Source organism: Microcaecilia unicolor, chromosome 7 (genome assembly GCF_901765095.1).
Source record: "Microcaecilia unicolor chromosome 7, aMicUni1.1, whole genome shotgun sequence".
Lineage (NCBI taxonomy): Eukaryota > Metazoa > Chordata > Amphibia > Gymnophiona > Siphonopidae > Microcaecilia > Microcaecilia unicolor.
In genome coordinates this window covers 113,591,841-113,713,736 of record NC_044037.1, presented here as the reverse complement: position 1 = coordinate 113,713,736, position 121,896 = coordinate 113,591,841, and the positions used below count along the sequence as shown (strand labels likewise).

Here is a 121,896-nt window from a genome sequence, read left to right as displayed (position 1 = left end):
ATGTCTCTGTGCCTGACTCTTTCTTAGCTCCCACCCTCAGTGGGCCACAGCTCAGTAAACATGTCTGGAGTTCTACCAATGGGACGACAGTGGGGCAGTGACCAGGCAGTAACTAGAGTACTTACTGATGAGTTAGCCTAAAGCTACAGATTTGAGAGGACTATCCAAGTCTAGTATTGATATTATAAACATTAATAGATAATAAGCTTATTAACTTTATGGAAAGCCAGAATTTTTTTTTGGCCAGAATTTGTTTGGCTAGAATAAAATTAAACCATTGATGAGTGAAGCTAACACTCACAAGTCAAAAAAACTTCACAGTATTATTTGACGTGGCACCTGAATCTTTCAGTAAGAAGACAAAATTTTCTTATGCTGAAATTTGAAACAGCTACTTCTTGGATTGGCAAGATGAAGGTAAATTTACATATAATAAAATAATATTTATTTTTAGCATTATTTATATGGAATCTTATTGCTCAATGGGACAGGAAAATTCAATGCAAAGATTCTAGCTTGTTTCCCCAGACCCAGCTTCTCCTTAAGCCAGTATGAGGACGGACATTGAAGTGGCAACTTTCATAGCACAGGGAGTAAGGGACACCCAGCTAGAGTGCATTTCTGTCATATTCCAGAAGGAGCTGGGTCTTAGCATCTCAGCTAAAGACCAACATTGTGATGAGTGGGTTACATGGAGAGAAGGGATTAAAATGATTTAAAATAGAAAGTAGATTTGAATGACTCCAGCAGATTGCAATTAAACTTTAAGCCTAAAGAAGCAGTGGGGATATGCCAAGAGCAAGAAGCTGAGAAAGTCTGGTCTCTGTTGGATCAATAGGCTTGTGAGACATATATAACTAATAACATGTTTGTCAGCTTTATATTTATCTGTTCCATTTACAGTGATATCTAGTATACTGTTATATCTACATATTTTTCAACATTGTTACCACTTGACCTTTATCTATTTCCTTCTTCTGTATTTTATAAATCATATTAATTAAGGGGTCTTTTTACTAAGGTGCGCTAAATGATAAGACATCCATTATATTCCTATGGGCATCTCATCATTTAGCACACGCTAATTGTCAGCGCACCTTAGTAAAAGGACCCCAAAGTGAAAAAAATAAAGAAAAAGCAAGCAGGCCATTGATATAAAAAAAATATGTTTCCAGAAATATTGCCAATTCCTACAAAACTCTGTCCAGAGCTTCTGCTCAGCAGTGCTGCTCTTTAAGCTGACATCAGCTCCGGCAGTTATGTTTTCACCTTGCTCACAGACAGGGAGATATACGAAACAAATGCAAAAGTGCTTTACTATTCACATACACACAATTATATATTAGTCTTATAGATAGATAGAGATTTAATTATGCTCTCTTTTCTTCTATATTTTTCAGGAACTACTAAAACTCTCTGTATCTCTCTTCCTCCTGTTTCTGGGCAACAACCTTGCAGATACAACAGGCAAGCAAAATCTCTTTTCTTTTAATTTTAATTTTTTTGTTTGACAAATGTAGTTTGCAAAACTTGACCCCAAATTTCAGTATGAAAAGTTCCACATTTCATACTGTCAGCAGGAAAGAAAGGACTGTACCAGCACTCAAAGTCTTCTCAGGCTTGTATCCTTTCTTCCTTCAAATCTCCTTTCTCCCCACAGAACTCCACGGCATCTTTATTATAATAAATCATAGTAACATAGTAGATGACGGCAGAAAAAGACCTGCATGGTCCATCCAGTCTGCCCATGACAAACTCATATGTGTATACCTTACCTTGAATTTGTACCTGTCCTTTTCAGGGCACAGACCATATAAGTCTGCCCAGCAGTATTTCCTGCCTCCCAACCACCAGTCCTGCCTCCCATCACCGGCTCTGTTACAGACCGTATAAGTCTGCCCTCCCCTATCCTCGCCTCCCAACCACCACCCCCTCTTCCCCACAACTGCTCCGCCACCCAATTTCAGCTAAGCTTCTGAGGATCCATTCCTTCTGCACAGGATTCCTCTATGCATATCCCACGCATGTTTGAACTCCGTTACCGTTTTCATCTCCACCACCTCCCGCGGGAGGGCATTCCAAGCATCCACCACCCTCTCCGTGAAAAAATACTTCCTGACATCTTTCCTGAGTCTGCCCCCCTTCAATCTCATTTCATGTCCTCTCGTTCTACCACCTTCCCATCTCCGGAAAAGATTTGTTTGCGGATTAATACCTTTCAAATATTTGAACGTCTGTATCATATCACCCCTGTTCCTCCTTTCCTCCAGGGTGTACATGTTCAGGTCAGCAAGCCTCTCTTCATACGTCTTGGAACGTAAATCCCATACCATCCTCGTAGCTTTTCTTTGCACCGCTTCCATTTTTTTAACATCCTTCGCAAGATACGGCCTCCAAAACTGAACACAATACTCCAGGTGGGGCCTCACCAACGTCTTATACAGGGGCATTAAAACCTCCTTTCTTCTGCTGGTCACTCCTCTCTCTATACAGCCTAGCAATCTTCTAGCTACTGCCACCGCCTTGTTGCACTGTTTCGTCGCCTTCAGGTCCTCAGATACTATCACCCCAAGATCCCTCTCCCCGTCCGTGCCTATCAGACTCTCCCCGCCTAACACATACGTCTCCCTTGGATTTCTACTCCCTAAGTGCATCACTTTGCATTTCTTCACATTGAATTTTAATTGCCAAACTTTAGACCATTCTTCTAGCTTCTTCAGATCTTTTTTCATGTTTTCCACACCCTCCGGGGTGTCCACTCTGTTGGAAATCTTGGTGTCATCCGCAAAAAGGCAAACTTTACCTTGTAACCCTTCGGCAATGTCACTCACAAATATATTGAACAGAATGGGCCCCAGCACCGATCCATGAGGCACTCCACTACTCACCTTTCCTTCCTCCGAGCGAACTCCATTCACCACCACCCTCTGGCGTCTGTCCGTCAACCAGTTCCTAATCCAGTTCACCACTTCGGGTCCTATCTTCAGGCCGTCTAGTTTATTTAAGAGCCTCCTGTGGGGAACCGTGTCGAAAGCCTTGCTGAAATCTAAGTAGATGACGTCCATAGCACGTCCTTGATTTAATTCTCCCGTCACCCAGTCAAAGAATTCAATGAGATTCGTTTGGCACGATTTCCCTTTGGTGAAACCATGTTGTCTCGGATCTTGCAACTTATTGGCTTCCAGGAAATTCACTATCCTTTCCTTCAGCATGGCTTCCATTACTTTTCCAATAACCGAAGTGAGGCTTACCGGCCTGTAGTTTCCAGCTTCTTCCCTATCCCCACTTTTGTGAAGAGGGACCACCTCCGCCGTTCTCCAATCCCTCGGAACCTCTCCCGTCTCCAAGGATTTATTAAACAAGTCTTTAAGAGGACCCGCCAGAACCTCTCTGAGCTCCCTCAGTATTCTGGGGTGGATCCTGTCCGGCCCCATGGCTTTGTCCACCTTTAGCTTTCCAAGTTGTTGATACACACTCTCTTCCGTGAACGGCGCTCTATCCACCTCATTTTCAGGTGTACTTTTGCCAGTCTCTCTCGGTCCTTCCCCAGGGTTTTCTTCAGTGAAAACAGAACAAAAGTATCTATTTAGCAAATTGGCTTTTTCTTCATCATTTTCTACATAGCGTTTTGTTGTATCTTTTAGTCTCACAATTCCCTTTATAGTCTTTCTCCTTTCACTAATATACCTGAAGAAGTTTTTGTCTCCCCTCCTTACATTTCTAGCCATTTGTTCTTCCGCTTGCACCTTCGCCAGACGTACCTCTCTCTTGGCTTCTTTCAGTTTCATCCGGTATTCCTCCCCGTGTTCCTCCTCTTGAGATTTTCTATATTTCTGGAACGCTAACTCTTTAATCTTTATTTTCTCAGCCACTTGCTTTGAGAACCATATCGGTTTCCTTTTTCTCCTGCTTTTATTTACTCTCCTTACATAAAGGTCTGTGGCCCTGTTTATTACTTCTTTTAGCCTGGACCACTGTCCTTCCACTTCTCGTATGTCCTCCCAGCCCATCAGCTCCTTCCTCAGGTATTCTCCCATTTTGTTAAAGTCAGCTCGCTTGAAATCGAGGACTTTGAGTTTAGAGTGGCCGCCGTCCACATGAGCCGTTACATCAAAACAAACCGTTTGATGGTCACTGTTTCCAAGGTGCGCAGCTACTCGGACATTTGACACACTATCCCCATTCGTGAGCACCAGATCCAACGTGGCTGCCTCCCTCGTGGGTTCGTTCACCATTTGTCTGAGCAGAGCACTTTGGAAAGCATCCACAATCTCTCTACTTCTTTCCGATTTTGCAGACGGAACCCTCCAATCTACATCCGGCAGATTAAAATCTCCCAACAACAGTACCTCTCTTTTCTTCCCCAACTTTTGAATATCAGCGATCAGATCTTTATCTAGTTCTTCCAATTGTGTTGGGGGTCTATAGACAACACCCACGTGGACCAAGGTTCTATCCTCTCTTTTTAAGGTGATCCATATCGCTTCTTCCTTTCCCCAGTTCCCTGTCATTTCAGTCGCTGGGATATCATTTCTCACATACAGAGCTACTCCTCCACCTGTACGTCCCTCTCTATCCTTCCTAAAAAGATTATAGCCTGGTATGTTTACATCCCATTCATGGGAACCATTGAGCCATGTCTCTGTGACTGCAACTATGTCCAAGTCAGACTCCAAAATCAGGGCTTGAAGGTCAGGAATTTTATTGCTTAGACTGCGAGCATTTGTGGTCATCGCTTTCCATGTACATTTCCTAGTATGTGTTTTGGTTTTAGTGATTTGTGAGGGTGTTTTTTCTTTGGGTACCTTCTCATATTTTAGTTCCCCCTTCCTTGCTTTTTCTTCTTTTTCTGCTTCAGTTTTATTTTCAGGAATATCAGAGTGCTGTAGTGGAGCAAAAGAATTTTGTAGTGGCAACACTTGTGCGGGCGGATGCTTCTGTGTCACATGATGAAGTCTGCCCGAGCCTACTGTGAACCATCTGTTCTTATGTGGTTTTATTCTTTGAGGCAGTGGTGAGAAGTTATGATTCTGCACAGTCCTATAAGTTGCTTTAATTGCTTCTAATTCTTGCATTACTTTACAGAGCTCTTGTTTTAAAGTAGATAGCTGAAGACAGATAGGACAATCCATCTGTGATTCTCGGAGAAAATGGGAAGCTTTTTAATAATGGAATAAAAATATGATTTACAGATGTTTTGTTTAAAATAAGATAATCAGGACAATTGTGCAGGGTGGCAAGCCAGACAACTTTCTATTGTGCCAAGCTGGGGTGGGGAAGGGGGGGGGGGGGGGGAAGACACAAGCAAAGTTAGTGGTTCTCTGTTGTTGACATAGTTGCTGTTTGAAACATGAGGTGCTGCACAGATAGAGTTTCACATGATTCAACAGCAGATCAATGAACTACTGAAGTAGAGGTCCTGAAGAAAGAGAAGCACTTTGCTGTGGCATGGAGAGGTGAGCGGGTAGAGTGGAGGAGCAGGTGGAGTGGAGAAGTGGCCTAGTGGTTAGAGTGGTGGAATTTGGTCCTGGGGAACTGGGTTTGATTCCCACTGCAGGCACAGGCAGCTCCTTGTGACTCTGGGCAAGTCACTTAACCCTCCATTGCCCAGGTACAAATAAGTACCTGTATATAATATGTAAGCCACATTGAGCCTGCTATGAGTGGGAAAGCACAGGGTACAAATGTAATAAAAAAAAATATGAGACACTGTTTAGTCAGCAATGCTCCTGAAAATAACCATCTGGTATTGGTTGGAATTCTTGTATATGGTCCTCATGATTTTCCTACATTTCTTTTTTGGCTTCTAAAATTAGTATGTTTAGATCCATGCACCCCACAGGACTGCGCTGATATCTATGCTCAAGGCTATGAAACAAATGGTGTCTACCTGATATACCCTACAGGGCCCTTGGCCCCCGTCCCAGTCTACTGTGACATGAGCACCGATGGAGGGAAGTGGATGGTGAGTGTACATGTAATACAGAGTTAGGAGGAGGCAATCCATTAGGAGTTAAACATGACAAAACTTAATATTTTTGTAACTTCTGACCTCAGACACTAAAAAGTATGCTCACTCATTCATTCCATCAGTAACCTTACCTCAAATAACTGCATATAAAGCCTCACATTCACCTCACAAACTTCAAACATTAAAACAATCTTATTCCATGCATCCCTAACTTCAGATATTGCGGTGGAATCTCATTGGACCTAATATATTTTACATTTAGGTTTTTCAGAAGAGATGTGATGGATCTGTGGATTTCTACAGAGACTGGTATAATTACAAGGTTGGATTTGGAAACGCTGATGGTGAATGCTGGCTAGGTAGGTTCCAGTTAAAATATCAGTGACTTCATAGAGGCAACATTCTCAGGGCTCTATAAATTAACCAGTGTTAAAACTGGCATGTAAATATTTGTTATCTGTCAGTTTTAATATCAACTTCTAATGTCTAATATACAAACATGGATTTAACTCACCCTTTTCAGTAATAGCTCAAGGTGAATATAAGATACAGTAGGTATTCCCTTGTCTGCAGAGGGTTCACACTCTAAGTTTGTACCAAAGGCAATGGAGGGCAAAACGAATTGCCCAAGGTCGCAAGGAGCATGGATGCGATTTGAACCCTGGTTTCCCTAGTTTCCAGTTTACTTCTCTAGCAACTAGGCTACTCCTACACTCTAATATCATTACCATGGCTGCATTAAGGATAAAAACAGTTTACCAAATTATGGGTCCTTTTTACAAAGGTGCGCCCAAAACTGGCCTGTGGCAGTGTGGGTGCTTGTCTTTGGTGCATGCTAGATCCTTATTGTACCATGTCTGGAAAAAAGGGATTTTTTTTTAATGAAAAATGAAAATCAGGGTGCGTCTGTTTTCGTCCTGAGACCTTACTGGCACCCACTGACTTAGCAGTAAGGGCTCACGCTCTACCTGGGCGGTAAGCATGTAGCACATGCCAACTGCCGTTTACCACCAGGTAGGCACCCCACGGTAGAAAATAGAAAATATTTTCTACCACATGTTTTTGGTGCATGCCAAATTTGGAATTACCACCCAGGGCATGTGGTAGCCAGGCGGTATTCCTGATTTGGTGCACGCTGGATGCGTGTAGGCCTTTATGCACTTCTATAAAAGAGCCCCTATAGGGGGGTATAGGAGTGGGAAGGGTAATGTTCAATGCATAATAGAGGGACATGTATATTATTAGATAGGAGAACAATCCTTTGAAGGAGCACATTAAGAGGACCCACCAGTAAATATTGTTGGGATAATACACTGAGTAAAACACGAGTTATAAATATTGGAGTTTCATATAAAAGTTTATTGTTAATAATTATGCAACTGCACAGTAATTATACATGTACACATTATAGATATAGGAGTAGACAAGAAGGAAGGGATAGGGGAGAAAAGTTTGGAAAACATTGATGATGGACATTTCAGGTTTAGTAATATGTACTAGACTTTGCTGTTATACGATTTATATTGACTGATACCATGTGACCTCATCAATAAAAAATTGTTGAAACATAAAAGAGCCCCTATAATAACCAGCTCAAAGTTTTAAAAATGGCCCATTAATGAAGAGGACATCCTCCAGACCACTCCTCAGAATGTGTTTAAAACTCTAGGTCATGAATACCTCCCCCCACCCTGGACCCTTGGGCATCAAATATCCTTGATAATGTAACTGAATAACAGGCCCAAATTGTTTTAACTTTCAGGTTCCTTTACTTCCATTACCATCATCCTCTCAAAATGTTGAGATTGTTTACCCCAATCCCCTCCTAACAGTTGAATGGGTTTTGCCAACTGTGTCTCCTTCTTACCTATCCCCAAGATGCCATGTTCTTTTAGGCACCCAGGAATCTCCATCAGCAGGAAGTAAATGGTGCCATTGACCCTAACATCAAAGTATAGGATGTTGGGGAGCCTGAAGGCCACAACTCTTCCAGAGATTGGCTCTCAAAGATCTCATTATTTTTTTGAAGGGGCCTCAAAATCCATAACACATGAAAGGATGCCAAAGAATATGACTAGAGCTTCCATTCTTAGGTAGTGCTGCTGAATATTAACTCTGACTGCCCAGGAACTGTCAGGTTAGTGGTGGTGTAGTCTGGGGAACAGCCTGGACAGAGCCGACACTTAAGCAGTTAGCGGGGATATTCAGTCCTATCTTTATCTGCTGAGGTAACCCGGCACTGGTCTGAATATCAGCTAGTGTCTGGTTAACTTACATGTGACCACACATACCCAGATATTCAATGCTGGAGCCCAGACATGGCCCAGCATTGAATATTAGGGGTTACTTCAGCCCATGGCTATAAGTGTCTTAAAAATCGCTGAACACCATGGGCTGAATATCTAAAGTTTATTTTCCAGCTAATTAGAGCTTTTTGAAGGTATAAAAAAATCATGGGCCAATATTCAAAGGGGTTCAAGTGGGCAGAGACTCCTGTCTGCTAAAGTTATGCTCAGCAGGCTAGCCCCACTATTCAGTGACATTTAACTGGGCAGTGCTCCTGAATATCAGCTCTAACCACAGAAAATGAAACAGGGCAGTGGAAAAGCATATTGGGGGTTGAGTTGGAGAAGGACTTGAAGGTATACAGGTAGTGGTGAAATTCAGTGCCTGTGCTTGCATAGCTAAGCAACCCAATAGGACCACCTTTGGTTGCTTAGCTATGTAGGTGTTGGCACACACATAGCTTCAGGGTTGCAGCCAGCAGATAGCTGTGATCTCCACTTGTTCCCCCCCCACCACCCCCAGTCAAGAACTGACTCCCCTTCCACGAATATTGCCTTCTCCCAGACCCTCCCCCAATGAATATTACCTTCTCCCAGACTTACACCCCCCACCTGCCAAGCACCTCCCCACAGGCCAACCTGGTTGTCACTCCACTAGATTATCAGGGAAATTGAAAGTAGGCCCAAGGGGGAGGCTTACATGGGGTGGAGGGTGCATCTAGAGGAGGTGATATTCTTTGGGAGAGGACCCAGATTAGAATCAGAGGATGGAATATGATGTTCCTCTTATGCAGGTCCCAGCTGCTTTTCAGCAGGGAACAGCATAAATGTCTTGTGCAGGTCCCAACTGAATATTGGCTGGGACTCGCTTAACAGCTGGCAGCCAGCACAAACCCAAGTGGCCTTAGATATTCAATCCCAGTGCCTGAACATGTCTCAGTATTAAATATTTGGGGCTAATTTATCCGGCAACAGTCAGCTCTTAAAATTGCTGACTGTTGCCAGCTAAATATCGGGGTTGGGGCAGTGTTTATTGGTATGTTACACCAACCAGAGTTACACCTGATCACACTGACCACCCTTCAACATCTTCGGTCCTTCTGTGACTGTTCTCTTGTGCTTGACTGCTTAAATACTTTAAATGCTTTACTTTTTGTCTATTAGATTGTATTAGATTAGACTTTAAATTTAAATGCTTTACTTTTTGTCTATTAGATTGTAAGCTCTTTGAGCAGGGACTGTCTTTCTTCTGTGTTTGTACAGCGCTGCGTACACTTTGTAGTGCTCTAGAAATGTTAAATAGCAGTAGTAGTAGTAAATGTTTGTGCCACTTATCCTATTGTTTGATACTTTTTCAGTGAAATCAAACATGAGTGTTTGTGCCATTTATGAGTTGTCAGTGTAGAAAAGGAACAAAAGCTGAGAGCAGGATGCCAGACTAGCCAATTAAAGGGTAAAAGAGTACTATGGGAAGTCGTTTGTCCAATAAACACCCACCTAAAATCTGCATCTGGGGTGTTCATCAGTTAGAACCTAAAGTCAGAAGCCCTATATACAACCCTTTGGGAGGATTTGGGAAAGGAGTATGGGGGTTGTATGGAAGTTAACTCTTCTATGGACAGTGAGATCAAAAACTGGGCTGGAGGGGGGGGGGGGGGGGGGGTTAGAGGCCCAATCATGATCTGGGAATATGTATAAGAAGGATGCTTTAGAAGTAGTACAATAATTAGGTAGAGACGTGCAAAGAATATTTTTGTTAACACTCTGGAATTAGTATCTTATGTATGTATTGATGAACCATGAAAACACATATCTATAAAAAGAATAATAAATGTATTTACTTAACTATTTACAAGAATGGAAAGATGACATGTAGTGTCACGTTCCCTGGCTTCGAACAACTAGGTGTGAACTCTGGAACAACGTGAGCTCTTGGCCTACTGTTGTTGAGCGGCAGCAGGAGGCAAAACCCCCCAAGCAAGACTAGGCAGGATTCAGAATGATCTTGGCTTGGATAGAGTCAGAAACTGGAACAAGCTTGGCTTGACTGGACTGGAACCAAATGCTGGAATGGACTTGGCTTGGCTGGACTGGAACAAGCTTGGCTTGACTGGACTGGAACCAAATGCAGGAACAGACTTGGCTTGGCTGGACTGGAACTGGATACTGGAACAAGCTTGGCTTGACTGGACTGGAACCAAATGCAGGAACGGACTTGGCTTGGCTGGACTGGAACCAAATGCTGGAACGGAATTTGCTTGGCTGGACTGGAACTGGATACTGGAACAAGCTTGGCTTGACTGGACTGGAACCAAATGCTGGAATGGACTTGGCTTGACTGGAACAGGATTCAGGATACTCAGGCAGGATTCAGGATTTCCAAACAAGCTTGGCAGAAACAGGATTTACAAGCAAGCTTGGCAGGATTCAAGATACACAAGCAGAAATGGAACTGAAGCTAAAGACTACCAGGGTAAAGACAGACAATCAGGAACAGAACCAAAGCTGAAGACTTGCAACGCAGAGACAAGCAGGAGGGTAACTGAAGCTAGAGACAGACAGGGCAAAGACAGACAAACAGGGTCAGAACCAAAGCTGAAGGCTTGCAAGGCAGAGGCAAGCAGGATACAAAGCTGAGTCACACAGACAAGCAACAGGACTATGGCAGAAGCTAGAGGGGACTAGAACAAGCAAGGCAGACTAGGTAGGATACAAAGCTGACAAACAACAGAACAATGGCTGAAGCTCAGGTAGAAGGGACTAGAACTAACAAGGCAGACTAGGCAGCAGGGGCGTAGCCATGGGCGGGCCCGGGTAGGCCTGGGCCCACCCAATTTGGGGTCAGGCCCGCCCAGCAGCAGACAGCAGTGTTCCTGACAGCAATTCCGGTCGCAGGCTCGGCTCACAGTCGCAGCGATTCCCACACGCTGCCTGCCGCTCAAGTTCAACAATCTCCTTGCAGCTACTAAGCGCTAACCTGGAAGTCTCTCCTCTTCCGGGTTAGCGCTTTAGTAGCTGCAAGGAGATTGTTGAATTTGAGTGGCAGCCGGCAGGTGGGTGGGGGAGATGCTGCACGGGGAAGAAAGGAGAGATGCAGCAAAGGGGTGGAGGGGTGAGGAAGGGAGAAGTCTTGGCTGCGTATGAGGTGGAGGGGAGGGAGACATGCTGCATAGAGAGGGGATAGGTGGTGAGAGGGGGAAAAATGGTGAGCATAGGGGTGGAGAGGAGGGAGAAATGGTGGGCATAGGGGTGGAGGGAAGGGAGAGACATGATGGTAGAGAGGAGGAAGGGAGAGATGCTGCATCGGAAGGGGAGAGAGATGTTGAACCAGAACACAAGGGAAAGGGAGAGAGAAATGTTGGACATGATGGTAGAGGGGAGGAAGGTAGAGATGCTGTATGGGACGGGGAGAGAGATGTTGGACCCAGAACACAAAGGAGAGGGAGAGAGAGATGGTGGACAGTGGGAATGAGAAGGGAAGATAGACATGGGGGTGGATGAGAGGGAGGGAGAGGTACACAGTAGGTGGTGAGGGAGGGAAATGGGCCAGGAGGAGAGGACAGGAATGAAGAGAGAAGGGGCAGGAAAATATAAGGCTACCAGGGTGGGGTGGGGAAGCAATCAGATGCAGGCTAGAAGGGTGGAGGGAGGAAGACGATGGGAATGGTGGAACCCTGTGGGAGAGGCCAAGGGGGGAGGAGGGGTGGCAAGGAAATGAATGAAAGATAGTGATTACAGAGGGTAGAAATATGGTAATAGGGAGTAGATTAAAGATAAAAGAGAAAGTAGGGATGGGGAGGAGTAAGATGGGGAATGGGAGAGCTAGTGGGTGAAAGAAGAAGACGGAAATTTGATAGGTAGTTGAAAAGTAAAAAGGAGATGAAGAAGGGTGAGAGAGAGGCAGAAAAGAGCTAAAAAGGAATGATCAATATGTCAGAGGCAGGAATAATGAGGGAACAGATAGGAGAGAGGAGAAAAGACAAATGGACTGCAGCCGCTTGAAGAAGAATTAGCAGACAGAGAGGAAAGCAGAAAAGAGAAATTGGAACCAGCAAGATGGAAAAATAAAATGTACAGACAAGAAAGGTAGAAACAAAGTATTTTATTTTGAATGTTTTAAATGGAATATGTTAGCTTTTGGAAATGTGCATTTGTCTTTCTCCAGGCTAAAGACGTTTTAATGAGACTATATATTAGACTTTCACAAATTTCTTTCCTTGGTGAACGGATCCAAATTTTTCTAGATGTTTCAAGATAGACTCAAATGAGGAAGACGTTTTTAGAGTTGTGGTCAGAGGCTTTATCATTGGGTGCTTTGTTCACTAGTTTATAAAAATTGATATACTACCTTTCTAATAATCAAAGTATTTTACAATAAATTCAAAATGAAAATGTAATGAAAAGGAACACCATAAAAATGATAGCAAAGCTCATGCATCTCAAAACCAATCACTCAACCTTACATACCCTGAAAACAACCAAATCTAATATAATAAAACGCACCCTCAACGTTCTGAAGCCACGTTCTGTGAAGCCGGAAACTTGAAGCCGGAAGCCTGAGTTCTGTGAAGCCGGAAACTTGAAGCCTTGAAGCCTGAAGCCTTGAAGCCATCTGACGTCACTCCCAGGCTGAGGCTGAAGGGTTCAGCCTGCCGTCTCTGCCCCGCCCTCGCGAGAAAACAAACAAATCCGGAAGCGAAACGTCAGGGAAGGAGGCGGCGCTCCCGACGTCTAGCCTTCCCTTCGCTGTGTTCCGCCTTCAAAACAAGGCGGAACACAGCGAAGGGAAAGCTAGACGTCGGGAGCGCCGCCTCCTTCCCTGACGCTTCGCTGCACGAACCGCCACGGAGGTAAAGTTAAAAAGAAAAAAAAAAAAAAACAGGATGCATGGATGCGAAGGGGGGGGGGCATGGATGCGAGGCAAGGATGCGAAGGGGGGGGGGCATGGATGCGAAGGGGGGGGGGGAGAAGAGGGCGGGCCAGGCTGGGACATGGGAGAGAGCGTAGCATGGATGCGAAGGGGGGGGGGAACATGGAAGGGCGAGAGGGGACTTGCTGGAAAAGGATGAATGGAGGCGGCAGGGGACAGAGGAGCATGGATGGGCATGGATTGGGAGGGCAGGACTCAGGGAGAGAGGGAAATTGCTGGATAGGGAAAAATGGAGGGACCAGGTGACAGAGGAGCATGGATGGGCATGGATTGGAAGGGCAGGACTCAGGGAGAGGGGAATTGCTGGATAGGGATGAATGGAGGGGACAGATGGGCATGGATGGATATGGATTGCAGAGCAGGCCTCAGGCAGAGAGGGGAAATGCTGGATAGGGAAAAATGGAGGGGCCAGGTGACAGATGAGCATGGATGGGCATGGATTGCAAGGGCAGGACTCAGGGAGAGGGGAATTGCTGGATAGGGATGAATGGAGGGGACAGATGGGCATGGATGGATATGGATTGCAGAGCAGGCCTCAGGCAGAGAGGGGAAATGCTGGATAGGGAAAAATGGAGGGACCAGGTGACAGAGGAGCATGGATGGGCATGGATTGGAAGGGCAGGACTCAGGGAGAGGGGAATTGCTGGATAGGGATGAATGGAGGGGACAGATGGGCATGGATGGATATGGATTGCAGAGCAGGCCTCAGGCAGAGAGGGGAAATGCTGGATAGGGAAAAATGGAGGGGCCAGGTGACAGATGAGCATGGATGGGCATGGATTGGAAGGGCAGGACTCAGGGAGAGGGGAATTGCTGGATAGGGATGAATGGAGGGGACAGATGGGCATGGATGGATATGGATTGCAGAGCAGGCCTCAGGCAGAGAGGGGAAATGCAGGATAGGGATGAATGGAGGGGGCAGGTGACAGACAAACATGGATGGCCATGGATTGGGAGGGCAGGGCTCAGGGACAGAGGGGAATTGCTGGAAAAGGATGAATGGAGGGGGCAGGGGACAGATGGCCATGGATTGGGAGGGCACGGCTCACACTCTCTCTCTCATATACAATGTCTTTCGGACTCTCACTCTCACACACTCTGTCTCACCCTGTATCACATTCACTCTCTATGTGCCACACAGTCACTCACACACTCGCTTGGTCTCATACACTCACTCAAACAGAGAATCTGTGTCTCACACACACTCTCTCTCTCGCCCACACACACACACTCTCACTCACACTGTGTCTCACATACACACTTGCACACACTCTCATTCTCACACACACACTCTCTCACAAACACACTCACACCCAGACTCACGCTCTCTCTCACACAATCACACTTTCACTCTGACTCACAAACAGACACTCTCACATACACTCTCCCAAACATACACACTCCGAGGAAAACCTTGCTAGCGCCCGTTTCATTTGTGTCAGAAACGGGCCTTTTTTACTAGTAATATCTAAAATACAGAATATCCTGAACACCACCCTCTCACATTAAGCTCCCTCAAAAATTGTCTGAAAAAAATAAGCTTTTAATTTCCCTTTAAATTGTTTCAATGAGGCCTCCATATGCAGCTCTACTAGTAAACTACTTCATAAAACTGGTGCATACCAGAAAAAAGTCCTCACTTTGGTAGTTACCAATACCTGACCTCAAAGTTACCTGGGGCATTTAACTGAATCACTGGTTTCAAATACGGTGGCAAGCCTTCATGGAGAACCTGATGGACAAAAACTAAAACCTTATAAGATGCTCTATATTAGACAGGTAGCCAATGAAATTGTTTATATAATGGTGTCACATGCTCTTGAACTAATGCCCCCCAATAATCTAATAGCACTGTTTTGTAAGATCCTGGGACTACGCCATAGATAATTTTGTGGACCAGGGTGCAGATTTTGAAGATGATCCTTTCTTTGATTGGGAGCCAGTGCAGCTTTTCTTGGAGGGGTTTGCATAGGCGTAGACTGGGAGGGGGTGCCCCCCCCAAACGACAACGAGGCTCCGCCGCGCCATTAGTTAAAAAAAAAAACACATGCAGGCACGCGCTCCTCTCCATCCGCTTGGCTTCCCTGCCCTCTCTGTCTGCGTCCCGCCTTCCTCAGAGGAAGGCGGGATGCAGACAGAGAGGGCAGGGAAGCCAAGTGGACGGAGAGGAGCGTGTCCGTCTACCCCTCTCTCTTCCTCCCTCCCTCCGGCGCAGGCAGCAGTCTTTTTCAGCGTTCCTGGCAGCGGTAGCGATGTACACGCTGCCTTTGGCTCTGCCCCAAAGCCTTCTCTTCAAGTTCCTGTTCCCGCATAGGTGGGAACAGGAACTTGAAGAGAAGGCTTCCGGGGCAGACCGAAGGCAGCGTGTACATCGCTACCGCTGCCAGGAACGCTGAAAAAGCTGAAGACTGTTGCCTGCGCCGGAGGGAGGGAGGAAGAGAGGAGGTAAACGGAGTCACGATCTTGGACCTCGCGGGGGGGGGGCAGTAGAAGGAAGATGGATGGAACTGGGAGGGGTGGGGAGCAGAGGGATGGAGCAAGAGATGGATGGGACTGGGTGGGGTGGGGAGCAGAGGGAAGGAGCAAGAGATGGTTGGGACTGGGAGGGGTGGGGAGCAGAGGGAAGGAGCAAGAGATGGATGGGACTGGGAGGGGTGGGGAGCAGAGGGAAGGAGCAAGAGATGGATGGGACTGGGAGGGGTGGGGAGCAGAGGGAAGGAGCAAGAGATGGATGGGACTGGGAGGGGTGGGGAGCAGAGGGATGGACCAGGAGATGGATGGGATTGGGAGAGGTCAGCCACAGCAGAGGGAAGGAGCAGAAGATGGATGGGACAGAGGGATGGTGAGCAGAGGGAAGGAACAGAAGATGGATGGGACTGGGAGGGGTGGGGAGCAGAGGGAAGGAGCAAAAGATGGTTGGGACTGGGAGGGGTGGGGAGCAGAGGGAAGGAGCAAGAGATGGATGGGACTGGGAGGGGTGGGGAGCAGAGGGAAGGAGCAAGAGATGGATGGGACTGGGAGGGTTGGGGGGCAGAGGGATGGACCAGGAGATGGATGGGATTGGGAGAGGTCAGGCACAGCAGAGGGAAGGAGCAGAAGATGGATGGGATGGAGGGATGGTGAGCAGAGGGAAGGAACAGAAGATGGATGGGACTGGGAGGGGTGGGGAGCAGAGGGAAGGAGCAAGAGATGGTTGGGACTGGGAGGGGTGGGGAGCAGAGGGAAGGAGCAAGAGATGGATGGGACTGGGAGGGGTGGGGAGCAGAGGGAAGGAGCAAGAGATGGTTGGGACTGGGAGGGGTGGGGAGCAGAGGGAAGGAGCAAGAGATGGATGGGACTGGGAGGGGTGGGGAGCAGAGGGATGGACCAGGAGATGGATGGGATTGGGAGAGGTCAGGCACAGCAGAGGGAAGGAGCAGAAGATGGATGGGACGGAGGGATGGTGAGCAGAGGGAAGGAACAGAAGATGGATGGGACTGGGAGGGGTGGGGAGCAGAGGGAAGGAGCAAGAGATGGATGGGACTGGGAGGGTGGGGAGCAGAGGGAAGGAGCAAGAGATGGATGGGACTGGGAGGGGTAGGGAGCAGAGGGAAGGAGCAAGAGATGGATGGGACTGGGAGGGTGGGGAGCAGAGGGAAGCCTACTGGAAAGAAGACACTGCATAAAACAGAAGACACTGGGACCAAAGTGAATAGAAAAACTAAATGATCAGACAACAAAGGTAGATAAAAGTATTTTATTCATAATTTATTAATTGAAATGTGTCAGCTTTTTGAAATGTGCATGTGTGATATTTTGCCTGTAAATTTCAATTCCTTCCTCCATATTAGCATATTCATTTGCATATGTATATATGCAAATGATATGCTAATATGCTCCGCCCATTCTTTGCCCCCCCCAAATGAAACAGTCAAACTACGCCTATGGGGGTTTGGCACTTTTGAATCGTGTTTTACCAAATATCAGCCTGGCTGCTGTGTTTTGGGCGGTCTGGAGTTTTCTTGTGAGTTGATCTTTGCATCCCGAGTAGATTCCGTTGCAGTCATCTGCATGACTTAGGATCATTGATTGTATTAGGTTTTGAAAAATTTCTCTCAGGAAGAAAGGCTTTAATTATTTAAGTTTCCACATTGAGTAGAATATTTTCTTTATTTACTTGGCTCTCAAGGGTAAGGTTCTGGTCGATTGTGATTCAGAGTATTTTTAGGCTGTCTGAGGTAGGGAGGGTTTGTCCTGGGGTGTTTATGGTTGTGGGTTTGTACTTGTTATGTTGAGATGAGAGGATGAGGCAGTGTGTTTTTTCAGTGTTCAGTTTCAGTTGGAATGAATTTGCCCAAGAGTCCATGATGTTCAGGCCGTCATTGATTTAATTGGTTATTTCTGTTAAGTCATGTCTGAAGGGAATGTAGATTGTAACGTCATCTGCGTAGATGAACGGGTTGAGGCCTCAATTGGATAGAGATTTTGCCAGTGGGTTCATCATTATATTGAAGAGTATTGGTGATAATGGTGATCCTTGGGGTACTCCGCAGGCTGCTTTCCATGGTGGTGAGTTTGATTTTACTTGGTATGTTCTAGTGGTTAGAAAACCCTTGATCCAATTGAGTACGTTTCCATCAATCCCAAAGTGGCCAAGGAGTCTTAGTAGTATATTGTGGTTTACCCTGTCAAATGCGCTCGACATGTCGAATTGGAGTAGGAGTATGCTTTTACCTGTTGCTATTTACTGCTTGAATTTCGCCAGGAGAGTGACTAGGACAGTTTCAGTACTATGGTGGGGCGGAATCCTGATTGTGAATCATGTAGTATTGAAAACTTGTCCATATATTCCGTAAGCTGTTTGGTTGCCAAGCTTTCCATCAGTTTGACTACTAGTGGGATAGACGCAACTGGGCGATAATTGGTGAGGTCGTTTGTGTTTTTCTTAGTGTCTTTTGGTATTGGGGTGAGTAGGATGTTACCATATTCCTCGGGGAAGAGACCTTGTTGTAGCATGAAGCTAAGGTGGGATGTGAGGTCTGCTATGAAGTGGCCGGGGGCGGATTTAAGTAGATGACTGGGACATATATCCAGTTTGCAGTGGGTGTTGGTGAACCTATGAGTCGCTTGTGTAACTGATTCAATGGTGAGGAGGGTAAATGTTGTCCAGATGCAGTCAGCTGGGTATCCAACAGGGATTAGGTCCAGGTTGTTGATGAAGTTTTCAATGTCGGTGTTGTGCTGAGGAAGTGTGCTGCGTAATTTTATTATTTTTTTGTTAAAGTAGTTAGCAAGTTTGTCTGCGGGTGGGATATCTGAATTGGTTGTGGTGATAGGGGTGGTGTCTAGTAACTTATTTATGAGTTGGAATGGTTTCTTCAGATCTTTGTAACCTGGTCCTATTTTAGTTTTGTAGTATGACCTTTTGGTTTGTCTTATTGCATATTTGTATTTTCTATGTATTTGTTTCCATGCATTGAGTGTATGTTCATCTTTTATTTTTTCCATGCTCGTTCAATTTTCCTGGTTTTGTGTTTTGAGTTTTTTTAATTCGTCATTGAACCATGGTATCGAGTTTTGTCTTCTTGAAGTTCTTTTCACTAGTAGCTCTGTAGATTTTAGTAACAGCAATGAGTGGAGGAGTGGCCTAGTGGTTAGAGCACCTGTCTTGACTTCCAGAGGTGCCTGGTTTAAATCCCACTTATGCATCTTGTGGTCTTGGGCAAGTTACTTAACCCTCTATTGCCCCAGATACAAACTTTGTGAGCCCTCCAGGGACAGGGAAATACCCAATGTACCTGAATGTAACTCACCTTGAGCTACTACTGAAAAAGGTGTGAACAAAATCCAAATAAATAAATAGTAAAAGCATAGATGACTATAGAAACAGCACTGAGGATTCAGGCAATCTCATCAGTGGCTTAGACCCAACCACTAATAGTACATCTATGATGTGGTTGGCAGGGATCCCCAAGCTCCATCAGCTGAAAACTCCCAACACCTATGCCTTCCGCATACCTTTTAAATAGAGGATCTTTGCCGGCAGCGAGCAGTGACTGATATACACTGCTTGTGCCGGCCCCACAGACTTCCCTCTGACCCAATTTCCTGTTTCTGCATAGTTGGGAATACATCAGATGGAAGGCTGTGGGGCCAGTGCAAGCAGTGTATATCAGTCGCTGCTCACTGCCAGCGAAGATATGCTGTTTAAAAGGTACATTGAGGTGGGGTGGGATATTTGAGAGAACAGATGGTCTGCAGGCGGGAGAGACCAAATCACCTATGAAGCAGAGACCGGGTCCAAGCCCATGCCCCTGAACCTCATCACGGCTGAATTCCTCAGGGAGTTCTGAGAGAAGACATCTCCCTGGGTAAGTGAACTTTATTTTGAACTGTGCTTTGATGACTTAAAAGATTGGGATAGAAAAGAATTTGTAGGTTTAGTGATAAAAACTGAATTTAATTAGAAAAGCAAACTTTATTTATTAAATTGTTTAAATAGTGTAAAACTCATTTCCCTATAGTTTTAAACTGAAAACTTTCTGCCAAAAGCTTAACCTTAACTGTTACAGCCTAGAGCATTAGCAGATAGCCAATAGAAAACAGAGCATGTCTAAGAATGGAATGCTCCCATCTCTCAAACTAGAAAAAAAGTAGAGAAAAAAAGACTTCAGTGCTCCAAACTCAAATCATATCAAACATGTAAATGACAAGGGACCGACTCACCCACAAATGCGCAGTAGAGACTTCCCTTTCTGTCCCGCCCTCGCGTCAAGACGTGATGACGTCAGAGGGCGGAACAGAGAGGGAAACGGACACTGCCGTTGCCGCTGGAGCCTGGAGACGAAGGAACATCGCCGGCGCACCAACCTCTGCCCCCCTCTGTATCGGGCCCCCTGCACTGACATGACAGCGCCTCTCACCTCCATGTGGAAGCGCTGCAGGCAGCAGCAGAGCGATCTGCTGCTGCCTGCAGTGCTTTAACACGGAGGTAGGTGAGAGGCGCTCTCATGTCAGTGCAGGGGGCCTGGCACGGAGGGGGAGGGAGCAGCGGCGAGGAGGGTAGGTGGACATGGGGGGGAGGGCAGGGCAGAGAGGAGGGTTGTTGGACATGGGGGGAGAGCAGGGGAGAGAGCAGGGTGGGGGGGGGAGGCCAAAGGAAAGAGGAGGGTTGCTGGATATGGGGGGAGGGCAGGGGAGAGAGCAGGGTTGCTGGACATCGATCGGGGGAGGGGAGGGCAGGGGAGAGAGGAGGGCTGCTGGACATGGGGGGAGGGCATGGGAGAGAGCAGGGTTGCTGGACATCGATCGGGGGAGGGGAGGGCAGGGGAGAGAGGAGGTTTGCTGGACATGGAGGTGAGAATTACAAATCTTGCCCGATTTAACGGGCTTAACGGCTTGTACATGTTATAATACATAGAAGCTAGCAGTGTTTCCAGGACTGGCTCAAGAGGTTGTAGCACCCTGGACTAACTTTTGTTTTTGCGCTTCCCTCCCACCATGACTTCCGCTTCCCATCTGTCCCACCCCCTGCCCTGCCCCCTACTTTGAAGCCAATCTGGGGATATGAGATGCACAAATAACCTACATATAAATAAAATGTAAACAATTTGGAACGTTTCACTTAGTTGGATCATCTCTGGCAGAGGACGTCAAATGACATGGAAAACTTTGGAGAACAAGAGGTAGTGGAAAGGGTGAGGGAGAAGAAAATGCCAGTGTGGTATCTACACTGTCCATACATTCAGTGCTTTTACCCATTTAGATAGTGGTGCTAAATATAAGAACAAACAGTGACTGTGATGGCTAAATATTTACCCTTATTAGGTACAAAGTTAACATAAAAAGACAACAAACAACCTGATTCTTATAGATGAAGTAAATTGAAACACACCATTATATCTATATAGAAAGGAAAAAAGACCTCAGAAACCATTACAATAGACTTTTTCAAAAGTCCTTCTATGATCAGTTCACTTATCTTTCATTGGTCTTTTAAAAAAGTCTCTCATTTTTTAATAGTGTGTTGCAATTACTAAAAATGGGCTCAATTAAAAAATCTGCACCTTTTAAATGTGCTTTACTAATCTATACCAATATTTAGCACTCTATTTTTGCTTATATTGAGCGTGCTGATTTTTGAAGATGCCAACCCAAGTAGGCTAGAAACAGACATAGCACTTATCTGAAATGATCCAACGTGTGTGTGTGTGTGTGTGGGGGGGGGGGGGGGGGGGACGGGGACTGCCATTTCACCAAAACTGCTGGCTTCCTCAGGGGTTCTTCTTTCAAAAACATTTAGTGCTCCAACATCTTATTCTTGTTTCTGTAACAAAATAGGTCAGCTCATATCTCTAAATATAAAAGGCACCTCCAACGTTCTATGAGGCAAAGTTACCCAGCATTCCAAGTAAAGATGGTCATGGTGTAGATCACTTTCCCACCATGAGTGCCTGCCCCGCCCTCGCGTCACAACGTGATGACGTAGAGGGCGGAGCACATACACTCGACCCAAAAAAAAAACACACCCGTGATAGCGAAGGAAGGGAGGGAAGCAGGCAGGCAGGCAAGCAGGCAGCCAGCCACAACGTCGGAGGGAGGGAATGAAAGAACCACCGAGCCAGCCGGACACCCCCCCCCCCAAACACACCGCCCCTCACCCCTACACTCCCACCAACTTCCCACCACTACCACGCCACGCCCCCCAATCACCGCCCTTCACCCCTAACCCTCCCCCCCCAAAGATCCCACCACTACTATCATCCACCCCCCCCAACATGTTGCCACCGCTCACCACCTACACCCCCCCAAGGTTAGAACGCCCACTGCTCCATCCTCCACCCCTCCCCAAACAGGTCACCGCCGCTCACACCCCCCCTTTGTCCTACATCTGCTGAGCGCCGCTTACCACTCCCTCTCCGTCTGATATAAAAACAAAATTACAAAAAAAACCAAACAAAAATGGTTTCGCGAAAGAAGCGGGGCCCCGCAGCCAGCCTTCGGTTGTCAGCTGTGCATCCACTCCTCCTCACTACGGGGTACACCTCCAGGGGCTGTGACGTCAATGCAAAGAGGAGGAGCAGATGCACAGCTCACACCCCATGGCTGGCTGCGGGGCCCCGCTTCCTTCGTTTTGGCAGGTTAACGTTTGTAATTTTCTTTTTCTATCCGATGGAGAGGAGGGGGGGCGCTGCTCGGGGTGCGGCTCAGCAGATGTGGGACATGGGAGGGAGCGCCGGCGAACTGTTTGGGGTTGAGGGAGCTGCAGTGCCATCTTGGCGGGGGGGGGGGGGGAGGGTGCAGCACTGGCTGCTGTGACCTCAGCGGGGGTGGGTGGACAGGGGCAGCGGTGGCAACATGTGTGGGGGGGAGGGTGGTAGTGGTGCCACCTTGGAGGGGTGTAGGGATGACGGCCGACAACTTTAGGGGGCGCAGCGGGGAGGGGGTCCCCAGTTCGGAGAGGGGGGAGGGAAAAGGAAGAGGGAGTAGGGGGAGGGGTACTGACCGAAGGGGGAAAAGGGGGGTCCACAGACCTGAGAAGAGGGGGAGAGGGGGACCAGAAGGGGGGGAGGGGTCCTACAACCACACAGAGGGAGGGGGGAAGCTCCACCACACACTCTATGTCTCACACTGTGTGACATTCACACACTCGCACACACTCATTCTCACACACACACTCGCACCCACACTCTCTGTCACATACACACATTCACTCTCTCACTCACACACACACACTCTCTCAAACATACACACGCCGAGGAAAACCTTGCTAGTGCCTGTTTCATTTTTGTCCGAAATGGGCCTTTTTTTACTAGTGATTCAATAAATGACAAATTAAAATTCATTCAACTTTCTACTCACAGAAACTGGTTACAGCAATGCTCACAACACTAAGCTTTACAAAATGGTGCTTAACTCAAAGATGGCAACAGCAGCTAATATACTCAGAAAGGGGACTTCCTTCCACTGACATTTCCTGAATTGTAATTTAGGAATGCTCTGTCAGCAATTAAAAAAAAAATCCCTGGGATGACTTGGGCCTCGAGGACAGCTGCTTTTTTTCTCCTGCTGGAGCAGCTCTAAGGCAATGTCTAACTCTGCCTCCTTGTGTTCAAAGGTGACCGCATCAACCTTAGCAGTGGCATGCAGCAGCTGCTTGCTTTCTGTCTTCTAGTTTAAGTTTCTCAATTTTTATAGCTGCTTCTTGCTCACTGTAAAAAAATTTTTGATTTGGCACAGGGGCGTAGCCAGACAACAGATTTTGGATGGGCCTAGGCAAGAATTGGGTGGGCACCAAGTGTTCTCCCCCCCCCACCACCACCAAAACAGCTGGCGGAAAAACGCTTCTTTCCACCTTGGCAGTCTGCAGCATGCATACGCTGAAAACTGAGCATGCACAGGTGCCAGTATTGTGGAGAGTAACGTTTTTGTTACCATCAGGGGGAAGTCTTCAGCTGGCAGAGCTTGGGATCCCCACCAGCTACTGCTAAATGTCTGCTACTGTTGGGTGGCCCTGAGCCCTAAATGGGTGGGCCCACCTGTGGCTACACCACTGATTTGGCAGCCATTGCATCTATTTGCAATTTAAGAGCAAGAGAACTTGTAGCAGATCTGCTGGAATGGCTTGTCCTGTGTGATTTTTAAGGACCTGGAACCTCTAGAATTTCTAGAACAGTTTCTGGAGTTGTCTGAATGTTGAGATTGATTTTTCCCTGCAGGGGCTACGTGTGCCTCTGTGCCTTTCATTGCTTCTGCCACCATGCTAGTCTGTTGTCTTTCTCTTTGGGCCAGACTATCTGATGTTTTTTGCAGGCTCAGAAATTTACAATATTCCTGTAATTTCTGTTGATATTGCTGGTAGGTAGTTTGCAGCTGGTCAATAGTTAAGCCTCCAGCCTTGCTCCCCTTTTGAGTTTCAAACATTTCTTGCTCAACTTTGAATCATAGCTTTTCCAAACGAAAGACATATTTTTCTACTCTCTGGCTTTCTCTGTTGGTTTATGCAGTCTTGTGGACCTTGAACCCCTGTCATTACCATTGCTGGCTTTTACTGTGTTCTGTGTGCCAGCCTGGTCAATTACTACTTTGTCTGATTAAATTACTTCAGAATCTGCCATGGCTTCAGTAATAAAAATAAATCAATTGTTTCTGTGGTTTTTTTTTTTTTAATTTGGACACCTTAGAATGTTTTTTTTTAATGTTGCTTAATAGGAACAGTAAGGGGAGGGGGGTGGGATGCATGCAGGTCACAGTTTCCTCTGTTGCACAAGCACCTTGGCCAGGAAGTAAGCCCTTATATAGAAATCCTTTCCTTCCCCTGTATCTTGCAAGCAGCGTGTTGTGGGGAGGGGGGTATGCGCTCAATAGATACTTTTGTTTAAGACTGCAGGAAGCTGGCAGTCTCTTTTGGCATCCTTTTACTTCTAGATAGCTTGTAAGCAGAGATCATATATCTAATTATCACTTTTTTTTTCAGACCTGAGCTAGGAGAAGTGCACAGCTTCTGCACTTTGCAAAACACCTGCTTTAGTTAATTGATTATGCAGGTCGCATGGTCTTTGCAGAGAAGTTGGATCTACACTTTCTGCTATAGCTTATGTAGAGGAGTGTGGTAGCCGTGTTAGTCCACTCTTAAGATTATCAATAGAAATCAAACAAAATAAAACATGGAAAAGAAAATAAGATGATACCTTTTTTATTGGACATAACTTAATACATTTCTTGATTAGCTTTCGAAGGTTGCCCTTCTTCCTCAGATCGCAACCAACAGAAAGGACTTAACAAGGATCTGGGGTTCCTAGCCCATTATAAACCATAAAGCTGTACGTCTCTGTTGATCACCCTCCCCTCACCTATCCACACCCACCCTGTTAGAATATCAATGATATGCTTTGATGTCCCCATGCATACTTCCTACCCACCCCCCTCCTCCCACCTTGTCAGACTGTCATAGTAATGCTTGAATGTTTTCACTTATATACACTGTCAGCTAGCACATTTGCTTATTTCCGATCTGAGGAAGAAGGGCAACCTTCGAAAGCTAATCAAGAAATGTATTAAGTTATGTCCAATAAAAAAGGTATCATCTTATTTTCTTTTCCATGCTATAGCTTATGAAATCTGTGCAAATTTTTTGCTTATAGACTTAAATGCAACATCCACAATTCTGAGTCTATTCATGCAGACCAGTCTAAATTCACACTGTAAATTCCAAGCCATGCAATTTTCTTAACTTTAATAAACTTTTTCAGAGAAAGTTTCCTTGAATCCAGCAAGTATAATCAGGCTTTTTTACTTTAACAAACTTTTTTATTTACTCTGCAAGACATAGAGCTGAGGCTTAGGGCTTAACACTGCATAGTTCTCCTGCAGAACTATTTAATTTTCACTTGAGGTCACACACCAGAAGCTTTCAAGCAATGCACTTGCAACTCTGCTTTTTCTTTCACAATGAGGAGTGCTTTTAATTACTCTGGATGCAGACATGCACTTGAACTGCAACATGCACTATTATCCATTCATGAGATGCTTTTAGAATGGCCACTAAATCTTTGTCAGTAGAAACCGCTGAGTTATTACAAGATTCTTTATTCCCCCTTAGATTATTACTGTAGTGTACAAGATTTTTCACTAAAATCTTGTCAATAGAATCCACTGAGCTAGTCCAAGAGTTTTCACTGTACTGTTATAGGCAAAGTATAGTGTAGCTTAAACAGCCAGCATAAACCATCCCCAAGTAGAAGCTTTAACAGTAGACTCTCAGTTCTTAAGCAAATCTTCCTTATCATAGTACTCAGAATAAACCAAGAAAACCCAATTTACAGTTCAGTTGGTTTTAAAAGAATTGTGGCATTCAGCCCATAGAGTCTGGATCTAGCCACCTCAGAAGCAAGGAGATGGCCAGAACCTCAGCCCAGTTCAGAGGAAAAGCTGTAACACTCAAGGAAAATAAGGGGGAGAACTCTGAGAAAATAAATGGAGAATTACTTGGGGGTAACATCTTTTGGAGATGTTGAAAAATCTTGATGGAATTACAATAAAGGAGGGATCAGCCCCTAAAACAGCTGCTGATCACAAGAGCTAACAGCCAATAGGGAAAGATCACAAGGAGTCAGTCACAGGAGCTGCAAACTACAGGAAAATCAGTCCTAATGTCCAGTGCTATCTATTACACAAACAATGCAAATAAATACAAATAATGCTCATATTAAATATACATCATAATATACCCTTTCTCCATGAATATGGGGGCAGAACACCCGGAGAAAGCGTCAACGACATGACACAAGAAGATGTTGAGGAAATTTTGGCAGAGACCGCAATTGAGCCCAGCAATTAAGACCTGGATGAAATGGACAACAAAGCCTCAGGGGCAGTGATAACAATGAAGAGATGTCTGAGACTCCAAAAATCATGCCTCTCATGGCTGCAAAAATAACAGTGAGTGTCAACACTGGGAAAACATGTTCAATGACATGGAGGAATGTGATCCTATGCTGGAGCACAGTCTAAAATTTAAGCATCACACAGGCACTGTGTTTGCCCCTTACACTGAAACACTTAAGGACTTGATAAGGAGAGCCAGGCAGACAAGGCTGACAAGTGTTTTCAGTCAACGAGGCACGAGACCCAGACATTTTTTATTTATTTATTTATTGCATTTGTATCCCACACTTTCCCACCTCTTTGCAGGCTCAATGTGGCTTACAATACATCATGGATAGTGGAAGTAAGAAGAGAATAGATATTTGGTATTACAGAAGGATTTTGGATTGCATGGTAATAGAATACATGATAGTAATATAGTAGAAGGCATTATAAAACATTTCTGGATATATGTGGGGAGTTTCACATGTGTTGATCTCTGTGGTATATCTTGTCAAAGAGATGGGTCTTCAGTTGTTTTCGGAAGTTGGTCAGTTCGTAGATCGCTTTTAGGTTGCGTGGCAACGTGTTCCAGAATTGCGTGCTCATATAGGAAAAGGTTGATGCATGCATTAATTTGTATTTTAGACCTTTACAGTTGGGGAAATGGAGATTAAATAATGTGCGAGATGATGTTTTAGCATTCCTGGGTGGTAGGTCTATCAGGTCTGACATGTAGGCTGGGGTATCACCATGGATGATTTTGTGAACTAGGGTACATATTTTAAACGTGATGCGTTCTTTGAGTGGGAGCCAGTGTAGCTTCTCTCATAGGGGTTTTGCACTTTCGTATTTTGGTTTTCCGAATATGAGTCTGGCTGCCGTGTTCTGGGCTGTTTGGAGTTTTTTTTAGTATTTGCTCTTTGCAGCCTGCATAGAGTGAGTTGCAGTAGTCTAGATGACTGAGTACTAATGATTGTACCAGATTACGGAAGACGGTCCTTGGAAAGAATGGTCTTACTCTTTTTAATTTCCACATTGAATGGAACATCTTTTTGGTTGTGTTTTTCGCGTGATTGTCAAGTGTTAGATGTCGATCGATGGTAACTCCAAGGATCTTTAGGGTTTCCGAAATTGGTAGATTTAGTTTTGGTGTACTGGTGGTGGTAAATTTGTTCATATTGTGTTGAGAGGTGAGTATTAGGCATTGGGTTTTTTCTGCATTAAGTTTCAACTGAAATGCATCTGCCCAGGAGTGCATGATATGTAGACTTTGGTTGATGTCATTGGAAATTTCTTTAGGTCTTGTTTGAATGGGATGTAGATCGTTACATCATCAGCGTATATGGATGGGTTGAGGTTTTGGTTTGATAGTAGCTTGGCCAAGGGTATCATCATTAGGTTGAATATGGTCGGTGAAAGGGGTGATTCCTGTGGGACTCCACATTCAGGTGTCCTTGTGGCTGATGTAATTGAATTTGATGTCACTTGATATGAGCGTGTGGTAAGGAATCCCTTAAACCAATTAAGAACGTTGCCTCCGATACCGAAGTATTCAAGGATGTGTAGTAGAATTCCATGATCAACCATGTCGAAGGCGCTTGACAGTTGGTTTTGCATTTGGTACGTGGAGATCCCATAATTGTAGGAATTCTTTGCATTCTTGGGTGCTTGTTAAGGTAGGATCTTCCAGGTGCAGGTTAATATCACCTATTATGATAAGGTTTGAAGTAGAGACACATGTGTTCGAAATGAAGTCCATGAGGTGTGTTTGGGAGTCTTGCCAGTTGCCTGATGGCCTGTAAAGAAGGATTGCATTAAGGTGTTCCTGCAAGTTTGGGTGATTGATTCTTACCGAGGCAATTTCAAGTTGAGGTAGAATGGATTCAGCTGTGGTTGTGATAGTGAACTTTGTATATTATGGCTATTCCACCTCCTCTTTTGATGTTTCTTGTCCAGTGGGTAATTTTGTATCCTGGTGGGCATAAATCTAAGATTATGGGATCTTTAAGGTCGTGGATCCAGGTTTCAGTGATGAATAGGAGGTCGAGATTGTCTGTGGTGATCCAGTCTGTTATAGTCTCTGTTTTGTTTACTACTGACCTGGCATTTACGTATCCCATTTGGATTGGATGGTAAGGTTCGATCCGGGCCATAGATGTGTTAATTTTCATTAGTTGCCTGTTTTCTTGGTATTTGGCTTTGTTGTTACCTTTCTTCCCTTTCTGTTGGTTATTTCCATATGTATTTGTTTTTCCTTTTAGTTGGTTGTTATCCTTTTGGTCTGGTAGGTTGTAGATGGGTTGTCTGTAGGGTTTATGTATTGTGGGTAGATTGTTGTTTAAGTTGGAAGTGGTCCATGCATGGTAAATTAGAGGGAGGAAGTAAATTATCATGAGTAATTTTTTGGTGTTCATGTTGGCTATGGTTCGTGGTGTTGGTTGTGCTTGAAGGTGTTAGTGAATGAGCTTTTGTTCATTAGGCAGTGTCGCATCTAAAGGATATTCAAAGGATGTCTAGAAGTTAGAGGTTGGAGAGCATGTCAGACATCATTATAATTATAGTCATTACAGTGTTGCTATAGTTCATCAATATAGAGAGTGTTACCTTAAGCAATGTGGTAGTAAGCAGTGCTGTATGGTAGTGCAACATAAGCATTACAGTATGAGCAGTTCAGTGCAGTATGAGCAGTATAGTATAAGCAGTACTACTTAAACATTAGGCAATACAGTATATGCGGTATAGTATAAGCAGTGCAACTTAAACAGTAAGCAGTACATAGTGTAAATAGTAAACGCAATGCAATATAAGCAGTACAGTATGCGCAGTGCAGTATAATTAGTGCAACTTACCCAGTAAGCAGTACAGTATACGCAGTATAATATAAGCAGTGCAGCTTAGACAGTAAACAGTGCAAGTTGGTGGGAAATTGTACTCTACATAAGTTAGAAAAGAGAAATACTGGGCTAGAAAATATTGAGTTAGAAAGTCGACAAATGGTTCGGTGATAGAGTAAATCAACTCTTGTACCCTACATAAATTAGGTAAAATACTGAGCTAGAAGGCTATTTCAAGTAGTTAGTCAGTATGCAGCAAAACATGCAGCTAAGCAAAGGAGTTAACTTGTATAGCGATTTTAATTACCATCCAAAGTTAGGTTTAGTTGGCGTTCAGCTTTTTTCTCAACAGTTCAGCTCAAGCGCCTACAATAGGCTGAGTGCCTAGCCCATGTGGTCGGCTCGTTTGTTTCCACTGGATGGGTGTGTTGCCTTTTCGGTGGCTCTGTTGGCTTGGCTGGACGCCATGGTGTTTGGTTAGCAGCAAGAGGTCATAAGGAGAGCCAGGCAGACAAGGCTGACAGTGTTTTCAGTCAAGGAGGCACGAGACCCAGGCATCTGAGGTAGATGTCGACCCCCCCCCCCCCCCACACACACACACACAGAGGGTCGCTGTCTTCACTTACTATCATTCTGCAAGGCTGTCACTCCCCAGAGGTTAACCTGCCTGATTTGACACCTTCATCTCCATCTGTGCAAGAGGAGCAACTCTCTCTGTCCCCCTAGCAAACAGATCTGTAGCACATACTTTAGTCTTCAAACACTGTTTTCATGTGGCACAATATCATTTCTATAGCCTTCAGGTTATGTTGTTGTGTTTTTTTGAACACTGTTTTCATAATGTTGGTGGTTTAATGTTTACAAAACCAGTACAGTATATACTACAGCACTTTATTACTGTTGTGTAAAGATATGGTTTTCAAGCAATGTTGTCATGTGGTACACTTGTGCAATACTATATTGTACAGCATTTTCTAGCAAGTTTATGTGCAAATTCTTTCATTGAGAATGTTACAACAGTGGTTCAGGTAATACAAAAAACTTATTTTGCAACACACTCTATTTTTCTCAGGTTTCTGTTATGTGTTGTCCCATGCTGGAACTAAACCCTATATTTCCTATAGAGGGATATGTATTCACTATTTGCAGTTTTAAGGAAAAATAGGTACAGCTGGAACCTAACCCAACCCCTATTTCTCATAAGTACATTTTTTCGATATTCGCAGTTTGTGGTGTTTTCTGGGAACTATACCATCATGAATACCATGAACAGACTATAGTCCAAAGGATTCTACTCTGATGTATATGGGGACACTCTGCTCCAGTTTAACCACAGATTAAGCATGGGTATGAGCCTGGACCTCCATTCCTCTGCTTCTATAAACGAATGTATATCTATGGAAGCAACATTTATGACTAGGACTTTTCTAAAAACAAGGCATTGTTTGCTTGCTGTACTCAGTTCATCTCCAGTGGTTCATCATTGATTTTTTATGATATGCTTTCTTGCTCTACTTTGAACAGTAAATCAGAATTGATTGTATGGATGGTTAATACTGCATTACCTCATGAAAACATTTTCCTTTGAAACATGGCGACGCCCCAGCTTACATGTCGGACCTAATAGACCTACCACCCAGGAACGCAAAGAAATCTTCTCGTACATTCCTCAATCTTCATCCCCCTAAGTGCAAAGGCCTGAAATACAAACTAATGCACTCATCAACCTTCTCCTACATGAGCACGCAGTTTTGGAACGCGTCGCCATGTCACCTGAAAACGGTCTATGAATTGACCAACTTCCGTAAAGCATTAAAAACTTATCTCTTTGACAAGATATATCACAATGAGCAACACATGTAACTGTACAACCTTAATACATCCAGCATTATCTTATAATGCCTTCTGCTCTTACACTATCATGTATTTCATCTTTATGTAACCCAAAACACTCTGTAAAGCCAAATGTATACTCTCTTCTATTTCAGTATCCATGACGAATTGTAAGCCACATTGAGCCTGCAAAGAGGTGGGATAATGTGGGATACAAATGTAACAAACAAACAAACAAACAAATAAATAAATAACTTCCCATGTTTCATTATGGAGGCGTAGCCTAGTGGTTATGGCACCAGTCTTGATATGCCGAGGTTCAAATCCCACTGCCGTTCCTTGTGGTCTTGGGCAAGTCACTTAACCCTCCTTTGTCTCAGATACAAAATTAGATTGTGAGCCCTCCAGGGACAGAGAAATACTCTGTGTACCTGAATGTAACTCACCTTGAGCTACTACTAAAAAAGGTGTGAGCAAAATAAAATTGCAATATTTTATTTTGTTGATTTAAATAACTGGTTTCCCATTTATTGAAGCATTATGCCTTTTCCTTGTTTCATATTCCATTAGGCTTTACACCATTCATTCCACTAAGAAAGCAATGAAGAGCACTCCAAGGAATAATTAAGATTTTCCTCCAAAGCTAGGATAGGACACCATTACCAGCTGAAAAATTACCATAATCAGACCAAACACATGGGAATTGACAATTTGATGTAATTGCTTTAAGAATATGTATGTATGCTTGAGAACATCTCCAGTTGTAAGCTCACTGAAGTCTTAACACCTTTGACATTCAATTCAGTTTTCAGAACTCCCAACTAGACATTTTTACACTCGAGATTGTATTCAATTTCAGCAGACAAGTTCAAATCAAAAGTATGACATGCACCATTTGAAACATACAGATTTTGCTTCAGAAAGTGACATCTCAGGCTTTAACAGCTGCAAATTGTTGTATCATTTGTTCTTGATCCAAGTTTCAATTGATAAAGTTGCCAATCCATCCAATCAATCTTGTGTCATTGTTTAGAAATAAGATTTTATTAGTTTCAACCTTGAGAAGCTCCGTTCTGCACTGGTCAGACACTGGCAATGTTATGAAAATTCTCAGTGCCACAAAAAGATTTGGCAATGAGGCTGTCAAATTGTTTGAGCACATGAACTCTAAAATTATTACAGGTGAATAGTTATTACAGGTGAATAGATGCCTTCAATTTCTTCTAAATGGTTTCACAAATATTTTAATTCCTCAAACAAGCCTATTCCAGAGAGTGAGTCTGATGTCGGTGCCGGGGAAAATGGTAGAGGCTATTATTAAAAACAAACTTACAGAGCACATCCGAGGACATGGATTACTGAGACCAAGTCAGCATGGCTTTTGTGTGGGGAAATCTTGCCTGACCAATTTACTTCAATTCTTTGAAGGAGTGAACAAACATGTGGACAAAGGGGAGTCGGTTGATATTGTGTATCTGGATTTTCAAAAGGTGTTTGACAAGGTACCTCATGAAAGGCTACAGAGGAAATTGGAGGGTCATGGGATAGGAGGAAATGTCCTATTGTGGATTAAAAACTGGTTGAAGGATAGGAAACAGAGAGTGGGGTTAAATGGGCAGTATTCACAATGGAGAAGGGTAGTTAGTGGGGTTCCTCAGGGGTCTGTGCTAGGACCGCTGCTATTTAATATATTTATAAATGATTTAGAGATGGGAGTAACTAGCGAGGTAATTAAATTTGCTGATGACACAAAGTTATTCAAAGTCGTTAAATCGCGACAGGATTGTGAAAAATTACAAGAGGACCTTACGAGACTGGGAGACTGGGCGGCTAAATGGCAGATGATGTTTAATGTGAGCAAGTGCAAGGTGATGCATGTGGGAAAAAAGAACCCGAATTATAGCTACGTCATGCAAGGTTCCACGTTAGGAGTTACGGACCAAGAAAGGGATCTGGGTGTCGTCGTCGATAACACACTGAAACCTTCTGCTCAGTGTGCTGCTGCGGCTAAGAAAGCGAATAGAATGTTGGGTATTATTAGGAAAGGTATGGAAACAGGTGTGAGGATGTTATAATGCCGTTGTATCGCTCCATGGTGCGACCGCACCTTGAGTATTGTGTTCAATTCTGGTCGCCGCATCTCAAGAAAGATATAGTAGAATTGGAAAAGGTGCAGCGAAGGGCGACTAAAATGATAGCGGGGATGGGACGACTTCCCTATGAAGAAAGACTAAGGAGGCTAGGGCTATACAGCTTGGAGAAGAGACGGCTGAGGGGAGACATGATAGAGGTATATAAAATAATGAGTGGAGTGGAACAGGTGGATGTGAAGCGTCTGTTCACGCTTTCCAAAAATACTAGGACTAGGGGGCATGCGATGAAACTGCAGTGTAGTAAATTTAAAACAAATCGGAGAAAATCTTTCTTCACCCAACGTGTAATTAAACTCTGGAATTCATTGCCGGAGAAAGTGGTGAAGGCGGTTAGCTTAGCAGAGTTTTAAAAGGGGTTGGACGGTTTCCTAAAGGACAAGTCCATAAACCGCTACTAAACGGACTTGGAAAAATCCAAAATTCCAGGAATAACATGTATAGAATGTTTGTACGTTTGGGAAGCTTGCCAGGTGCCCTTGGCCTGGATTGGCCGCTGTCGTGGACAGGATGCTGGGCTCGATGGACCCTTGGTCTTTTCCCAGTGTGGCATTACTTATGTACTTATGTACTTATCTTTTTCTGAACACCATTTGCAAGTAGAATTTCCAAATATATACAGTTCTTACATAGCTCATCAATCATTTCTGCAGCATGTTTCAAATTGTATATATGTTGAAACTGATCATTATGTGTAACAATCAGTTCAAATCTGTCTTTGGATGATTCTATTGCATTGTCTAAAACAGTTTTGAAAAAGTGGACTTTAAAATGTTGATCACCATCATCTATTGATTTATCTATGTGTTCATAATCAAACATCCTTCTTTGGCAATATTTTATTTTCTAATCAAACTCTGCCTCAATTTCTAACTCCATTGCCAACTTTTTTGCATAATTTAACATACATTTACATTTTCTTTTCTTCTATAGTTTTGAAAGAAATTGAATTGTTTTTGAGCTTCACTTGTGATATTTATTTCTCTTAAGATATCATACGAAACAAACAAACAGGAAGCAAATAAATTTGAATGGAATATATAGATAGAGTAACAGGAGTAAGAAAATGGACTAGTTAGAGTTGCAAATGAGGTCAGAAAGGTGATTGAACATGTCCTGCTATGTGCAGCTGGTGTCATTTACTTCTTCCGTTAAAGGCCTGGTTGAAGAGCCAAGCTTTCACTTGCTTCCTGAAGTACAGGTAGTCTTGTGTTAGGTGAAGCCTTTCAAGGAGTGCATTCTAGAGTGCGGGGGCTACTTCAGAGAAGGCTCGCTTGCGGGTATCATATTGTGTGATGTCCTTTGGAGGGGGTATGGTTAGGAAAAATTCTTGGGAGGACTTAATGACCTTAAATGTATATAGAGGGACATCCTGTTCTTCAAGTACTCTGGGCCATTTCATTAAAAGGCCTTGAGGTCAGAGAGTTTTAAATTCGTCTCTGTATTGTACTGGTAGCCAGTGAAGTTTATGCAAAAATGGTATGAGGTGATCACGTCTATTAGTCTTGCTTCAGCATTCTGAATCAATTGGAGCTGCTGCTACCCTTTTGTAGTCCGACCAGTATAGAGTGCATTACAATAATCCAGTCTTGATGCTATCATGGCATGTACTTCGGAGATGAGGTTTGCCTTCTCAATATAAGGAGACAGGCAGCATTGTTGTCACAAGTGATAGAAACTACTCTTGAAGGTTGCTTGGAAGTGTTGAATCGAGCTGTATTCCAAGGTTCCTGACTTGTGATGAGAGGGGAGTTCATATTTCCCAAAAGAGATTTTGATGTCAGGTATGTCCCCACTTGTGTTAGGGACCCATAGAATCTCAGTTTTACTTGGGTTCAGGCAAAGTTTGTTGCTTTTAGCCCATTCTGAATATGTCCTATCATTGTGGGGATGATATAAAAAACAAAAAGGTGCTGCGCTATAGCAAAGAAAGCAACAGCTTCTGCACAACACCTTGCTATGTCGTTGAGCACCAACTGTAGCAAATGTGAGGAACAAGAAATGATCTTGACCTTAATGCTAATAATATTCAGCTTTTAAAACCACTATGTTTCCTGTCATATTTGTTCCGTTGTCATAGCCCTGTCCTCTGAGATCAGACAACAGCAGTCCTAATTCTTGTAAAAGTTCAAGATTTTTTTTCTGTTATTCCTGCTCGTGTACTATTATTGAGATCGATGAATCACATAAAATGCTCATGAATCTCCACATAACTTTCGTCCTTAGGAATTGGCAAAAACAGACACAGATTATACAATCATTTTGCCCAGTGTGTGAAAGGTACGGTGTGCAGTCAATAATCAGAGAGTGATATTTGGTAGCCTTCAATTGTCTAATAATTTTGTCTTTAACGGCTTTGCTGAATAGCTGGATAATTTCATTTTGTATATATATTTTTCCCCAAGTGGTGGTGAGTTTATTTTTTTTTTTTTAATTCTTCCCAACTGTTCTTTCACTACTAGATAACTGTGCAGAAAGCTCCACAATTTTCAAAAACTTTCCATTGTAATCCTCGTATAATTGATCTGTATTCCCTCATAAGGTAATATATTTTTTAATACTTTATATCTTTTTACATTTACATATCAACATACAGTAAATGTATTGGAAATATACAAGAAATGTAATAATCCAACAAATATTTAAAAGGAAATATTTCTCCATACACTTTGTCCACAAATCAAAACAGGATCCAAGTACTAGGTAAAAAAGATACAGGAAAAATGTACAAATGAAATTTCAAGAGCGAACATAAACCTGATAGCCTACATAATAGCATTTATCTCACTGGGAGGAAGTTAACGGTTTTTCCACACTTTCTTGTGCCTCAATAAATTGTAACAATTTTAAGGGTTCAAAAAAGACATACAGTGGGGGAAATAAGTATTTGATCCCTTGCTGATTTTGTAAGTGTGCCCACTGAGAAAGACATGAGCAGCCCATAATTGAAGGGTAGGTTATTGGTAACAGTGAGAGATAGCACATCACAAATTAAATCCGGAAAATCACATTGTGGAAAGTATATGAATTTATTTGCTTTCTGCAGAGGGAAATAAGTATTTGATCCCCCACCAACCAGTAAGAGATCTGGCCCCTACAGACCAGGTAGATGCTCCAAATCAACTCGTTACCTGCATGACAGACAGCTGTCGGCAATGGTCACCTGTATGAAAGACACCTGTCCACAGACTCAGTGAATCAGTCAGACTCTAACCTCTACAAAATGGCCAAGAGCAAGGAGCTGTCTAAGGATGTCAGGGACAAGATCATACACCTGCACAAGGCTGGAATGGGCTACAAAACCATCAGTAAGACGCTGGGCGAGAAGGAGACAACTGTTGGTGCCATAGTAAGAAAATGGAAGAAGTACAAAATGACTGTCAATCGACAAAGATCTGGGGCTCCACGCAAAATCTCACCTCGTGGGGTATCCTTGATCATGAGGAAGGTTAGAAATCAGCCTACAACTACAAGGGGGGAACTTGTCAATGATCTCAAGGCAGCTGGGACCACTGTCACCACGAAAACCATTGGTAACACATTACGACATAACGGATTGCAATCCTGCAGTGCCCGCAAGGTCCCCCTGCTCCGGAAGGCACAGGTGACGGCCCGTCTGAAGTTTGCCAGTGAACACCTGGATGATGCCGAGAGTGATTGGGAGAAGGTGCTGTGGTCAGATGAGACAAAAATTGAGCTCTTTGGCATGAACTCAACTCGCCGTGTTTGGAGGAAGAGAAATGCTGCCTATGACCCAAAGAACACCGTCCCCACTGTCAAGCATGGAGGTGGAAATGTTATGTTTTGGGGGTGTTTCTCTGCTAAGGGCACAGGACTACTTCACCGCATCAATGGGAGAATGGATGGGGCCATGTACCGTACAATTCTGAGTGACAACCTCCTTCCCTCCGCCAGGGCCTTAAAAATGGGTCGTGGCTGGGTCTTCCAGCACGACAATGACCCAAAACATACAGCCAAGGCAACAAAGGAGTGGCTCAGGAAGAAGCACATTAGGGTCATGGAGTGGCCTAGCCAGTCACCAGACCTTAATCCCATTGAAAACTTATGGAGGGAGCTGAAGCTGCGAGTTGCCAAGCGACAGCCCAGAACTCTTAATGATTTAGAGATGATCTGCAAAGAGGAGTGGACCAAAATTCCTCCTGACATGTGTGCAAACCTCATCATCAACTACAGAAGACGTCTGACCGCTGTGCTTGCCAACAAGGGTTTTGCCACCAAGTATTAGGTCTTGTTTGCCAGAGGGATCAAATACTTATTTCCCTCTGCAGAATGCAAATAAATTCATATACTTTCCACAATGTGATTTTCCGGATTTAATTTGTGATGTGCTATCTCTCACTGTTACCAATAACCTACCCTTCAATTATGGGCTGCTCATGACTTTGTCAGTGGGCACACTTACAAAATCAGCAAGGGATCAAATACTTATTTCCCCCACTGTAGTTATTTTCGTTTAATGACACCGGACATCTACATGGAAATTTTAGTTGGAAAACCGCTCCAAGCTTGAGAGTTCTTGCCTTATAAGACAGGAATTCTCTTTTTTTTGGGGGGGGTGGGGGGTGGGGGGGAGGGTGTCTCTAGCCAAATCTGGAAAAATCTGGACTCTTGAACCCAGGAATTCCGTATTTATATTGCGAAAATAGGTCCAAAAAATGTTGTTTCTGTCCATTTCTAATGCAAAGGTAACTAGTAGCGTAGTCATAAGGTAATATTTTGAGAGCCATGTAATTTTATTAGGGAAAAAAAACGTTCTAGAACAACATCTGCAATGTTTGGTATTTTTGTCAGTTTCCTCTGCTGAATTCAATCTATTGTCAACCCACAATTAATTTATTTAATGAAACTGTTCTAAGTTCTGAAACAACTCAAGTGATGGACACTTGTTTCCTGCATAGTTAATACATTATGCATATTTTTCCTAGTATTAAAGCCATCCTGACACAATGCAGGCTTTTTTTTTTGTTTTTTTGGAAAACAGTCTGCAACAACAACAAAACACAGCATCGTTAGACTTTGAATACACAAACCAATCATGCTGGTACTTTTCCTCATTTAGAAGTATTTGATGATCATTTGTAGCATTAAATTTTCTTTTTCTACTAGAATGAGTGGTTATCGGAACCTCATGATCCATTATTTGTACAGGGCCAATTCTCACCAGTAGGTCCGTTATAGATTGTATATTTTCTGGCCATCCACCAGGGCTGGCGGAATGTGGTAAGCAGGGTATGCATGGCAGGGGGGTGCCAACATTTGGGGGGCACCAGAGACTGCCATGCTTACCCTGGGCCTACCAATATGCAGGACTGATGCCCACTTACTGCTGCCCAGTGTGGTAGTCTGTTCAGAATGACTGCCATAACCTCTAGAGACAGCTTCATAGTAGTACTGTGAGGCTGCTCTTGGAGATCATGGCAGGAGCGAGTAGGCATTGAACCTGCCCGTTTGCCCTGTTAGATTAATAGGAACCATCCAGGCAGTCCCAGGGGAGCCCATGGGGGTTCGAGGGTGGTGAGGGCTTGGGCCCACTTTCTTTTTTTGTTTTAGGGGAGGAAGGGGGATTGGGATAGGAAGGGGAGTACTGTGGTTCCTGGGGGGGTGGGGAGGGGGGATTGGAAAAGGGGGCGGTAGATTGCCAGCGCTTCTCTGATGCAACCCAGAGATTAACTGGGTACCACTCTATATATATAAAATGGTGCCCAGGTACCTTCTTGTTGTCCTAACTGTAGCAGCTTGTTTAATTGGTTAGCAGTCTGAATATGGTTTCTACATAGGTTGCTAAATGGTTAATTCCAAGCTCTGCTCAGGTACCTTCTTGCTGCCCTAACTTTAGTAGCTTTTTATTTTAGCATTTTATTTTATTCCTTCTCCACCACCGCCAACTCTAGGTTTCGCCCTTTCTGCCTCGCCTCTCCCCATGCTTGGAACAAACTCCCTGAGCCCATACGCCGGGCTCCCTCCCTCCCCATCTTCAAATCATTGCTCAAAGCCCACCTCTTCAATGTCGCCTTTGGCACCTAATCACTACATCTCTTCTCAGGAAATCTCATCTACCCCAACTTGACATTTCGTCCTTTAGATTGTAAGCTCTTCTGAGCAGGGATCGTCCTTATTCGTTAATTTGTACAGCGCTGCGTAACCCTAGTAGCGCTCTAGAAATGTTAAGTAGTAGTAGTAGTAGTAGCTTGCTTAATTTGTTAGCAATCTGAATATGGTTACTAAATGGTTAAGTCCTAGCTCCTCCCAGTTTCCACCCAAACTCTGCCCTGGCACTATCCAGACAGTGCAGCAGCAGTCTGTGGTGATATTTAACCACACTGTCAAGTTAAGTACAACTTAACATCAGCAGACAGCCATTGGCAAGTGATTTAAGTAGTCAGGAGCAGGGGCGGATTGACCATTCGGACAACCGGGCCCAGAGATGATCTAGTGGCCTCTGCGGGGGGGGGGGGGGGGGCATGTTCTTTCCTGCCCGCCCGACACCATTTTATTTTTAAAATGGTGTCCGAGACTCCCTGTGGAAGTCTCATGAGAATGTTGAGACCCATGGGAAGTCTCGGCCGCCATTTTTGAAAACACTGAATCCTCAGGTAGGACCAGGGCAGTGGGGATGTCAGCTGTAACAGCAGCGGGGTGTCGGCCAGTGGATGGGCCAAGGGCCCAGACCACCCTCAGTGCCTGGGGGCCCAGACCACCATCAGTCCTCCTGGGTCAGGAGTCTCGTTTGGCCATTTATGGTTCAACATTTTTATTGATGACAACCAGGATATACAAGACTTGTGAGACATTTCAAGTTCTGAACAGCTGACACAAATAAACAATACAACATTATCCGTCATCAAGTTTTTACATTATTAATAGATCTCCAAACTCCCCCCCAACCCTCCCCCCCCCAACTTTGACCACACTCCTTCCGTTGTTACTAAGATCATGTTCTATATTATCAGCAATGGACCTGCAGTCCCCAAATGATATGATTATCACACTTTCCTGGGTCCCAAGCTGGAGAGCCTGTGTTCTGATGGCCCTCCCTCCTACTACCCCAAGGTGATCTCTTACCAAGACCTAATACGAGTGCATTAAACTAAAAATAACTCCCCTCCCCCCTCCCTATCCCCTTCTGCCTGAGCAACCTATGAACCCACCGAGTCATTAACCTCGGTCTGATTTAAGTGACAGAAGTTGCTGAAGTAGGATCCTTTAACGCGCTGAGTTTATTAAGAATGTAACTTCGTGCTTTGGGAGACATCACATTAATATAATCTGTCCAAGTTAAATAAAAATGTTTTTGTGTTTTGAAATTAAGCAGAGCATCCTGAAGCTCCAACAAAAGTAAGGCATGTAAACGATTACGCCACTGCCAGAAAGAGGGGGCCCGCTCCAAGGTCCAATTCACCAGGATACATTTCATACCAACCACAGAGGCCTTGTGAACAAGTGCATTTTGGTAAGCTGTACCCCCCTCCACCGGACTCTGGCATCCCAGCAAAATGCATTTTGGCAAACGCCTGATCCGAGATCCTCCAACTCCTTCCAAGAACCTTAGTATCCTTCTCCAAAAAGCCTCAGTTGCAGGACATTGCCAAAAAGCATGATAAAAATCACTTTGGTTCGCCCCACATCGCCTACACTGAGCCGATTCAAGATACCCCATCCGGTATAAACGGGACTGGGACGTGTATGCTCTGTAGATTACTCTAAACTGACATTCTCGAAGTTCTACACTCCTAGACCATTTCCCCACCCCTCTCAACCCCCACAGAAGGTCCTGGGATGAGACCTCCGTCTGTGTGTCTTCTGCCCACCTAGCAGCCACTTTTCTTAAATCTCTCTGTGGGCGGGTAGCTATCAATCGCTTATATAACAGGGAGATGGATACAGGGTCCCCCGACGGTACCTCCAAAAGTTCTTCCAGCTTGGTGGCCACATCGACACCCAGCGTCCTCTTAGGCAAAGAAGCTACATAGTGTCGTACCTGTTCGTAAGCAAATCTGGAGCTCCAATCTGTAGGATTTAGACCAAGGTCCTCCATGGATTTGATTGCTCCAGCAGGCTCCAGTACCTGATGTAAAAATACAATCCCCTTCTCACCCCATTCCCTCACTCCAAGATTTTCAGTGCCCGGACGAAAGGCGTCATTCCCTTGCAGGGGGAGAAGCCTACTACACCCACCATCAAAGGCCCAAATCTTAGCCAGGTCCCTCCACAACGCCCTCAATGGTCCTATCAAAACACTTGATCTAGCATGTGCCTCCACTTCTTTCCCCCTCGCATGTAACATATAGAAAGTATGCCTTGGCCTACACAACGCCTTTTCCATGGCCACCGGAGTGTATGCCTCTGTCTGCTGGTACCAATCCCCTAAATGACGTAATAAACAAGCTATATTATAAAGTTTAATATCAGGGACTCCAAACCCCCCATCTCTCCCTTGTCCCATAAGGTACTCAAACTTAATTTGCGGTCTTTTCTTAGCCCAGAAGAACTTAGATAGCATACTATGTAGTGCCCTTACATCCTTTTGCTTAAGGAAAATCGGTATTGATTGCAGAAAATATAACCATTTAGGGAACAGCACCATATTAAACAACGCGATGCGTCCCATCAAAGACAATGGTAGCCCTTCCCATCTCCCAAGAGTCTCCCTTGTGCTATTTAGCAAGTGTGCAATATTTGCCTCCCCAAGTTGTCTAGGGTCTTTGGTTAGTTGGATTCCTAAATATTTAAAGGCCGTTCCCGCTCTTTTAAAGGGGCATTTTAATCTCACCCACTGGTCTTCCCTCATATTAAGGGTCATAACCTCTGATTTCTCTAGATTAAGCCGAAATCCAGAAAAATCCCCAAACTCCGCAAAAAGTTCCATCAATGAGGGCAGCGAAACCTGGGGATCCTCTAGAACTACTAGCAGATCGTCCGCAAAGGCTGAAATCTTAAAAGACTCTTCCCCTATCTGCACTCCTCTCACCTCCCCTGTCCGCTTGATGTCCCTAATAAGGGGATCCAACACCAAAATGAAGAGAAGTGGCGAGAGGGGACAGCCCTGCCTAGTTCCACGGGCTATCTGAAACGGGGCCGAGGCCCTTCCATTCACCCAAACCTCAGCTGTCGCTCCATGGTATAATGTTTTTATTGCATCATGGAAGAACCCCTCTATCCCATATGCCCGCAAGATGGCAAACAGAAAATCCCATTTGACATGGTCAAAAGCCTTTTCGGCGTCAAAGCTGACTATTAAAGCTGGATTCGCCTGGTGATGTATTGTTTCTAAGGCCCCCAGAACTTGCCTCATGTTGCGTACTACTGTTCTGCCCCGGACGAAGCCCACCTGTGACTCTTCCACCACCTGTGGCAAAATTTTTGCTAATCTGTTTGCCAGAATTTTTGCAAACAACTTTGTCTCAAAAGGCAACAAAGAAATAGGTCTATACGATCCTGCACTCAAGGGGTCTCGGCCTGGTTTTAACAAAACCACTATTTGGGCCCTTCGTAGTGATTCTGGTAGAGCACCTATCTGTATGAACCGATTAAACACCACCGTGAGGCATGGTGTTATGTCCTCTGCAAGAATTTTGTAAAATTCAGCAGACAGCCCATCCCCCCCAGGTACCTTGAACAAAGGGCTATCTCGGATACCCCAGCTCACCTCATCCTCTGTTATATCCCCCTTGAGGCTATCTTGATGACTCTCCGCAATTTTAGGAAGTGATTGACCAGCTATATAACATTCCGCCTGAAGTCCCTGCTCATCTGGCGCCGAGTACAGCGTCTCGTAGAACTGCCTAAAGACTTCATTCACTCCCTCTGACGTATGCTGCAATCCTCCTTTTGCATCCCTTATCTGAGAAACGAAACGTGACCCTCCCACCTGTTGCACTAACCGGGCCAACAGCTTCCCTTGACGATTAGCATGCTTGTATAATTGGTATCGGAAGTATTGAATAGATTTTTTGGTTTTCGCGTGTATTAATTGATTTAAAGCAGACTGAGCTTCTAATAACTGAGATTTATGTATGCTCGAGGGCTTCACTCCAAACCTCTGTCGTGCCTTCCCGACTATCTTTCCCAACTTGAGAATCTCTGCCTCCCTAGCTTTTTTCTTGTGGGAGTAATATGAGATAATGGTGCCTCTCAGCACGGCTTTGGCTGCTTCCCAAAATAATACCGGGTCCCTTTGATAAGTGTCTTTATTAAACTCTGTGTACTCACGCCACTGAGCTTGTATATAAGAAGAAAACTTCCCATCATAGTAAAGTTCCCTAGGGAATCGCCATCTGGCTCTCTGTGCTCTCTCCTGCCCGCAAGAAAAGGAGATCCACACAAACGCATGGTCCGACACCTGGGTCGGTCCTATCTCCACCTGTTCCAGTTGTGTGACTGTACAAGATGAGACCAGGATATAGTCAATGCGTGAAAGCGTATCATGGGCTCTCGATAGGTGGGCATAGTCCCTCTCCCCCGGGTGAAACAAGCGCCAAGCATCTACCATATCCAACAAGGAACATAGCTTTGGGACTCCCTTTCTCATATTCACTGGGCCTACTCTAGAAGGCCCCGTACTGTCCAATAGCGGATCGAACACCGAATTAAAGTCGCCCCCCATAATTATAGGCATCTGGTCGAAGGAATGTACCCGGTTCACTATGGTTTGGTAAAACTGTCTATCATATTGATTTGGCGCATACACATTCACCAGTAGCAGGGACTGGTTATGCACTTGGACCTCCACCATGACAAATCTACCTTTCGGGTCTGTAACCACCCTCTTCCTGACAATAGGGAGCCCCTTGCGGAATAGTATGATGACTCCTGCTTTTCTGTTGGTCGTTGGGCTCTCCACATAATCTCCCACCCACCATTTACATAGTTTTTTGTGTTCCTGTCCAGTTAAGTGTGTCTCCTGTAGCATTGCTATGTGAGTTTTTTGTCTGTTTAAGGTTTGTAAAATCTTACTTCGCTTGATCGGGGAGGTCACGCCTCCCACGTTCCAGGAAACCACCTTAACCATTTTCTGGTAAAAGCATGCCAATAATACAGTTAATTGCAATATAAGAGAGAAGGTGTCCCAGCCTCCACCTCCTCCCATACTTGTCTTCCCCAGCAACAAGTCCCCAGATCCTCCTGTCACTTGCGCCGTGCTCACTCAGGCAGAATTCCCCCCCTCCCTCCCACCCTAGCCCCCCGCCCCTCATCTGTACCCTCACCCACTCCCTCGAGTTCTCCAAGGAACTCATCACGTATAGGTGCACTAGCCCCTATCAAAATGATTCCTTTCCCTCTTTTTAGGGGAACCCACCTTTAAACTTTCAACTCTTCTCTCCCCTTCACATATCAAAACATTGTACCCCATCTACCTTGATCAGTATACTTTTGAACCCTTATTGTAGTTACAGTTTACATTTTAATCTTAGCAGACTGTTTATTAACTTATCAAAGCCATGGCTGGCTCTATTAGAGTCTCTGACATATAGAGTCTTCTTTCAAACATTTATTCCAGTTTCAGGCCTCAAACAACATTTGCCTGAACCCCGTCTCTCCGCAATACCTTTCAGTCAGTGTCTCCCTGTATCAGGTTTTGGAGGAAAGCAGAAGCTGCTTTCACGTTTTCAAAGAACTTTACTGTACCTCCATGGTGTACTCTCAGCTTTGCAGGATATACCAGAGCGAACCTGATCTTCTTCTCATGAGGCTGTGTACACACTGGTGCAAACTCCTTTCTTGCTGTTGCCACCCTCGAGGAATAATCCTGAAAGCAAAGAATTCGCTGTCCGTCATGTTTAAGTTCTCCTCCTGCTCTTACTGCTTGTAGAATAGCCTGTTTGTGCCCATAGTTGAGGATTTTCAAAATCACCGCCCGAGGCCGCTCCGCTCCTTGTTTCCTTGGCCCCAGTCTGTGTGCTCTCTCGATCCTCAGGGGGCCTGGCATATTATTCAACTTCAGCGTGGTTGGAATCCAGGTTTCTAGGAAACTGCCCAACTCTGACTCTTGGATCTGCTCTGACAAACCGATCAGGCGCAGGTTATTGCGCCTGGATCGGTTCTCCAAATCATCGATTTTATTCTCCAGGTCCAAAATCCTTTTCTGCAGGGCTTCCACCGGCTGCACCTCAGACACCATGCGGTCCTCGATATCACTAATCCTTTGCTGGACATGGTCCAGGTCCAGATGAAATCCATCTAGGCGTTCGTGCGCCGAGTCCGCCCTGTCATATATTGCTTGCAATTTTTTGTCCAGGGCTGCCTCAACTGCGGCCGTTACTTCCGCCGTAATTTCGGCTGTCCATGCCGAGCAGACGCTGGAACTCGGCGATTGCGGTGCGGCCGCCATCTTAGGTTCCGCGGCCTTGCTTTTTTCTTTTTTTTGAAGTTTCGCCGCCATCCCGCTTTCTCCGATCACTATCGCCAGCCAAAGCGCAGCTCCAAAATCAGCTCTGCGAGCCCAAAACGATTGAATCCTTCGGATCCCCGATGAGGTCAGATAATTGGCAAAGATGCGGGGGACTAGCAGGAGCTCAGCACACACGAGTCCTCACTCCTGCATCGCACCACGTGACCGTCTCGTTTGGCCATTTAAATTGCTTTGAATATCAGGCAGTATGCTTTTGAGTTGAGATGGTTAGGAGGACAGTGTACCAGACAACACCCCTTTTCCAAATGAATTGCATGCCTATTAGCACTACTGGGAATATATATGGGAATACGTGTCCTCCAGAAATCTGGTAGCCCTAGCACATTGACCCCTTGTAAGCAATGTTCAGGCATAACTGTTGCTTGTGGATTACTCTATTAGAATCCATGTATGTGCGTGTATCTGTTGGGGGAGGGGGGAGGGTGAGTGGGGAAGAAGCACAAAAATCATTTGCACAGTGCAGTAATACAGGTAGCACTGACCTTGTACCTGATCTACTAATCAATTTTGTTAGTCCCAAGACAAGTTAAAAAGGCACTTCTTTCCCTCATATCTTTTTGGCTGCTGTTTTTATTTTTAGAAGATATTTGTAAGATATTGTCTTGTGCTGAATATCCTTTTCAATTTAATTTACATGATTTTTGATGTGATTTGAATGATAAATGGATTATACATAACCCATAAGATCAATTGAATAAGCTGAATCCCAAGAAAATGACAATCAACAAAGAGAATTCCATTGCTGGAGAAATATTTGATGATAGAACAAAACTAGAACAAGTGAAATAATATAAATATCTAGTTAGTTGGATCGCACAAGGAAAATGATTACCAGAAGTGAAAAGAAAAAATTATACGTGCAAAAAGTATTTGACTTGAAGGAGCGTCTTAGGAAAAACTTGGCAGTAAATTTATGAGAGATTTTATCCTATAAGCACAGAATTGTAGAAAGCTTTTGATTAATTGTACCTTTAGATTTAAAGCTAATGAAAAGGTTGCTGAATGCATATATCTCAGCAGAAGGACTTCTGTTTACATGATTATGACACTAGAGATGGGCAGTCATTTGCAATTGGAAGACTGGGCATCCAAATGACAGATGAAATTTAATGTGGACAAACACAAGGTGATGAATATTGGAAAGAATAATCTGAATCATAGTTACCTGATGCTAGGGCCCACCTTGGGGGTCAGCGCTGAAGAAAAAGATCTAGGTATTGTTGTAGATAATATGCTGAAATCTTCTGCTCCATGTGCGGCGGCGGCCAAAAAAGCAAACCAGATGCTAGGAATTATTAGGAAATGGATGGTGAATAAGACCAAAAATACTATAATGCCTTTGTATCGCTGCATGGTGCATCTGCACCTTGAGTATTGAGTTCAGTTCTGGTCACCATAGCTCCAAAAAGATATGGAGGGGCATAATTGAACGCGAACGCCCACGTGTAAAAACGTCCATCTCCGGAGACAGCTCCGCGAAGAGGCGGAGCGAACCATAAAATTGAAACGAGATGGCCATCCATCTTCAGTTTCGATTATACGGTTCGGCCCGCTGAAATCCCATCATTTGTGTCGACTCTAGAGATAGACGACACAAATGGTGAGATCGCTGGACCTAGAGATGCCCATCCGCGGTTTTCAGCGATAATCGAAACCGCTGCCGGCCATCTAAAAAATGGACCTAATCCAAGCCATTTGGTCGTGGGAGGGGCCAGCATTTGTAGTGCACTGGTCCCCCCGAGATGCCTCTATGCCAGCCTCAAAGATCATACCTAGCTCCTTGACAGCAGTATGCAGGTCCCTGGAGCAATTTTAGTTTAGTTGGTGCTGCGCGGGACCCATGCAGAGAGCAAAAATCGAAAGAAAAAAAAACATGCAAGTGCAGTCAGGGACGTCCAAATTAAAACAATAGTAATAGTGGGATTTGAACCAGCCACCTTCTGATTACAAGACCTGTGCTCTTAACCACTGTACCACTTATTCAGCAGCCTAGACCTCCTTCCCTTTCCATTGTCCCTCCAAGTTTCTGTCAGCCAATCACAGCTCGTTTAGCTGACACCGATGTCAGGTAAATGAGCTGTGATTGTCTGACAGAAACTTGAAAGGACTTAATGGAAATGGAAGGAATGTCTAAGCAACTGAATAAGTGGTGCAGTGGTTAGAGCACAAGTCTTGTAATCAGAGGGTGGCTGGTTTGAACCTCCCTATTACTATTGTTTTAATTTGGACATCCCTGACTGCACTTGCCCAGAGTCACAAGGAGCTGCCTGTGCCAGGAATTGAACTCAGTTCCTCAGGACCAAAGACCACCACCCTAACCACTAGGCCACTCCTCCAAGTGGCATCCCAGAAGTGCACCAGTATAGACAGAAGAAAGTCATGCAGGATACCAGCAGAAAAGCAAGTGCAGGCAGCCACTGGGCAAAACAGGTATTTATTTGTTACATTTTCCCACCTATTTATATAAGTTGTATTGGGTTGGTAATGATTCTTGAGGTTGGTGAATAATAATGGATTTTAAGTCAATTTGAAAAATCATCTCCTAGATTGAACCAGTTTATGATCTTAAAAAGATAAGTATATCACAAAAAACGTTCTTCCTTTAAAATATTTAATTTCTTTTATTACAATACATATATCACATAAAACCACTTATGCTGTGTAAGTTCCGGAACTTGCCCAGTCACACCCTTCACTTCACCACCCATTCACATAAACCCGTGGGTACATTTCTATATATCCATAATCTGTGTACATGCTCCCCAATTGTTGTTTCCTCAATTTCAAATCTTCCACTTGTGTCTTAGATATCGTCCTTAAAGGTTCAAATTATAGTCCTTATAAATCATAAAAATCTTCTAAATCACATCAAGCAGGAGCACAGTGTTCACAACAAAGTCTCTCCAGCACTCTTCTTGGAGTAGTGTTAGTTCAGCAGAGTGAATCAGTGCAGTGTGTCAAGGGCTTCCTGGAATTTACATACTGTTTCCAGACTTTAAGCACCTTCTAACTCTTCACACCTTCTCTCTTTTGTTCCTTGATGCGAGACCCGCATTTCGAACACTCCTTCTTCAGGAGGAACATTTCCCTTAGGAATCATGAGTCCAGCACAGGACCCTCTGTGAGCGTCTCAGCAACTTAAATGACTCAAGATAATGAAAAAGATAAGGACATTTTATTCTGTTGAATACTTTTTCAGCATCTGCTGATAAGGCTACAGAAGATTATTTTTTTATTAGAGGCAATATTTATTTCATTTATGTCCCACATTATCCCAATCAGATCAGGTTCAATGTGGCTCACAGAGTATTATTCTAAGAATACAATCAGGTTCAGTGCATCAAAAGATAATTAAACTTAACAATGCAAATTGATCAGCTTATACAACAGTATAGACAGTTACATTACAACATTAATTGAGATAATCCTACTAGCCTTCCTTATCTCGCTATCTTCTATATATCTCCAAGGTTTTTTAAAATAAAAATATCTAAACCAGCCATCCTACTAGCAAGTTTATTGTAGCTATATTTTGCAATGATTAGTTCTGAAAAAAATTGAATTTGATAAGGTATTTGATGGTGGGTTTCCAGTAGTTTTTATCATCTTTCTTTTTCCAAGAAGAATAAGCTAAGACATGGTGAGGATAAAGTCAATGCCATGGTTGCCAAAGCCTTCAAGTCCCTCTGGAAACTGAAGAGAATTAGCCCTTTCTTTCCAACCAAATACCTTTCGTTCACTTGTCCGAACTCTGGTCTTACCATAATTAGACTATTGTAATGCCCTTTACCTAGGGAGCAAGGAATTTGTAACTAAAACTAAAAAAAAAACAAAAACCTGTTAACGAGGGTAGGGGGCGGAGTCAAGATGGCGACCTGAGTCGGAGTGTGGGCGAGAGCGTTTGTGAGGACTGGAGCCTTCGTTTTGCAATTTAACTGTTTTACCTTAAGAAACTTAATGCCGCATTCTAAAAGAAAGGCCATGGTGAAGGCCGTGCTGCCGCCGGCAAGAACCTCGTCGCCAATCCAACAGACGATTCTTCGCTATGCTTCCGACCCCCGGACTAACACCGGAGCGTTGAGTCCCGCTGTTCAGGCTACCGGAGGAGCGACAGCCTCGCTTGGGAATGAGATTTCACTCTCTCCGCTGGAATCCGCTACACCTCCCTGCCCTGCGTCTTCTCGAGATGAGATACAACGGCTAACAGCACCGGAAGTCGGTAGCGGTTTAGCCTTGATCGTCAGCTCCTCACCTCAGAACACAGGCGATACAATCATGGAAGCAGACGTGGAAGCTCCCAGGGAGGTAACTCTGCAGTCTATTTGGACTATATTACAAAATTTAACGGCTACAGTCATAAAAGTATCACAGGAAACTACTATACTGGTAAACAAAGTAGACTCTCTAACCTTAGCCCTTGAAGACGTAAAGCAAGACATGCTGACTCGAGTAACACAAATTCAAGTTGAACATCAAACTTTAAAATCTACTACGGAGATGTTGATTAAAGACAAAATTATGACTGCTTGCAAAATAGAACAATTTGAAAACTTCAATAGGAGACTGAATTTAAGAATGTTAAATTTCCCATTGGCCAGAGGGATTTCGGCTCTTGACCTTTTCAAAAAATACCTGGTTGAAATTCTTAAATATCCACAAGCTGCAATCCCACTGGTCAATAAATTGTACTATCTTCCTGTTTCAAAATCAACTGATAATAGAGTTTCTCAAGAAATTGATACTTTGAATATTTCAGAGCTTCTAGAAGATTCATTATCGGAGGTTAAGGATCGACGGACTTTGCTCATCTCTTTTGTCTTCGAACAGGATTTAAATTCTTTGATGAAAGTATACTTTAAAAATTCTTCAAAAACTTTTTGTGGACAAAAGATGTTGTAAAGACTACTCAAGAACGACGTAAAGCCTTTTTGGCTTTTAGAGAGGAGGTTAGGGTGATGGGAGCCTCATTTCTACTGGCATATCCCTGCAAATGTTGTGTGAAATACCAGGGTAACAAATATGTTTTCCTTGACCCAAGCCACTTGAAATCATTTATAGAAGCTAAGAAAATTATTAAATAGACTGCATATTAAAGACGGAGTTTAAAATAGGTTAAGGTCAGAGAAGGCAAAAGTAGAGACTAATAGACGATTCACCACTGGAGACGTGAGTCCAACAGTCTTTATTATATCAGAGATAACGACCCGACACAGGCCGTGTTTCGACGCTAAAAAGCATCTGCATCAGGGGTCAATAAATACACTACAAATCAAAACATATAACATATAAATAATGCCAATAAAAACATATATACACATCCATATAGGCCATTTGCTAAGTTTTGGTTTATGCTTTCTAAATATACTCCTACAATGTGTTCTTCGCCCCCTTGTAGTGTATTGTGGTCTGAGAAGGCTTAAGAAAGCTCTAGTGCTTTTTCTTTTTCTTTGTAAAACCAATATGTAAATGTATTACTTGCCGGTTTTCAGTTTTATAAGTGTAACTTGTAAATGATAAAAATTTAAATAAAAAAAAAAAAAACCTGTTAACACTGCCACTAGACTAGCTTAACAAAGGTTCCAAGCTTGATAGGGCATCTCTACTCCTCAAGCTACACTGGCTCACTATCAAAGCCAGAATTATTTTCAAAACATGCACGTTCATCCATAAAATAATCTGTGGGTTGGCATAAGACTATATGCTGGATTTAATAGATCTTCCACCTGCAATACAGCTCCAACTTCAATTCAATTCTACACTTCCCTAGCTTCAAAAATATCAAATATAAATCTATACTAAGTAGGTGTTTCTCACGCCTGGGTACCAAATGGTGGCGTGACATCCCAAGTGAAATAAAATGTATCACCAGTTACCTGCCATTCGGTAAATTCCTAAAGGCCTTCCTTTTTAACAAGTTTCTACACTAAGGGCCTTATTTACTAAGCTGTGCTATAGGCACAGTACTGTTTTTAGCTTTCACTGACGTTAGAATCACCCATATGAATATATGGGTGTCTCTAGCGTTTAAAAGTACCAAACAGAAGAAGCCTCTACGGTGAATCCACACAGCACATGAAGAGTAAAGGCTGACCACAGATTAAACCAACTGGGGTGATGGTGCTGAGAAAATGCTTTATTGATTATTCAAGAGACCCGACACGGTCCATGTTTCGATGCAGCATGGCGTGTGCCTCAGGGGTTACAAATATGATTCACAGAGTACACACGCTATATAAATTGATACCAAAGATGCCCTCTGTACAGTTCAAGCTCAGTGGAGAGAACCAACAGCATGGTGGCAACTTCGTTCCTTCTGACGCTGCTTCCTGTTTTTTGAAGGGAGGGAAGGGTCAGAGGGAAAGGCCTGGTGCAGGCCAGAGGCAACCTCCTCTAAGTTAGCCTGCTGCTGGCACTGCAGCACGGAAGACTTCTTAACAGGTGAGAGTGAGTGAGAATAAGCTGCAGAGGGAAAGAAGCTGAATTTGGGGGGGGGAGGAGGGAGGGAGAGAGAGGTCTAGATTATAGGGCGGTCTGGATATCACAGTTTTTGGGGGTCTGGATTTCCAGCATTCCAATTTTTGGACTTCTACTGTAGGGTATGGTCTCAAATAGAAAGTACTTTGTAATACTAAGTTCCATTAAGTATTAGGGCAGCGTTAAAAGTGGCATGCTGAGAATAAACTTATGAGACTTAAGTACCCCTGCAGCCACTGAAGCCTGCACTGCAACCCTCATTGAAGTTATGGGGAGTGGGGTAGGGAGTGGTTGCTGTTTTTTTTTTCTCTTTCAAAAAAGTTGGCAACTCTAGTGCCCACCCATCCAACCTGTTGGCCCACCCAAAAATTGCCTTCTGGCTACGCCACTGGTGCCCCATCCTAATTTTGGAGGAAAATCTTAATTATTCTTTGGAGTGCTCTTCATTGCTTCCTTAGTGGAATGAATGGTGTAAAGCCTAATGGAATATGAAACAAGGAAAAGGCATAATGCTTCATTGAAAGATAAATGGGAAACCAGTTCTTTAAATCAACAAAATAAAATATTGCAATTTTATTTTGCTCACACCTTTTTTAGTAGTAGCTCAAGGTGAGTTACATTCAGGTACACAGAGTATTTCTCTGTCCCTGGAGGGCTCACAATCTAATTTTGTATCTGAGACAAAGGAGGGTTAAGTGACTTGCCCAAGACCACAAGGAACAGCAGTGGGATTTGAACCTGCCACCTCTGCATATCAAGAGTGGTGCCATAACCACTAGGCTAAGCCTCCATAATGAAACACAGGAAGTTTATTTATTTATTTATTTATTTGTTTGTTTGTTACATTTGTATCCCACATTATCCCACCTCTTTGCAGGCTCAATGTGGCTTACAATTCGTCATGGATACTGAAATAGAAGAGAGTATACATTTGGCTTTACAGAGTGTTTTGGGTTACATAAAGATGAAATACATGATAGTGTAAGAGCAGAAGGCATTATAAGATAATGCTGGATGTATTAAGGTTGTACAGTTACATGTGTTGCTCATTGTGATATATCTTGTCAAAGAGATAAGTTTTAATGCTTTACGGAAGTTGGTCAATTCATAGACCGTTTTCAGGTGACATGGCGACGCGTTCCAAAACTGCGTGCTCATGTAGGAGAAGGTTGATGAGTGCATTAGTTTGTATTTCAGGCCTTTGCACTTAGGGGGATGAAGATTGAGGAATGTACGAGAAGATTTCTTTGCGTTCCTGGGTGGTAGGTCTATTAGGTCCGACATGTAAGCTGGGGCGTCGCCATGTTTCAAAGGAAAATGTTTTCATGAGGTAATGCAGTATTAACCATCCATACAATCAATTCTGATTTACTGTTCAAAGTAGAGCAAGAAAGCATATCATAAAAAATCAATGATGAACCACTGGAGATGAACTGAGTACAGCAAGCAAACAATGCCTTGTCTTTAGAAAAGTCCTAGTCATAAATGTTGCTTCCTTAGATATACATTCGTTTATAGAAGCAGAGGAATGGAGGTCCAGGCTCATACCCATGCTTAATCTGTGGTTAAACTGAAGCAGAGTGTCCCCATATACATCAGAGTAGAATCCTTTGGACTATAGTCTGTTCATGGTATTCATGATGGTATAGTTCCCAGAAAACACCACAAACTGCGAATATCGAAAAAATGTACTTATGAGAAATAGGGGTTGGCTAGGTTCCAGCTGTACCTATTTTTCCTTAAAACTGCAAATAGTGAATACATATCCCTCTATAGGAAATATAGGGTTTAGTTCCAGCATGGGGCAACACATAACAGAAACCTGAGAAAAATAGAGTGTGTTGCAAAATAAGTTTTTTGTATTACCTGAACCACTGTTGTAACATTCTCAATGAAAGAATTTGCACATAAACTTGCTAGAAAATACTGTACAATATAGTATTGCACAACTGTACCACATGACAACATTGCTTGAAAACCATATTTTTACACAACAGTAATAAAGTGCTGTAGTATATACTGTACTGGTTTTGTAAACATTAAACCACCAACAATATGAAAAACAGTGTTCGAAAAACACAGCAGCATAACCAGGTTATAGATATGGTACTGTACTACATTAAAACATTGCCTGAAAAACAGCTTTACACAACAGTACTATAATAAAGTCCTGTATATACCACCAACATAAAAATGGGAGAGGTTCCGAGGGATTGGAGAACGGCGGAGGTGGTCCCTCTTCACAAAAGTGGTGATAGGGAAGAAGCTGGAAACTACAGGCCGGTAAGCCTCACTTCGATTATTGGAAAAGTAATGGAAGCGATGTTGAAGGAAAGGATAGTGAATTTCCTGGAAGAAAATGAGTTGCAAGATCTGAGACAACATGGTTTTACCAAAGGGAAATTGTGTCAAACGAATCTCATTGAATTCTTTGATTGGGTAACCGGAGAATTGAACTGTGGATGTGCTATAGACATAATCTACTTAGATTTCAGCAAGGCTTTTGACACGGTTCCCCACAGGAGGCTCTTAAATAAACTGGATGGGCTGAAGATAGGACCCAAAGTGGTGAACTGGATTAGGAACTGGTTGACGGACAGGCGCCAGAGGGTGGTGGTGAATGGAGTTCGCTCGGAGGAGGGAAAGGTGAGTAGTGGAGTGCCTCAGGGATCGGTGCTGGGGCCGATTCTGTTTAATATATTTGTGAGTGACATTGCCGAAGGGTTAGAAGGTAAAGTTTGCCTATTGCGGATGATACTAAGATTTGTAATACAGTGGACACCCCGGAGGGAGTGGAAAACATGAAGAAGGATCTGAAAAAGCTAGAAGAATGGTCTAAGGTTTGGCAATTAAAATTCAATGTGAAGAAATGCAAAGTGATATACTTAGGGAGTAGAAATCCAAGAGAGGCGTATGTGTTAGGTGGTGAGAGTCTGCTAGGTACGGATGGGGAGAGGGATCTTGAGGTGATAGTATCTGAGGATCTGAAGGCGATGAAACAGTGTGACAAGGCGGTGGCCGTAGCTAGAAGGTTACTAGGCTGTATAGAGAGAGGTGTGACCAGCAGAAGAAAAGAGGTGTTGATGCCCCTGTACAAGTTGTTGGTGAGGCCCCACCTGGAGTATTGTGTTCAGTTTTGGAGGCCGTATCTTGCTAAGGATGTAAAAAGAATTGAAGCGGTGCAAAGAAAAGCTACGAGGATGGTATGGGATTTGCGTTACAAGACGTATGAGGAGAGACTTGCGGACCTGAACATGTATACCCTGGAGGAAAGGAGGAACAGGGGTGATATGATACAGACGTTCAAATATTTGAAAGGTATTAATCCGCAAACGAACCTTTTCCGGAGATGGGAAGGCGGTAGAACGAGAGGGCATGAAATGAGATTGAAGGGGGGCAGACTCAAGAAGAATGTCAGGAAGTATTTTTTCACGGAGAGGGTGGTGGATGCTTGGAATGCCCTCCCACGGGAGGTGGTGGAGATGAAAACGGTAACGGAATTCAAACATGTGTGGGATAAACATAAAGGAATCCTGTGCAGAAGGAAGGGATCCTCAGGAGCTTAGCCTAGAATGGGTGGCAGAGCTGGTGGTTGGGAGGCGGGGCTAGTGCTGGGCAGACATATACGGTCTGTGCTGGGGCTGGTGGTTGGGAGGCGGGACTAGTGCTGGGCAGACTTATACGGTCTGTGCCGGGGCTGGTGGTTGGGCGGCAGGGATAGTGCTGGGCAGACTTATACGGTCTGTGCTGGGGCTGGTGGTTGGGCGGCGGGGATAGTGCTGGGCAGACTTATACGGTCTGTGCCAGAGCTGGTGGTTGGGAGGCGGGGTTGGTGGTTGGGAGGCGGGGATAGGGCTGGCCAAACTTATACGGTCTGTGCACAGAAGAGGACAGTACAAATAAAAAAGTAGCACATATGAATTTATCTTCTTGGGCAGACTGGATGGACCGTGCAGGTCTTTTTCTGCCGTCATCTACTATGTTACTGTGTTACTATGTTACTAATATGAAAACAGTGTTCAAAACACACAGCAACATAACCTGAAGGCTATAGAAATGATATTGTACCACATGAAAACAGTGTTTGAAGACTAAAGTACGTGCTACAGGTCTGTCTGCTAGGGGGACAGAGAGAGTTGCTCCTCCTGCACAGATTGAGATGAGGGTGTCAAATAGGCAGGTTAACCTCTGGGGAGTGACAGCCTTGCAGAATGATAGTAAGTGAAGACAGCGATCCTCTGTATGTGTATGTGTGTGTGTGTGTGTGTGGGGGGGGGGGGGGGTCGACATCTGCCTGATCTACCTCAGATGCCTGGGTCTCGTGCCTCGTTGACTGAAAACAGTGTCAGCCTTGTCTGCCTGGCTCTCCTTATCAAGTCCTTAAGTGTTTCAGTGTAAGGGGCAAACACAGAGCTTGTGTGATGCTTAAATTTTAGACTGTGCTCCAGCATAGCATCACATTCCTCCATGTCATTGAACATGTTTTCCCAGTGTTGACACTCACTGTTATTTTTGCAGCCATGAGAAGCATGATTTTTGGAGTCTCAGACATCTCTTCATTGTTATCACTGCCCCGGAGGCTTTGTTGTCCATTTCATCCAGGTCTTAATTGCTGGGCTCTATTGCGGTCTCTGCCAAAATTTCCTCAACATCTTCTTGTGTCATGTCGTTGACGCTTTCTCCGGGTGTTCAGAAAGGGTATATTATGATCTATATTTAATATGAGCATTATTTGTATTTATTTGCATTGTTTGTGTAATAGATAGCACTGGACATTAGGACTGATTTTCCTGTAGTTTGCAGCTCCTGTGACTGACTCCTTGTGATCTTTCCCTATTGGCTGTTAGCTCTTGTGATCAGCAGCTGTTTTAGGGGCTGATCCCTCCTTTATTGTAATTCCATCAAGATTTTTCACCATCTCCAAAAGACGTTACCCCCAAGTAATTCTCTATTTATTTTCTCAGAGTTCTCCCCCTTATTTTCCTTGAGTGTTACAGCTTTTCCTCTGAATTGGGCTGAGGTTCTGGCCATCTCCTTGCCTCTGAGGTGGTTAGATCTAGACTCTATGGGCTGAATGCCACAATTCTTTTAAAACCAACTGAACTGTAAATTGGGTTTTCTTGTTTTATTCTGAGTACTATGATAAGGAAAATTTGCTTAAGAATTGAGAGTCTATCGTTAAAGCTTCTACTTGGGGATGGTTTATGCTGGCTGTTTAAGCTACACTATAATTTGCCTATAACAGTACAGTGAAAACTCTTGGAATAGCTCAGTGGATTCTATTGACAAACTTTTAGTGAAAAATCTTGTACACTACAGTAATAATCTCAGGGGGAATAAAGAATCTTGTAATAACAGCGGTTTCTACTGACAAAGATTTAGTGGACATTCTAAAAGCATCTCATGAATGGATAATAGTGCATGTTGCAGTTCAAGTGCATGTCTGCATCCAGAGTAATTAAAAGCACTCCTCATTGTGAAAGAAAAAGCAGAGTTGCAAGTGCATTGCTTGAAAGCTTCTGGTGTGTGACCTCAAGTGAAAATTAAATAGTTCTGCAGGAGAACTATACAGTGTTAAGCCCTAAGCCTCAGCTCTATGTCTTGCAGAGTAAATAAAAAAGTTTGTTAAAGTAAAAAAGCCCGATAATACTTGCTGGATTCAAGGAAACGTTCTTTGAAAAAGTTTATTAAAGTTAAGAAAATTGCATGGCTTGGAATTTACAGTGTGAATTTAGACTGGTCTGCTTGAATAGACTCAGAATTGTGGATGTTGCATTTAAGTCTATAAGCAAAGAATTTGCACAGATTTCATAAGCTATAGCAGAAAGTGTAGATCCAACTTCTCTGCAAAGACCATGCAACCTGCATAATCAATTAACTAAAGCAGGTGTTTTGCAAAGTGCAGAAGCTGTGCACTTCTCCTAGCTCAGGTCTGAAAAAAAGTGATAATTAGATATGATCTCTGCTTACAAGCTATCTAGAAGTAAAAGGATGCCAAAAGAGACTGCCAGCTTCCTGCAGTCTTAAACAAAAGTATCTATTGAGCGCATATCCCCCTCCCCACAACACGCTGCTTGCAAGATACAGGGGAAGGAAAGGATTTCTATATAAGGGCTTACTTCCTGGCCAAGGTGCTTGTGCAACAGAGGAAACTGTGACCTGCATGCATCCCCCCCCCCCCCCCACCCCTTACTGTTCCTATTAAGCAACATTTAAAAAAAACATTCTAAGGTGTCCAAATTAAAAAAAAAACCCACAGAAACAATTGATTTATTTTTATTACTGAAGCCATGGCAGATTCTGAAGTAATTTAATCAGACAAAGTAGTAATTGACCAGGCTGGCACACAGAACACAGTAAAAGCCAGCAATGGTAATGACAGGGGTTCAAGGTCCACAAGACTGCATAAACCAACAGAGAAAGCCAGAGAGTAGAAAAATATGTCTTTCGTTTGGAAAAGCTATGATTCAAAGTTGAGCAAGAAATGTTTGAAACTCAAAAGGGGAGCAAGGCTGGAGGCTTAACTATTGACCTGCTGCAAACTACCTACCAGCAATATCAACAGAAATTACAGGAATATTGTAAATTTCTGAGCCTGCAAAAAACATCAGATAGTCTGGCCCAAAGAGAAAGACAACAGACTAGCATGGTGGCAGAAGCAATGAAAGGCACAGAGGCACATGTAGCCCCTGCAGGGAAAAATCAATCTCAATATTCAGACAACTCCAGAAACTGTTCTAGAAATTCTAGAGGTTCCAGGTCCTTAAAAATCACACAGGACAAGCCATTCCAGCAGATCTGCTACAAGTTCTCTTGCTCTTAAATTGCAAATGGATGCAGTGGCTGCCAAATCAGTGGCGTAGCCACAGGTGGGCCTGAGTGGGCCGGGCCCCACCCACTTAGGGCTCAGGGCCACCCAACAGTAGCAGACATTTAGCAGTAGCTGGTGGGGATCCCAAGCTCTGCCAGCTGAAGACTTCCCCCTGATGGTAACAAAACGTTACTCTCCACAATACTGGCACCTGTGCATGCTCAGTTTTCAGCACATGCATGCTGCAGACTGCCAAGGTGGAAAGAAGCGTTTTTCCGCCAGCTGTTTTGGTGGTGGTGGTGGGGGGGGGAGGGGAGAACACTTGGTGCCCACCCAATTCTTGCCTAGGCCCATCCAAAATCTGTTGTCTGGCTACGCCCCTGGCTGCTACAATTTGGGTTTTTGCCAGGTACTTGTGACCTGGCTTGGACACTGTTTGGAAAACAGGATACTGGGCTAGATGGACTATTGGTCTGACCCAGTATGGATACTCTTATTTATGTTCTAAGAAATGTTGTCAACATATCCTATAAATCATTACAGGGCCCTTTTAACAAAGGACAGTAGGGCTAGTGCTGGCTTGGCATGTAGTGAATCATCCCTACCGCCAGGCTCACCCAGGAGCTCGGCGATAGTTCCAGGTCTCCCGCACCATTTCGAGAGCTAGAAAATAACTTTATATTTTCTAGCTTCAGGGGTGTACCTGGTGGTAATCGGGCAGCATCTGTTGTTGCCTGATTACTTCTGGGTTACCGCTGGAGCCCTCACTGTCTTCTAAATAGGAGGCAGTAAGGGCTGCAGCAGAAAATGGCTGTGCCTCCTTAGGAAAAAGCCACTTACCAGCTGCAGTAAAAGGTGACCTCAGAATATGGCAATCCCAAGTGCCGATGCCACCACAGGCCACCTTTTACTACTGTTTGATAAGATGCAGCTACCTCCACAACTCCAGCTTCCACCCTTCACATACCAAAAGATCCATTATTTACAGCCAAGCTACAAGATACCACCGTATCTGCTCGGACCCAGAGGATAGAGACAGACACCTTGAAACCCTGACTGCATCCTTCAAACAGAAAGGCTACAACCCCAAAATAATCTCCAAGAATATTGCCTCCTCCCTCAAAACACCCAGGGAAAATCTGCATAAGTAGTGCGCCCTACTTCTAGCATTTTTCCTCTCTCTCCCTCCTTTCATCCAGCATTTCTCCTGTTTCTCTCTCCATCTGACCAATCAAGGTCTCCCCCTTGCTCCCCTTCCTTCTCCCCAATAGCTTGTCTCTCCCCTGCCCTTTTCCATGTACCCTCTTTCCATTCATCTTTCTCTCTGTACCCTTCTTCTATCCAGCATCCCAACTCTTTCTTTCCATCCAGCATGTCCCCTTTCTCTCTCTCCCTTCCACCAACATCTTCTCTCGCTCTCCACCTTCTGTCCAGTGTCTCCCTCCTTTCATCCATCTCCTCTCTCTTCCTCCTTTCATCCAGTGTCTCCCCTTTTTCTGTCCCCATCCAACATCTTTGATCTCTCTCTCTCCCCCCCATGCAACATACACCCTGACACACTATCTTCCTCCTCCCCTTCCAAACAAAATATTTTTCCTCCACCCCAGCATCCACGTACCTTAGTTCCCCAGGCACGCAAACGGCTGCTGAGATCAGCTCAACTGCATCCCTTCTACACGCTGCCACTGTGAGCAGCCTCAACAAAAGAAGAAAATGAAGCGCGGGGCTGCAGCAGCCTTCAGGCATGCGCTGTCGGCCTGCCGGTCCTCAGCCCTCGTCGGAACAGGAAATTGACGTCAGCGGGGGCAGAGGACGGCAGAGCCGACAGCGCATGCCTGAAGGCTGCTGCGGTCCCCGCTTCATTTTCTTCTTTTGCTGAGGCTGCTCACAGAGAAGCAGCGGCGGCGGAGGATCATTTTGTTGGTAATATGTGGCAAATGGTGACAGCTGTGTATAAATTAAATACATGTTCGAAGCATTGTTTTAATTTTTTTATTCATAACACTATCTTCATTTAAACAAAAGTTTTGAAGGTAACGTGGAGGGGCATAATCAAATGTCGCCGGCGAAATAGGTCGCCAGCGATTTTTTTTTCGATAATACGGTGTTGGCCGGCCAAATGCCTTGGAGTTCGCAGGGGTTGAGATGGCCGGTTGTGTTTGTCAGCAATAATGTAAAAGACTGCCGGCCATCCCGAACCCAGCAAAATCCAACGCATTTGGTCGTGGGAGGAGCCAGCATTTGTAGTGCACTGGTCCCCCTGTCATGCCAGGACACCACCTGGGCACCCTTTGAAAAAGTCCTTTATTTGAATAAGCACATTTACTCACAGTTAACTGCAGATCAGAGGCTGTGCCCCACTGGCAAAGAGTCTCCCTGGTACTGAGATTAGCAGTAGGTCAGAGCTTGCAGAATGGTGTACAATGCCCTCTTTCAGCAACATTCAAGGTAATAACTAAGTTCTCTAACGTGGGTAACACATGAAAAGGATCTAAAACTGGCTTACAAAAATGGTCACCACCTCATGGACTACTGGAAACAAAACAGGGCACACTATGACCCAGTTAGCAGGGGGGAAAAGCACCATGGGAGTACAGCCCAGTACCCTATACCCACCACAATGCATTGCTAATGTGACTCTGCAGGGCACCTTACAGAAAAGGTGTCACACTCACCCGAGAGCCACATCGCAACCAGGGAAAGGCTGTCGGAGGATACAACACATTCTGCTGTCATGGAGGTGGGTACGGCATTTGAGGCTGGCATACAGGCTGGCAAAAAAGGTTTTTAGTTTTATTTTTTTAGTATGGGATGGGGTTGGTGACCACTGGGGGAGTATGGGGAGGTCATCCCCCATTCCCTCCAGTGGTCATCTGGTCATTTGGTGCACCTTTTTGAGCCTTGGTCGTGAAAATAAAAGGGCCAAGTAAACCCGGCGATATACTGCTTATCGCTGAAAGCCGGCCATCTGGTAGCCACGCCCATACCCGCCCATGTCCTGCCTTCGCTTTGCCACTGACACGCCCCTTTGAACTTTGGCCGGCGACGGGAAAGTGGCGATGTTGCCAAAAAAGCAGCTTTTCCGAGATCGCCGGCCATCTTCCGATTTATGTCGGAAAATGGCCGGCGATCACTTTCGAAAATGAGATGGATAGTAACATAGTAGATGACGGCAGAAAAAGACCTGCACGGTCCATCCAGTCTGCCCAACAAGATAAACTCATATGTGCCACTTTTTGTGTATACCTTACCTTGATTTGTACCTGTCTTTTACAGGGCACAGACCGTATAAGTCTGCCCAGCACTATCCGCGCCCTCCAAACACCAGCCCCGCCTCCCACCACCGGTTCTGGCACAGACCGTATAAGTCTGCCCAGCACTATCCTCGCCTCCCAACCACCAGCCCCGCCTCCCACCACCAGCTCTGGCACAGACCGTATAAGTCTGCCCAGCACTATCCCCGCCTCCCACTACCAGCTCTGCCAACCAATCTCGGCTAAGCTCCTGAGGATCCATTCCTTCTGAACAGGATTCCTTTATGTTTATCCCACACATGCATTAAGATTTGTTGAGCATTAAGATAGCAATACAACAGAAGAATAAACATATGAGTAGCTGCAATAAGAACCATCAGTTTTACCCGAACCAAGAGTACAAGAGAACTTAAACTCTACCCCCTTATAAGAACATTGTGGGATAATCTCAATAAAGCCTATGGTAGCAAACTATAGCTTCACACTTTTAGGTTTTTATTGAAGTGCCCCCACCTGCCCACCCCACCGTAACCATAACACAAACTCAAACCTAAAAATTTTTTGTTAACCCTACCCCCCCCCCAAACAAGAGCAATGCCTCAAAAAGGGTTCCCATATAGCTTCCCATCTCCCCAGAGTACAACAACGAGTTGCCCACAGCCTTTCCATTTCACAAATGTACCAGAGTTTGTGCTAGCATGATATGATCCATAGTGTCAAAAACTAGAAATCTGGTAGTACTAACACTGAGGCAAATCCCCTGTCTTGGTTTCTGTGAAGATCATCTAGTAGGGATACGAGAACCGTTTCTGTTCCATAACCGGGTCTGAATCCAGATTGACATGGATCTAGCCAGTTACTCTTTTCTAGCCAATCATTAAGTTGAACACAGACTGTTTGTTCTATGAGTTTCCCTAGGAATAGGATGTTGGATACTGGCTGGTAACTTTCAAGTTTGTCCTGGTCAAGATTGTCTTTCTTTAGCAAAAGGCAAACCACTGCCCTTTTTAATGCTGTTGGTAGTTGCCCATTAGAAAGAAAGGTGTTCACAATTTTTGTGACACTTTCTATGAGGCCCATACTTGCCTGCTGCACTATCTTTGATGGGCAGGGGTTGAAGGTCTCTTAGGATTTTGTCAAGGCTCTCCTCTGTCATTGGGTTAAAAGTGTCCCATCTGTCTCTGTCAGGAGGGGGTGAGTTTGTGCACCCCCTGGTTAACTGGTTGGTGACTGGGTGGGATTTCCTGTAAATCCTGGCAGAGACTTTTAATTTTGTTGGCAAATTATGCATTTATGTTTAAATCTGTTTTATTGATGAAATTACATCAGATACAACAGTTGAAATCACAATATAACATTCCTTAAACATGTAGCTCCATACAATTTTCCCCCCTCTTTCCTCCCCCCAACCCTTCCCTATACCCCATTCCCATTCCAACCCCAGCTTTATGCAATAACTCCAACAAGGTCTTACCAATATTAAACCTCCAACCTGCTTATTCCTTTATATAGCATAAGGTCACCCCCATAACAAACACCGCAATGTCGTCAGGAAGCTCCCAACAGTACCCCACTCATTTAATATCATGCAGACAATGATGCGCAAGGGGCTTTGGCTCTTATAGCCCCCCGTCGCAATATGTCACCACTGTGGAGTACATGTTCAGGGGCCCCTTGTTAAAGTTTGCTATTAGGATTTATGCATATTATAACATTGTATACTTGCAGCAAACCAAGATCAAAGCATAAACATACCATACGACAGCACTCCCAATGCCAACTAAACATTATCCCGTATCTTTTTCAGCCTTTGCTTCTCCCCTCCCCCTCCCCCCAACTCCTTCCCTCCTACCTATCCCCTTCCTCTTCACTATAATAACCCTTAGTAGCAAGTGAGCATGTGAGAGACACAGAACATACCCCCCCTGCAACAACTTGATACCCCAATCTTCTTATGTGGGTACTGTAACGAGCATAACAGTAATCAGTGAGGCTTCCACTCCCTTCTCCCCCACTCACCACACCTTTAACTTCCAGCAATGACGGTTTACCACAAATTCTCAGCTCATTCGTTCCTACCACATTTCTTCCATGCACCTGAACTAACCTAAAACATTCAATACTTGACTCCGTGCTCTTGGGGATATTTTATGCAAGTAGGCCGCCCCAGACTTTCATGAACCGTTGCCGCCTCTTTGGTGAGCTACGGGCATCCTGCATTTCCCATAACATCAGCTCATGAAGCTTGTTCCTCCAGTACCAATAGGAGGGGACTTTATCCATTATCCAATGGTTGAGAATACACTTTTTCCCCAAAATACAGACTTTGCTAAGAAAAATCTTTTCCTCTAGTGAGCCTCTATTCCAAGCCCTCACTGAACTAAATAGCACCCGCTCAAAGGACAGGTCTACCCAATATCCAAGGACCCAACTTAGGAACCGGGAGAGAGCCGACCAGAACCCCTGTATCACCCTACATTGCCAAACGCCGTGGAAAAACGATGCATTATCCACTGCACACCTGGGGCATTCACTGGTTTCCACCACTCCCGCATACCACGCCTGCTTAGCTGAAAAATATGCCCTGTGTGTAGTTCTAAAGTGGCATTCCTGTAACTCAGAACTATGCACCACCCTTACGCCTCCCTGAAGCGCGACTAATATAATCCCCTCTGCTATTCTACTTCCCGCCTCCTGGCTCCATCTCTCAGCTAACGGCTTAACATCTCTTTTAGGTTGTTTCCCTGCCAGCACCTTGTGAAACCATGACACTGATATTTGTCCAGCTGCATCCCCGGCCAGGAGCTCCCTGATACTCACCCCAAATTCTAGTAGTAGATTTGCGGCGGGGAGGCTATGTTTATAGTGTGATAATTGGTAGTAAGCTAGTTTCGCTAAAATTCCTCCAGCACAGAGCCTCTCAAACTCTAGGTAAGTCATTACTTTCCCATCCCTCTGTAGGAAATGCTCTAGAAGTGTCACTCCCTTTTTCCCCAGGTCTCAAAAGACTTTATTTTCCCTCCCAGGCAAAAATTCCCCATTGCCCGTAAGGGAAACAATACACTATGCTCCGGATTATGCCCCAAAAGTCCCGCTACCTCTCTCCACAAATATCGCAGAGGCTGCAAAAGGCAGCTACGTTTTACACCTTGTGGGAGATTACTAAATTTTGCGTGCAAAAGATAATTAAGGTGCCAGGGGCTAAAATACAGGCGCTCCAATTGTGTATCAGTGTATGTAGCCGTGCCCAAAACCCAATCTCCCAAATTGCATAAGAGACATGCTTGGTTATATGTGCGCATGTCAGGAATCCCCAATCCCCCGCTCACCTGGGTCCCGCCAAGACTGTCCCACCTGAGTTTTGATTTCCGCCCCGCCCAGCAAAAGCGGTTTACCTGTCTCTGATGGGCTTTTAAATTTTTTTTCCATAACCGTATTGGCAGTGTTTGCAACACGTATAACCACTTCGGGAACACCAGCATTCGATATAAATGTATCCTTCCCATCAGTGACAACGGCAAGGAGATCCACTTGGCCAACTGTGCCTTTGTGTCTTGCAATAACTGGGGGACATTACAGACATATGATTGTGCTGGATCTAATCATAATTGGATACCCAAATACGTGAATGACCCAGTCACCCAGCGCAACGAGAACTGTTCCCAATCCGCCCTCCTGACCTCTGGACTCGCCAGGGCCTCAGATTTCATAAAATTTAAGTGAAACCCTGAAAAATCTCCATATTCCCTTATGCTTTCCATGAGATATCCCAAGGAACTCTTTGGATTTGTGATTAACACCAACAAATCATCGGCAAATGCCGCGATTTTAAATACCCTATCTCGAATATGTACTCCTTGTATATCTGTATTAGTGCCAATCTCTCGTATCAATGGATCGTGTTAACACAAAAAGGAGTGGAGAAAGAGGGCATCCCTGGCGCGTTCCCCGGCCTATAGGGAACCATTCCAACCCTAGGCCATTAACCAGGACTCGTGCCCGAGGGTCAGTATATAAAGCCCTAACAGCCTGTAAAAAGAATCCATTCATCCCATATGCCTTAAGTGTTTCGAAAAGGAACCCCCAGTCCACCCTGTCGAAAGCCTTTTCGGCATCGAAACTAATTAACAATGCTGGTGTTCCATCCCTCTGCACTTTTTCCAAAGCTAGAATTATTCTTCACATGTTCTTTGCTATTTTCCTTCCCCTTACAAATCCCATCTGCGGTTTCTCCACCAAAGCAAGAAGATACCTGGCCAACCTATTAGCTAACAGTTTAGCCAGAAATTTAGCCTCTGAATTCAAAAGTGATATCGGTCGGGTTTTGAGGGGGGGCGTGTCAAGATGGCGGCACCTAGCTGAGCGAGCTCTGCACCGCTCGGAAATCGGTGCTCAGGAAAAAGTGATTCCTCTAAGTTATGCCACACACTAAAAGAAAGGGTCCGGTCCAGGGGGAAGCTTCGACAACTCGGACCTCCTCACCGCATCAGGCCTTGATAGAGCGGTTCATTTCACGAACTCCCATCCAAAATACCGAGAGGAGCCCGGCAGTCCTCCAGGAAGGGGAAATCCTGGAGGATTTGGGTTTAGATGTCACGCTGTCTCCTCCGGCACTCGATCCACCGCCCCACCCGGAAGGACGCCAAAGCCAGAAAGGACCCCTGGAGACCGAAGTGGTTATCGCGGGGGCCTTGTTCGAAGGCGCTGGAAAGGCGCAACCTGAGGAGATGCGAAGGCCAGTGGGCCCGAGCACTGAATGGAAGCAAATAAGAACTGCTCCTGGGACGGTGTCGTTGGAAAACGTTTGGACAGTTCTCCAACAGTTGGCGTTACCGTTGAGAAATCTACAAAGGAACTTTCCTCCCTAGTGAGTACTATGAATAATTTTTCTGAGTCTTTGGCTGATATTAAACAGGAATTTACTACTCAAACAACGAAGCTTAATCAGGATGTGAAAAAGCTGGAAGATTTATCCTTAGAGTTAATAAAAGATAAAACTATAATAACTAGAAAGATTAATCAAATTGAAAATTACAACCGGAGATTAAATTTGCGCATATTAAATTTTCCGAGGGAAAATGGAATACCACCTTTAGATGCATTTAAAAAATACTTGGTTGAAGTTTTACAATTTTCCTCAGACTTGTTACCTCCAATAAATAAAATCTACTATATAAGAAATAAACCATCTGGTATATCTACAACCAATGAGGCGCAAACAGCTCTAAATATATCCGACCTGCTTGAAGCTACTTTATCAGATCAATCAGAAAGAATGACTTTAGTGGTTCAATTTGTTTTTCAGCAGGATGTGGATGCTGTTAAAAGAATATACTTTCGTAAAATGAATGAACTATTCTGTGGTAAAACTGTACGCATTTTTCAAGATATCACAAAACAGACACAATAAATTAGAAAGTTGTTTTTGAGTAAGAGAAAGGAGACACAAGATTTGGGTGCCTCCTTCTTTTTGAACTATCCTAGTAAATGTACTATTACATATCAAGGTTTAAAATATATTTTCTTTCAGCCAGAGCAGCTAAGAGTTTTTCTTGATTCTAGGAAGATATAAGTCCCTATTCCCTAACTGATTGAGTTAAAGAATTGATGGATGGAAAGATCGTGCTAAGCCTATCTGTTTGTTATAATTTTCCTTTTCTTTTAGATTTAACCCCATTATTTCTATGCATGCCCCCTCTTCAAAGTTTTTTGTGATATAAAAAAGACAATTATTGTAATCCTGTATTACTGTATTTAAGTGGAAGATGTAATCCTACAAAATATTTTCTTGTCTGTTTTTCTGAAACAAAATTATCTTGTAATGTAAAATTTTGAAATTATAAATAAAAAAATTAAAAAAAAAGTGACATCTGTCGGTATGATTCTGGGCGATGGGCAGGCTTGCCCGGCTTTAATAATTTCAGTCTGCAATAACTTATAAAATTCATTCCGCATTCCATCCGGACCTGGTGTCTTCCCCAAGGGACTTTGCTTAACTACCCACATCACCTCATCCACCGTAAAATCTGCATTTAATGCCATGATTTCCTCATCTTTCAGTCTGGGCAAATCAACACTAGTCAGATAAGTCTCACTAGGTGTGACCAGATCACCTTGCGGCTGATACAGTTGCTCAAAAAATTTCTTGAATATTCCTGAGATTTCACTATCCTGATGTACCATGGTCCCTTGTTCATTTGCTAAGATGATCACCTTACGGTAGCCTACCTTCCTGCCCATCAGCCGCGCCAAAAACCTCCCTCCCTTATTAGCAAACTTATAAAGCCGATATTTATAGTAGGCCAGGGACCTCTGAACAATGCGATGCAACAGCTCATTAAGACTCTGTTGTGCCTCTAACAGCTGAACCCGGAGCCTCTGCGAATGTTCCTCACTATATTGCCGCCTCAGCATAGTTACTCTCTTCTCTAATCTAAGTATCTGTTTTCTCACTTTCTGTTTAAAACTTGTGTACGCTATAATCTCCCCCCTGAGAACCGCCTTAGCAGTCTCCCAGTAGAGCACTGGGTCCGCCCTATGAATCTCATTAGTATTACTAAAGTCTTTCCAACATTGAACCAAGTGAGGAAGAAACTGCCCATCCCGATATAACCAGCTTGGAAATTGCCACACCTTATCGTCTCTCCTCCCCTCATCTAAATGCAACCTCACCGTTACCCAGGCATGATCGGAGACCACAACTGGGCCAATCCGAGCAGTATCCACCTGTGTAAATAGGTCATCTGTGACAAATATATAATCAATTCGGGACCAAGTGGAGTGAGCCCTCGATAGATGGGTATAGTCCCTCTCAAAAGGGTTGAGCGTTCTCCACACATCCACCACAGCAAATGTCTCTTCTAGCACCGCTATTTCCCTCCGAGGTCCGGCCAGCTCCCTCCCCGTTGGTTTAGACCTGTCCAATGTCGGATCTGCCGCTTCATTGAAATCTCCCCCCATTATAATGGGTATCCCTCCCAAACCCTGCAATGTACGGATAAGCTGTGTGTAAAATTGTTTTTCAAATGTGTTTGGTGCATAGATGTTACAAAGTATAACCGGTTGTCTATCCAACACTACAGATGCCAGCACATATCTCCCTTTGTCATCTCTCACTACCTTGACAACCTCCACATGTATACCTTTTCTTACCAATGTGATCACTCCTCCCTTCCCTCCCACTGCTGGAGAGTCAAACATTTCGCCTACCCACCAACGTTTCAATTTGGTATGTTCTGCCTGTGTTAAGTGTGTCTCCTGCAGAAATGCGATTGACGCCTTTTGATCATTAAGAGTTTTTAAAATTTTTTGTCTCTTAACTGGTGAGTGAATACCCCCCACATTCCAAGTTAAAACCTGTAGTGGAGCCATGTAGTCTCTACATATCTGTCAGTGCATCCATACAATATTCCTGTAATCTCAACGGCGAGGTGTCCCAGCCACCACCTCCCCGGTGCATCCTTCCATTCTATCAAAACTATTTCATCACACCACTCATTCTTCACATCCTCACTGCGTGCAGACTTGTGGTCTGTGCCCCCCCTAATCCCTACCCCCTCTACTTCCCCCTGTATCCGATTCCCACCCTCCCCCCCACCCATCTTCCCACCCCCCTGTAACTCTTCGGAGTCTCCCTCTTGTCTCGGACTTCTTTCGCTCATGGAATCCCCTGGCCTATCAGCACCTACCTATTTTGCGGACCCCACCCCTCAGGGCGTCACCCAACTCATGGTCAGGTGACCCTCACAAAACCAATGTCCCTACAGCCTCTGGAACCTCTCTGGGTTCTTACCATAATATCTGTCCTTCTAAGAAAACATTAACAGTTAACTCACAACCACAACTTTCAACTTTCAAGCAACCCCACATTGCTCATCATTTCCGGGTCCGTGGTCCCCCCCACAGAAACGTAGGAGGGGGCCACCCGACTGTCCAGTAAAATTCATACCCAGTACTATCTCATGTGTCGGGCTCTTTCATGTCCCTATCTAGGAACTGCTGGACCTCCTGTGTGGTCTGGAAAGAGCGCCACTGGTTCAGATGATGAATCTTCAAGATGGCTGGATAAAGTAGCATGAATCTGGCCTTCTTAGCAGCCAATGCAGAACAAATGGGGTGAAAACGGCGTCTCTGCTCCTGTACTCCTGCCGAATAGTCTTGAAAGATCTTTATCTGGGATCCCTCATATGTAAGGGAGTCTCGCTTCAGTCTAAAACCCCGCATGATTTCTTCCTTATGCAGGTAATTGAGCACTTTAATGATAATGATTCTTGGTCTCTGCATGTTTTGTTGCCAACGCCCCAACCTGTGGACCCGTTCAATACACAGCTCTCCATAACTGTCGGAAAGGGCCATTTCTTTTTTCAACCACTGTTCCAGCAGATGTCCAAGCGATTTTTCCGGAATCTTTTCGGGGAGTCCCACGAGTCTCAGGTTACATCTCCTTGCCTGGTTTTCCATGTCTTCTATTTTTTCCTGTTGCAACTTAAGCTGATTCTGGAGTCTGGCAATCTCCTGTGTATTGTGTGAACAAGAGTCCTCCGTTGCAACAATCCGATTTTCTGCTTCTCCCACTCTCTTCTCCGTGTCTGCCGCGGATGATTCCAAATTTTTTAATTGCCCCACCAGCAGGTCAAATCTTGGGCTGAGAGCCGCGCTCACCGCTGCTGTTATTTGCGCCAGCTGTTTATCAGTAAATTCTCCCTCAGCTGTACTTTTCAAGTCCGCCATTTTATGGTTGGGCCTGAGAGGTGTGGGCTTGTCTTTATCAAACTTCGTCCCCTTGCGAGTGGTCCCAGGCGACATGCGTTTCAAGTATTGCTCCATACACAAAGCGCGACAGTTCACATGTGCCCTCCGCACACTCACCTCCCGAATTTTCTAGTCTTTAGTTGTCTAACTTCTATGGGAACTTAGCTTCTGCGTGCAGTCTCAGTGACCTTGCAAAGGTGCCCATATATTTTATCCCGTATTTTATCCCGTGTCCTCGGGGCACTCTGGAGCTCTTCTGGCACACAACCCGTACCTTCTGCAGCCTCTCAGGTTTGGAGTTGGGGTGGGTGAGGGACGCTGTGCCGCTCAACTCTACCGTCTGTAACCCTCACCCCCAAGCCGGGGAGGGGGGGTAACTAGGGGTTTTATAGAGCACAGTCCTGCCCTAAGCTTGTGCCCACGATATGCAAAGGACTTGTGCCTCCCCCTCTCTCCCCCCAGGCTCTCTACTGCTCTCTGTCACTTGCCTGCTCAGGCCCGTCTGAACCTCGCTTCTGCTCCGGGGTTCGCACTGCGTCTGAGGGGTCTGCTGCACTTGCTTCCGACCCTCAACTTCTCTGCCTCCAATTTGTAGCAGGTTCTTGCTTCTCCCCGTCTCGCGTGTACCCTTTCTCCTCTGTTCGCCGCTAGCCTCTGGCCGTCACTAATTTCATTTCTCTTCTGCCGCCGCCATCTTGGAAATGCGGGTAGCTCAATACGCTGCATGGGGGCTGCCATCAGCTATGGTGGGGCCGTTCGTAGGTGCTTCCCGGTCCCCGCTACCCTCCAATGTTCATTGATGCCGTCGGGAGCGGTGCTGGCGCCGTTGGTCTCAGAGCTTCGGTCGGGCGGTACGGAGCTCACAGCCCAAAGTCTATCTTGCCGCTCGGCTCCACCGGAAGTCCCCGGCAAATTATGCATTTAATGCGTTAAATGGACAGCTCTAGAAAGAATGTATTGATCTTGTTGATAAATGGGCTCAGAGACAGTTTTTGAAGCTTAACAAACCCAAAACAAAAACAGCTTTGGTTTAGTAATACTTTGAGGCATATTTTCAAAGCACTTAGACTTACAAAGTTCCATAGTAACCTAAGATTTTAGAGTATTGCCTACAATGACACCTAGATTTTTCTTTCAAGGTGGACCCTAGCATCAGGTAACTATGATTTGGATTATTCCCAATGTGCATCATTTTGTATTTGTCCACATTAAATTTCATCTGCCATTTAGATGTGCCCAATTTCCTGAGGTCACCCTGCAAATTTTCACAGTCTGAATATGTTTTAACAGCTTTGAACAGTTTTATATCATCTTCAAATTTAATCCCTCGCTTGTTCCGATTTTCAGATCATTTATAAGTATGTTAAATAGCACCGGTCCCAGTGCAGATCCCTGCGGCACTCCACTATTCTCCTCCATTGAGAAAAATGGCCATTTAACCATACCCTCTCTGGAGGTATCATTCATCTCTTGTATATCAATGTAATGTCTTCCTGACCAGATCAGTATTAGGTGGTGTAGTTTAATTAATAACATATATTTGTTTTTGTTGGTGGATCCAGATCAGGACCAGTATTCACTGGGGGTTGTTGGCAAAAATAACCCATACTGTCCACACCCCACTAGAACACCACAACTCAGTCCAAGCTAGAATGGGATTCTGAACCAAAAGGGTTTACTTAAAATGAAGTCTGTACAAATTAAAGAGGAGAAAAACAATAAGGGGAGAAACTGCTGTTGAAGAGAAGAAAGTACATGTGTGTATACAATTTACACAATAAACCATAGGTTTATATAAAAGGAATCATTGAATTTGAGTATAGAAATAGGATGGGCATACATTAGCAAGGGGAGAGGAGATGTGGATAGAAGTTAGGGATAAGAGGAAGGAGAGCAGTAAGAGTCTAGAATTGATCAATTTTTATGGAAAGCAGATAACTTTTTTTCCGTGCTAGTATTTCTTCATATTTTCTAAACTGGCAAATATGTCCCCATCATTCATAGAAAGATATATTAGCATTATTCTTCCAATGGAGAACAATAATATGAATGGCAACTGCGATCAACAAATTAAACAATTTAGCATTTTCAGAGGTGATAGAAATTCCAGGAGAGGAGGAACATACGATAATGATTCTGTAAGTTAGATTATCATGGATAGAAAACAGAGATTTAATCCTATCCCATACTTGTGACCAGTATGAGATCAAATTTGAACAGTAGAAAAGCATGTGGGAAAGTGAAACAATGTCATTATGGCATGACCAGCACGTACTTGACAAGCTCTCAGACACTTGAGCTAATTTAGCTGGAGTTCTGTAGGCACTATGCATGATGACGAATGAAGACTGTAGAATTGTAGCAGAGAGAGATGGTCTCATGGTTTTAATTTGTATAACTGTTACATAACCTATAAATAAAAATTAAGTCTGTAAGCAAAAAGGACAAATATCCACACAGTAGAAAAAAACTACAGGCAGAGGCAGAAAGCAAAAATGGTATCAAAACATTTCATCTCTTATTGGTTTCTTCAGGAATCTGAACTCCTGTATGACTTGTTTCCATATCATTTACTGTTGTACCTTCTCTGAGTTGGTTTACCCCAGATGGGAGCACCACAATCATTCTTTTTATCTCGGTAGAGCCCAGGGATGTCTTCTGTCCTTTCCTGCTTTTCAGGACCAGGTTCACTATCATTTCAAATGCTTCTCCAAACTGCTTCTCTCCTTTATCCTCCTCCTCAGAAGTTGTGTACCGATTCCCTGTTCCAGTTTACATTTTCAGGCAAATGCAGAAGCTCCAGGAACCCTGTACTCACCTTTTTTCTCCCTGGTACATTAGTTGGGCTAGCCAAAGACTTTTTTCTCCTTACTCAGCTGTATGTTGTCTGGGGAAGCAAAAACCTAAAAGAGAGAATTCAAACAGGGCTGGGGATTAATACCAGTCAATTTCTCTCCAAAAGGGGCCTCCTTCCACCATTGCTTCACTAATCAGGAGAACCACCCCCTTGCTCTGGAAGCTGTGGTGCATTTTTAAATCAAAGTCCAGTATTTTAATAATCAATTAAAGGTCTCTGCTATCCTCCCAATGCAGAACCTTAGCTTTCTACATCAATATTTTCTCTTATGTCTCTCTCTCGCATTTCAGGTCTGGAAAACCTGTTTCGCTTGACACAGAAGCGAAAGTATGAGCTACGTGTGGACATGGAAGACTTTAAAAAGAACACAGCATTTGCAAAGTACTCTTCATTCTCCATTTCTACTAATGCTATCAATGGAGAGACAGATGGGTACAAGCTCTATGTTTCTGGATTCACTGATGGAGGTGCAGGTAAGAGGAATATAATGTGCAGAACTATGAATGTTCAGACATGCATGTGCGTGTTTATATGTTTATGTATACAGAACAGTAGTATAATAAGTATATAAGCTTTTGACCAAAGGTCCATCAAGCCCAATATCCTGTTTCTAAAGTGGCCAATCCAGATCACAAGTACCTGGCAAGATCCCAAAAGAGTAAAACAAATTTTATGCTGCTTATTCCAAGAATAGACAGTGGGTTTTCCCAAGTCCATCTTAATAATAGTTATGGACTTTTTTTGTAGGAAATGGTCCAAACTTTTTAAAAACCATGCTAAGCTAACTGCTTTTATCACATTCTCTGGCAACAAATTAAAGAATGTAATTACAGGTTGTGTGAAGAAATATTTTCTCCAGTTTGTTTTAAATGTAGCTTCATTGCATACTCCCTAGTCCTTGTATTTTTGGAGAGACCAAACAAGCGATTCATGTCTATTTGTTCCATTCCACTCAGGTTTTTATAGACCTCTATCAGATCTCACCTCAGCTGTCTCTTTTCCAAGCTGAAGAGCCCTAGCCTCTTTAGTTTATCCTCATAGTAGTTGTCCCATCTCCTTTATCATGTTCATCACCCTTCTCTGTACCTTTTCTAATTCTGTTATATCTGTTTTGAGATGCAGTGTGTCGCATCCAGGCTGGGTGGACTCCTATTGGTGGTAGGCGAGTCATCACTACTGGTGCTGGCTGAATGGTAGCCCTTAAAAGAGCTCTTGGGGGCAGGCCTGGTCGAACTGGGATGGCTCTAAAAGTAGCCCTTGGGGGCAGGCCTGGCAGAATCGGGACCTGGGATGGCTCTGAAGACAGGAATACTGAGAGAAGAGCTGGAATCATGGACGCCAAGGCAAGGGCTGGAGGCTGAGGCAAGGGCTAGAGGCAGGAAGTGGAGGAGTAGCCTAATGGTTAGTGTAGCAGGCTTTGATCCTGACAACTTGGGCTCAATTCCCATTGAAGCTCCTTGTGACCTTGGGCAAGTCACTTAACCCTCCATTGCCCCAGGTAAAGACACTTAGATTGTGAGCCCTCTAGGGACAGAGAAAGTACCTGCATAAAATGTGTACAGCGCTGAATACATCTAGTGGCACTATAGAAAATGATTAATAGTAATAGGACAGCTGTCAATGTTAGGGGGTTGGGTTGGGGGGGGCACCGGCGGTCCAGCAGATCTCCAGCCCCCCTGTTGCTGGGGGGGGGGGGCTTGGTTGGCGCCCACTGGACCACCGGGGGGGGGGGGGGGGCTGGAGATCCACCAGATCTCCAGCCCTCCCTGAACCTGGAACGGGGGGGTGGGATCGTCGGGGGGACCAGAGGTCCACTGGACCTCCAGTCCCGTGTCGCTAGGGGGGGGGGTTGCGTTGTTGGGGGGAATGGGGGCCTGCCAGCATGCAAATGCATGCTGGACAGGGCTCACCATTCCTCCCCAATGATCTGCAAACCCTAACGCCACCTCGGAGCTGGCGTAGGGTTTGTCGCGGCCAGCAACCCAATCTTTGGTGCACTGGTCACTGATCATTGGGGATGAATATGTTAAGCGCTGATTAGCATGCATTTGCATGCTACTTGTGCTAAGAGCCCTGTTTGCGCTAAGAGCCCTCGAGCGCATTGTTTCACGTGCTTGAGGGCTCTGATCATGGAGTAGCAAATGCGGGCATTAGTATGGTGCTAACAGCCTCTAGCGCCGGCGGTTTGCTTTTGATCATCTGCCTGCAGGTGCAAGATCCTGAGGTCAGAGGCAGTCATTCCCTGGAGACAGGCTGGTTTCCAATGATAGTCCCAATCACATAGACTGTCCTGGGGACCATACCACATCTGATATGCTGGCCCTGTGGCATCCACAAAGAGACCATATATTTCTGTAAATTCTGTTCCATTGTGAGCAAGTCAGGAGAAATAGAAGCTCCCTCTTGTGGTGGCTTGCAGCCTCGGCTCTTACCAGCAGAATTGATCAGATTTATTGAAAACATCAGCAATAAATGCAGATGGCTCAGATCTCAATAGGGCTTTGGATCTGATACAGCCCAATCAGTAGAGGGTAAGGCAAAACCTTCGTGTCCATGCACTAACTCCAGGGAAGCAACTGAAAGTGTGCTGAAACTGGAAAACAGAATGTAGCTCTGGAACAGAGGGAGTCTGTTGAACAGAGAGACCCCTAGAAGAGACAGGAGCTGACTGAGCCTCAGGGCAAGCAGAACGAGAACCAGGACCACAAGGAAAATGCAGACGTAGAATGTCGAACTCCCCTCACACAAACAGAAGTGCACAGGGCACAAGCTCAGAGCCAAAAGCAGGCAGTAAGGCAGAGTGCAGCACAGTCCCTGACAATGGGGGAATGTCAGACTCTCAAGGATAATCTGGACTCGTGAGCTCTTGGGCCACTGCCGAGGAGCAGCAGCGGCAGGAGAACCACCCAAACAAGAGACAAGGCAGAACACAGACGGACTGGTAAAAACAGGACTGGAACCGCCGGACTGAAGCTACAGCTGAGGCAGAGCAAGCTGGAACAGGCAGGGTTTGACGACTACTCAAAACCATCTAAACTTTAGGAAATTACTTAAGACCAACCAATTCCGGAAGGCCTAACCCCTGGATCCAACATAAAACCTTACGTACTGCAAAACAGCACATAATTGGACCACTGTGGACTCTCTTACCTTTACCCTCTTTCCCTCTACACCCTATCCTTTCTTTATTCACTGCCTATTATAATTTATTGTATTTCTTTTCTTATGGACTGGTGATAGCCTGTTCATTTTTATTGTAAGCCAAATTGAACCTGCAAACATGTGGGAAAATGTGGGGTATAAGTGTAATAAACAAATAAAATACCTTGTCTTTGTTCTCTTATGTGTTAAAAAAATCTTTTTGTTTGAAAGAAAAGTAATCTTATCAAGTATTTTTGAATTCTGTTTGAATGAAAAACTCCACAGTTCCACAGTTCATATTACAAGAAACTATACTGGTCAGTATTCAGTTAGTGGCAGTCAGTGTTTCTTTAAGCATTGACCACTGCTGGCTAACTTAGACCTGAATATTCAATGCTGGGCCCATCTGAACACTGGCACTTAATATCTGGGTCTTTGGCTTCACCTGGAAGGTATCCACTGCACCCAATATTCAGTGCTGTACTGGATACCTTCTAGATGCAGCAAAGACCCAGATATTCAGTGCCAGTGCCTGGATAGAGCCCAGCACTGAATATCCAGGTCTAAGCCAAAGGTGGGCAGCATTCAAAGAAACGCTGACCATCACTGGCTGAATACTGACTGGAATATTTTCTTGTAATATAAACTGTGGAATTATGGAGTCCTTCATCCAAATAGAATTCAAGAATACTTGATAGAAACCTTTTTTTGTTTGAAAGAAGAATAATCTAACAGGTAAGAGAACAAAGGCGTGATATCACAACATATGGCAGGGCAATTTAACTTGGCAGAAGTCTCTGCTGCCCAGTCAAATCACTTGGGTTATTGATCCTATAATTATTAAAAAATATAAGGAACACAAGTCTTATGCCATAGCACAAGGATCAGAGAGGTAAGCAAGCCTCTGAGGGTTATCCTAAGTCAGCTATTGACATAATGCATATCTCATTATTTGTCTTTGTTTTAATAGGAGATTGCTTATCAATACACAATGGAAATAATTTCTCCACCTTTGACCATGACCAAGATGTCTACAGTGGCAACTGTGCAGAACAATTTTCTGGGGCCTTCTGGTACATTTCGTGTCATTGCACAAACCCTAATGGGTTGTACTTACGTGGAAATCATACCAGCTATGCAAATGGAGTGAACTGGTCTCGCTGGAGGGGTTACGAATATTCCGTGAAATCTATTGAATTTAAGATGCGACCTGTAAACTGATGTGGAAAATTATTAACTCCCCCTCTTGATTCCCCATATTATTGTATATATGTCACAGTGAATGGTTTCTGATCTTGAAACAAAATGTAATATTAAACAAAGAGAACCTGAGTAAACACATAACATAGATTTTACATTATAATTTCATTTATTTAAGGAACAAACTTATCCAGCACTCATACCTCTCATGTGAAAAAGTAACTGCCCCCTAAACTTATGTTTCAACACTTTTATTAAGATCCAACTGACACAGTGCAAACATTACACCATTCACAAGAAATACAAACATAGGCTTGCAGTAAGTTCACACCCTCCAATACTATTCCATATTCTATGGGTTTTTTTTTTACATGTATAGAACACTCAAGAGTAATTCAATGTAAATTTATGTTTTAGGTGTCATCCCCTTTTTTTCCCTATCCCCCTCCCCCCACCCCCCTCCCAAGAATCCATCCCCCACCCACATCGATGCAACTAAAGATTCTCCAGAATAAGGCACATTTACATCCAAATAATACATTCTATACCTTCCCCCCTCCGTTAAATTCTCCCTCCCCCCCCCCAAAAAAAAAAAAAAAATTATTATAAGCCGTTTAACACTGAACTGCGCGCGCGTGGAGTCAGAGACTGGATATAGGAACCCCAAGTCTCCAGAAACTGTGACCTCTTCTTCTGTGAGGGTCCCACCGCCCTTCGCTCATGCAATAGAAGATTGTGAAATCTGTTCCTCCAATGCCAAAAATCAGGTGGGTCCGCAGAGACCCACCCATGCATAATCACTTTTTTCCCCATCAAACAGGCCCTGCGGATCAGCTGCCTCAAGCCCCTCTTCTGGAAGGCAAAAAGCTCATATTTATCAAATAGTATCCCCAGAGGCGTAAAACTTATTCGAGACTGTACCAACCCCTCCAGATATTCTATGATCTGATGCCAGTATTTTTGTGTGGCAGTGCAACCCCAAAGACAGTGGTACAGTGTGCCTTCCTGCCTCCGACACTTAGAGCAGAGTGGATCAGGCACCCCTCCCATCTTAAACAGCTGCGTCTTGGTCATATAAGCCCTGTGTAGGATTCGGAATTGACATTCCCGCAGACTCGCATTTACAGAGATCTCCGGGATTCGGGACACCAACTTTGTGTAATCTAAAGTCAATCCGGGTCTCTGCATGTCACGGGCCCATCGAGTGGTGATTGCTTCAGTATGTCTCTGCGGGTCTATTACCCAAAGAAGCTTATGTAGACTCGAAATTGAGGGCCGCTGTCCCGGGGTCTCCTTAAAGAACTCTCTGACTTTCCTCCCATGTCCACAATTCAACTGTTCCATGTTGAGAGACCGAATATAATGAGCTAATTGCTGGTATGCAAATTCATGACTGGCACTAATTCCTACCCCCAATGCCCCCAAGTTTAGTAGGCCACCCCTTGTCCCTAATACATGTTCTACCCTTGTTATTCCCAGTAGTGCCCATCTCCGAAATACCTGATTCTCAGATCCAGGCGTAAATGTTGGGTTTCCCTGCAACGGTAATAGATCAGATATATCCGCTCCCAAACCCCAGTACCTATTTAAATCCCGCCACACCTCCCTTATTGGTCTTAGCAACAAACTACCTCTAAATTGTGACGGTACCGAACTCTGCGGACCATGTAATAAATAGTGTAAGTGAAAGGGCGCAAAAAAAGCTTGCTCCAGTTTCCGCAGTGTATAATCATGTCGGTCCAGCAGCCAGTCACCCAAATGTCTTAGCAGACAAGCCTGATTATATTTTTGTATATCTGGCAGGCCAAAGCCTCCCACTTTCCAGGTGCCCATTAACAAATTCAGCGGCAGCTTAGACTTTTTCCCCCCCCAAACAAACTTTCGTAAATGCTGGTTGAATTTCGTAATATCTTTATTTCGCAAACGCAGTGGAAGAACCTGCAGCATGTACAGCCATCTAGGGAACTCTGCCATGCGAAATAATTGGACCCTCCCATACAGCGACAGCGGCAGAATTGCCCATTTTTGTAGCCTAAGCTGCATATTCTCCAACAGCCGTGTATAATTAAGATTATAAAATTCCGTCGTCCTCATGGCTATCTGTACCCCCAGATATGTAAAACTCCCTTTGGCCCATTTTAAGGGGAACCCACTCCCCCACTCCGCCTTCACATCATCCCTTGCCGTTAGTGCCAAAGACTTGGAAAAGTTGAGTTTGAATCCAGCATAATCCCCATATTCCTTAAACAATTCTAACAGCGCCTGTAGAGATTTCTTAGGGTCCGTGATGTGTACCAAAATATCATCCGCAAAAGCTGAAATCTTAAAACCCATCTCTCTCCATTTTACTCCTGCAATTTCCGGATGTGACACAATCTCTCGTACCAAGGGGTCCAAAGTCAGAACGAACAGCAATGGGGAGAGCGGACACCCCTGTCTTACCCCTCTTCGAACCTGGAATTCCCGTGATTTCTCTCCATTAATCCACAGGAACGCCCGAGGATCAACATATAGCGCTCCCACCGCAGTGCGGAAGAAACCCTCGATGCCCATCCTCTGCATCACAGCAAATAAGAACTGCCACGCCACCCTATCAAAGGCCTTCTCTGCGTCGAAGCTTATCAGCAGAGAAGGCCGTCCCTGTTCCTCCACCTTCTCCAAGGAAGCAATAAGGGCCCTCATGTTACTTACCACCGATCTACCCCTCACAAACCCCACTTGTGGCGACGCTACCAAACTAGGGAGCACCCGTGCCAATCGGTTAGCGAGAATTTTCGCGTACAATTTAGCATCGCAATTTAACAGCGAAATTGGTCTATAGGAACCCATATCTTCTGGGTTTTTCCCCGGTTTCAACAACACGATCATTTTTGCTTTGGTAAAAGACTCCGGGACCTTACCAGAAAGCGCTATGGAATTAAACAGATTTAACAAAGGCGGAGCTACCTGTTCATACATCAGTTTGTAAAAGGCTATACTATAGCCATCAGGCCCTGGTGTCTTATGAATATCACTCTGTTGTAAAGCTAATATTAATTCCCCCTCCTCTATGGGGGCATTAAGAATTTCTTTCTGTGGTGTCGCCAACTCGGGCAGGTCAATGTTATCCAGAAATAACATACTATCAGGTATTATATCTGTATCTGCTTCATACAGGTTTGCATAATAATTTCGAAAACTTTCGACTATGTCCTGCTCAAGCCTATGCACTCTACCATCCGGGTTTTGCACCTGCAGAATCCGGGATATCCCCCTTGACCCTCTGGCAAACCGGCCCAACAAGTGCCCTGCCTTGTTCCCATACATAAACAACTGATGTTTATAATACATAGTCGATTTGTATGCCCTCTCCTGCAAGAGCTCATTTAATGCCCTCTGAGACTCCAAGTACACCAATTTCTGTTTCTCTGTCTGGACCCTCCCATAGCTCCGCCGCTGCACCCGAACCTCCCTTTCCAAACGCAAGATCTCCTGATCCCTTTGCCTCCTTTTCCATGCTCTATATGCGATTATTTCTCCTCTCAGCACCGCCTTTGCGGCTTCCCAATATAACCCATGTTGTTCTATATGACCCTTATTGTGGAGTGCATATTCCCTCCACTTTCCCTGAAGATGTTCCTGAAATTTTGCATCTCGGTAAAGCTCAAATGGGAAGGACCACCCCCCATAACTCCTCTTACTCCCCGCTATTTCCAGTGTTACCCATACTGGTGAATGATCAGAAATTTCTCCTGGCCCAATCTCCGCTGCCACAGTTTTAGAGAAGAGCGACCTTGAAATGAATATATAATCAATCCTAGATGAAGATGAATGGGCTCTGGACAAGTGTGTGTAATCTCTACACCCCGGATGGAGCACCCTCCACACATCTATCAATTCAAGGGTAGTGCACAGAAACGGCAATCCCTTGGAATAGAATCTCTGCCCCAAGCCCCCCTGACTTGTCTTGTCCAATTTTGGGTCGTAGACCATGTTAAAATCACCCCCAAGGACCACCGGTCCCTGCTGGTAAGGGGCTAGCAGTGTCACGATTTCTGAATAAAATTTTTTATCATAGACATTGGGCGCATATATATTACAAAAAGTGTAGGAGACCCCTCCCAACTCTGCCTCGACCAACACATATCTACCCATAGAACTTCTCTTTACTGTTTTGATATTTAATTGCAACCCCTTCCTGAATAGGATCAGTACTCCAGCCTTCTTTTTGTGTGCTGGGGATCCAACTACAGCTTCTACCCAGCCCTGCTTAAATTTATCCTGCTCTATGGAAGTCAAATGTGTTTCTTGAAGGAATGCTATGTCCACCGCATGGCGCCTCAGAGCCTGCTGAATTTTTTTCCTCTTTATGGGCGATGAGACCCCCCCCCACATTCCAAGACATTAACTTAACCTGCCCCAGCGCTCCAAGTTAAGGCTTTTCTCAATTTGTTCAATTGTCTAATGTATGGAGAGAGCACCTCCCAGCCCTCAGGTACTCCCTCGTCTAGCCACCAGATGAACCTTTGCCTCCCCCCAGCGCACGCAGTCAGTCCACCATGAAAATAAACTGTCCCAAAAACAAACCCCAAAAAATTCCAGAACTCCCCCCCCTCGCCCTCCCCCTTTTGTACCCCCCATTCTCACCAACCATCCGGAGTCCTTCCGGAACACTTCCATTCTGGGCCTGAAGCCACCCTATTCAACTATATCCAACCCGCCTCCATCCCCCATCTTCCCCCTCCCATATAGAAGCGGCTGACATTTCACACTGTCCAAATCTCATATCCCTCCATCCCAGCTCTCCTCTCCCAGGTTAATCAATCAATACAAACGCCCCACCACATTTTGCATCTGCTGATTATAATAACTTCTTACGAATGTCCAGCTATACCAGCTTTTTCTCTTCCTGCTTTATCTCCCGATTTCCAGTGTCTCTTAAATCTCAGCTGCGCTCTTTTTGCAGGCTTGTAGATTCTTATCATGTTGCTAACGACAGTTCCTGCCTATGTGAACTGCCGACCTTATCAGCTGCCTATTGTCTTAACACTTCGGCAATTTGCTCCTTCACAGTCCACTGTCAGTAGGATGATTTCCTGGGCTCAAAACTCCCTAATACAAGGTGGAAACAACTGCTTCAAACGAAACTTGGCATCAGGGTTATCACCAAACTACAACTTAAATCAACTGCTGTCTCGAAGTTTAACTTACTAGTCCGTCTGTCTACTGCAGACTCAGCTGCTACCTCTCTGTTGTCTGCTCGCATGTCCAACAGTTCTGCTTTCACTCTGGTGCAGCTCTCTTTTTGACCACTTCCTCCAGATATCCATTAGCGTCTTCCACTCGTTCAAAAAATAACACCTTGTCTTGTTCCATAACTTTCAGTTTCGCTGGATACAAGAGGCTGAAACGAATCTTGTGTGCAAAAAGTGCCGAGCATGCTGGTACAAATGCCCTCCGAGCTGCAGCTACTTTGGTCGAATAGTCCTGAAAACAAAGGACTTTGTTGTTCTGATATTTCAGGTGGTTGCCTCCCCGCAGCGATTGTAAAATTTTTTGCTTGTGGGCATCATTAAGCACTTTAAGGATTGTCACTCTGGGGCGAGTTTCAACTGCCCTTCGCGGCCCCAGCCTGTGTGCTCTCTCTATACGGAGCTCCCCCACCAACTCCGGTAACTCCGCTGCTTCCGGTATCCATTTTTCAAGAAAACTTCTGAGGTCTCTCTCTCCCAGGGACTCCGGTAGACCTACCAACCGGAGGTTGTTCCGCCTTGCACGATTCTCAATGTCTTCTAACCGTTCCTCCAATTCAGTGACTCGCTTTAGCAGTGCAGGAGTATCACCAGACAGCTTCTGAACCGTGTCTTCAACACTGCTGACTCGCTGCTGTACCTCCCGCAGGTCTGTCACGATGGTAGCATATCTCTCCTCCATGCTGTTTAATTTGTCCAATATTTTTTGAAATTTGTCATCAACCGACAATTCCACTGCCTCCGACACTTCCCGTATAATCTCCGCTGCCCATTGCGAGCTCGGAGTCGGAGACGGCGGCTGGCTCTTGTCCGCCATTTTAGCCTCCGCTCCGCGCCCTTTCTCTCGGCTCTCTTTTTTCAGTGTCTTGGACGCCATACCTCTCGATTTCTCTCCTTTTGTATGTCTCGCTCTCCTTGTTCAGTCTTAACCGCTTGCTAATTGCTTTTCGGGGGGATATCAGCTGATTCTGATCAATGGCTCTTTTGGGCGCTTCAGAGCAGTGAGATCAGGCGTCCTCACTCCTCCATAGCCCAACCGGAAGTCCTGCCCCCTAAACTTAATAACTGTGTTGCACCACCTTTGGCAGCAATAATGCAACAACTTTTGTACTCTGCTACCAGGAAATGGCAACCGCCATTACGGCAAATGTAAGCCACATTGAGCCTGCAAATTGGTGGGAAAATGTGGGATACAAATGCTACAAATAATAATAATTGCAACCAAACGCTTGCTATATAATTTGGAATCAGTCTTTTGCATCATTGTTAAGGACTCTTAGTCCACTCTTCTTAGCAGAACTGCTTTAATTTAGACACATTCATAAGTTTTCATACATGAACTGCTTTTTTTCAGGGCTTGCCACAGCATCTCTGTTGGTTTCAAGTTAAGACTCTGACTAGACCAGCCCAAAACTTTAATTTTGTTTCTCCTCAGCAATTCAAATGTAGACTTGTTTTTGCGTTTTGGATAATTGGGATTCATGGGAGAGTAGCAGGTGGAAACTGTTGCTATCCAAGAGTAACATCAGTGCCCATCTCACACCAACTCCAGTTGATTCAGAATGCAGCAGCAAGACTCATAGAAGGTTGCAATCGACGTGACCACATCACACCTTTTTTGCAAAAACTTCATTGTCTACCAGTACAATACAGGGCTAAATTTAAAACTCTTTGTCTGATCTTCAAGGCCCTTAAAGGAAATGGCCCTGAGTACCTGAAGAATAGGATGATCCTCTATGCACCGCAAAGGACACTAAGGTTCTCTCAAGGACTATCACTAACCACACCTTCTCCAAAAGACACTACACGATGTGATATCCGCAAGCGAGCCTTCTCCAGAGTAGCCCGCACTCTCTGGAATGCACTGCCTGAAAAGCTCCACTTAACACAAGACTATCTCTACTTCAGGAAGCAGGTGAAAGCTTGTCTCTTCCACCAGGCCTTTAATGGAAGAAGTAACTAACTTGTTAGTCTCACTCACTCACACACACACACAAGGAGTGACATGGGCTGCACATACTGCAGCAGGACATGTTTATCCACTCCTACCCTAGCTGAGATAATATTTAATCATATCTGTGACCTCATGTGCAACTTTCTTTAAATTAGTCACCTTACATTCTAACTCTTCTTACTCTCTTACCTATCTATATGTTCCATCTTTGCTTTATCCTTCACTATCAATTAAAATATTCTATTACATATTGTGTTGACATTGTAAATAGTATACTATCGTCATACTTTGTATTGTTATTTGAATATTTTACTGCTGTAATTGCCTATTGCTAATGTTTGATCTATTCTTACTGTACACCACCTTCAGTGAATTCCTTCAAAAAGGTGGTAAATAAATCCTAATAAATAAATAAATAACATTTGCAAAACTCACACCTGGATGACCTCAAGACCTTTTCGAATAATATTCTACAGACAGATGAGTCAAAAGTGGAACTCTTTGAGCAACAAATGTCCCATTATGTCTGGCATAAAGCAAATACAGCATTCTACAGTAAGATCATACCAACAGTCAAATATGGTGACGGTAGTATGATTATTATTATTATTATTATTATTTGTTACATTTGTATCCCACATTTTCCTACCTTTTTACAGGCTCAATGTGGCTTACATATAACCGTTAACAGCGTTAGCCGATTCCGGTCTGAACAAATTGTCAGGGCTCTCACCCAGTCTCAGAAATTGTGAGCCCTTGGGCCACTGCCAAGGAGTGGCAGCGGCAGGCAAATCACCCAAGCAGAAAGCAGTGCTGAACACAACAGGCAAGAACCATAGAATATAACTAGAAGAGGCTTAAATAGTAGACAGTAACAATATCCAGTAGCACAGCAAAGTCAAAGGGCAGGCAGCAAACACGGGTAATCCATAAACTAACCAGAGTCTTTTAGGCAGGCAGAAAGCAAAATCAAAGTCCAGGTCCAGGCAAAGGGTCAAACACACAGGAAACTTACAGAGCAGGAACTCCAACAAACCAACAGGAACTCAGGATGACCTTTGATACCAAGGCAAGGCAAGCAAGGCTCACAGAAGCTAATAAGCCCCTCAGCAGCTGACCCACAGTAAATCACCAGCCAAGTAAGGTTGCTGTTCCAGGACAAACCAGCAGAGCAAGTCTGGCAACCTGGAAAATCCGGACCGGACTCACTGACGTCTGGAACATGGAAGACAGCAGAAAACAGTCCATAGCAGCCACCAGTTCTGGCCACCAGAGAGCAAGGAGAGCACCCACATGGAAAACAGTCACAAACGTGACACAAATACATGGTATGAATGAATACAAAGTGATATTGTGGTAGAATGAGGTACATGTATGGTAGGTACAATTGGGAGGAACTTAGGGAGGGAAAGGGGGAAGAAGAGTTGGGTAATGTCCGTTACGGTCTTTGGTTACATTGTGTCGCAAGTGTCCAGGTATTTTATGTTAGGTCGGTGGGGTATGCTCTTCTGAACAGGTCTGTCTTTAGTGCTTTCTGAAAATTTAGGTGGTCTAGCATAGTTTTTACTGCTTTTGGTAATGCGTTCCATAGTTGTGCGCTTAAGTAGAAAAAGCTGGATGCATAGGTGGATTTGTATTTGAGTCCTTTGCTGCTTGGGTAGTGGAGGTTTAGGTATGATTGTGCAGATTTTGTGGTGTTTCTGGTTGTGTTACGTTCCTCACCTGGCTCCAGGCCTGCGTGGCCGATTCGCCGGCGAGCTGTGCTCCAGTGGAGATAGCCGGCCATCTTGGATGTGGTTTCTCCAGGAGAGGTCGGCCATCTTGGGATGGGCATCTCTGCTTGTGGCAGCCATCTTGGAGTTGGGTAGCTTCAGGAAGGAAGCCCATATTTGGGCGAAGGGCATCTCTGCTGATGGGGGCAGCCATCTTGGATCAGCTGCACATGCTTGAGCCTAATTCCTCCCCTACTTAAGGCACTGCCTCCAGCCCTTCGTTGCTTCAGCTTCTGCTGCATAGAGGTCGTGGTCCACATCTGTGTTCCTTGTCGGTTATCCAGATTCCAGTGTTTCCTGTGTTCCAGACCTTGGCTTGTTTCCTGACCACACGTTGTGTTACTGCCTGCCTTTTACCTTGGACTGTGTTTTGACTATTCTCTGCTCTATTGTTTTCCTGGCTCTTGGACTGTGTCTGTTGGCTACCTTTCTGGTCGGTGGTCGTGCAACCCCGCCGGTTCCGGAAGTCCTGCCGGCCGCTTGATCCCAGGGGCTCAACTCCTGGGGAACAGTGGCTAAGTGCAGGTGAAGCTAGGGGTTGTATGGCTGCCTGACTGAGTGTGGTGGCACTCCATCTTCGCCGTGCTCAGTCGGGGCACAAGGGCTCACATCTACTACTACTATTAAACATTTCTATAGCGCTACTAGACTTACGCAGCGCTGTACAAATTAACATGAAAAGACAGTCCCTGCTCAACAGAGCTTACAATCTAAATTGGACAGACGAATAGGCAGCTAGGGGTGGGGAAATTGCAGTGGTAGGGGTGATAAGTGAGGGTGTTGAGTAAGAGAGTCATGGTTAGGAGTCAAAAGCAGTAGCAAAGAGATGGGCTTTAAGCCTAGACTCGAAGACAGCCAGAGACTGAGCCTGACGTAGTGGCTCAGGTAGTCTATTCCAGGCATAGGGAGCAGCGAGATAGAAGGAACGGAGCCGGGAGTTAGCAGTGGGGGAGAAGGGGGACGACAGGAGACATTTACCCAGTGAACGGAGTTCACGGGGAGGAGTGTAGGGAGAGATGAGAGTGTAGGAGAGATGAGAGTGTAGGGAGAGGAAGTCCTGCCGGCCGCTTGAACCCAGGGGCTCAACTCCTGGGGAACAGTGGCTAAGTGCAGGTGAAGCTAGGGGTTGTATGGCTGCCTGACTGAGTGTGGTGGCACTCCATCTTCGCTGTGCTCAGTCAGGGCACAAGGGCTCACATCCCCAGTCATAACAGGTTGGCAGGTCGATAAGGTCTGTCATGTTCCTGGTGCCTCGCCGTAGATAATTTTATGGACAGTTGTGCAGATTTTGAAAGTGATACGTTCTTTGATTGGTAGCCAATGATAGAGGTAGCATAAGTTATATAGCACCTAATAGCAAGAGAAGCATACATATGGGAGGAGCATGGTTGAGACATGGGAGTATCTCCCACTTAAGCATGTACCTTACAGAATACTATGTTACCTGTACTCTGGCTACATTCATATGCCTACAGTTACACCAGGTCTATGGCTAGTGCAACTGCAGGCATATAAATTTTAAGTGTGCCAATGCTGACTTATGCTAGTACACTATAACAGAATCTTGGAATACTTTGTTGCCATTATTGAAGGTACCATGAATTCTGCACTGTACCAGAAAATTCTTAATGAGAATATCCAGTGATCTGTCCTTGAGCTGAAGCTAAAGGGAAATTGGGTTATGCAACATGACATTTTTACCTAGTCTCTTATTGTGGCGCCATGACCTTAGCTGAGGCAGAGAGGCTTACAGTTCTTTGGAAGTTCTTCTGGGATGTTTTGTGACTTCTCAGATGAATTGTTGCTGCACACTTAGAGTAATTTGGCAGGCTGGCCGCTCCTGGGAAGATTCATCACAATTCCAAATCTTCTCCATCTGGAGGTAATGGCTTTCACTGTGGTATGGTGGAGTCCCAGAACTTTAGAAATGGCTTTGTAACCCTTTATGGACTAATATATTTCAACAACTTTTTTTCTCATTTCTTCTGGAATTTCCTTTGATTGTGGCATAGCTTTCTTATAGAAACTTTGTGGTGACCAATTTCACAGTTAGACTCAATATATAATGATGGTTAGATTCAACAGGGCTGGTTGCAATCAAGCTTGGCTGTGTTCCATCAGCTGAATCTAATAATGAATTAAATTTGCTCAATTTGATGTTTGAGTAACTAAGGGGGCAGTTACTTTTTAATATGGGTGATATGGGTGCTGGTTAACTTTGTTCCTTAAATAAATGGCGTAATAATTAAAAAAATGGTATTATGTGTTTACTCAGGTTCCCTTTGTCTACTATTACATTATATGTAAAGATCAGAAACTATTAAGTGTAAGATGTGTGTTTGTATGGAAACCACCTAGGTTATAGGTAGTATATAAAATTTTAAAATAAATAAATAATAGGGAAAATCAGTAGGAGGGTAAATTCTTTTTCACATCACTGAATGCTAAAAATGTTTTCAAACATATACGTGGGGCTTTGAATGTTCTTCTAGATCCATAAAATGCATTTAAATGAACCTTTGGAGTAAGGCCTTGTATTGTAGCCTGCTCACTTTAATCACCACAGACTGCTTAGAAAATAAAATACTATAGATTCTTTTAGATTTATATTGGTTAAATAAAACTCTTTATTTGCACTTTAATTGGAGAGTGTATACGTTATTATTGTTCCAACTACACAATGATTAAGAAATACACACAGTAATCGAGTACATTACTAAAGGAAGGCTACAGGAAAGTAAACTAAGAAATATATATATATATATATATATATATATATATATATATATATATATTACTCACAACATCACTGTTCAGGAATTATATCATTCAGGCCCTTATCTCATCGGCTGGGAGGCCAGTTGCAGCAAAAGCCCGAAGTCTCCATATGACCAGGAACAAATCTTTTCTGCAAGATGCGTCCAGCCACAGATGAGCCTCAAAGCTCTGCTGCAGCAAGCCTCCTTTCTATGAAGGAATGTGCATGAGGATTCATTCACACACTCTCAGTTCAGGTAAAGAAACCACTGGCCTGGTGGCTTATCTCCCGAACCTCAAGCATACCCCACCTTCCTCCTGCACAAGCTGGCTTCAGAGACATTCCAACCTGTTCTTGAGATGTGCTTTATCTTATACATTGTTCTTGAGATGTGCTTTATCTCATACATTGTTCTTGAGATGTGCCTTATCTCATACATTGTTCTTGAGTGTGCCTTATCTCGTACATTGTTCTTGAGATGTGCTTTACATTCCAGCCTCTTCTTTGAGATATACAAGGAAAGTCACTTTTGGTCAAAGACAGAAGATTTTTAAAATGTATTATCGGTCAAAGCAAGACTGAAAAGCAATCCTTAATATTTTCCATCAAAGGCCTATATGTCTAAATGCTTTATATGACTTCCAGCTTATATCTATTCAGTTTAATGCTTATAAAACTATGTCCCTATCTATCTGTCTATCAAGACAGAGGTCAATATTCAAAATGATATATGCATGAAAGCTGAAATTTTTGGGTTGAACAGCACAGAATTTTTGCGTGGACATTTTGATGTCCAGCCAAACATTATAAACATAACATGTGCCATACTGGATCAGAAAATAGGCCCACCAAATCCATGATTCTGTTTTCGATAGTAGCCAGTCCAGCCAGGGCAGAATACCTAGTAGGATCTCAAGGAGAAGATACATCCCTTATTGCTGAAACCCAGAGAAAAGTGGTGGCTTTTTCCAAGACCACATGGTTTACAATGGTTCATGGATTTTTCTTCCCAGGAACTTGTCTAGATCCTATTTAAACCCAACTATGCTATCTGCATTGAGCACATCTTCCAGCAACAAGTTCCATGGATTAATTGTACTCTGAGTAAAAAAATGTTTTTCTCAAATGCACTGCCTATCAAGGTTCTGGAGTATCCCCTCATTTTTAATACTATTTGGAAGGGTAAGCAACTATTCTATATTTATCAGTTGCACCCCATTCATAGTTTCATAGACCTCTATCATATCTCATCTCAGACATAGTCGCACGGAGCAGCACTCGGCATATTCTGCAACGTAAGCCTAAATTAAAGTGTACTTTACAGAATATGCTTTGATTTTCATGTGGAAATCAAGGCGCGATATATAGAATCTAGCCCTATGCACATAAATGTCAGTGTTTTAGTCACTAACAAAATAACAACTAGCATGAAAGTGCACACATAGTTTTCATCACTATGGGCCTGTACAGGGCTGAAGTGGGCGGGGTCCACATTTATGTGCATAGCTTATAAAATTCCTTAAATTTATGCATGTACATGCAGAAAGCACATGATAACTTTTACACCAGCACTTGAACTGGTGTTTATGCTAGTGTCTATATGTACACGCATTCTTCCGTACCAATGCTAATATCTTATAAAGTCAAGTAGGTATGTATTTTGCTGTATAGAATAGGTATAACACATGTTATCTAGATGTAACTTTATAAAATTACCCTCCACGTGTCTATATTTAGATTATTTAAACCTCTATACATCACTTTCTACTTGTCCAAATTAAATGTCGTCTGACAATTAAACACCCAGCTCCCCTAGGAGTCAGTGGCACCATTTTGTTCCTAGAGCCAGAAGGGGTGGGAGAAGCATACTGTGAGACTACTGAAAGAGGTTGCGGCAGCCGTTTTCTATTATGAACAGGGCTTTTTTTGAGGGGGTACTTGGGGGTACTGAGTACCGGCACCTTTTCCACTGTCTGCTAAACGTGACCTATAGTTCTCGTATTTTAATGAAAAATCTCAGGTTCTACATACAAATTCTGCCTTGTCATAGATTCTATGACTGGTTCCAGGGGTCCTGGCTATTGTAGGGTGGGTCCCTCAATGATCACTCCACCCCTGAAGGGTGGCCTGGCATTTGAGTACTGGCACCTTTTCTGCTAGACAAAATGCACTGATTATGAACAACAGGAGGCAGGAACGATAATGACTACTCGACCATAAGGCCTCTTCAGATAGGTCTGGGGAGAACCTGCTGCAAATACCACAATTAAAATGTTCTCTGGGAGGGGCAAGCAATGAGACAATGTGAAACAAAGTCCAGGATTTGCTAGAAATTAACTTTTTCTCCTTTAAACCAAATAATCCCAATAAATATTGCAGTTTCTTTAATCCCATTGTGCAGGATCCCACCCTCCACCTGCCTCAATTCCAAATACCATGGCTAGCGGGGACCTTGAGGCCCCGCCAGCAGAAGTCTTCCTCCAATGCTGCTCTTCACTCAGCCGCATTGCCTTCCCTGCCTCTGCAGCTGCTTTTTCTCTTACGTCACGATGCTCGGTTTCAAAACCGAGCATGCGTGACCTGAGGGGAAAAGCAGCCACTTGGCAGGCAATGTGACAGTGAAGAACAGTGCTGCTGGCGGGGCCTGGGGGAGACAGAGGCATAGCTACAGGCGGCCTGGATGGGCCCAGGCCCAGCCACTTTCCCTCCAGGCCCGCCCAGCCAACGTCCGCCCCGCCCCGGGTGTCAGCAGGTGGGGGGGTGCTTCGCTGGCGCCGCAGTCCCCACCTGCCTACCAGCTCCATCGATGAGCAAACGATCCTCTTCTGCCACCCAGCATCCAGCCTTAAAAAAAAAAACCCAGTGAAAGGCCTCGTGTCTGCTCTGCTCTGCAAATCGCCTCATCGCGTCGGCCCTTCCTTCACTGTGTCCCGCCCTCGTGGAAATAGGAAGTTACATCAGAGGGCAGGACACAGTGAAGGAAGGGCCGATGCGACGAAGCAATTTGCTCGCTTTACTTATAGCAGAGCAGAGCAGACGCGAGGCGTTTCACCGGGTTTTTTTTTAAAGGCTGGATGCGGGGTGACAGAAGAGGGTCGTCTGCTCGTCGATGGAGCTGGTAGGCAGGTGGGGACTGGGTCGTACAGGGGGGCTCAGATGGGAGAAGGGGTCTGGGTGGGGTGTGGCTCAGATGGGAGAAGGGAACGGGGACTGGGTCTGGGAGGGAAGGGGAGGGACTCAGATGGGGACTGGGTCTGGGAGGGGTGGGAAGGGAGGGACTCAGATGGGAGAAGGGGACTGGGTCTGGGAGGGGAGGGGAAGGGAGGGACTCAGATGGGAGAAGTGGACTGGGTCTGGGTGGGGTGGGGCTCAGATGGGAAAAGGAGACTGGGTCTAGGGTCTGAGAAGGGGGCAGGAGGGAGAATGGGGCCATGCCTGGGGCAGGTGGGAGAATGGGTCTGGGGCTGAAAAGGGGGGCCCTAATGCAAGGCATGTGGATGAAGGGAACTGGGGACTGAAAAGGACGGTAGGTGGGATAAGGGGGCTAGTACTGGAACTGGGGGATGAAAAGGGTCAGGGGCTGAATGTGCGGACTGGGGGCTGAAAAGGGGACAGGGAGAAGTGGCTGGGGATGAAGCTCGGGACTGGTGGGAGAAAAGTGCTGAGGTTGAAACTGGGGACTGGGGGTTGAAAAGGGGACAGGGAGAAGTGGCTGGGGGCTGAAGCTCCGGACTGGTGGGAGAAAAGGGCTGGGGCTGGAACTGGGGACTGGTGGGATAGTGGGGCTGAAACTGGGAGCTGAAAAGGAACAGCAGGTGGGAGATGTGGGCTGGGGCTGGAACTAGGGGCAGGTGGGATTATGGGGCTGGAACTGGGGGCCGAAAAGAAGGGACAGTGAGAGGGAGGGCAGACCCTGGATGGATGGGAGAGGGAGGGCAAATGGTGGATTGAAGGGGCAGAGAGAAAGGGCAGACAGTGGATGGAAGGGACGGCAGAGAGGGCAGACACTGGATGGCATAGAGAGAGCGAAGACAGATGCTGGATGGAAGGAAGACGGTGAAAAGAAGATGAGGAAAGCAGAAACCAGAGACAACAAACTGTAAATAAAATATATATATTTATTTTTTTGCTTTAGGATAAAGTAGTATTGTAGATGTGTTAATAAATGTTTATAAATAGAACATGTAAATAAGGTAATCTTTTTATTGGACTAATTTTAATACATTTTGACTAACGTTCGGAGAACAAAACCCCCTTCCTCAGGTCAGGATAGGATACTGTAACAGCACTATACTGTATTGACTTGAGGATGGAGGTTTTGGCCTCTGAAAGCTAAATGTATTAGTCCAATAAAATGGTATTATTTTATTTTCTGTATTTGTTTTATTTCTATTTGTTAATTTGTAAAGTGGTGATTGGTATTTGTTAGTTTTTGTTTTTTTCAAATTTACATCTGCTGTCTTTATATTTTGCACAGTACTAGGGGACATTTTCTGTTTCTGTGGTGTTGCATTGTATGCAGAGTCTGGCATCGGGGGTTCAGTTTAATTTTATGATTACTTATTCTATAGTGGATTAGGGTGTATCTGTGTTTGTGAAAAAGACATGGCTTTCAGCTGGCATTGACTGTGCAGGATCTGTACTATTCTGTCTGGTTTCGTTTTACAATAGGTGAATTGATGTTCTAGTGCTCATTGTAGTGTTTAAGATGCTTTCCTTTTCCTTGTGTGACTTGTAGAAATGACTGCTTATGGTATGCTAGAATTGCTCTATAGGTCCTGAGTGTTTTGTATTCTCGGTATGCCTGGTACTGGATTTTGGAGGGGGGTGTTAAAAAGTGACCAGCCCCGGGTGTCAACTACCCTACGTACACCACTGCTTTGATTGCTGTCACTGCCTTATCTCCCACGGCTGATGCCAAACTATGGGGGAGGGGGAAGGGCAGGGTTGATGCCGGGCTACAGCCAGGCTGGAGATTTTGGGACTGTCCTGCATTTCTGACCACCCCGTTGTTATGGGACTTGCAGCACTGATTTCCATGGGCAGAATCAGGCACTGCAAATCCCACACTGATTTGGGTTATAAAGTTTAAATCAGGACTGCACAAAATTTCAAGTCTGGAACTGGGTAATTTGCCATCTCTGTGATTTCTAATTTTTTGTCTTTTATTCTGCAGTTGGTAAGGGGTGGTCTGTGTTCTGCATGTGACCGATGTAAAAGATTTTGTGTGCATGTAGTTTGTGTGGGGATCTATATGAGTCTGACTTCTCTGGCTTTTTAAATGGGAATGTCAGTTTCAGAATTTACCTGTTTTATGAATACAGTTTAATCAGGCATTTGCATTTGTTACAAAGCAAAGTTTGAAGGATATGTGCCATTGACATGCTTGCCTTATAGCAGTCATATTTGGTCAAGTTTAAGATATGGGATAAAATCACTATATTTAAATGGTGTTCCATGAACCAGGTATGTGGTTTGTGTTAATGCAGGTGTCTTGTCCACAATGTCAGTGAGCCCTTAGGTCCCGTAAGGCCCCAAAGGACCTCAAAGGACAGCCGAGCAACCCCGAATCTTCACCCGCGGCGACCGCCGTTCACCAGGGGTTGAGCCCCCAGCTGCAGGCGGTCAGCGGGACTGCTGGAACCGCGGGGTTGACGGACTGACCCGCCTGGAGTCGGGAGGTGTGGGCAACTAGCAAGCAGCGGTCAGGTTCAAAGCAAGTCTCTGGGCAGGCGGCTAGCAATCAGTAGTCAGGTTCAAAGCAAGTCTCTGGGCAGGCGGCTAGCAATCAGTGGTCAGGTTCAAAGCAAGTCTCTGGGCAGGCGGCTAGCAATCAGTAGTCAGGTTCAAAGCAAGTCTCTGGGCAGGCGGCTAGCAATCAGTAGTCAGGTTCAAGCAAGTCTCTGGGCAGGACCAGGAAGTAACAACACGGAACCACGAAGCAGGCTTTGGGAACAGAAACTGAAGCAAAGTGTTCGCTCAGATTCCATCTTTAAATATCGAGCCAAATTAGCCACCCCGCCCTCGAGGAAGAAACCCACCAATCTGGCCCCGGGAACCAGCAGAGCCCCTCGGATTGGCTCTGCCCGATCTCCCAGGCGGAGCCACTGCCTCGGCTCTCCAATCCGGCGCCTAGTAGGCGGAGCTCCAGGCCCCCTGGCTCTGGAGCGAGGAGGACACCGACCCCCGCACACTAGCGCCGCCATCTTGGGCGGTGCGGACCTCGCCTGCGACAGAGAGACCGGTGGTCGCCGTCGCCGACCGCTGGTCCCGGCCCGACATGCCATTCCCACGGCAGCGCCCGCCCCCACGCTGGAGCCTCCGGGCTGCCACCTCATGCCGCGGAGGACGCTGGCTCCCGCCCCCCGCGGCGGGAGAGCAGGTAGGAGCGACAGTATCCCCCCCGGATGCCCCCTTTCTACCGGGGCCCAGTTTGAGAGGAAAACGTGCATGGAAAGCTCTTACCAATTCCGGAGCATGTACGTTGGTAGCTGGTTCCCAGGAGTTGTCTTCGGAACCGAAATGCCTCCGCCGGTCCCGGCCCGACCCGCCATTCCCGCGGCAGCGCCCGCCCCCACGCTGGAGCCTCCGGGCCGCCACCTCGCGCCGCAGAGGACGCTGGCTCCCGCCCCCCGCGGCGGGAGAGCAGGTAGGAGCGCGGGACGCGACAGTAGGAGAGCTGTTGCTCAGACTGTTTACTTAGAAATCCATCATCAAGTGCACTCTAAGGCATTATTAAGGAGTATCCCAAGAAACACTACTCACACCTAGTGCCCACCCATATTAGCTCTGGGCCCACCCAAAATGTCAGGTCTGGCTACACCACTGGGGGGAGAGCCCTTCCAGCCAAACCAGAGGCCCTGGCCCAAAGCCCTGCTGTGTCTGCTCCTCCCCAGTCTCCAAGGGGGGCCCAGCGCCACATTTTTCTCTCTACTGCTCCTGTCAGGAAATGATCACCTAGGTCCTGTCAGGAGCAGGAGAGAGAGAGACCCTGCTGCCGGGCCCCACTTGGAGGCCAGGCCCAGGGAAATTTTCCCCTTGCCTCCTCGGCAGCCCTGGCCAGAAGAGAAGTAATATGATCAGACCTCTGAAGATGGGCGAGCAGATGGATTGCAGTATTCTGGACAGTTTGCAATTATTTAATGAGATTATTAGGAACAGGACAATGTTGCAATAGTCGAGATGGGATGTCACAAGCAAGCATAATAGCGTGGCACAAGCATGGTTATCTAGGTATCTACATTGGGATTGAATGTGACAAAGGGAGTAAACACAAGAACTAACAGTTGCGGAGATATGAAGACTAAAAGAGAGCTGTGAATTTAGAGTCACCCCCTCATAGTAATGAATTGCTTTAAATGCGTTTGCATCTCATTTCTATATAGCCCACAGTGACTTAAATATCACCACAGTGGGGCAAGTCAAGCTAGCTAGAACCCTTTAAGTCATAGTAAAGGGCAGATTGCGTGACTTAAGGTCTTAACATAGCCTGACAACTTCCCTCCTTAATTTGAAAACAGTTGGGACCCAGTGGAGGCTCTCCAGGGTAGAATAAATCTCACCAAACCTACCAATATTAGAAATGAGTCTGGCAGCAGCATTCTGAATTGAAGTTTATAAAGAGAAGACTGATTTAATCTACACAGTAAAGAATTACAGTAATCAACAAAATTCAAAATAAAGGCAAAGCCTAGGACTCCAAGATCCTCAAGTTTAAAAAATGGCCTCACTGAGCATATGTGCCTTAGCACCTTAAAGAGAATCAAAGGACATGGGTAAATCAGAAAATAATAAAATTTACACCTAAGAATAGTAATGCTTTCAAATAAAGTAACCAGCTGATTAAGAATGCAGGGCTGAATAGTTGGAGGAGGAGGGAGAAACCAGGACCACTAAGAGAATTATAAAGCCTGGCAGTAGAGGAAAAGCATTACCAGTGTAGTGAACTTCTTTACCAGCCTCTACCAGGGCTCATCCACAGGCATTCTTCACTGTTCATACCCAGCCCTGGGCCCCCTTCCCCCACCCCAAACAGTTCAGTCCCAAAACCAGCTGCCAGCCTGCCACATAAAGATAAACAGATTATTTTTCTGCCTATGTTCATGCCCAATACTCAGTGGGATTAAACATGGCTAAATATGCAGCTTTAAACTTAAAGGGTTAACCATCTGATATCCAAATAAATTTGTTTAATGTTGAATAGATTTAATTAACCACCTCTGAGTTTTACAACAGGGTAGCCTAAAATATTAAAAACAGAAATTAAATAAAATATACAAGGCAACAAGTATCAAAAGTCTTAGCCAAAGGTACAGCTGACCCCCCTCCCGCTCCTGGTGCCCCCCCTCACACAAACACACACACACACACACACACACACAAAATAGAGAACAAAGATCAGCAGGCCACATGGCCCTCAAACTCCTAGAGCAGACACAAAAGATGGCACTTACTCTGGGAAAACTATTCCAAAAAACCAGGTCTTAAAACCCAATCAGAATTTTAAGTGTGATGCTTATGTGCTTAGTTGCTCTGACAGTTTATCCCAGAGGTAACAGGTTTGATAGGCAAAAGATGTTTTCTGCCCTTCCTCTTGTCTGAAGCAGGAAGAGGACAGCAGGATAAAAAGGTTACACTGAGAATATCTAAGCAGCCAAACATGAAAGAATGGAATAAAACATCTAGATGAATAAAAAGGAAGGTCTGTTTGCCTGTGTGTGGGAGTCCTGTGCACTAGAAGCAGAGTTTTGAAGTATAGCCTAAAAATCACAAGAAACCAATGGTATGAAAAGAAAAAGGGATAATTTGATTGTATTTCTGTGACCAGGCAAGAAGCCTATCTCTTGCATCCTGAATCAACTGCTATCTGTTCAAAAATATTTGCTTCATCCCATTGTACGATGAATTGCAATAATTATCCATCCACAAAAGAAGAAACAAAATTATTCACATAGAAATCAGAGTTAGAAAGCTACGAACCTGATATCCAAATTAATTTCACAGAGCAGGAAAGATTCCTGCTCAGTTAAATTGCACTGGCTGGCCCAACTGCTACTACTACAACTACTACTACTACTTATCATTTCTGTAGCACTACTAGACGTGCGTGGCACTGTACACTGGACATGAAGAGACAGTTGGTCATAGACAGGCTATGGAAATCAAACACATAGAGGAAAGAAAGAGATTGGAAAAGAATTTATAAAGGGAAGAGATGAAACAAGAGAAGAGCAAGAATAAGCAGAGACAGAGTATAGAAAACTATAGACACAAAGTTTGGAAAATTATGTTTAGTAAAAATTTCTTTGCTAGCTGGGCTGGGTCAAGAGTGAGGAGTAGCTGGTGGCTTCCAGCCCTATGGTCACCAGGAAAAATAAGTTATTTTACTGGAAGCACATGGGGGAGCATGAGGCAGTTGTGGCTTATGTGATGTCATAGTCTGAAAAATCCCCCAAATTGCTCCTCTTTGGCAACTTTGTAATGGAAAGGACCTATAGTCAAGTCTCAAATTGAAAGAGGAATAGAGAGGAACATAATTTCCTCTTTTCACAAAAACAAAACAGTCATCCTCTCATTATATCCCATGGGAGACTGTGGAGATGGCAAAAGTGGGCTCATTATGCTGCATCGTCCTAAAGAAATAGCATGTCAGCAGCAGGAAGAGGTGACAGGAGAGATGGGTGAAGTTTGGAAGGGGTCAAGGGGTACACTGACTCTAAACTATATGTATTTCTTGGTTTGGTTTCCTGCTTGGCTTAGCTACTGAACCCTGGCTTCTTTTCTTACTCCTGCTGCTGTTCTGCTTGTCAACTCACGACTCAGCACAAGGCTAGCTTTTGGCGTATGTGTTCTATGCGGCTGCGCAGGACACCAATAATTTATTTTATTTATTTATTTGTTACATTTGTATCACACATTTCCCCACCTATTTGTAGGCTCAATGTGGCTTACATAGTACCGGAGAGGTGTTTGCAGACTCCGGTGTAAACAAATACAAAGTGATATTGTGGTAAGATAAAGTTCATGTGGCACAGCCACACTAGGGAATCGTACAACGGAAGAGTTGTGTTATGTCCATTACATACTTTAGTTTTGTTGTGTTGCAGAGATCAGGCATTTATGTTGGATTGGTAGGGTATGCCTTTTTAAACAGGTTAGTTTTTATTTTTTTCCGGAAGTTTAGGTGGTCGTATGTAGTTTTCAAATCTTTTAGTAATGCGTTCCACAGTTGTGTGCTTATGTAGGAGAAACTGGATACGTAAGTTGATTTGTATTTGAGTCCTTTGCAGCTTGGGAAGTGCAGATTTAGGTACGTTCGTGTGATTCGGACGTGTTTCTAGTTGGTAGGTCGATCAGATCTGTCATGTATCCCGGGGCTTCACCGTAGATAATTTTGTGAACCAGAGTGCAGATTTTGAAAGCAATGCATTCTTTGGGAGCCAGTGTAGTTTTTCGCGGAGGGTTTTTGCGCTTTCAAATCGCGTTTTTCCAAAGATAAGTCTAGCTGCCGTGTTTTAAGCGGTCTGAAGTTTCTTTTTTTTTTAATTTGCAGAAGTCTTTATTATGCATTGCAAAGTAAGTACAACGTCTCCTCAAGTCAAAACATTAGAATAAACTACAGTTCCACAGATACCCTCAAGGAGTATTTTGCAAAAACATGTATCATTGAAATAACAATGCTAGAACAGATGCATACTGAACTTCAGATTTTTTTGTTTTTAACATTTCAATACTGTAAATCCCCCTTCCCATATCCTCCCTCCCCTCTCCCCCCCTCCCTACACCTTCTCCAACTTCCCATATATAGCCCAGTTAGCCAGAACATTTTTGTAGAAAGGGTCCCCAAACCCTTTCCCATGCGGGCTTAGTTTTTCTTCTTACTGCAGTTAGTCTCTCCATTTCACATATATAACACACCTTAGTGATCCAATGTACCATTGAGGGAACTTTGGGCGACTTCCAACTCTGTGCTAAATTTGTACGCGCTGCATGCAAGGCTCCTCTCGTCAGAAGCCACTGATCCAGCGTAAAACCCTCAGGCCGCTGCCCAAGTAGGAAAATTAAAGGATGCCACTGCACAGATTTACCCACCCAAACCTGCAGACGCGACTTCACCCCCTTCCAATAGGCCTGAGCTTTAGGACATAACCACCAAATATAACCCATGGTCCACACTCCCCCACATTTTCGCCAGCAATCTTTGGGTACATGGGCAAACATATGATGTAATCGGACCAGCGTTAAATACCATCTATAAAAGACTTTGATGGCATTTTCCTGCATTGCCACTGCTATAGAAGATCTCAGAATCTTTTTTTCCAACGCCAGCCATGCTGCCTCTGGTAGAGTAAAATGTAATTCCTGTTCCCATCGTTTCCTATGCAATACATAATGTTTAACTGTCATCACCTGGTAGGCATACAAGTGGGATAACATGCCCCTCATTATGTTCCAATTAACACATAGCTCTTCCATAGGGTGTGTGTCCCGCAGCATACAACCTTTATAGACTTGTCCTAAATTGAAATGTTGTAACTGTATGTATGCATAACGATCGTCAGGCCGAAGCCCAAAATCTTCCACCAACTTCTCAAAGGTTACCATGTTACCACCCACATGTACCTGTCCCATCATGTCCAAACCTGAGTCTGTCCACCTGCTAAATGTAGTATTTCCTATACCCGGTTCAAACACAGGGTTATCCACTATTGGGGCTAAGCCTGACACCGGTGGTTGATGCTCTGCAAACATAAGGTCCCAATAATAAAAAGTGGTCTGTACAGTAGGCGGAAACCTATCCACTCGTCCTCTATATTTACTAGCAAACCACATTATGTGTCCCAACTTCCGAGTGCCTACCAGAGATTGTTCAATATCTACCCACAATTTACTTTCGTCCTTCCTGAACCAGTCTATTGCAGCTCTAGTTTGCTTTGCACAATAGTACCAGAACAGATTTGGCACTCCCAGTCCTCCCTCTCGTCGACTTTTGTAAAGAAAGGCACGCGGCAGCCTTGGCCTCCTCTGATTCCACACATATCGAATCAATACATCCTGTAGTCCCGACAAGAAGGTGCGAGATAACCTCAGGGGAAGGACCTGAAATAAATATAAGAGACGGGGCAGTATATTCATTTTGATCGTCGCTATCCTCCCAAACCAGGATAACCCCATAGATGACCACTTATTCAGGTCCTTTCGCACCTCCTTTTTAAGTCTCGGGTAATTTGCTATGAACAGCTCAGATAAATCACTCCGTATCTTAACTCCAAGATAGGTTAATTCATGAGCAGTCCACTTAAAAGCAAAAGACGTCCTTAATGTCTCCATCACACCCTGAGGTACTCCCACTGCCAGGCCAAGAGATTTACTCGCATTTAATTTGTAGCCTGATATCCGGGTGTAGTCCTCTATCACCCTCATTAGATTGGGTAACGAGATCAGCGGGTTTGCTAGAGACAACAGCACATCATCTGCGAATAATGCTATTTTATATTCCCGTTCCCCCACCCGTATTCCAGCTATATCGTCATTCTCTCTGATAGCTGCCGCTAAGGGTTCCATTGCTAGAGCGAACAGTAAGGGGGACAACGGGCAGCCCTGTCGAGTTCCTCGACCCAACACAAATGTCTCTGAATTCCCCCCGTTGACTCTCACACAAGCTTGCGGCGAGGAATACAAGGCCTGTATCCAGGCTCTAAAAAGCTGTCCAATCCCTACTCTATGTAGAACCTTGTCCAAATATCCCCAGTGCACTCGGTCAAACGCTTTTTCTGCATCCAACCCGAGTAACACCATGGGCCTGGCTTTTATCTGAGCAGCATACAGGAGATCCACCGTTCTACGTATGTTATCCATGGCCTGTCTTTTTGCTATAAAGCCCACTTGGTCTGGGTGAATTAGATTAGGAAGCACCTTTCCCAAATGGTCAGCCAACACCTTTGCCAAAATTTTGACATCTGTGTTGAGAATCGAGATCGGTACGAAGCACATTCAGTTTTGTCCTTGCCTGGCTTTGGTATAACCGCCACCCAAGCCTCCATCATTGTCTTAGGGAGAGGAGCCCCTTCCCTCACAGCATTGATTATCATTGTCAGGTAGGGTGCCAGCTCTACCACATATGTCTTATAAAATTCATTAGTAAAGCCATCTAACCCTGGCACCTTCCTCGTGGGCAAGGCTTTTACAACCCCTATAACCTCCTCCACCCTCACCGGTTCCTCCAGCTCTCTTTTTTGGATTTCAGAGAGGGCCGGTAGCTCCCTAGCAGCCAAATACTCATCTATTCCCCCCGTCTGTACAGTAGCATCCTCTGTATATAGGTTCTCATAATACTGGGCAAAACAGTCCCTTATCTGAGCTGACTTATGCAACATATCTCCCTTGGCATCCCTTACCCCCAGGATATGGTCTGAAGTTTCTTTAAAGTTTGTTCTTTGCATCCCGCATAATGAGGATATTTTGCTGTAGTGGTTCCCCAAAACCATATCCTTCTAAATCATGAGGGTAATTCTATAAAAAGGTGCCTAACCTAAGAGAAAGGCCATCATTAAATGCTAAGTGCTGCTTTGACAAAAGTTCAAAAGTGTTTAGTAAATATCACAAAAATTTTATTAAAAAAACAGAAAACTATGTGGGAGGAAGTGATGTCACAGTGCTGAATGGCTGCCTAGATCTTTTGCTCCCTCACTTACCAGCTCATTAATAGCTTCATCCTGCTCCATCTGTACTAATACCTGACTTTATTTGCTAATCTTTTTTGAGGAAATTGGTTTCATTATGAGCAAGGCTTCATCTTCTGCTTAGAAGAAGGGGGAGCGTGAGTCCATCTGGCAATCTGGTAAAGGCCCTTATCTTCATGTGCTACTGGCGCCTCTTTCTCCCTCGGACTCTGATCCTGCACAGTGTCTCACGGATACTTGAGTGGTCCCTGCTAAGCGAGGGCTCTCTAAAGACCTTAAACAATTTCTAGCTCAGATTTGCTCCAAAATAAAATCTTCTAAAGAAGAAATCCTTGAGCACATGGATGCCATTAATGTCGATCTTAGGGAGTTGGGGGCTGCATGGAGGATTTGGAGGTTCAGATGGCGGAACACTCAGAAAAGCTGACAACTACCGATTCCTGCCTCCTGCAGTTAACCATGCAGTATGAGGATCTTAAGTACAAATTAGATGATTTGGAGTATCGGGGGGCGTCGAAAGAATTTTCGGATTCAAGAGGTTCCAGAGTCAGGAGCTTCAGAGGATGCCTCTGCCATTGTGCGTATGCTGTGTGAGAAATTGCTGAGAGCCAAACCTGATTTTGGCGCTGTGGAATTGGAGAGAGCGCATCGAGTTTTGGGGCAGTCAGCTGATAATTGGCCTTGAGATATTGTTGTCCGGTTTTTAAATTTGCTGACAAAGATAATTTGTTACAGCGGGCTCATCAACTCTCTTACTTGGAGTACAATGAGGCTAAAGTTACAGTGTACCAGGACCTGTCTCAGTACATGCTGTCACAGATGCGTCTTATGAAACCTGTCTTGGAGATTTTGTCTAAAGAAAAGATTGCTTACCGGTGGGTTTTATCTTTCTGTGTGTGTTTTGCTGTTAATGGGAACTTACACTGGGCTCATCAGCTAACTTAAACGTGGAAGATTTTACATGAAGCTGGCCTAATGGCCACTGCTCTACCTCCTACAACTGTTGTTCCTTTTACCCGGGCCAAGCTTCAAAGATGGCAGTGTGTTTCTAATAAATCTAAGAAGATTACTGCTCCTGTTTGACTGATCTAGAGGTGGCTCCTACTATGGGGTTTTCTTGTTCTCTTTCTGGCTCCTTGAACAAGGGAGCTCTGGCTTTGGTTTCCATTCTTGTTCTTGTATTGTATTTCTGTTTCAGAACTGTTGTCAGGTTTGTGTGGTGTGGATGCCAGAGATTTTTTGCATGATTTGATGTTGGGATGTGCAGTAAGTTACTGGGGGGGGGGGGGGGGGGGTAGAGTTGAGGGATTTGGTTGGTGTGTTTGGTGTTGTGGGTCAGGTCCTCTACTTCCCACTCAGAGGTCCGTGTGGATATCTGTTTGGTGCTGGATGGGGGTTGGGAGTGGGGAGGGTGGGGGTTGGGTGGATGTGTGGTTGGGTTGTTTCAATGTGCTTTGATTATTAGGTATGATCCAGGCAGGGCTTGAACAATGGTGTCTGTTCATTGCATAACTGTTATAATAAATACTGTATGTTTGCTGACTTAAAAGTTCTGTCATAATATTAAATGTTTGAATTCCACCCCCCCCCCCCCCCAACAAACACCAAAAGTTGTTTAAGGAGCTTCTACACTTTGGACCCCATGTAGGGGTTTTCTTTTTCTTTTTTTTTTTTTTACAGAAGACACACTCCTCATTATCTTCATATTTATTGTGCCTCTGCTGGTGATGCTTCCAAGAAGTGAAGGGTTGTGATTTTGATCACCAGGTACAAGTTATGAAGCTTAAAAGGGATCCAGAAGGACAATATTTGCTTTTAAATGTATTGCTTGACAACTTTGCTGTTACTTTAGCATCCATTTATGCTCCCAGTGAGTCCCAGGATCATTTCTTTGATAGGCTCCGTCCTGTGTTTCAATCTTTTCTCTATGGTAAATTTATTGTGGGTGGGGACTTTAATGCTACTTTTTACCTGGCTATTGATCGCTCTGGGGTCCCTGATGGCACTGATTTTAAGAATTCCTGTGCTTTGGATAATTTTGCTTGTGATCTTGGTGTGACTTGTGGTGTTTGTTTTATCCTATGGTTTGAGACTATAACTTCTTACCCTTACCCTTACCGTTCAGTGAATCCAGACTGCCCCAATTTGACTGCCCCTATCGGACCGACCGTTCACTTGTGTATTAGATTGTAAGCTCTTTGAGCAGGGACTGTCTCTCTTTGTTAAATTGTACAGTGCTGCGTAACCCTAGTAGCACTCTAGAAATGTTAAGTAGTAGTAGTAGTAGTAATCTTGGTGAACATTCAATTGTCTGAAGGGGTGTGTACTTCGGATATCGGAGATATCACAATCTCAGATAATGCACCTTTCCGGGCTAATATTCCTTCCCTTTGGGATGAGGAGAAGGACAGGAGATGGACCTTGAATACTAGCTTGTTACAGGATGCAGAAATCCTGGCAAGGTATAGGAGTGTGCTTCGCAATATTTGGACATTAATTTGAACTTGGGTCCTTCCCTGGTTGTTGTGTGGGACACTTTAAAGGCTATAACCTGGGGGTATTTTTTGCAGAAGAATAGTCAAGGGGCTCGATCTCAGTGTGCAGAGGTGGCCAAGTGTCTTTCTCATATTAGTCATCTGGAGGAGTGTAATAAGTCCTCTGGTTCTGTTTCTATTTTGTGGGAATTATAGGCTACCTGCAGTGGTGTGCTGGAGCGGGCTCTCACGGGCTCGCGAGAGCCATTTGTTAAGTTTTTAAGAATTTTGGGAGCCGGTTGTTAAAGTAGGCCTCCCCATGGCTACTTTAACAACTGACTCCCAAAATGTGGGCTTGGGCCCCCTCCTGAATTCTCTTTTACTTTGCTGGCAGTGATGCTGGCCCCACCAGCCAAGTAAATAGACTGCTGCTGCTCCCTGCTCCTTGTTTCTGACTCTAAACATCAGGCTGGGACTTTTCATGCAAGCGCAAGAAGGTTCCATCATGCTGCTCAGAGCCAGAAGCAAGCAGCAGAGAATGGTGGCAGTCCATTTATTGACTGGTGGGGCTCGGCAAAGGTATGCCTAGCGTGCCTGCACAAGGGAAGGGAGAGAGAGGCATGTATTCCCCCCCCCCCCCCAAATTTCAGGGCCGGTTATGCCCGGAGAGAGAGCCCGTTGTTAAAATTTTACCAACACACCCCTGGCTACCTGTCATCAGTTAGATAGTATCTATTCTGATCAGCTACAATTTTTACATAGACAACACCTGCAAACTCACTATGTATGCTTCATGTAATAAACCGGGTCAGTCTTTGACCTTCAAATTGTGGTGGCAGTGGGTGGACCATACTATTCTCAAAGTGGGGGATGGTGGAGGTCACATATTGACTAAATCCTCTCTGATTCATCAGCGTTTTCAGTCTCTAAATACAGCTGATTTTTCCATTAACCCTGAGGCTCTAGATGCATTCCTGTCTGCTCGCCCACTACCTGGTTTGACGGAAGCACAATATACGAGTTTGGAGAGCCCTATTACTCTGGATGAGGTCCATAAGGCTATCAAAGAGATTCCGGCAGGTAAATGTCTGGGATTATATGGTTTGCCTAATGACTTTTATAAGCCTTTTGTTGGTGAATTGGCCTCTCTGTTGGGTGCCCTTCTTTATGAAGTCTGTACTGGGGAGGCACTGCCTCCATCTATGATGGAGACTTGGATAGCGGTTATGCGGAAACAGGAAAGGATAAAACAGAATGTGCCTCTTTTCACCCTATCTCTGTTCTTAATTCTGATGTAAAACTCCTGGTTTTAGCTAATCAGCTCAATGTTGTTCTTGCGGATTTAATCCACACTGAACAAATGGGCTTTGTGCCCTGCAGACAAGCTATGCTCAATATGCTCAAAGCCCACCTCTTCTATGTTGTTTTCGGCACCTAACCTTTATACCTTTTATGAAATCTAGACTGCCCCTATTTGACTGACTGTACATTTGTCCTTTAGATTGTAAGCTCCTTTGAGCAGGGACTGTCCTTCTATGTTAAATTGTACAGCGCTGCGTAACCATAGTAGCGCTTTAGAAATGTCAAGTAGTAGTAGTATATGCCATATGATGAATTTGTTTTACTATACTTGGTGGGACAACCCATCTTCAAATCATTGCTCAAAGCCCACCTCTTCAATGTCGCTTTTGGCACCTAATCACAACACCTCTACTCAGGAAATCTAGACTACCCCAACTTGACAGTTCGTCCTTTAGATTGTAAGCTTTTCTGAGCAGGGACCGTCCTTAGTTATTAATTTGTACAGCGCTGCGTAACCCTAGTAGCGCTCTAGAAATGTTAAGTAGTAGTAGTAGTCTTCTCGGCCTTGATGCCGAGAAGGTGTTTGATAGGATCCATTGGACTTTTATGGGTAAGGTACTGGATCAGTTTGGGCTTGGCTCTTGCTTCTGGGGCTAGACTCAGGCTCTATGTGCTTCCCCTTGAGCTTGTGTTTGTATTAATGGTGGCAACTCCGCCATGTTTTCCTTGACTAGGGTTACTTTTCAGGGTTGTCCCTTGTCTCTGATGCTTTTTGCCTGGGTTATGGAACCTTTTGGCGGCTTGATCAGATCCGAACATTTCTGGTCATTGTGTAGGAGAGTGAGAATATAAGTTGGTGTTGTTTGCAGATGATGTCCTTCTTTCTTTGACTAAGCCATTGACTTCTTTCCCTAATCTTCTGAGACTTTGGCCCAAATATTCTTCGGTCTCTGGATTTAAAATCAATGTGCATAAGATAGAAGCTATGGATCTCAGGGTTCCCCCGAAGGTGTTGGACTCTTTTCAAAATTTGTTTCTGTTCCGGTGGGTTCATCATGGGATTAAGTATTTGGGGGTTCTTTTGATGCCATCATTTTCTGATCTGTTTATATAACTCCAGGTGCGGGAGTTATATAAAGATTTGGAGCACTGGGGCCATTCAGACCTGTCTTGGTTTGGTTGGATTGCCACTTTAAAGATAAATATTCTACTCCATGTGATGTACTTATTTCATGTTCTTCCTCTTTGATTATCCCGGTTCTATCTATCTGGTCTGCAAGATCGGTTGATTCGATTTATATGGCATAACAAACATCCCTGTCTGCCCCGTTCTTTCTTTTATTGGGATCAGAGGAAGGGAGGCTTGGGGGCCCCTAATGTTTTTTGGTACTATAGGGTAGCTCAGGCCCAAGCTGCTCTTGATGGTTCCAGGCACATCCTCATAAACTCTGGGCACACTTGGAGCAGGCTTTCGTCGGCCCTCACCTTTTCCGCTTTCTTATTTGACTTCCTTATAAGTTGTTGGTTGGTATTTGTCCTTCTATTCATACCAATTTTTATTATGGGATGGAATGTTTTCTAAGCCTGATTTGTCATTATCTCGCCTAATTCTTATAGCTTTTAATCTGCTTTTCCATCCAGGTCTTGTTTCGGGTCCATTCACTCGTTGGGCTTCTTTTGGCCTGACAACCTAGGGTGAGTTGTTTGATGACACTGTCTTGATTCCTTTTGTAACTCTGGCAGAGGAATACCCAGTTTTACCTCATGAAATGTATGCCTATACTCAGCTACATCACTTTTTATCCTCTGCAGCAATGCGGGCTCAGGTGCTTCACGAAGATTACTTTCTTGAGGACTTCTTTGATGACTCTAGGGGGGGACAGGGTGATTTCTTGACTATATAAATATCAAAGGGCTCATGAACATTCCCACCTTTTGCACCATTTTCAGAGGCACGGGGGAATTGGGGATTGCTATTGAGGATGATTGGAATCTCATGGAGAGGGCTTTATTGAAGGTGTCTATCTCTGTCCCGTTTAAAGAGAATGTTGTTAAAGTTTTGTGTAGATGGTACCCTTCTCCTGTACGTCTTCATCATATGTTTCCAGCAGTCTCGTCTCTGTGGTGGCAGTGGTGTGGCGAGCCTGGCACCGTGGACCATCTTTGGTGGTCTTGTGCGAAGGCTCAGGCCTACTAGAAAGCTATTCAGCTTCGTCTTCAGAGTTGGCTGGCTCAGTTGATTCAGTAGTCTCCAGTTTTCTTTCTATTTCCTTGGAAGCCTCCTGTACTTACTAAATCAGAGGCTCCATTGGTGTGCCATACCTTGGCAGCTCATTGGGAAAATCCTAACGTTCCTTCTCTGGTAAAGTGGTTGAATAAAATATGGGAGGGAATTTGGGATCCATTTTTGCAGCATTGTTCTTGTTGACTGTTTTTCCTGTGCTTTCGGTCTTGTCTGGATCCTTTCCTTTGCTGAGGGGGTGGGGGTTACATAAAGGGGAGGGAACCAAAATTGTTAGAAGTTCTGACTTGGTGTTCTTTTGCTTTTCACTGGGACCATGGTTTCACATTTAATGACTGCTATCTTGTACTTTTTGCCTTTGCTGTTTGTATTGTTCTTTTGTGCTTCCACATTGTTTGCACTATTGCTGTGGTTTCAAGTATTCAACAAAGACTTCTCAAAAAAAAAAAGTCAGTAAAAGTTATTCTAGTACCTAAATTGACCAATGGTGAGTAAGGTGAATCATGGGGCGTGTTCCTCATCTGAAAAGAGTCACCTCTGAGGTCCTTAACAAAGGTTACTTGCGTTTTTTACACATGAAATGAATGTTTGAGTTTATTAAGTCAGTCTTTGGGGTCCTATTTTTTAATATTTGGCTGTAATTGGACCCTTTTATTATACAATTATAGACCACAAAAAGGGGTTAGCCTAAGAGGGTAAGTAGGCACCTACTTTTCTTTACAAAATACTAATGCAAGTGGAAGAAAATAAGCCTGCATTTAAGGAGAGATCACTTACATCATCCCTGTAGCTGGTATAAGCGCTCATACCTAGATGTTAGAACTGGATATTTGAAAAAAAAAAAACCCCACAATCCTTGGTACAAAATATGTGTAATAAACCAACAAAAACCAAAGATTATTGCTGTTATATGATCATAAATTCAGGCTGCCGCCAACGTATAATCAGCAACTTTTTATATATTTATACATCACTGCTATTTTGGAAAATTTTGTAAGGAATGCCCTCAGAAATTTCCACTCATAAGGCAATATCATTTGTTTTGCCGAGTGACATAGCACATCTTTCATAGGGCCATTCCTATATTTGTAGTGAGTGCTATAGTCTGAATCAAACAGTGCTAAAAAATACAGTGCTCAAAAAATAGAAAAACGTGAACTTATCTTAAAACGTTTTTTAAAGGATTCTCATCCAGCTTGCAAAGCTTCCTTACTGTATACTTTCTAGTTATCGAATGTACTAGCTTGAACGGCTTCCCCTGGAGACGCCCAACACCGCGGGTTTCAAGAAATTTCCTCAGGGACTCGGGTTAGGGCCATCCAATTCACCGATATAAGTCACAACCATCCGATGCTGTCACAGCTTTTAAACAGAGGTGCCCACCATGTGACTCGCATCCACCGTCGCTTTGTTGACATCACTGCAAAGCAAATTATGCCGGATTACTCAAAACAGCCAAAGTTAATGATACTCTTAAAGAGACAGAACGCTACTAAATGATGATAAAAACAAGCATTTATAACAATCCATAGGAGGCTTCAAATCAAAGAGTTCCATTCCATACTTTCATTCAATCCATGGGGGCTGATAGTCTGCAACTTATATATCCACCATTGTTCTCGTTGAGTTAAGATTGTATTACGATCACCTCCTACTCCTGAATCTGGAACATGATCAATAATAAACCATTGTAAATCAGAAAAAAACAATGTGGATTTCATTTAACTGATTCCCTGCTGTGTTATCCCCAGCTGGCGGGCATACATGGTTGTTAAGGAAAGCAAGGGTTTGCTGTATGTCACATTTTAAGTCAGGGGCGTAGCCACGGGTGGGCCTGGGCCCACCCAATTTGGGGTCAGGCCCGCCCAGCAGCAGTGTTCCTGCACAGCGATTCTGGTCGCAGGCTCGACTTACAGCGATTCCCACACACTGCCTGCCGCTCAACAATCTCCTTGCAGCTACTAAGCGCTAACCCAGAAGCCTCTCCTCTGCCGCATCTTGACTGGGCAGAAACCGGAAGTTGTGGCAGAGGAGAGGCTTCCAGGTTAGCGCTTAGTAGCTGCAAGGAGATTGTTGAGCGGCAGCCGGCAGGCAGCGTGTGGGAATCGCTGCGAGCCGAGCCTGTGACCGGAATCGCTGCAAGCTACAGGAACACTGCTGTTGGGCAGGCCTGCAAGGAGGGTGAGGAAAGATGGTGTGAAAGTTGCTGCACAGGGGAAGGGATGATGGGGAAAAGACAGTGGCGTTCCTAGGGGGGCTGACACCCGGGGTGGATCGCCGATGCGCCCCACCCCGGGTGGCAGCACGACCCTCTCCCCGGCGAAAGGATACCCCCCCGACTAAGGACCCCCCCCCCCGGGTGCACGCTGCTGGGGAGGGGGGGTGCCGCGCGCCTCTCTGCTTCGTTCATTTCCATGCTTCTTCTGCCCCGGAACAGGAAGTAACCTGTTCCAGGGCAGAGGGAGCACAGAACGAACATAGCAGACAGGTGCGCGGCACCCGCACCCACCGCCCCCCCTAGGAACGCCACTGGGAAAAGATGTTGCACGGGGGAGGGAAGACGGGGGACAGCAGTTGCACAGGAGGGAGGGAAGATGGAAGGAAAGATGCTGCACAGGGGGGAGGGAAGATGGCAAGATGAGGCATGGTGGGTGGGGGAGATGCTGCACGGGGAAGAAGGGAGAGATGCAGCAAAGGGGTGGAGGGATGAGGAAGGGAGATGTCTTGGCTGCATATGAGGTGGAGGGGAGGGACACATGCTACATAGATAGGGGATAGGTGGTGAGAGGGGGAGAAATGTTAAACATAGGGGTGGTGAGGAGGGAGAAATGGTGGGCATAGAGGTGGAGGGAAGGGAGAAATGTTAGACATGATGGTAGAGGGGAGGAAGGGAGAGATGCATGGGAAGGGGAGAGAGATGTTGAACCAGAACACAAAGGAGAGGGAGGAGTGGCCTAGTGGTTAGAGTGGTGGACTTTGGTCCTGGGGAACTGGGTTCAATTCCCACTGCAGGCACAGGCAGCTCCTTGTGACTCTGGGCAAGTCACTTAACCCTCCATTGCCCCAGGTACAAATAAGTACCTAAGCCATTGAGCCTGCCATGAGTGGGAAAGCGCAGGGTACAAATAAAAAAAATAAAAAAAAGAAGTGTTGGACATGATGGTAGAGGGGAAGAAGGTAGAGATGCTGTATGGGAACAGGAGAGAGATGTTGGACCCAGAACACAAAGGAGAGGGAGAGAGAGATGGTGGACAGTGGGAATGAGAAAGGGAGAAGACATGGGGGTGGATGAGACGGAGGGAGAGGTACACAGTAGGTGGTGAGGGGGGGGGGGAATGCTGGGCCATGGGGGAGAGGACAGGAATGAAGAGAGAAGGGGCAGGAAAATATAAGGCTACCAGGGTGGGGTGGGGAGGAGATCAGATGCTGGTTAGAAGGGTGGAGGGAGGAAGACGATGGGAATGGTGGGGTGGAACCCTGTGGGAAAGGCCAAGAGGGGGAGGAGGGGTGGCAAGGAAATGAATGAGAGATAGTGATTACAGAGGGTAGAAATATGGTAATGGGAAGTAGATTAAAGATAAAAGAGAAAGTAGGGATGGGGAGGAGTAAGATGAGGAATGGGAGAGCTAGTGGGTGAAAGAAGAAGATGGAAATTTGATAGGTAGTTGAAAAGTAAAAAGGAGACGAAGAAGGGTGAGAGAGAGGCAGAAAAGAGCTAAAAAGAAATGATCAATATGTCAGAGGCAGGAATAGTGAGGGAAAAGACAGGAGAGAGGAGAAAAGACAAATGGACTGCAGCCGCTTGAAGAAGAATTAGCAGATGACAGAGAGGAAAGCAGAAAAGAGAAATTGAAACCAGCAAGATGGAAAAATAAAATGTCTAGACAACAAAGGTAGAAACAAAGCATTTTATTTTGAATGTTTTAAATGGAATATTGAAGCGGTGCAAAGAAAAGCTACGAGAATGGTATGGGATTTGCGATACAAGACGTATGAGGAGAGACTTGCTGAACTAAACATGTATACTCTGGAGGAAAGGAGAAACAGGGGTGATATGATACAGACGTTCAAATATTTGAAAGGTATTAATCCGCAAACGAATCTTTTCCGGAGATGGGAAGGTGGTAGAACGAGAGGACATGAAATGAGATTGAAGGGGGGCAGACTCAAGAAAAATGTCAGGAAGTAATTTTTCACGGAGAGAGTAGTGGATGCTTGGAATGCCCTCCCGCGGGAGGTGGTGGAAATGAAAACGGTAACGGAATTCAAACATGCGTGGGATAAGCATAAAGGAATCCTGTGCCAAAGGAATGGATCCTCAGGAGCTTAGTCAAGATCGGGAGGCGGGGCTGGTGGTTGGGAAGCGGGGATAGGGCTGGGCAGACTTATACGGTCTGTGCCAGAGCCGGTGGTGGGAAGCGGGACTGGTGGTTGGAAGGCGGGGATAGTGCTGGACAGACTTGTACGGTCTGTGCCAGAGCCGGGGTTGGGAGGCAGGGCTGGGGAGGTGAGGATAGTGCTGGTTAGACTTATACGGTCTGTGCCTGTGCCAGAGCCGGTGGTTGGGAGGTGGGGCTGGTGGTTGGGAGGCGGGGATAGTGCGGGGCAGACTTATACGGTCTGTGCCCTGAAGAGCATAGGTATAAATCAAAGTAGGGTATACACAAAAAGCAGCAAATATGAGTTATCTTGTTGGGCAGACTGGATGGACCGTGCAGGTCTTTTTCTGCCGTCGTCTACTATGTTACTATATGTTACTATGTTAGCTTTTGGAAATGTGCATAGCAAATGTCTTTGTATTGTGTTCTGTAGAAAAGGAAATGTGTCTCTGTTTTATGTCTCCAGTGTTACAGTAATGCTATGTTTAACTTCTTGGGGTTCCCTTTCAATTTTTGTCTAAATATTTTTATTTCTAATTTGTGATCCCTTGTTCTGTGTTTGGTGAGGGTCTGTTGGTGTGATAGTAATGGCAGGTGGGAAATTGGAGGGGAGGCAAAGAGGAGAGGGAATCAGGGAGGGGAGCCCTCCTTTATTTTCTGACCTGGGCCCAAGCAGGTCTAACACCAGTCCTAACCCTTGCTGTATAGCTGGTGAGGATTCCCAGGCAACCCCAGCTAAGGACCTCCTCCAAAGGCAGCCAGAACTCCCTTCTACCAAGCTCTGGCAACAGCATCCTTGAGCCATTGACAGCTAAGCTTGTGTGGGGTACAGGCATCAGTGGCTTAGGGTCATTGCTGCTGCCTGCCAAGCTTGGTAAAAGAGAGTTCTGGCCACCTTCAGAGAAAGTCTTGTGCTGACTGAGCTTGAGGATTCTCATTAGCTAAAGTATTTATATTTTGAGGTGGAGGTAGGGGGGAGCAGAGAAAGTTTGTGCCCACCCACTTTGTGCTCAGGCCCACCCAAAACTGGCTGTCTGGCTAGGCCACTGTTTTAAGTGCATCCCTACACACTGGTTGTGAACCAGTGGAATAGTGTAATGGTCCACCTATGCTCCACCAGTCTCCACCTGTGTGCATTCTTGCTGGAAAAGTACATGCCATCAAAACATGGTGAATGCTTTTCTGCTAGCAGGTATTCTGCAAGAGGTGATTTACGCATGTTCCTGCTGCCTGAAACTAGGTGGTTTCTTTTAGAATGTGTGCTGAGTTGAGCACCCCCAATCATTTTGAAAAGTTGGCTCATATGGATGAAACCACAGGAACTGTAGGTCTGGATCGTGTAGCCACAAATTTGTCATGAAACAGTATAACACAATTTCAAATAATAAATATGCCATTGCCTATATGAGAAATCATTTTCTTTTCGGGGGAGACAAGTTCATACAATGCACAGACTCCTTGATAATGTTGAATAATGGCACTTCTAAACATCTTTATTGCAATGTGTATAACAGTGGGGGTTTCCAGCGATCAAATTTGGTGTTTTACTTAATCAGCATTGCACATAAACTCAGGATATGTCCACTACTGAAAATGAGGAAGCTTCTTAAATTTTTATAGTTTGATAGGAAATACCCTGAATTCCATTGTGGTCAATGAAAGGGGTTGGAAAATGTCTGGGTGACATATACAATCATTCACCATCAGCCTGCTGAACATTTGACAAGATAATGAGACAGTTTTAAAAGTCATTTACAAGATATGGCTATATAAAAATAAACTTTCTTCAGGTAAAAGTATAAGACATAAGACATAAGCATCGCCACGCTGGGACAGACCAAAGGTCCATCTAGCCCAGCACCCTGTCTCCGACAGTGGCCTATCAAGGTCACAATCACCCGACAAGATCCACGGAGCAAAGCATTTTGTACTGCTTGTCCCAGGAATAGTGGATTTTTCCCTATGTCCATTTAATAACATTCTATGGCCTTTTCCTTCAGGAAGCCGTCCAAACCTTTCTTAAACTCTGCTAAGCTAACCACCTTAACCACATTCTCCGACAACGAATTCCAGAGTTGAATGTGTAAGCCACATTGAGCCTGCAACTAGGTGGGAAAATGTGGGGTATAAATGTGTTCAATAAATAAATAAATAAATTACGCATTGAGTAAAGAAACATTTTCTCTTATTTGTTTTAAACTTACTGCACTCCAGCTTCATCGCATGCCCCCTTGTCCTAGTATTTTTGGAAAGCATAAACATACGCTTCACATCTATTTGTTCCACTCATTATTTTATATACCTCTATCATATCACCCCTCAGCTGCCTTTTCTCCAAGCTGAAGAGCCCCAGCCGCTTTAGCCTTTCCTCATAGGAAAGTCGTCCCATCCCCTTAATCATCTTCATCGCCCTTCTCTGCACCTTTTCTACTTCCACTATATCTTTTTTGAGGTGCGGCGACCAGAATTGAACAAAATACTCTAGCTGCAGTTGCACTGTGGCATTATAATATCCTCATTTTTGTTTTTCATCCCTTTCCTAATAATACCTAATATTCTATTTGCTTTCTTAGCCGCAGCAGCACACTGAGCAGAAGATTTCAACGTATCATCAATGATGACTCCCAGGTCCCTTTCTCGTTCCGTGACTCCTAATGCTGAACCTTGCATGACGTAGCTATAGTTTGGGTTCCTCTTTCCCACATGCATCACTTTGCACTTGCTCACATTAAACGTCATCTGCCATTCAGACGCCCAGTTTCCTAGTCTCGCAAGATCTTCCTGCAACTTTTCACAATCTTCCCGTGATTTGACGACCTTGAACAACTTTGTGTCATCAGCAAATTTGATAACATCGCTAGTTACCCCCACCTCCAGGTCATTTATGAAAATGTTAAAAAGCAACGGCCTCAGCACAGATCCCTGAGGAACCCCACTAACTAGCCTTCTCCATTGCGAATAGGTGACCATTTAACCCTACTCTCTGTTTCCTATCTTTCAACCAGTTTTTAATCCATAACAATACACTACCTCTAATCCCATGACTATCTAATTTCCTCTGGAGCCTTTCATGAGGGACTTTGTCAAATGCTTTCTGAAAATCCAGATACACAATATCCACCGGCTCACCTTTGTCGACATGTTTGTTTACCCCTTCAAAGAAATGCAGTAGATTGGTGAGGCAAGACTTCCTTTCACTAAATCCATGCTGACTTTGTCTCATCAGTCCATGCTTTAGAATGTGCTCTGTTATTTTATTCTTAATGATAATCTCTACCATTTTGCCCGGTATATTTTTGTTTTCTTTTTATCTATTAACATTTAGAGTGGACTAACACAGCTACTACACTATTTTATCCTAAATTAAAAATAAAGTTCTTTTTCCTATTTTTGTTGTCTGGTCATTTAATTTTTCAAATTTTGTTGGTCCAAGTCTCTGGTCTCTTGCCAGGGTTTTTTTTAAACCCATTTGCCATTTTTCTTTCTCCTCTGCTCTTCCTCCATGACTTTCCCCTATAGCATTGATCTTTTCCTTTCAGCTTTCTTCTATTTACTTTTCTGGTTCACAGTCCAGATTCATTCTTTCTTACTAACCAGTCTCCAATTTCTCTCTTTTTACTAAAAAAAAACATCACTTGACCCTACCTGTCCCTCCAACTACCGCCCCATCTCCCTCCTACCCTTCCTCTCCAAAATACTTGAGCGTGCTGTTCACAGTCGCTGCCTTGATTTTCTCTCCTCTCATACCATCCTCGATCCACTTCAATCCGGTTTTCGCCCTCTTCACTTGACAGAAACAGCACTCTCTAAAGTCTGTAATGACCTGTTCCTTGCCAAATCCAGAGGCCACTACTCCATCCTCATCCTCCTTGATCTATCCGCCCTTTTGACACTGTGAATCATGACTTACTTCTTGCCACACTGTCCTCATTTGGGTTCCAGGGCTCTGTCCTCTCCTGGTTCTCCTCCTATCTCTCCCACCGCACCTTCAGAGTTCACTCTCATGGATCTTCCTCCACCCCTATCCCCCTATCTGTTGGTGTTCCCCAGGGATCTGTCCTTGGACCCCTTCTCTTCTCAATCTACACCTCTTCCCTGGGCTCCCTGATCTCATCTTATGGTTTCCAGTATCATCTCTATGCTGATGATACCCAGCTATATCTGTCCACACCAGACATCACCGCAGAGACCCAGGCAAAGGTATCAGCCTGCCTATCCGACATTGCTGCCTGGATGTCCAACCGCCACCTGAAACTGAACATGTCCAAGACCGAACTCATTGTCTTTCCACCAAAACCCACATCTCCTCTTCCTCCATTTTCTATCTCAGTTGATAACACCCTCATCCTCCCCATCTCATCTGCCCGCAACCTCGGAGTCATCCCTTTCCTTCTCTGCGCATATCCAGCAGATTGCCAAGACCTGCCGCTTCTTCCTCTTTAACATCAGCAAAATTCGCCCTTTCCTCTCTGAACACACCACCCGAACTCTCGTCCATGATCTCATTACCTCTCGCTTTGACTACTGCAACTTACTCCTCACCGGCCTCCCACTTAGCCATCTATCCCCCCTTCAATCAGTTCAGAACTCTGCTGCACGTCTCATATTCCGCCAGAACCGATATACTCATATCACCCCTCTCCTCAGGTCACTTCACTGGCTTCCAATCAGATACCGCATTCAATTCAAGCTTCTCCTTCTTACCTACAAATGCATTCAGTCTGCTGCCCCTCACTACCTCTCTACCCTCATCTCCCCTTATGTTCTCGCCCGTAACCTCCGTTCACAGGACAAATCCCTCCTCTCTGTACCCTTCTCCAACACCGCCAACTCCAGGCTCCACCCATTCTGCCTCTCCTCACCCTATGCTTGGAACAACCTTCCTTACGCCAAGCCCCCTCCCTGCCCATCTTCAAGTCTTTGCTTAAAACCCACCTATTCAATGCTGCATTCGGCACCAAACTCTTACCGTTCAGTAAATCCAGACTGCCCCAATTTGACCGCCCCTATCGGACTGTCCGTTCACTTGTCTCTTAGATTGTAAGCTCTTTGAGCAGGGACCGTCCCTCTATGTTAAATTGTACAGTGCTGCGTAACCCTAGTAGCACTTTAGAAATGTTAAGTAGTAGTAGTAGTAGTACTGCTTCCACCTACAGTTTTTTTGAGATGCATTGACCAGAATTATACATAATGGACTAGATTCAATATATGGTGCCTAAAAAAAAATCAGTCCTAAAATGAAATACACATAGCAGTTTATAGAATACGCTGAGCATTCGTCGGCATTTACACCACGTAAAACTTGGTGTAAATGCCAACACTTAAATTATACGTGGACCGGGTGTATTCTATAACCACGCGCATAGATTTTAGAAATGCTTATGACTCACCCATTCCATGCCCTTGATCACACTCTCTTTTCAACTATGCGACTTAGAATTTACGTACATCATGTTACAAAATAGACAGTTCTACGTGTAAATTCTAATTAATGCCAATTAATGTCAATGATTGCTTGTTAAGTGGAAATTATCGGTACTGATTGGCTTGTTAACTAATCAAGTTGTGCACGCAAATCCAGAATACAACTGGATTTGCGAGTGCAACTTGAGTTGTGCTATATAGAATCTGGGGGAATATGCAGTATTTAAGGTATGGTATGTGCAAAGCGTCATCTGTAAATACATAAGTACATAAGTAATGCCATACTGGGAAAAGACCAAGGGTACATCGAGCCCAGCATCCTGTCCACGACAGCGGCCAATCCAGGCCAAGGGCACCTGGCAAGCTTCCCAAATGTACAAACATTCTATACATGTTATTCCTGGAATTGTGGATTTTTCCCAAGTCCATTTAGTAGCGGTTTATGGACTTGTCCTTTAGGAAACCGTCCAACTCCTTTTTAAACTCTGCTAAGGTAACCGCCTTCACCACTTTCTCCGGCAACGAATTCCAGAGTTTAATTATACGTTGGGTGAAGAAACATTTTCTCCGACTTGTTTTAAATTTACTACACTGTAGTTTCATTGCATGCCCCCTAGTCCTAGTATTTTTGGAAAGTGTGAACAGACGCTTCACATCCACCTGTTCCACTCCACTCATTATTATTATTATTATTTTTTTTACATTTGTACCCCGCGCTTTCCCACTCATGGCAGGCTCAATGCGGCTTACATGGGGCAATGGAGGGTTAAGTGACTTGCCCAGAGTCACAAGGAGCTGCCTGTGCCTGAAGTGGGAATTGAACTCAATTCCTCAGTTCCCCAGGACCAAAGTCAACCACCCTAACCACTAGGCCACTCCTCCACTTCCCTCAGCCGTCTCTTCTCCAAGCTGAATAGCCCTAGCCTCCTTAATCTTTCTTCATAGGGAAGTCGTCCCATCCCCGCTATCATTTTAGTCTCCCTTCTCTGCACCTTTTCCAATTCTACTATATCTTTCTTGAGATGCGGCGACCAGAATTGAACACAATACTCAAGGTGCGGTCGCACCATGGAGCGATACAACAGCATTATAACATCCTCACACCTGTTTTCCATACCTTTCCTAATAATACCCAACATTCTATTTGCTTTCCTAGCCGCAGCAGCACACTGAGCAGAAGGTTTCAGTGTATTATCGATGACAACACCCAGATCCCTTTCTTGGTCCGTAACTCCTAACGTGGAACCTTGCATGACGTAGCTATAATTCGGGTTCTTTTTTCCCACATGCATCACCTTGCACTTGCTCACATTAAACGTCATCTGCCATTTAGCCGCCCAGTCTCCCAGTCTCATAAGGTCCTCTTGTAATTTTTCACAATCCTGTCACAATTTAACAACTTTGAATAACTTTGTGTCATCAGCAAATTTAATTAACATGCTAGTTACTCCCATCTCTAAATCATTTATATATATATTAAAAAGCAGCGGTCCTAGCACAGACCCCTGAGGAACCCCACTAACTACCCTTCTCCATTGTGAATACTGCCCATTTAACCCCACTCTCTGTTTCCTATCCTTCAACCAGTTTTTAATCCACAATAGGACATTTCCTCCTATCCCATGACCCTGCAATTTCCTCTGTAGCCTTTCATGAGGTACCTTGTCAAACGCCTTTTGAAAATCCAGATACACAATATCAACCGGTTCCCCTTTGTCCACGTTTGTTTACTCCTTCAAAGAATTGAAGTAAATTGGTCAGGCAAGATTTCCCCACACAAAAGCCGTGCTGACTTGGTCTCAGTAATCCATGTCCTCGGATGTGCTCTGTAATTTTGTTTCTAATAATAGCCTCTACCATTTTCCCCGGCACTGACGTCAGACTCACCGGGATAATTTCCCGGATCTCCCCTGGAGCCTTTTTAAAAAATCGGTGTTACATTGGCCACCCTCCAATCTTCCGGTACCAGCATCTGCCCTGCATTTACAGCATAGGACAAAGACTTACCACACAGGCAATATGTTACTGTCTAGTTTGTGAAATCTGGGTCTGCAAGTATTGAAGTGTTCCCGGGGAGAAGTGTAGGAAGAGATAAAAGTGGAGAGGTATCGAGGAGCTACAGAGTGAATGCACTTGTAAGTCAATAAGAGGAGTTTGAATTGTATGTGGAAACAGATAGGGAGTCAATGAAATGACTTGAGGAGAGGGCTAATATGAGCATAGTGACACTGGTAGAATATAAGTCGTGCAGCAGAGTTTTGAACGGATTGAAGGGGCGAGAGGTGGCTTAGTGGCAGACCTGTGAGAAGCAAGTTGCAGTAGTCTGAGAGGTGATAAGAATGTGGATAAGGGTTTTGGTAGTGTGTTCAGAAAGGAAGAGACAAATATTAGTGATATTATAGAGAAAGAA

At 44.6% G+C, this 121,896-nt stretch overlaps 1 protein-coding gene across 2 annotated transcripts; it reads left to right on the top strand.

Moving 5' to 3' along the window:
• Window positions 1–319: 319 nt before the first annotated feature.
• LOC115474112 (microfibril-associated glycoprotein 4-like) lies at window positions 320–78,417 on the top strand. Of its 2 annotated transcripts, none has more exons than XM_030209439.1 (6): window positions 320–417; window positions 1,401–1,464; window positions 5,811–5,965; window positions 6,234–6,330; window positions 74,218–74,400; window positions 78,039–78,417. In XM_030209439.1, the coding sequence occupies exons 1-6, from the start codon at window positions 373–375 to the stop codon at window positions 78,287–78,289; spliced, it is 795 nt and encodes a 264-aa protein (XP_030065299.1). In that variant the 5' UTR covers window positions 320–372; the 3' UTR covers window positions 78,290–78,417. The 2 variants fall into 2 exon arrangements, with proteins under 2 accessions (XP_030065299.1, XP_030065298.1); XM_030209438.1 differs by having other exon boundaries at window positions 1,401–1,467.
• Window positions 78,418–121,896: the final 43,479 nt, after the last annotated feature.

Coding starts and splice junctions, on each gene's coding strand:
- LOC115474112 (XM_030209438.1), top strand. CDS start 373: ATGCTGAAATTTGAAACAGCTACTTCTTGGATTGGCAAGATGAAG. Junction 1,468..5,810: donor CAACCTTGCAGATACAACAG/GCAAGCAAAATC, acceptor TTTGGCTTCTAA/AATTAGTATGTTTAGATCCA. Junction 6,331..74,217: donor TGATGGTGAATGCTGGCTAG/GTAGGTTCCAGT, acceptor CTCGCATTTCAG/GTCTGGAAAACCTGTTTCGC.